Source organism: Drosophila subobscura, chromosome O (assembly GCF_008121235.1).
Source record: "Drosophila subobscura isolate 14011-0131.10 chromosome O, UCBerk_Dsub_1.0, whole genome shotgun sequence".
Taxonomy (NCBI): Eukaryota; Metazoa; Arthropoda; class Insecta; order Diptera; family Drosophilidae; genus Drosophila; species Drosophila subobscura.
Genome location: NC_048533.1, coordinates 12,023,765 through 12,162,417, shown reverse-complemented (window position 1 = coordinate 12,162,417; position 138,653 = coordinate 12,023,765). Strand labels below are relative to the sequence as shown.

The window sequence follows — 138,653 nt, the reverse complement described above, 5'->3', positions numbered from 1 at the left end:
AGATAAACATTGAGGATGTGGGATTTATAAGGCAAAGGAATGCGCTACGACAAGGCCCTACAATGGTAGAACAATCCATGACAGGAAAAGTAGGAAAATATAATCAGAAGAAATAGAATCAGCCACTTCTAAGGCACATAAATATTTACATAGTTTTCTTAACAAAAACATAAATTAATCATATTTTATAGGTACAAATTTTTAGGTTTAATTCAATTCCAAAAAATGAATTTTCATTGACAACAAATAATAAATATCATAAATAAAAATCATACAAAAAACTTCCACACAAAAATGTAAACTGCATTAAAGATGTACATTTTACATAAACTAAAGTCAATCAGTATTTTTTTTTCATACAAAAATACATTAAAAGAACATTTATATAAATACAATTTCTGCTCTGCGAATATTTCTTTCTGCAAATATATTTCCATAATTTCTCCTCTACTTTGCTTCAAATATTTTTCCATAATTTCCTCTACTTCTGTCGTTGATAGATGAATCGATGGTCAAACAGATTTCATTCCCCTTTTTCATTAAATAACTTTATCAATACTTCGTTGCGGTACATATGGACAAAAGCCACTGAGCAGAGAGCTCAGAACTTTACCAACTCCAACTCCACCTCCACCTCCGCTCTTCTGTTCTGTTCGGTCCAGCCAAATGTCTGCCACAAACCAAACAACCCGCACCCACACGGCCACCATTCGGCGCTGTGGCACTCTACAATTTGTGTGGAAAAATATATATTTCCCTGCACATTTTTTTTGCCATGGTACATTTTCGATATGTATTTTTTTAAGATTTTTTATTTGTGCATATTCCCAGTTCGAGTTTTTATTCCCCCGTTCCGGTGTGTGTGTGTTTTTTGCGTTTGGTTACATTTTCGGTTTTTGTATAATTCATTGCATACTTTTTGGCGTGCAAATTCCATTTCCCGCTGACAGCGCAGAGTTTCTCTTTCTCGTTTGATTTACCATTTATTTATGTCGTTTGACAAATTCAATTTGATTGCAACATGCACAAAACATTGCAGAATTATCACATAAATGCACCGCACTGCACTGTGTTTTTCTCGCATACTTTAATGCAATTTTGTGCAACTTGGCCTCTTGGCAGCTGCTTTTTTGCTCTCTAACTCTGGCTGTGCCTCGCTCTAATGTAATTAACGTTAACTGAGTGGCAGCCTTTTAAGGTCTGCGGACTCGCCCCCAAAACGATTAAGGGCCGCGTCTCACTTGTCCTATTTTATCGCAAAAACAATTTGTCGTCGCCTGCGGCTGGGTTGGTTTGTTGCTTGGTGGCTGCCTTGCGACAGAAGTTGTCTGCCTGACAGCATTTTCCGTCTTTTGGTGGCACATTTTTTTCAAAACGATTTATAAAAGTCGTTGCAGCGTAGTTGTAGTTTGTAGTTTGTAGTTATAGTTGTGGAGGGACCAACCACACACAAACTCAATTCGTTGACATGTGAAAACTTTCGTATTCATTTATTTATGAATTGCTTCGCTCGTAAAGTTGTTGCTGCTGCATGGGACACACACACAGATCACATCCAATTAGCATATTAAATTAAATAAATATTAAACTAACTGCCACACAGGCGACACACACACAACCTCAAGCACACACACGCACACAGGGAGAGGGGGCCGCACCATTATGTATACGACATTCAGTCCAATGTTGTCAATACTTAAAGTGATCAACCCACACACACAGAGACCCACCCACACACACACATACTGCGGCTAAACTGTCATGCAGTTAGTCATTCACTCATCAAACAATCCAGCCACCACCCACCCCGACCCGCAAAGTCCCCATGGATAATATGCCAGCGGCTTTTACGAGTCCTGTGCCCGGCTGGCTGCCTGCTGCTGCTCGTCCTGCTGCTGCTGGTCTGCTCATAATTTATGCCACTCATCTTAATAATTTTGGGCGCAGAACTTCAACTACGAGCACATGTAGCAGGAGCAGCCCAAAATATTTTAAACATTTACTTAGCCAACATAAAAGCTTTGAATGTGTGGCAGGGCGACGGGTGTGGCATGAACTCTAGTTGCTAGTTGCTGACGAGAGCAGCGCAGAGCTGACCTTTGTGGAACTAGTTCCAGTCGCTTTTGTGTTCTTAAATTCAACAGAAAATGCTCTAAAAATGCTCAAAACCTAGCTTAAACTTATAGCCTGGCTTAGGTTCAAGTTCTTCCGCCCTGTCATGATGTTACCTTTACCTTTTCCCTGTCCATGCGTCATCAGCATTATCATCAGCATGTCACGGGGCAACTTTTACATTTATAAATGCACAGAGACATCCCGTCCTACAACATCCCCTTTCTGCTGTTTGTTTTTTAGTGCCAATGTAGCAGTAGTTTTATGCATAGCCAAGTACTCAGTCTCCTATGTGCAACGTCTTTGTTATGGCACAAGCGTCGTGTCTCTGCCGCTCATCCTGAAGGCAAAAATGTACTTTATGTCAGGGCCCAAAACGTTAAGCATATTTGACTGTAGCTGTGGCAAATGTATAAGCATTGAAGTGACTACGAGACATGAAATGTAGTTCCAAATTCAATTTTCGGGTAATGTTTTTCAGTCTTTTACTCTTTCATATTGGAGATCCAATATCCTGTCAGCCTTTCCCTTCTTTTCGTCTCTGTGCATTAGAAATTGCTTATAAGATTTGTGGCTGGAAAAGTGTCCAACTGTCCGAAAAGCAGCTAAAAAGTTCAGCATTTTTCTTTGTCTGCTGCTGCTGCTGCTGCTGAAAACTTTCACTGGCAGTGCTTCAAGTTCTTAAGCCTTGGCTGGAATGACTTCAGGTGTCATTAAAAAGGCACTTGAAGCCATTAGAACTACATACACAAACTCTGCAGCTGCATGGCAAACACAGCCTTCGAAGGTCGCCCGTGGCAGCAACAGCACTCTGCCCAAATCCAATTAACTTGAACTGCAGCCAAACACACGCAGCAGCAGCAGCAGCAGCACCCATCCACCGAGTCCCAGACCCCTGCCCAGCCCCAGAGCCAGTCACCAGCCTCATCCCCGAGCCCCTCATGGCTGCTGCAACGAAGCGCCTTTGGGGCATTTTTCCGGGATAACTAAGAAACTGCAACTGCAACAACCTACACACAGAGATCGGCCCAAGCACAGGCACAGAGCAACGCCTGGAAATCCTTTTTCCGTTGTCGTCTCCGTCGTCGTCTCCTTCTTGTTTGCTCTGCAGATATTATAAACATTTTTCGAGCTTTTGCATATTTTAAGGCGTTGCTGCCATTACTCAAGTGGGGCCAAAATGACTTAGGTGACAGCGGCACCAGTAACAAGGGAGCTGCACAATGGAGCATTACAAATATCCTTTTGAAGCAGCTGCCTGACGTTGCTTCTGCTGCTGCTTCTGCTGCTGCTCCTGCTGGGGCCAATGTCGCATAATAAAGCGAGAGGCATTCTTCATTCAGGGATGCACAAGCCCACGCCACAATGTCTCCCCAGCTCAGGCTACAGACAAAAGCGTACCATAGTTTGCGGCAACGAAACTGAATGAGTGACTGGGCAGAACCAGGAGGAGCACAAGCTGTGGAGGAGCAGCGGAGCAGCAGCAGTTCGGGAATGGTTTCGGGGCTCGGGCTTGGGGTGTGGGTGTGGGTGTCCACTGCAAACTGGGTCATGTTTACAATTAACTTTTTGGCCCTCAATGCGGCATCACCCACGCTGACTCCGCCCTCCCTCACACCAGTGTCCACTGGCACTGCCTGGTGCCACTTCCATTTGCAGCCGCAAAACCGCAGCCACAGCCTCAGCAGCAGCAGCAGCAGCAGCAGAATCATCCTCATCCAGCATGCATAAAGGAACTCACAGTCCGCGCTTGGGCTTAGCGTGTTTTCCGTTTGCCCTGGCTAATGGCTTATGACCCACAAAATACAAGAAAAAAATGGAGCAGAGCAGCGAACATGCAGCAGGAGCAGCACTCGTATATATTGTGTGTGTGTGTAAATATGTATGAGCATCCTTGACTGATTTTTGCATTCACCAGATCACCGCAAAGAGCTCGTCTGTTCAGCGCGTCTTTTTTTGGGGCCAGCCAGAGACAGGGAGCGAGAGGCAGAGGCAGAGCGAGAGGTGGATAGCGAGAGCGAGTGGCCGAGCGAGAGGCAGCGCCCCAACGAGTAATGAGAAATTGCTCAACCTTCTTGAAGCATTATTAAGTGGTAATTTTCATTTGTAATGAGCCTCGAATGCGGTTCCCCGATCCTGCATAATGCACAGTGCCTTCAACAATTGCCCTGATTAAAATATCCTTGAGTTGGGTGGGGGAGCACCAGAAAGGCACCAGAAAAGCTCGAGCAAAGCCTCAGCAAAAAACCACAAAGCTGTCAGCGTCGATTTTAATAAGCCTAATTAATAGCACAACACACAAACACAAACACAAACACAAAGGAATGTTTAACATAATGCACTGGAAACTGCATTATGCGGCAGGCAAGTGCCGTGTCGTTCCTCCAAGTAAATTGAGCGAAGGGACTCGAGAGTGTAGACCCAAAATGATGATGCTAAGCCAAGCTAAATCTATTTTATTTTATATATACAATCTTAATGCATAAATCCCTCAAGTAGTAGCTTGATCGCTTGAAGTTCTTCCAAGTTCAAAGTTCCCTTTTCCTGCTCAATAATCTCTGTTGATTATCCCTGTAACTGCTGCATGGATTTTTGCCTAATGACCAGCAATAAATACCAAAACCAGTCCGGTTTCCCCCTCATTTCTGACACGATCCCACAACATTTCCTGCCTGTAGCCTGTAGCCTGTGTGCACAAACCCAAAAATTTCAATGCATAATTTCAAAGAGTTTTGCACCTTTTGTGTTGGTTTGGTTGAGTTGGGTTTTTGACTTGATTTTGTGGCGTTTTCGGTTCGGGTTTGGGTTTGGCAGAGAGGCAACCAGGCTTGAAATTGTGCTTCCTGTAATTTGACATGCAGACAAAACCATTTAACACCCCGATGACTGCATTGTTCTGGCCTCTTCTCACACTCTGCCGGTCGGTCATCAGCCCTTAGTCACAGGATTCTTGCATTGAATATTTAAGCTCTGCGAATGGCATCATAAACAACGAGTGGCAAAATCCTGCTCTGCCCTGCATTGGTGATTAAAAACTCATTAGTAGTCAATACTTTTTGCCCCATTGCTAGCTGAAATTAAATGGTTTTTGTGCATGCATTTGGCTTGGCTTTAAGGGCTCGACTCACTGGCTCGTACTCGTATTCTGCACATCTTCTAATTAACTTTTATTACACTTTATTGTTGCGTAGCGGCAAAAAGCGTTTTCATATTTTAATTATGTTTAAGTGTCATGATTTTTAATTGTAAATTATGGCAACAACCAAGCGAGAGGGAGACTACGAGAGCAACAAGCAAGCGAATGGAGCAATGATATCTAGAGACTGGAAACATAGCGCCATGTGCAAGGCGCTGTGCTGGTCAGTGGACTAAAGCGACCAGGGGCGTCGGCCAACAATGGGCCAAGGGATGGTGCTTTTGGTTGCATTTTGCGCCCTAAATATTCCATAAATTTGGCACTTGCTGGTGTGCATTTCCTCTTAATTTAATAAAATAAAATAAATATTTTTCCAACTGTTAGACGCTTGTCTCTTGTCTTCTAGTGCCACCTCCGCCACTGTCTCCCCCCTTGGTTTCTAACCACAGAACAACATTCAAAGCTCAGACCCTAAATCTGGTGCCAAGCCAACGAACGTCAGGACAGGACACCAACCTCATGCCTCAACCCTCGTCATGGACCGCGACCATGCCCCCGTCGCTGTCCCAGCCGCAGTGCCTGGCCCCCTGGCACACTCGTGTACCCATGCCATAATTATGCGCTTGAGTGCTTGATTATGATGGCGCTTGGCTGACAACGATGATTACGTAGCCGCTCTTGTTGTTTGTTCATTAATAAGTGCAACAAAAACGCGTCGCCCCCACAGCCTGACTGGCAACCCACTCTCCCCGTCTGCCTGCTGCTGTTTCCGTGTGTGTGTGTGTGTGTGCCTCTGTGGTAAGCACATGTACACTACATAGTTCCTACTCACATCAGCATTTTGCAGTTGTTATGCCCTTTTATGCGGGACTTGTCACTTACACGCAAAATTTAGCAAAAGCTTCAGCGATAGCGCCGAGGTGTTGTCGTTGTTCTCAGCACAAACGGCATTTGGTGTTGTGTGAGTGTCAGCCGGCAGTATCTATCTGTGTGTGTGCTGGTGTGTGTGCTGGTGTGTGTGTAGCATGCGGGTCTCTTTGTCGCACCATTCAGTCGCGCTCAAATTGCATATTTTGCTGCTTGATAGCTCATTACGCTGACACTTGATTGTTGCACGTACCTAACCAGAGAAGCTGAGGCAGCATCAACAGCGGCGGCAACATGCAGCATGGGGTTGCCTCTTGGAGATGGGAGTGACTGACTGCATCGTGCGGTGCTGGCCGCGTGAGGTTATGGTGGAAAAACAATTTATTAAGCGATCATTTCATTCAAAAAATGTTTTCCTGCTTCAAAACAGCTTTAAATTATATTTATATCGTTAAAAAATATTTAAAATAAATTTTGAGATTTTAGTTTTATTTTAGCATAACTTTTCTTTGTTTGTTTTTATATTTTTACATAAAAAATCCTGATACAAAATCCATTGCCCTTCATCACTGAGCTTAAAATCGTATTTAAAATATTAAAAAAATATTAAAATTATAGTTTTGTCTACCTATATTCCACTTTGTTTTTTGTTGTCTATTTTTTACTTTTATCAATTTCTTTTTGTGATAAAAAAAAGCATTGCTCTACTTCTTGCAGCTTCAAGTCATTTTTAATTTGTTAAAAAATATTTAAATTTGTACTTAAACTGTAGTTTTTATTTACCAAAATTCTACTTTATTTTTCTTTGCTTATTTTTCTATTTTTATCAATTTTTTTCCATCCAAAAATCACATTTTGACGCTTTGATGGACCTTCTCCTGGCCCATCTCTATATTTGCCACGCCTGAACCCATTAGACAATTTAAGCGCTTAAGTGTTATTATTTACACACACAAACACACACACATACACAGAGAGAAACGCACGCACACGTACAACCCCAACCGACAGGATACTCGCTCTAGCGATGACAACAACCTTTTTGGGGGAAACTTTTCCTGCATTGGCAACGACATTAAAAATCCATTTAGCGAGGCGCTCACTGCAACCAAATCGACAGCAGCAGCAACAGAAACAACAACGTTGATGGCAGGAAGAGCGAACAAGAGCTCATCATCATGGCTGGGGCCCAAAGACAACGTTGGGCAGCACGCAGCAGCCCCCACCCACCCCGCTAATAACCCGTTGAGTGTCTGTCGACATTGCTCTTGTCATGCAAGACAACGTTGAGTTTATCGAGTTAGTGGCACGAAAAGAAATCTGTTAACCAAAAGTGAATGCGGTGAACTAGCAAATTGTCGCCGACACTTGCAGCTCCGTCTTAACCCATTTTAGGGCGAGATCCAAAAAAAAACCCTCACACTAAGCTGCATTGACACAAACTCTTCGCCATTGATTTTTCGCACTCTGCTAGTCAGTAACTAATTGTCTTGGAGACTTTGCTCTTACCATTTTGGCTTAACCAGCCGAAAATTGGAAGGAAATGTTGCACTTTGCTGACTAGTCAGCGGCATTTGGCACGCTCAAACTCGCTTTACTTATGTAATTAAGCGCTGCTGGGGGCCACGCCCATACACGAACGCAGCTGTGGTGCTAATGGTGGCTCTTTGTCGCTGATTAGGCGCCATTAACATGCTTCACGCACAGTGCTGGTCACACTGCAACGCCAGCGTACACGCCCCCAAGCCAGCAATCAGAGAGGGAGACGCAGAGAGAGTGTCCGAGAGATCGTTCCCAGTGAGTGGGAGTTTTGTAATCAAGTGGTTTAATTGGAAAGCAAAACTCGAACCTAATTGTCACTCGCATCGATGGAGGGAAAGAAATTTCTGTTAATGAATGTGACTGCAAGGATGTCACGGACAGGCTGGAACTGTACACCACTGACAGCAGCTCAGGCTGTAAATGTTAATTAAAGAGCAGCTTCACACAGAAATCAAATAAAAACCTCTCTGGAAGGCAACCCAAACTAAGTCGCAAAACTTTTAATCTACTTGAAAATCCCACAAAAGACAGCAAACCAAAAACCGTAAAAACATTTCACCTAATTGAATTCCTTTTAGACTAATCAAAATGGCAATTGAAAACATTCTGAACAGACAAAATCAATCTGCATGCAAAGTACGAGCATCTCAGTTCCCAGTGAGTTTTGGTTGTTTATCTTTAAACACCCTTCGCATGTTAATGCATTTCCGATTCGGGGATTGGCAAGCAAGAAGCTGACCAGAGCTATGGTCTTGCCTTGGCACAAGTTTGAAAGCCGTAGCCGAACTCTAAGCCAGACAAACTTACGATACCTTTTGCCACCTTGCGCTTTGAGCTATCAAATTTCAAACGGGAAAGCAGGCTGCTGCATTTTATTTTGATTTCAAATACAACACAAAAGCAGCAAGTAAAGTAGAAAGAGGCGGCAAGTCAGTGAGAGGAAAGCATTGCTTACTTTTAAAACTTAATTTATATGCACGCACACTCTGGCAAGGAATCAGATCTGAGCAGACAGCTGGACCTGGCAAAAGGATTCAACTTACGGAGAAGGCAACAATTTTCCCAGCAAACAAACAGGCTACAATGGGCAGGGGAAACCCACATCAGCTCCTCCATTCACACCCTCCAGGGTTAGGGGTTTTTGGGCGAACACTTTGTTATATTTTCTGCAATTTTCAATTTGTTTCAATCTTTTTTTTGTGTGTTGTTGTTTGGCGCTTTTATAGTGCGAAGGGTGCGTGACGTGGCTTGTCTTTGCTTAAATATTTATACTGCACAGCCAAAGAAATTTATGGCTTGACAATGCATATAAAAATGGGGTCACACCGCTGTTCCCTAGCCCCTCCTCTGCAGGGTCAATCCCCATGTTAGGTGTCAAAGTTGTGTGCACAAAAAAAAAGGAAAGGGTACAAATGGAGCTACGGAAAAATATGTATTTCAACTAAATGATACCCAAGAAAAAGTTTATAAACTAAATGTAAATATGGAGAGCAGAAAAACAATCGAATAAAGTGAAGAATTAATTTATAAATTAAATGTAAGTATTTGTGGTGTATAAATTCCTATAAAACATTTAAATACACATACAAATCTACCCAACAAAATGATTTTCATGCCGTACTTTTTTTTCAGTAATTTTTCCTGTAAAATTTAAAAGCAAAACAAGTAAAAATTTCCCCAAGCGAAAATAAATATCGTACAGATACATTCGGCTGACACATCAGTGCACTTTGGTGGTGCCTGGTCTGGGAATTGTGTCTGCTCTCGGTCTGTGTCTGGTTTTGAATAATTTAATTAACGAAAACTCGAAATTTGATGGCGCTTGAATATTCAGTGCGCGTCTTGGCCTATGGGCTCATTATGTACAGCGTTTGTCCGCACAATTAGTGGCCGACTAAATCAAATAAATTATCATAACAAGGGACAGGCACTTGCCGGGCTGCAGGCTGCAAAATTGGATTGCGCGAAAAGAAATGAATTATATTCAGTGGATCCTGGGCCCAGTGCCAGTGCCAGAGTGCCATCAAGTATGCAACAATAAATCCTGCAATGCTGCCGACAACAATAACAGCAACAAAAAAAGCAAACAGGCAAACTCATTACAAATTACTGCATTAATTTCAACTCGAGCGAAACAAATGAAGCGCCAGAAGAGGCAGCAGCCAAAGGTCCGGGGCCAGGACATCACAAAAGGTGGCAGCCAGAAGCAGCAGCAGCAGCCACTTGAGTTGCATTTGTGCCCAAGGAAAATGCAATTAAAAGGCGAAGGGCATGGCACAGGGCAGGGCAGGGCAGGGGCGTGGGCTTGTAATTCAATAAGGAATAGCAAGACAAGGATTACACAATACAAAGAGCATACTCGTAGCAAGTGACTTGAAAGAAGATTGAAATAAAGTGCCGAAAAAGCGACTACAACGAAACAGAGCGGCCAACACAAAAAATTCTATAAAAAGAAGAGCAGGCCATGGGATGGGCTGGGCTGGGTGGCAAAAAGGGTTAAAGCGACGTACAGCTGTTTCTGCTGATTAATTGCCCAAACGCAAGACATGCAAATTAAATTAGCCAATAAACGGCAGGCGACCCGACAACGACGCGAACTGGAGGCTCGTCCGAGACTGAACCGTGAAACTGCCAACTTAGAAATTTCGCGTTCTCTTCTTTTTTTGTATTTTTTTGGTTCGTGTTGTCTTTTATTTTATGCTATTTTCGTTGCTGGCAAAGGCAAAGGTTACACAGCATTAAAAACAAATGAAGCCCTAATGGACTTCGAATGCAGTCAAGGGAAAGGCAAAGGAAACGAAACGAACCGGACGGAAAGGGAAAGGCTAGGAACCAGAAAGGAACCAGAACAAGGTCTGTTGTGGAGGCCAGTGTAGAGCCAGTTCAGAGCCCAGCCCCCGGGCAGGCACAAATAATTGGCTTAATTTTTAATTGACGCGAAATTAATAGCCTCTGCCACCGGCCGGCCAGAAATTGAGGCAAGGCGGCGAAATTGAAGCGCACGGACAAGGAAGCGCCCCAGCAGCACACGATGATAAATGAAAGCAGCCAAAGGTTGACGAAAATTGCGTCCCAAGGCGGCACAGTGCAAATACCCTAAACATTGAGAATGAAAGTGAAAATTTTGCCCCATATTATTTACACTAATTAAAGCAGATTGGGAGTATTTATTTAATTTGTTATCTTTTCATATAGTTATATTTATAGCTAATTATCTAAAAAAAAAAATGCAGGCATTCATTTGTATTTCTGTTATAATAAAAATGTGTAAGCATTGGCATGCATGTATGCGTGTGTATAAGAGCGGAAGATGGTGTGTGGGAAGCAAGAGAAAAAGAAAGAGAATTTGTTCAAACGCAAAAAATGTATGGAGTGCAAAGACAAATAAAGCAACGGTTAATAAAAGACAACAGTAACACTTACCAACAACAGGCGCACAGCAGAGCTCAGAAAGAGCAAATTGTTCAATCGCACATACACACAAATGCACGTACATATGTATGTATGTATAAGCGATTCCGTTTCGATTAAGACGAACGACGATTTTTTGGTTACGGACGAACGAAAAACGCACTCAAAAATTAATATTTAGCATGCTTTAATATATAAAACATGACCAGTTGATACATTTTCACACACTTTTCCTATTCGGACTGCTTTTCTTATTTTTTGTTCACTTTTTTCTTTTCAAAATTGAGACATCTCGTGGGACGCTGGAGTCGCTGGATGCTCCACTGATTTTTGCACATAAAAAAATAATTGCTGCACATAATATTTTGTGTATAGATGATACATAAACAAAAAACACTTTTTGCACTTCACTTCGCCGCCTCTGCACTGGACTACGCATTTTTGTACACTTTGCCGCTTTTCTCATGCCAATTCGCCTTCAATTTCGCCGCCCTTTTGCCTCGTGGACCGCCTCTGCAGTGGGTACTGCGCCGCCACCGCGCTGGATCACGCATTTTGGTACACTTTGCCGCTTTTCTCATGCCAATTCGCCTTCAATTTCGCCGCCCTTTTGCCTCGTGGACCGCCTCTGCAGTGGGTACTGCGCCGCCACCGCGCTGGATCACGCATTTTGGTACACTTTGCCGCTTTTCTTGTGCCAATTCGCCTTCAATTTCGCCGCCCTTTTGCCTCGTGGACCGCCTCTGCAGTGGGTACTTCGCCGCCTCCGCGCTGAATCACGCATTTTTTTTACACTATTGTATGCCCAGTTTTTATATTTTAACACTGCACTTCACTACACTTCACTTTCACTTTCACTTATTGCCGCTTTTTTCCATCGCTGATCTGCCGCTTTTTTCATGCCATTTCGCCTTCAATTTCGCCGCCATTTTGCCTAGTGGACCGCCTCTGCAGTGGGTACTGCGCCGCCTCCGCGCTGGATCACGCATTTTGGTACACTTTGCCGCTTTTCTCATGCCAATTCGCTTTCAATTTCGCCGCCATTTTGCCTCGTGGACCGCCTCTGCAGTGGGTACTGCGCCGCCTCCGCGCTGGATCACGCATTTGTTTTACACTATTGTAGGCCCAGTTTTTATATTTTAACACTGCACTTCACTACACTTCACTTTCACTTTCACTTATTGCCGCTTTCTTCCATCGCCGATCTGCCGCCATTGGTATGCCATTTCGCCTGCCATTTTGCTTGTGGACTGCCGCTGCGCTGGAACATGCACTTTTTTTCACTAAAACACTATTTTTGGCCCATTTTAAATATTTTTAATACACTACACTTCACTTCAACACTGCGCGACAACTTTTCCGTTTAATTTCCCGAATTCTACCGATTTTTCCCGATTTTTCGCGATTTTCCTGAACCGACACGCGGACTAACCTCCAAACGGGTCAAGCGGTGAAAAACTTCTGAGCGCGACGCCGATGCGCCGCCGGCTTGGCACCCGTTTTCGTACTCTCTTCTTGCTTCTTGTTCTTATTGCTCTCTCACACTCGCCCACGACCTGCACTCTTTTTCTTCTTCTCATACGACAAATCGGCAGATCAAGAGTGTTTGTACGTACACATGAATGTGTTTTATGGGAGGGTGCTGGCGAGGGGGTGAATGTGTTAGTGTGGCTCTATTTCGGCTTCGCTCTGCAATTGCAATGGCTCGTGTTCTTATTGCTCTCCCATTAAGAAAACGAAAGTTGCGGTACCTGGTCGCCCTCTCTTTTTGCTATTGCCAAATATCGAACCTTTCTGCTCCTCTTTTACAGTGAGGGGGTGAAGTGGAGTATGTTAAGGTAGATGTGTGTCATCGCATGCTCTCTTCATGCTTCTTGATCTCGTTGCTCTCTGACACTCGCCCACAACCTGCGCTCTTTATCTTCTTCTCCTAGTACTTAAGGCAGATCAAAAGTGTGCATTTGTAGGCACGTGAACTTTCATAGATGTGTGCTTGTTTTTGGGGAGTGTGTGAAATGGCTCTCTTTCGATTTCGCATTTCGACTGCAAGTGCTTCTCTTCTTATTGTTCTCCTAATGCAAAATGAAGCGAACGTTGCGGTACCTGACTTCCCTCCCTCTTTGCTATTGAAACCTTTCCGCTCCTCTACTGGAGTGAGGGAGGTGAAGTGGAGTGTATTAAGGTATACTTGTGTCATTACACGCTCTGCCCATGCTTCTTGTTCTAATTGCTCTCTAAAACTCCCACGCTCTGCGCTCTTTGTCTTATTCTCGTAGTCAAAAGTAAGATCAAAAGTGTGTGTTCGTAGGCACCAGAACTTGCATAGATGTGTTTTTTTTTGGGTGTGTGCTAAAGCAGATGCATAGCCGGCGTGGCACGCGGTCAATCCATTCTCTCTTCATGCTTATGATGGTTGTTGTTGGAGAGTGTGTTAAAGTGACTCTCTTCGGCTTCGCTCTGCAATTGCTTTTTCTCGCGCTCTTATTGATCTCCTACTGCAAAATGAAAGCGAAAGTTGCGGTATTTACGGGGTTAAAGTGGAGTGTTAAAAGTGTTAAAGTGTTAAAGCAGATGCGATGCGAAGCTGGCTTGGCACGCGGTCACTAAACGCTCTCTTCGTTCTTCTTGTACTTGTTGCTCTCTTGCACTCGCCCACGCAGTGCAGTTCTTCGTCTTCCTCTCCTACTACAAAGCAGATCAAAAGTGTGTGTTTGTAGGCACGTGAACTTGCATAGATGTATTTTTTTTAGGGGAGTGTGCTAAAACAGATGCATAGCCGGCATGGCACGCGGTCAATCCATGCTCTCTTCTTGCTTATTCTGGTTGTTGTTCTGCTTTCTGCTTCGCTCTGCAATTGATCTCATACAGCAAAATGAAAGCGAAAGTTGCGGTACTTTGTCGCTCTCTAACAAAATCCCACGTTTTTTTGTTCTTCATCTTCATCTCGTATTACAAAGGTAGATCAAGTGTGTGTGTTTGTCAGCAAGTAAATGTGTTGAGTGTGAGGAGGAGTTCAAGTGGCTCTCTTTCTCGTGTTCTTATTGCTCGTGTTCTTTTTGCTCTACTATATCAAAATGAAAGCGAAAGTTGCGGTACCTCGCCCCCTTTGTCACTGCTACTGCAAAACTCGATTCTGCTGCTCTTCCTCTTTTCCACTTGGAATAATCAATTTATTTTGCTGTACATCAAAATTCTACCACTTTTCCCAACGATCCCAACCAAACAACTATTCCGCCCCACATCGAATACTTAAAAGTGCACTTTTGTGGAGAAATTATTGTCCCGAACGGGCCACTCTAAAACTGTACAGAAATTAATTTCATTTGGAAAGTGCAAACTCTATGGCTAAATGGTTATGCCCGTTGCCGCGAGGCTGCTTATGTATTTTTTATACAAATTGAAAAACTTCGACTCGAAGTCAAAGCCGAAGTTGGAGCTGCCTGAAGTTGGCTTGGAGTTTGGCTCATTAGCGTTTTCGGTCAAAATTATTAATGGCAAGGCGGCGGCAATAATGTGGCCTAGCCATGCCCACACTCTGCCTCCACCCACTGGCATGAGTGCAATTAAGCAGCTGTTAAATTTAATTAAGCGCCAGTTTGCCAGCCTCTCCACGCGCTCTCTCTTTCTGCCTCTCTCTTACTCAACCATCCGGCGCTCCCCTCGCTCTCTTCCCAACGAAGCATCGTCCGATTCCCTCTCTCTCTCTTTCTTTCACTTTCTGAACCAGCCACCGCCTAAACCTTTGGCACGTTTAATAGCACCTTAATCACGGCCCACGCTAATCAGCATTCACATACACATACACTTAAACACGTGTGTGTTTGTGTACAGTGTACATGTGTCTGTCAGTTAGTTAGTCAGCCCTGTCCACCCGTCCCTGTGTTGGGATAAACTTTTCAACTTTTGCGCCGCGCAAAATGTTAAGCGCAAAACTTTCGCCCCTCAACAACTTCGACACGAAAATAAGGTAAGACGCCACCAGGACACGACTTAGGCGCTCTCCCCCCAAAAAAAAAAGGAAACTTTTCGCATAACGGAAAAGGAAATACCCGTCAAGTGTGCGGAAAGGTGTGTTTGGCTCTCTGTCCGTCTGTCTGTCCGTCTGTCAGTAACAAAACACAACGAAACAACTATTTTATTTGACTGCCAGGCTTTCATTTTTTCAGGGGGGAATCATCATAAAAACCAAAAATTCTGTGCGCCGGCAAAGTTTAATTAGTCGTTGCTGTAGATTTATATGGGTTAAGTCGCTGAAATATTATGACTTTTATCAGTTGTTACAGATTACAGCAAATGTGGCACAGAACTTTGCCTCTGCCAAAGGGCATAATTAATGGCAGCCTTTTCGCAGGTCATTTGTTATTTCCTATTGAAATATGCGCCTTTAAATGGCCACTATTTAATCAATAATCAGCTTAAATCTGTTTAGTTTGATAAACCAAAATCAAGATTACTTTTACACGAATTTATGTGATTATTCTGTAAGATTTTGCGCATAGATTTGCCAGCTTTAATGTGCTTCAACCCGAGCCCTGCCACTCTCATGTATTACCTTTTCCCCCATATGCACGCCCCTTTCTTTGTCACGCCTTAATGTGTAAATTGTAACGCCCGCTAATGCATTTATACGCTGACAAGCGACAAGCAGCAAGCAGCAAGGAATACAAGTAAAAGGGAAAAAGGACACAGAAGCCACTTAAATATATAGTTGATATATTTTACATACACGAAATTGGTTTTTAACTGTATTCCGAGGACGGGTAGACAATCGCCCAAAATGGAGGCAGCTCCTGCGAGGTGGCAGCAATGGATGGATTGCGGCTGGGTGGTGGCAGGCATCTGAGCCGCTTGAAGCGGCTGAGCAATTTCATTTTACAACCACTCGGCGTACTTTTTCTTATTTTTCGTTGTTGCTTTTGCATTGCGCCATTTAATGTAAATCGTAAATTTAAAATGTCATGTAAAATGGTGGGCGGCTGTGCAAAGGCATGGGGCGTGGCAGCACCCACTTAAGCGACAAAAAAAAAACGAAAGACAAAAGGCAGAAAAAACAGAAGGAAGGAAAGGGCTGGGCAGGGCAGGGCAGGGCATAGTAGGTGCGGCACAGTGAAAAATGTTATTAAAAGCAGTTGACGATGATTGTGAGGAGCGAAACAGGAGCAGCAGGACAATGCCATGGAGTAGAGAGAGGAGAAAACTCTTCAATCATTGCAGCTGTTTCTGCCACCAAATCTGCGACTAAATGTATTTTAGAGGTTTTTCTTTGAAGATTTTCCAACACAATTTGTGCACATAAAGTGGCCAGTGGCAAATCCCATTTGCCTGCCATTTCGTAGCTCCAATCTTTAATAAAAATTAACCCAAGATTCGCGTTGATTATGAATTGCCGAACGCCAACTACTTGGGCATGCAAAGGCAACGCCAAAGGGGGGGCGTGTAACCCCAAGCTAAGCTTTTTGCGCCTTTAATAGAATTTTTATGAACTTAAGTAAAGTCGTGTCCAAATCCCAGGCAGATTACACACGCACACACACACACACACAGGGAGACAGCTGCAGAAGGGGGGAGGGCGATGGGACTTGCTGACTTACGCAACAGCAAAAAGCTTTCAAAAAGGCTAAGGACCGCCCATCGGCCATTTGGAGCATGCGGTGGACGGGAGAGACGGGTGAGTGCGAGTGCGTAAAATGGCAGTTAATCGTGACCACGTAGCAGGACTATTAATAAAAGCGTCTTTAGTCCTACATTTTGTGGACAGGACATCTCCGTTTCGACTGCACAAACAATGAGAAAGCCTCCGGGCTGGCAGCAGCTCAGCACAGAACTTTGGCGCATCATTAATTTCACGCAGTGTACAACTGTCGAGCCTCCATAGACAAAAGCCATGTGCAGCTGCCTCAACAAAAAAATGACTCAAGCCAAACTTAATAACAACAAAATGGACTTTGTGGCCGCGCTGCTTGGGACTGGGTCACACGCACACACATGCCATGGCCATAGGCAGCCATTTTGTAATTTATCATTGCACAAATACACACACACAAACACACTCGAAATATTTGTTGTTGGTTTTGGCCCCGAGTCCATTCGAAATGAACTTTAGAGTCGAAATGTAACCCCAAGCCAGAACCTCACTATTTTAACCCAGCAATGACCCCGCACACACACATTTCAGGGAAATTAAGTTACGTGTCAGCAAGTGGCCGCAGATTAACTGTAAATTAGATTGCGTTGGTAAAGCTGGGACATTCGGTAGATTATTTTATTTATTTATTAGCTGGGATGTGTTTTTTTTTCAGTTTTGTTTGCTTAATGCAGGATTTTGGTAGGTTTTTGGTTGTGTTCACTTCATTATTTTTGGATCAGAAATATGATTTTTTAAGGCTACCTATTTACAAGTAGCTTTGGTGGGGTTTTTGGATCAAAAGTAGAGTTTTTGGAGCAGCAGCCCTAAGCCAGACTTACTCGTAATTAAATTTTCATGAATTACAGAATTTTGTTTTGGCAGAATTTTAATTTGCAGAATTTTAATTTGCAGAATTTAAATTTGCTGAACTTTATTTTTGCAGAATTTTAATTTGAAGAAAATTACTTCCGAGTTTTAATTTATTTTTATGTTTATTATTTTATTTTTTTAATTTAATTAATTATTTATTATTTTATTATTATTTATTATTAGAATTTTTATTATATATTTTATTTATTATTATTTTATAATTATTATTTTATTTATTTAATTTAAATTTAATTATTTGGAGAAATAGTAAAATTAATCATTTAAAAAAAATTTTTTTAATAAAAATGACTGACAAATGGTTTTTTGTTCGTTCGAAATTCTACTTTAGTCCAACGAACATTCGTGCAAATTCGTAGAGGTCTAGCTTTACTTTTAGGTCTAGCTGTAGCCGCACTTAATAACCCTCAACCCCACATACGGGTTAATGCCAGCCCAAACGTGCCCCAACAATCATTCAAAACTCGAACTTGTACAGCCAAGCGCCGGCGGCATGTGCCCCGCAAAAACAGCCACAGCAGCAGACCCAAAACAGAAGCAAACAAAGAATTGCTTTCAAATTAAATAAATAAGCAAAACGGAAAATGAAGCCAAAACAGCCAACAGGCCACACCGCCTGCCCCGCCCCCCGCTGGCACATCAAAGTCATTCACACATCGGCCACGCCCCACGAGCCCACCCCACTGGAAAACTCTAATTGACGTGCCGCTGGTCAAATACAGCAATTCTCTGGGTTTTTGGGCATATAGTTGCTGCTGTCACGCCGCCGGACATGGAGACACACGAGTGCATTTTTGGTGAGTGTTTATGGGCTGGTCACAGTACTTGTGTGTGTGTGTGTGTGTGTGTGTGTTGTGCTGATGTGTATCTGTGTGTGTGTGGGTTTAGTTCGCCTCGCACGTGATTCTCCGGGGCGCCATTTTGCCAGACTCGATTCAATCTTGGCGCAAAGTTGCCGCTGCAGCAGGAGCTGGCGCTGGAGCCGGAGTCGGAGTCGGAGCTGCTGCAGCTGCGTTTCCTTTGCGGCAGCACAGTTTATGGTTTTGATTTCCGTTGCGCAAGTCGCTTTTTTAATTAGCTACCAGGGAGCTGACACATGCCCTTCCCTGCTGCTCCCTCCCTGCCGTTGATGTTGCCTCTGCTCCTACTGCCACTCCTTCTGGTGTAATTGAGCGTGTAAACTGGGCTTAAGTCACTTAACAGTTGCTTAACACATGCAGCTGCAGGGTTGGGCATGAAAAAAAGGCCAAGCCCCGAGAACCTGCTCAATGCTGCCCTTTTTTTGTGTGTTTTTCTTTTTTGGGGCTAGGCAAGAAAAAATTTGCATATTGTTTTGTGCTCTGCTGAACTTTAACTTGTGCGCCCGAAAATGTGTTGCATGCTTTTGCGGCTTTATGCTAATGCCATTAGACAGTGAACACTGGCAGAAGAAGAACTCCAACTGGAAGCTAAGACTGGCGGCCCCAGTGCAGCTTTCAGGCACATTCCTTAGCCAATTTGCTGCGCGTTCCTTTATGCGCGAGCTCCACTGTTAGTGCGCACAAGTTTGCCGCTCTGCATGGCAAACAAATAGAAATTAACATGACATACTTGGCCAGAGTTTGTGCAGCTTCCCACAGCTCAGCTGGTGACAGTCGGTATGGCTCCCACGAATGCCGCTCAAGACTGATGGAAAGTGGGAACGCTGTACGCATGTGACGCACACCGACACACAGATATTTACTGGCACAGCAGCGGGGACACAACGACAGCGGCCCGTAGAAAATATGAAAAATGTAAAACAAAAATCTGGCCAAAAAACTTTTCTAATTTAAAACTGCCAACAAACAAAACAAAGAACAAAAAACAGCAAAAAACAGCACCAAAAAAAACTGAAATAAAGTACAACAAGGAAACGCAGCAGAAACGACATTAAGATGGAGGCAGAGGCAGCAAAAGGAATCCATCCTTAAGCAAAATCTTAATAATAACTGGAGCACACGCTTGTGCTGCAAAAGGGTATAAGGAAATTTATGATATATGATGGGAAAAGCCTTGCTTAACGCCTGCTGCTTGAGACTCAATTGCGTGCCTGTCGTAGAGTGTTTTCAAGGCGCGGCACCTCACCCTATCAACAGGGATTTTATACAGCATTTTATGCTGCCCCTGCCACTCAAGCAACGCTCACAAAATTATGTCTGTTGACAGTGCCAAGAAAGAAAGTCTTATGCCAGGCGGAGACCTGCACATGTTGATGAATGCGCGAGGCCAGAGACAGAGCGACAAAGATTTCAACTTTCTAATTTAATGTCAGACAGAGACAAAGGCGCTGGCGAAGGCCGGGGCTGGGTAGTCAAATAAATGATACTGCAAATTATTTAGGCAGCCAACGTGGCGTATGCACAATGTCTGTTTGACACAGCAAATGCGAGCGAGCATATGCCCCGCACCAAAAAACGTTTTATTCTGCCCCAGAACTTTTGTTGGAAAGTCATTTCTTAATTGAAAATTAACAGCAGACAATCGGCAAGCAGCCCGAACAGATGTCATTTGTGGCTGCGTCCCGATAGCAGCTGCAAAATAATATATATTTATGTTTATTTATTAAATCAAATGCACAAAAGTTGAGCTGCTCAAGCGAGAGACTTTGGGGCAAGTTTTTTTGTTCATTTTAGTGCACGATTTAGCATTCCTTTGCTCAAAGTTTTGAGCACATCAAAAAGTGTTTTGCTTAACCAACAAAGGAAATGTTTTAAATAGTTTTCAGTTACACTTTTGAATGTACTTTGCACGAGTTACCCAGGGGATATAATTTGTGTTTGACATTTCCTGAGTTTAAGGCAAAAGTTCTCAAAAAAATTCCTCACAAAAGTCATAATTTTTTCATTTGTAAGCCTAATATTTGCCAGGCGATAAGCTAAGACCACAAATAATTCGGTATCGTTTTTTAGCTGCATTAATTAGCTTTTAAAAATGCCAAAGTTCTTTACAACCAGATGTACGATGTTTAATTTAAGGGAAAAAACGAGCCTCTACCTTTTAAAAAATATTTCTAAATATTCCAAAACCACAACTTGGGGACTGTTTGCATTTGTAGAAGTTTTACTCGGCATTTGCAGCGGGGATATCCACGAAAAAGTAGTTTCTTTGCAAGAAATTTGAGCCACCTTTCTCAGCCTTTTTAATTCGTGGTGATAGAATGGATATACCTGCAAATATGGTGACTCAAAGTTGCCAAAGTTGCTACAAATTTTAATGTTTCTCCCACTTTGAAATTTGTTTAATTTATTTTTTTGTATGGCATTGTCCTGTTTTTATAAGTTGACTCTTTAGTGGCATCAATTCTTAGCAAAGTAAGCTATTAAATTGTTCGAAGAATGCCAAAGTTATTATTCATTTAATAAGTTATAGGGCATCCACAGCATCGACAAGTTTTCACCACACCAAAAAGTGTTTTTTGCTCACCCACCAAAGCCAATAAATTAACTAGTCCTTAAATTATAATTATCATAGAATCAGTTTTATTTTTATTGTGTTTTTTTCTTGATTAGTTTATTAATATTGCTGATTGTTAAACATAAACAACAAAAGAATCACTGCAATATTTTAATTGGAAAACTTGATTTGATTGCACAATTATCCATTCAAGAATTGTTAACTTTAGCTGTATTTTCCTTGCCATAGAGGCGTGATCCTTGGACCCCCCCAATTAGGTGAGAACCTGCCGCACAATGTCCGGCGGCAACATGAAATTATTTTTGCGCAACGGAATCTCGCTGAGCTGTCGGTCGATGGGCGCGCGGGTGTCATACAGCGACGGCGACTGGCAGATGATGGCGAAAGTGCCGAAAACGCAGGACAGCGTAAAGAGCCACAGGAAGAAGCGATCCAGCACCATCGAGACGAATTTCCAGTCCTCCACAATCTGGGGGACAAAAACGGGGGTGGGAGGGCGTGAAATAATAAAAAGTAGATTTTTAATATCATTGGGAGGCTGAATGAAATTGGTTTTATATATTTTTGGAGGATAATAAAATATTGTTTTGCGGTCTACCAATAAACTTGAGGCCGCAATAAAAATATAAAGTTATGATTTAATATTTTACAATTGTTTGCTGCACATTTGGGACTCCCCGTCCAATGCATTCGAGTCGAAGTTAAGGGTAATAAACAATACAAAACGGGAGGAGGACGCTCGCAGCAAGGACTCTACGAGGCTCATCCTTATGCTCTGCTCGAGAGTCGTGGGGCAGCCGTCAATAAAAATGGGCAACAAACAAAAAAGGAGCATGAGGCTGAGGCAGTGCCTGGAATATGAGGACATTGGAGCAGGGAGGAGTGCTGTATTGTGTACCCACCTCGTTATCCTTGTCGGCATCCTTGATATGCTGCGCAATAAATCTGACCGCACGCAATGCCTGCAGCACTTCGGGTGTTAAGTTCCTCGGTATCACATTGTCAGAATCTGTCAAGAGTGCGCCGCCAATGAAATTGCGCAAAAATTGAAATAAAATATTTGGAATAATAAATAAATGTGTGGCAGTAAGTGGAGAAGCGTACCCCCATTGGGGCTATACATTTATGCCCTGTGTGTGCGTTTGAGTAAATAAAAATATGTTGAGCTCAAGGCAATGCGTCTTCGCATGTAGCAAAACCCACGAGAAAAACTTCATTGTGCCGTGGAAATGTTTTATCTATGATTTTGGGCATGAGTTTACACATAAATTCTTTGGGTTTGGGCGCCTTAAGTTCTCTTTAAAATATTACTATACATTTTTTAAATTAAATACAGAATAACTTTGATAAATATAAAGTCATAAAATGAGAAAGTAAAATGTTTAAACAGAGATTTAATGGGATTTTCCTCGAAAAATGTAACTGGGTTTGGCTATCGCGTAAAAGGAAATACATTTGAGTACCAAGGACCAGGCTTGAAACGTTAAATGGGTTCAAATCAAGGACCGTAAATAATGATTTACAATTTGTATCTTAAATATAAAATATCACCCGCAAATCTGCGAAGAATTGGCTGTGAATTTTGCCAGAACACGTGGCCTGAGAATCTAGTGAAGGCTTGGCAAAAAGAATCGCCAAAAAATCCGAAAAAATGGTGGCATGGCATGGAAAATCTTAAAATTTTAATAATAACAAAATAGCAGACAAATGTTGATACATTTTGAGCTGTTTTCTTTGTAGAACTGCTCATATAATTTTTACCAGCCTTTTTCAATTTCTGTAGGCTTCGATTACAGAATACATATATGAACTGAAAAATGCTTGCGTTAAATATTTTTATAATTTACTAAGAGTAAAAAAGTATGTAGAAATCTTGTGTTAAGTTTACTGCAAAAGTTGTGCAAGTCCAGAAAGAAATTTCCTAAGCGTGTGCCTATTGTTTTGACTTTTATTATTTATTATTTTGTTGCATATTTACAAACACATTTTGCAACATATTTCGCATCGATCCATAGATCCAACTAATATAATTTTTATTTAGACAACCCATCAAAATTCGCTGACAATATTCTGTCATTGCTTTACTCTTTAATCTATTTGTCAGCCGCTGCTCGTCATTTTGCTGACATTTTATGCACTATATATGCGCAGTGGAAGGTTCATAAAAAATACTACCCTAGGCATGTCGATTGCAGCATCGTTTTTTTGCTTTCGCTTGGCTTGTTTTATGATCCTTGTACGCGGACGGACAGACAGACGGACAGACACTTTTGCGCCATAAACAACAAACATGGCAACACTGACAGCGGCGTAGTAGCCCCAGCCAAAAGGGGTATATATGTATATAATCTGACATGGATGTGATTGGCAAAACCATAAATCAGTTGAAGTGTGTGTGTGTACACTCCCCACAGACACACTGTCCATGTCCGCTGTTTGCCTGTGGACCACGTAAGCGTTATTTGTCATCAAAGCACATCACATTTCTCTCATGGGATTTTGGTTTATTTTATTGCATTATTTGCTTTGCACAAAATATTTTTGTGTATAGAATTTGATGGCTGTGTAGACTCACCCACAGAATTCTGCATGCCATTATCGTAAGCGCCATCCTGGCTGTCCTTAAACTCGCTGGGAAAGTCGCTGATGCTGTCGCTGCATAACAGAGACGAAAGCCAAGTGTTTACTTTCAATTTGGAGACGTTAAAAGACTCCAAACTTACCGCACATCGATCTCGTTGGTGTAGCCATTGCTGGGCGTGGAGTCATCGTAGTCGGGCAGCGTGTATTGGGTCCGCCGCATCATCATCAGCTTGGGCATAAAGTGCAGAAAGAGCTTACGCACCATGGGCGACATGTTGTGCGTTGAGGGGGATCTGTGTGCCGTTGGGCAATTAGCTGGCACGAACCTGGCACAGTGGTTGAAACTCACCTGAAGTGTATGTTGAGCACACAGACCGTTGTCCACACGGACAGCGAGACGAGTATCATGGTAAAGAGCAGATATTTGCCCAGCAGGGGCACTGCCAACGATGTTGGCGGTATAATTTCGGCCAATAACAAGAAGAACACGGTCAACGACACAAGTATTGAAATACATAACGTAACCTGTCAACGAAATTTGTTGTACCCATACACAATGTCTTTCCTGTTCGATAACGATCCCCAACCAACAAACAATCCAACGAACAATCAAAACCAACAGCAAAGAGCACGGCAAAAGAGCAACAAAAATGATAAAGTTCACAAAATACCAACCAATAATTTGTTCGAATTAATTAAGGCAATTACTAAGGGAACTTAAATAAGGATAAAATGATAAATAAAACCAACTGCAACTCGGTTCAAAATATGCTTAAGGCCTGCTCGACTGCACGCTGCTCAACTATGACCCTTAGCCACACACGAACCTACAATTACAATCATCAATCATTTCAAGTTTACACGTAAACAATCAACACCAACAAAAACAAAACAATAAACAAAGCAACCAAACAAAGCGCATTTCACTACGTTTTACACGTGAACTTTTCTGGGTATACAGGTATGGGTATGGTTGGGTGTGTGGTTTGTGTGTGTGTGTACAGGTCCTAGTTCAAGCTGAAGGTAGTCGTAGCATTAGTCTCTGACTAGCTAAAGTTTTCTTGTATGTACTTCAAGCTCTTGGTAGATATTTTATCCAATGAAAAGTTCCGCCATCAATCACAATAAAATTTCAGTTTAAGTTACAATTTGTAACTATTTATCTATGGGGAAATAAGCAAGCTTCAAATTGTTGTTCATTACATTTATAAACGTGATTTGTTTAAGGATTGCTATTCATATTTTTGAAAAGTTGTTTCAATGCAGAGACGCAATGGTGCTGTTTAGAGTAACCAAATCCTAATTTAATTTCTTGCTATCTATTTCAGTCTTCATTGGAGGTAAAAGGCTTCAAGTTTGATTTCGAGAAGTGGATACTTCAGTTTGCCTAAACAAAAATATTAAATGCCGTAGGATCTTTTTATATAATTTAACACAGCTTTTCTCTGAGTTTTCAGAATTAACTGAGGATATTTTCCCTGCTGCAGAAATATCTCTGAATGGCTGCAGAATTTGCACAGCTCTGACTGGGATTTTACTCCTTCGTTTTTCATATTTCAATATACAAATAACGAGTAATACCTATAGTTGAGTTTGGTTCTCTTGTTCATTTACTTGTAGCACTATCAAAGGGCTGTTACTGGATCAAGCGAGCGTTACGAGTATTGAACGAGCAAACACTAAAGCAACGACAACATGAATACGAAGAATAACAACAAAACTGCACGAGTCCTTAACGTGTTTTCTGGGGTTTTACGTAATGGTGTGAGTAATATTGAGAGTATTTCTGTGAGTAATTGTGTGAATAAGTGTGCTGTATGCAGTTGTCCTATAAGTGTGAATGGTTGTGTGACTGTGTGTGCGCTGCTTTCTACCAGTTACGCGAGATATGAGTACAAATTTGGATTGTGGCTTTTCGACATACTAAATCCGATTAGATTTATTTTTGTTTCGTTTCATTTCGTTAGTGAATATCATTTTGGAGTAGGCATTGGTACCAAATCGATGAAAATTTACGTTATGAGATTTCACTACTCAGGAGACAGCACAAATGAATATTCAACGCCAAAAAATTTGAATGTAGCGTCAATTATATGTGTGCTGCTTGGGGGATGCTGCTGCTGCGGCTTTAGAGTTTTAATAAGTTAAATGGGGATAGCATTAAGGACTATCTAATAGAATAGAAGGAACAGCTAATAGTTAAAAGTTGGAGTTAAGAATTTGAGTTAAGATTGGAAGTAGAAAAGGTAGAAAAAGTCGTAGTTTTTAGAAGAAGGAGCAGGAAGTGCAAGTTGAGCTCTACTCGGAAAAGGTTTTAGGGTTTTTTTAGGAAGATTTTTAGAGTTTATGGGAGAGCCAATTGACAGCTAATTTACAGATTTCTTTGACAGCTAAGTGACAGTTCTTTTTGACAGCCAATTGACGGTTTTCTTTGAAAACCAATTGACAGTTTTCTTTGACTTTCTTTGACAGCCAATTGACAGTTTTCCTTGACGTTCTTTGACAGCCAATTAGTAAAATTAGTAGAATTTATAGAGAAGTGAGAGTTAAAGCTATTGAAAGAAGTGCATTTGAGTTTAGATAGTTGGAGCTTAGCTAAAGTATGGTTTGTGGTTGAGTTTTTCGTTTCTCACAGTGTAGCAGATAAAGTAGTTTCTGTTTTGCTGCATGGAAATAAATGTATGATAGACGGAGGTGCTTTAAAATCAGTGTAAAATAGTGGATTTGTTTTGTTAAACAACAAAAAACACAATAAATATAAAGAACAAATCTACCAAAAGTGCACAAATTTCGAATCAACATTTGTACATTAATTAAATACTTTTAGATCATGCTGCATGCTGAGATATATAGAGAAAAATGAGACGCAGTAGATTCCACTCCTTTTGCTTTACCTTCTCGCCGGAATCGCTGGGCAAATAAAACACCAACACCGTGAGAAAAGTGAGCGCCACGCAGGGCACAATCAGATTGACAGTATAGAATAAAGTTTTGCGGCGCATAGTCAGCTTGAAGGTGATATCTACAGAGGTAAACCCAATAAATATAAATGAATTATGCCATCAAATAAAGCAAAACTCACCTGAAAACGGCTCCAGTGTATCCGGATAATATTCCTCATTTTTGGTCGCTGGCACCTCGAGTATATCCCACTCCACGGATAGATAAAACTCGGTTAAATCGATGCCCACTTGGACAAGATTGCTGCCGGGTATCTAATAAATAAATTAATAAATATTACTATAATTTTGCCAGTGCAGAAAGCAACGCAAACCTGATCTAAATGCTTTAAATCCACTTGTGCACCATTGTACGTCCATGAGCCAAATTTCATGAAGCAAATTTGCTCATCATAGGGAAAATATTCGACATTCATTTCGCAGGAAGATTTGTAAATGGCAGGCGGCTCCCAAAACACTTCCCCAGTGTACTTGAGCGTGGCTTTGGTCATCAAAGTGACCTGAAAATGGGTGCAAAATGCCATAAATTAAAGAATTATGAACGTTTTCTCATACACCCACCTCATAATTGCCATCCCAGTTATTGTAGAGCACAATATCGGGCACCCAAATGTGCTCCGAGGGCACATAGAGCTGCTCCACGCCACCGTACTCCTCGGGATCCCAACGTAACTTGTAGTCGAACCAGCGCTGGCAGTAAATATAAATTAAAACCTCGCCTTTAACTCCGTTTTAATACTCACCTGCTTCACCCACAGATTGGTAGTCATCACCTGATTCTTGAGGTTCACCTCAATCAGCTGGGATAACTTCAGACCCAGCCATACCGTCAGCGTTTCCGTGTTGTTCACCACGGGACGTATCAAACGATTGTAGTTGCTCAGCAAGTCATCGTAGAGCCGCTTGGTGTCCGGATTGGCCTCAAAACTCACAGGAGCTGTGAACCGCAGAGAGGTGAAGGTTAATGGCAAGAATTTCCCAAAACAAAGTCACAAAGCATTTCCCAAACTTTCCCAGAATTTCCCAAAACAAACTTGTGCGCAGATGCGGCTCTCCCGCTCTTTGGTTGCTCTCAGTGGGCGCAGCCTTTTGACAGCTGTCTCTGTGAGACGCTCCGGATACAGCATCAACGTATCGGAATTTTCACAGATTTTTCCTAGACTGGTGGACATTTTTTCATGGCTTACCCGTTGAGCTGGCCAATGGCACCAATAAGCAAATGCACAGCACGCGCCAGTGCCACATTTTTGCGTTGTGATTTATCCACTTGAGTGTCGAATATTTGCTAAAAATTTGTTTGTATTCTATTTAATTTTGTGTCATCTTGTTAGCTCTTTGTAGGATCCAGCACAACCTCACGCTCTGAGTGTTAAAACGCAACTGAGGATTTGGATGCTGAGAGATGCGCTCGGCTGGAGGATGCTTGACAGCTGTCAAAATTGGCGCAGGCGATTGCTGTACCAATTTTAGTCATCAATCTTGGCGCCGATTTCTGCAACAGATAATCGATTTAAGTATCTATTTGAAATACAAAACGAATAAAATTTATTGTTGTTAATATAGATTATAATATAACTCGCAGTAGGAAGAATTTCCGAGCCCATATATTGTGTACTTAGAATTGAGAAATACGTCAATCAACGGAAATAAATAAATACGTACATTAAAGTACATAATTATGAGAATTATAATAGTTATTCGAATTCTTCATATTTTCTAATTTTATATTGAAATATCCTGAGACGCTTAAAGTGTCGCTTGAGGTAGGTTTGAATAGCCTGAAGCTTGATTGATGACAAACCAATTTATATGCAATTTAAAGTTTCTATAATTAATTGCTGTGCTTAAGCGCTTCACGCTTGCAGCGAAGAGTTTATTTGATACTTCCCAAGCCGCTCCATGGCAGAAATAATAAAATAGCTGACTAAATTAGCTTTAAATAAATGTAAATTGAATGCTAATCAACGCACAGACTGTAAGTTGAGAAATAGAGAAATATATCAACAAGGTCGAGTTAAGTTTGGAACGTGTTCAAAACTCACCTCTTACATCCCTCGTAAATATCTTTAGGGTACATCTGCCTCCTACAGCCTGAGCGGCCTAGCCAAGTTCGCAGCCTGGACGAGCTCGTTAGCGAAGTTCGCAACCACAAGACAGACCAGACTCGGACCCAACCCTAGCCTGTCACTGTCAACGGGTCGTCAGGGCAACGGGCATTACTTTGACAACGAAAACCTGTAACGAAAATAAGGGAAGAAGTCATTAGAGCTTGGAATTGGAACAAACAATACACTTCGTGGGCAGTAAGTGAGGAACTCTGACAACGAAAGTGCACCAAAAACTCTGCGAAAAACGAAAGTAAACAAAAAACTCTGCGGAAAACGAAAGTCAACTAAAATCGAAAGTTTCTATGCGTCATAGCAATGGGCTACAAGAGCAACTATCCGCAGATGGTGAGGGAAGCGGGCTTCAAGCTGCGCCAGTACCGCGATGGGCCCTTGGACTGGCGTTTAATGGGTAAATTATAGAACAATTCCAAACCGAGAGGAATACAAAATGTTTTCCCCTTAAGGCTCCTATGAGACAGAACGCATATTGCGGGAGCAAAACTTCGAGCTGGTGGACAAGGCGCTGCAGCACCTGTCGGAGGCACCACTGGGCACTGTGCTGGAGACCCACATCCTGGACAGCGGCATAGCCAAGTATTTTGTGATGTCCCAGTATGCCATCCAATATCTCATCTGTTGTCGCACCTATCTGGATGAGTGTGTGACGGATCTGCGCGAGGCGCATGAGATCTCCCAGCAGGAAATTGCCAATCTGCGCAAGTCCCTCGTGGAGTCCAGCAATGAGGTGGTGCAGCTGCACAAGCGCATCACCGAAATCGAAGCCATACGCGAGGTCGTCTATCCCTGCCATCTGTGCACCAAGAACTTCATCAACAACGAGGCGCTCAACGTGCACATTGGGCGCAAGCATCGCGTGGGCACGCCGCCCAGTCTGGGTGCCAATGCCAAGGACAAGGACAATGACATGAATCTCATAAACACCATCAAAATGGAGCTGGAGATCAAGCAGCTGAAGGAGCGCCTCAATGCCGCCGAGCGTAACATCAAGGAGCGCAGCAGTGGCTCCAAGCGTCCAAGTCCGCGCCAGGATCAACGCAATGTGGGCATACAAAGCAATCTGAGCGAGGCCAAGGAGAAGGACGAGCTGCACAGCGAGGTGCTGGAGAGTGAGGCGAGCGAGCGCAAGGAGCAGATGCACGGCCTGGCGGAGCGTTTGAGCAACTTTGAGGTGTGGCAATCGGAGCAGAAGCAAAGCAACGAGCAGTTCATACAGGTGGGGTCTGAAATTGAAGCAATTCCAATTAAAAATCTCTCCGAATGTTACCTTTAGGACATCAATCAGAAGCTGGAAGGTCTCAGCCATGCCCTCGAGCAGTCAAAGAAGAGCAGCAGCAACAGCCACGAAGCGACGACTCCCTTGCAGGCCACGCCCACACCTCGCCTGGAGGATCTGGAACGCATACTCACCGAAAAGGTCACAGAGATTGGCCAAATTAGTGCCAACAAGCTGGAGGAAGTCGTAACGCAGCTAGAGACCGGCTACAATGATAAGCTGCAGGCGCTGGAACGTGAACTAAAGCAGCTGCGAATGCGCAAGGAGGACAAGCAGTTGCCCAAGCCACAGCCTGTGGCCAGTGTCCACAGTGCAGGCACCTCCAAGATACCCAAACCTGTGAGCCGCAAGGAAGAAACGACTGCGGAGCGCATACGCAAGCAAGTGGAGAGTGAGTTCCTGAAGAACAAGGCAGACGATGAGACTTACCCGATTGAAGCGGCGCCGCCTCCTGCTCCAGTGGAGGTGCAAGTGGAAATCAATGAGCAGCCAAGTGGCGGCAGCTCCAGCAGTCATCCAACGTACACGAAGCCCGGCCTAGAGGCAGCTGCCAGCAAGCCAGAGGCGCGGGAGACCACAGACATCGATGAGAGCCTCAGTCAGGAGGATGCGCAGTTGCCAGACGTGGATTCAGAGCACACGCTCTCGGATGAGGGCAGTGAAACGTCCAGCTCCGAGGCGGAGGCACAGCCAATACCCAAAGCATCTAGCAGCAGGCCGCCAGCGAGGGTCATGTGAGTTTTGCTTCATTTTTCTGCTTATTTTTCCTGCTAAATTTTGCCTTCCCTGCTGCAGTATTCCACAAAGACCGCTAACCCGCAAGGATGCACGCAAGCTGCTCGTTCGTAAGATGAGTTCGCATGGCTTTGACCTGAAATCCAAGACCATATCCCACACGACGATGAAGCGCATCAATGGGGAGCTGACGGAGCAGCGCAACAAACTGAAATTGGTAGGCTGGATTAAATCAATCAAAAAGCTGGCAGTAAAGATCAATCCGTTCCAGAAATATCCGCATTTCTATGCCACACGCAATCGCATACGCAAGTTCGTGGAGAAACTGTGCTCCGCGAAGATGCCGCAACAGGCCAAGGAGCTGCTGAAGCACACGACGCCGCTGCAGCCTATGGAAGCGCCAAAGCGTCGCATCAACCGATCGGCGGCACACAGCTCGCGAGAGGCAATTCACAGCTCCCACGATGAGGAGGACGCCACGGACACCAGCGAACACTCCGAGACGCGTAGTTCCAGTCCACAGCGGCCGGTCGATGATGATTTTAAGGCCCGCTTGGAGCAAATTCTTGTGAAGCCCGTGGCCATTGCAGCGCCGCGTACAGCTGTCAAGTCTTCGATGAGTGCCAGGCCAGTGCCGCTGCCACGAAAACGAGTCATGTTCAATACAATGGGTGCGGGCAAAGGCTTTAACGACAGCGAAGACGATTTAAAATAAAGCTAAAATAAATTCTACCAGAAAACGAGCGCCAAGCAGTGCACCTTTTATGAGCGATCTGGCCACTTAGCTTAGAGATGACAAATGCAATTGTGAGAGCTCGTGCAAATTGCTGTTCATATAATCTAAATAATATAAACTAAAAATATATATTTAAATAATTTGTTTGTATCTTAAAAAGTTGAATCATATTTTGTAGAAAAAAAAATGAATGTGTAAATAATTTACTTACAGGTTGCAAAATGTGTTGCTTAATTATACAGGAATACCCTCAACCAGCCGATGGTTTTGAAGCCAGCGAAAGAGTCTGGATAGTTTCATCACTAATAACAACCAGGGGGACCGTTGATCGTTTTATGCTCTTTTTGTTGGTTGACCTTTTTAGTTTTCAATCCAATAAAAGGAACTCATGAAAACTAGCCAATCTTGTATAGAATTTAATAATAAATCAATTAAAAATATAATTTTAGCGCTGAGACTCTTAACTAGCTCTATTAAATGAAACATCAAAATCCAGGAAAATATATATGGACAGTATATTTTGAAAATGCAAGGGTATATTTCGGTATATTTTTGACGGTCTGTCGGTATATTTTTTCGATAACTCCGCGGTCACACTGGCGACCATCCAATTCGCTGAAAAAAAAAGTATTAACCTGCATTAATAGGCATTGAAAAGGCTGCGGAGCAATAGGAAAACCAGTGAATAGGGTATAAACGTACATGGGCTCAACACCAGAGGCAGAGGCATTGCTGAAAATTACCCTCAACCCACTGCGAATCAATCCAATCAACACACACGCGCACACCCACCCATACACAGGCACACACGCACCTTCGTACGTCGTTTCGTCCACCCCCCATCAGCTCGCCGCCCCCCATTTGCCCTCGTCCGTGCCAGCAGCCATCGATGAAATAACATACATAACGTATACCGAAAATACATAAGGCAAAACGGGGCATATCGGGCAAGGGAGTGAGAGTGATACACAGGCGAGTGACAGCAGGAGACAAAACGCAGCCGAATCATGTCCGATATTATGAATATCGACAGCATTATCTCCCGTTTGCTGGAGGGTAAGTGGGAGCCAGCTCTTTCTTTTATGCTCTGTTGATTTAAACATTATCGTTTTTTGTCCCTTCATGGCAGTGCGCGGCGCACGTCCGGGTAAAAATGTGCAACTGTCGGAGAGCGAGATACGCAGCTTGTGCCTGAAGTCACGGGAGATATTTCTGTCACAGCCGATACTGCTGGAGCTGGAGGCACCGCTGAAGATCTGTGGCGACATACACGGCCAGTACTACGATCTGTTGCGTCTGTTCGAGTACGGTGGCTTTCCGCCCGAGTCCAACTATCTGTTTCTGGGCGATTATGTGGATCGCGGCAAGCAGTCACTGGAGACGATATGCCTCCTCTTGGCATATAAGATAAAATATTCGGAGAACTTTTTCTTGTTGCGCGGCAATCACGAGTGCGCCAGCATCAACCGCATCTACGGGTGAGCCCTGGCATTATCGCTGCCCCATAAACACATCTAATTGATTCGATCGACAGGTTTTACGACGAATGCAAGCGCCGTTACACCATCAAGCTGTGGAAAACTTTCACAGACTGCTTCAACTGCTTGCCCGTGGCGGCCATTGTCGATGAGAAGATCTTCTGCTGTCATGGCGGCCTCAGTCCGGATCTGTCCTCGATGGAGCAAATTCGTCGCATTATGCGTCCCACAGATGTGCCCGATCAGGGTCTATTGTGCGATCTGTTATGGTCCGACCCGGACAAGGATACCATGGGCTGGGGTGAGAATGATCGCGGTGTGAGCTTCACATTTGGCGCGGAGGTGAGTTGGGAGTCAATGGGAGGTTGCTTCAGGTGCTAACGAGAGTCTTTCCCTTCCTTTCCCCTAGGTTGTGGGTAAATTTCTACAGAAGCACGAGTTCGACCTCATCTGTCGTGCCCATCAGGTGGTGGAGGATGGCTACGAGTTCTTTGCCAAGCGACAGCTGGTCACGCTCTTCTCGGCGCCCAACTATTGCGGGGAGTTCGACAATGCGGGTGAGTTGTTGTTGCCGGACTTCAATCTGTGTTAATCTTATCGGTATTATGAGCTTGCTTGGAAAGAGTAAACTTGTGCGCAGGTTATCGCCTGATCCCCGAGATAAACACAGACGGCCAGCAAGTGAAAGCTGCAAGCTGAAATCTGAGCCAACTGCGCATTTTATTGCATGCATTCGCTGTGGTTTGATTGATCATATTTCTGTCTGTGTTTTCGTTTTGTTTTACAGGTGCCATGATGTCCGTTGACGATACGCTGATGTGCTCCTTTCAGATATTGAAACCCGCCGATAAGCGACGCTTTGTTTATCCAAACTTTGGCAGCTCGGGACGTCCGCTGACACCGCCTCGTGGCGCCAACAATAAAAACAAGAAGAAATAAGCAGCCAAGCCACAGCAAACACACACACACACACGAGCACACACAACTGCACAACACGCAAAGGCAAAGGCGAAGGCAAAGGCAGAACGAGTCCAGAACTGGAAGCGCGCAAAGAGTTTGTTTTTATCGAATATATATAGATGTGTAATCGAATCGAATCGTGAGCAACGTTATATGGGGTATATGAGAATCTATATATACAAATTAGCCTATTTTTCATTTGAAAAAACAAAACAAAACATAAAAATCGAAACTAAAATTACAAACAAAAACAAAAAAACAAATCGAGAGACACTTTAGTTCAAAGTAATTGTAGTGTAAGACACTGCATAAGGCAAAAGGAGTAACGCATGAATATTTGTATCTCCTTTAATGTATTAATTGTTTTTCCCCCACACACACACACACACACACACACACACACAAACACACCATGCATAGCACAGGTACACGATGGAGCGTACAGTGGGTACAAAAAGCGTGCACGCACCAAGTTGTATTTTATTTCGCATTTTATTTTTTGATAACTCGCAAAGAATTTTTGTAACTATTTTGCAGCTTTATATGTTTCCGTTTTTTATTACGTTTCTAAACAAACAAAAATGTTAACTCTGTACGGGGAATATGCTTTTAAATATTTGTGTGTGCGAGCGAGCTATTAACTACATACATATTACATATGTATGTACATACACTCGAAGGCACGAATCTATAATCTATCTATATATTTTTGTAATATTGAAATAGAAAAAAAACTACATGTTTACTTAGTTTTAAAAAAGAAAACAAATCGAAAGCAAGTGAGATGGCAATTTTTTTTTAGTTGCAATCTACATAAGTTTCAATTGTTTACACCAAAAATATTAAAATAAACAAACATTGTGTATATTTTTTTTAATCCATTTTGCGTTAACCCAACACACACACACACACACATGCAGAAAACATAAAAAAATAATTTTAATTGTTTTCCCACACCAAAAATTAAAAGAAAACTGCGAAAAAAAATATCAAAAAAAGCTTCATTGAAGCACTGTTAGTTAAGGCGCATACTTTTGAGCGGCACTGTGTGCCCTCTGCTGTTGTCAGCGACGCGGCAGATAATGTTACTCAACCCCTTCACCCCTGTAGCCCTCAATCTATCAACAGCGCTGGGGAAAACAAACAAATTAAATGCATGGAAAATTCTAAAAAAAAAAAAGAAATTTGCAAAAAATAATAAAAATAATTGTAAGCCGCAGAGCAGCAGACACACACACACACTGACACTCTGTCATATAAGTATTTTGTATACTTTGTGCATTTTTGTATAACGATTACAGTCCGGAACAAAAACATTCTATGGCACATCCACACAGACATTCAAAGTATTACGCGCAGGCGATGCAAAAGCGACGCGAACCTGACGTAGATTACCTACTCCCCCGCCCCGACCCAAAATGGTTTCGTTTGTATAATCCCCCCCCCGCCCGATAAGCAATCCAAACAAGCAACAATCGACCGCAAACCCGAAACGCAAATGAATTTGAATCCTCTTCGAAAAATTACACCTCTAGGAGTACTTTGTTCAATGTTGTAACGAATTCCACAAGTATATTTACACGCATAAATGTATGTACAATGTCTCGATGTATGTTTGTATGTATGTTTGTACTCGTAATATCAAGTTCAAGCATTGACACCCATCGGCTGTTTTCAACACACAAGAAAAGACATGAGAAATCTATAACGTAAATAACGTACATTTATTTCAAAAATTCGGAGAAATGGCAAAGGAAAATTGGAAGCATGAGAAAAAAAACACATAAAATGCATTACAAAAAAATGACAAAAAAAAAAGAACTCAATGACGAAGCACTTGTAACAAAATAGCACTGTTTTATTAAAAGGAAAAATAAAATACATACTAGCAATAAAAAACCAAATAAAAATAACAAAGAACTTGCTGTTTTAGTTTATTTTTTTCAGAATTGATAACTGAGACGAGCGTGGAAAATTACCAGAACGTAAACATAATGGAACTAAAGATGAGGCAACGGCGGTAACTTAATGTTTATTTATTTGATAGCTAAGGCAAGCTGTTAAACAATATTTTGAGAGGAGCGAAATAACCATTACAAACATTTTTGTTTACATTTTATGGTCAAGTAAAACAATACTTTCGAGTGAAGAAAATAGCCATAATGAAACCATAAAAGATTATTTTCATTTTAAGAATTATTGTGTAGACTTTAACGTGATCCTATGTTTCCGGGCCTTTTCTTTTTATACACAATTTTGCGCGATTATACAACAACAGTTTGCTGGCTAAATTTTTCATAATAAGTTAATAGCCTATGGAAATGTGTACTAGTATATCCCTTTCCACAGAAGACTTTTGAAATTCCCATTCATTTCTATGTCTTATTTTAAAGCGAATTAATTGAAGTCCATAGTGAACATTTAAAAGATTATTTTTATTTTCAGATTGCTTGACAGCTGGGTAGGTAGGTTTTATACCACAATTTTTGCAGGCTGAATAATTGTAATAATATATAATCATATTTGTTTTGCACCTCAACCCGGTGGAAACTGCCTTCTAGTTTCCATAAATAGCTCCAAATAGTTCTTAAATTGATGTACCACCCAAAATCAATTAAATCTTAGGGCGCAGCTCCTGCCCATTGGTGCACACGTGCCACCCGATCCCCTGCCCTGCTCTTCATCCGCCTGCAGCCGCAGCTGCAGCATCTTTTGGCGCAGCGCATAGGGCGTTGTTCCAGTGCTCAATTGCTGCTGCTGCTGCCTATTGTCTCGGTTCTTGTGCCACTTGTCCGTGTCCACTTGGGTGCTGCCACGCTGCAGCTTGTCGTAGGCCTGCTGCAGTCTCAGCTCATCCTGGCGCACATCGCTGAAGCATTCGCTGGCGTTCATCAATCGAAACTTTTGGAGTGCCTGCAGCTGCTGCAGCTCGTCGTTGTGGCTGGCGTGCATTGATGGGGGCTGCGGAGAAGGCGATGACGATGACGCTGCCGAGTTGCCACTTTGAACCTGACCCTGACCTTGGCTTGGCTGGCGACTGGCAACGCATGCGCTCTGCTCATAGAAACGTCGATTGTCCGTGTACTGAGGGGAGCTGCTGCTCATCGTCGTAGTGTTGCTGTTGCTGCTGACACCTCCTGTTCGCTCCCAGCCCCAGCGCAGAACCTTGGCCCGACTCTGCTGTCGTTGCTGTGCTTCAGCGCTGCAGCTGCAGCTGGAGCAATGACTCACCGAGGTGGCTGTGGAGTTGCGACGACTAAAATCGTTGCTCAGGCGAGTGTTGGAGTGTCCCAAGCCCAAGCTCAGTCCAGGCACAGTGGACTTGAGGCTTGGTCTGCGCACAAACTGCGTGGGTCGAGTACTTTGTCTGGATGAAGACGTCACCGACATGAGATCGCCACGTGGACGCTGCGGCTGCTGTGGAGGTTGCACCAACGCTGATCTCATCGCACTGCCAGCACCAAAGTTCCCACCGCAGTAGCAGCGTTGCATTTGGTTTTTCGTTTTGGGTTTTGTAATAGACAGAGAGACGACTCTATGGTCTCTGCTCCACTCAGATTGCGTGCGCACAGAATGTTCAGAGACGACTGCCGCCTGCCACCAACCGGTTTCCACACATGTGTCTGCTGTGGTGCCCAAAAAAACACTCGACACTTGATTACCATATACTCGCACTTACCGCTAGCCGGCTCACACGCATTATTTGTTTATATTTGAACAACAATTGCAACAGAACAGTTTCCATAGACACACGCCTGGGGCGGGAGATCCTTGGGCTGTTTTGCACCCACCACCAAAGAATTCGGCGGTCCGAACGAATGACTCAAGCAACAAACTTGATTTTTCTAGGAATTTGATACTAATTGGTTTTTGTGATCTTTTGGCCCTTTTGGGTAGAACTTTTTATACCTTCGATGACATACATATTTCTGGGAAATACAGAAAGGCTTAAGTACTTCATTACGTAAAACCTTTTACATAGAAAATAGCGTTATTCATTGCTCATTAATACTCTGATTATTCTCTAATACATTTATCCCAAATCAACAGAATTTTCCTATGATTTTGAGAGATTAAAAATGGACTTGGCTTGAAAGAGCAAACTTAAAGGTGGATTAAAGTTAAGCGATTAATCGGATCAACCATTCAGCGACAAATAAATAATATTTACAAAACTGTGCGCAAAATAGTTCTTAATTTAAAAAAACTTTTCACATCATTTGCAAGAGTTTGTGTAGCCACAAAAAATTGAGTTGCAAAGTACTATCAAATAAATGGGGATGAGAAATTTGTATCTGAATATTTCAACCCTTATTTACATTTCTTCAATTTGCATAATTTCTGTTGTCAATGGTTATGGTTATGGCATAAATTTGGTGTTGAAATATTGTGTTTAAAAATATCTTAAATATACATATATTTGAATTTATTTTATTTTATTTTATTTTTTTATCTCCTTTTCCATGTCGCAAATGAAAACCTAATTGCATTTCCCAATTCCCGCACTAAAAACGCATTCAATTTCCATGTACAATTTATTTCCCAAGTAATCAACATTTCTGCTAGTGCCAGTGATTTATGCACTTAAATATTGCACCAATAAAAACTCGAACGTGTGGTAGAACCTGCACTAAAACCAATCAGGTGACTGAATTAAGGCAACCGTTTCAATTTCCTGCCGCTGCCCCACTTATTGAATAAGACAACAAGCGGCGAGTCACAGTTACAGTCATGGGTAACCGCCGACCGAGCGCATCCTCGGTCATTACTTACAAAAACCCTCAATTAGGGTTTACAACCACTGACCATTAAACATATGTAAAGTTCAATGAACCAAAATGAGTAATTAAAATGAAAGGGCAATAACAGGGTTATGCACTGGGAGTGGAACTGGAACGGGGACTGCAACGGAGACTGGGCAGTGGAACGGTCTGGGATTGAGACTGAAACTGGGTCTGCTGCTAGTGCCGTGGAGATGGTTACATTGCCAAATGCAACAAAGCGGAAAGCAAAAGTTGTCCGCATGCGCTTTTGGGGTGGTCTCTCTCTCGCACGCTTTTTGGGCCAAAGCTCGCACGCGCGTCAAAGAGAAGGAGAAGCTCGCTCGCTCGTTTGCTGAAGAGGAAGCTTCATCGATTGCTGGCTGCAAGCTTTTTCAATACGGCGTGGGGGGAGCGGTGCGGCTCGCTCTGCTCGTTGCGTCTGCGCTGCGTCTGTCGCTGCTGCTGCCGTTGCTCAAGCTTGGTATAAAAACTCGAGCGCTCGACGCATCCCGTGTACACACCAGTGATAAGTCGTGGCGAGAATCATCAGCTGCCGGAGAAACGTAGAGGACAGAGGACTTGAAATCGAAGCATACAGTCGGGAGTAGTGCGTGTGCGTGAGAGTGTGCTTGTGTGTGCTTGTGTTTGTTTGTGTGTGTTTGGTTGTGAATCAAAAAGTTACACTTAGGAAATAGATCTCTCTCGACTGGACGCTACATCCGATTTCCCACAGACCAAAAAAAAAACATGTTCCGTGTGTCGACAGCAGCTTCATTACTGCTGCTAATCGTTGCGATTGCGCAGGAATTAAATGTAACGGCGGCAGAGCAAGATTTGCGTAAGTATCAGAGACCTAATCAGTGACACATTCACCGTGAGCAGTCCCCTGCGCAGTGTCGCAGCAACCAGTCTTTTGTCAGTACCATCTCCCCACGCAGTGATCCATTTCCAGTGATTCCCAGTACACTGGCCATTCCCATTAATTCCTTTTGACCATTTCCCCCCGCCAGTCCACAGTACCTTTGAGTTGTGGAATTTGCTTTGTTTATTTGTTTTTTGTCAGTTTGTTTTAGTGTTTTTTACTGTTTAGTTATTTGCGCACTTTGTGCGGCCACCTAGGGGGCATATGGTTATGGCTAAAACGTGATAGATGTTGTTTATTAGCTAGTTAATTTCGTTTTAGGCGCTTGGCCCCACACTTGTGGAGGTCAGAGCTAGCCGTAATATTCTCTAAATGAGATGGCGGAGGGAGGGGAGGGTAGCAGTTGTGGTGCGTCTGCAGCTTATGCAACTGACAGGCAAACAGGTTGACACTCGATGACGATGGACGGGTGGACGGGTTTTTGGGCAGACAGTCCAGTGATCCACTGAGCCACAGAGCCAGACAGTCCAGATCCAGTTCAGTGCAGCCAGCACTTCCGCTTATATGCGTCAAGAGGCAACAGAGAAGGACACACCACACACAGATGTAATCCAATTCAATTCGATCTGCATTATGGCTGTAAATTAATTTCAGCATTCCATGGAGTGTCCGCTTGATTAATGGCAACTGTTGCCATAGGTCAGCCACACACAAGCTCCAACGACAATTTATTCATCACAAATGAGCCGCTTCAACTTGACATTGAGCCACTAAATTATGCTGTGTGCTCGCTCGCTCAGCTTCTTTCGAGATATTTCTGTGTTTTGGGCTTACAAACGAGTTTTGCTTGCTGTGGTGGCCAACGAACTCTGGCCAACGGACAGCTGGCCCAATTGCAGGGTGAAACTTCCGCAAAAGCCACCAAAGATTCCAAAACAATTTCAATGTCAATGTTTTTTGTTTTCTTGTGCTTCCACAGCCGAAGGCTTCCCCAAATGTAAGCGAGATGCAAACTTCGACAAGTGTCTGGTGGATGCCGTCAATGTGGCCATACAGCTGCTCAAAAATGGTTCGTATCGATATGGCCAAGACAATGGGGGGGAATGACGTGCTAAGAGTTATTTTGTTATCATTGGACAGGCAATAAAGAATTCGGCATTCCGCCGCTGGAGCCGCTTGCCGTGAAGAAACTTGTTATAGATGCCGGCAATGCGCCAATCAATCTACGTCAGGCCTTGAAGAACATTAAGGTGCACGATTTGATATCCACCAGCAAGATCCTGCGGTACAAGTAAGTAGCAGAAAATCCACACCCAGCCGTAGAGCACTGCTTATGCTTATGTTTCCCCCCCACAGAACCGACTTGGACAAACATTTAATCATCTGTGAGAGTCGCACGGATCGCATTGAGATGATTGGCGATTATGAGATGTCCGGCAGGATTCTCCTGCTGCCCATCACTGGCCATGGCAAGTCCAATGTGACGTTGTTGAACACCAAAATCGAACATCGCCTGATTGGAGAACCCTTCGAGAAGGATGGCGTCAAGTATATGCGCCTCAAGGACTATCGCGTTAATTTCGAACCAAAGCGTGTGTACCTGAACTTTGAGAATCTCTTCAATGACAAGACCCTGTCCGATGGCATGAATCGCTTTCTCAATGAGAACTGGGAGACGGTTTTCAATGAGCTGAAAGTGGGTTATGCCAAGAGCTTTGGCCTCATCTTCCGCGAGCTGTCCAACAAGCTGTTTGAGAAGGTGCCCTTCGATACTATTTTCCAGAGTTAATGGTGGTTAATTTATGTTTATATTTAGTTAATAAAGGATTCAATAACATTTAATTTGTGGTTTAGAATTTCAATTCAAATTAAACGATAACGATATGTAATCATAACGTACGGCTTGTCGTTTTCCAACACCGCATCTATTGCCAGGGCACCGAATGTTATCTATCGATAGTTCACTATCGTTGGTTTGGCAGCTCTACTTTTATTTGTTTTTATTGGTGTCTTTTTGTTTAAAACAATTTTGCATTTGCACTAACACCCACGAACGACTCTCACCGGCTGCCTGCATGGCGGAAAAAGCGGTGACCATGGACGGGCCGACAGTGTCGGAAGCCAAGTACCAGAAATTAGCCAGCGAATACTCAAAGGTAAGATGCGATCCGGTTAGATTTCTCTGGCCACCCGCAGCAACAGTTTACGCCCATTAACGGCACTGGCGCTAATCTAATTTAATCCGCATCCGCACAGCTGCGTGCCCAAGCGACGGTGCTGAAGAAGGCCGTGCTGGAGGAGCAGGCGAAGGAGGGCGGCCTCAGGGAGCAGCTGCAGCAGTATGCCACATGCCTGCGCCGCACCGAACAGGAGGTGGACTCGCTGGGCTTTCGCAACAAGCAGCTGGAGTCGCGCGTCTCGCAACTACAACAGGAAATCTCAGCGCACGAGCAGCAGCAGCGCAAGAAAAAGGACAAAGATGCAGCACCCCGACGTGGGCTGTTGGGTGGCCACAAAGTGGATGTGGGCGATGCCGAGGCAGCCCACGAAGCGAATGCCGCGCAAGAGGCGCTCATATTCGAGGAGTTGCAAAAGAAAATCATGGAAAATGCGCAGCTGACGTCATTGGTGAGCGGAAAAAACAAAAGAAAAGTTGCCACTAAATCGAACCAAAACCCAACCACCCACAGATTGATGACAAGCAGCGTGACTTGTTGCTGCACACGGAGCGCATAGCCTCGCTCGAACAGAAGCTGGAGAAGCGCATTGGGGACCAGAACGAGCTGGAGAAACGTTTGCGCAAAGAAGTGGAAACATTGCAGCACAGAAACAGCGAACTGGAGACCAAACTGGTGGATGCGGCCAGCATGGTGGGTGCCGTCAGACTCTACTCAAATCTCTAACTAATTCCACACTTTATGCTGATCTACAGCTTGGCAGCGAGGATGCGTTGAGTGCCACTGGCAGTGACAACACGCCGCTGCATAATCTACAGCAGAACAACTCGAATCATGTCACAGCAGAGGATCGCATTGCCATGCTGGAGAAGGAGGCGGCACACTGGCGCGCCCAGTATGAGGTGATGAAGCTGCATCAGAACTTCAACCCCAGCAAGGATCTCAGCATAAGCAGCTGCAGCACAGCCGCGGCGGGCATAACCGTCAAGCCAAGCGAACTGGAAGCCAGAGGGAGTCAACGGGCGCGTGACTCGTTGCAGGAGCCAGCCGAGCCGCCCACCAAGGAGCAGCTCATTTACAGCGTTTTCAGCAAAAAGTTTGAGGAGCTGCTGCGACTGAAGGTGCACGCTGAGTCGCGGCTGCGCTCGTTCGAGCTGGAGGTGCAGCATCTACAAAACTGCCTGGAGAATGCCACGCACGAGCTGAGCGCCAAGGATGAGCAGCTGGCCAGCCTGGGTGGTGCGCTGCAAATGATGGAAGAGGAATTGGTACGTGGCTTTGTCGCTGCAACTAAACTTCTTGTAGCTAATCCAAACTCTTTCCGCAGACCACGACGCGTATTAATTATGAGGAACAGATCAGCGTGCTCACCGAGCAAGTGATTAGCCTGAGCGATCAGCTGGCTGCCTGCAAATGAATGGAGGAGGAGGAGGCTCCTCGCGTACCGCTTTCATGTATATTATTGTAAAAACTAACCCAGGCTCAGCCTGTGTCTGCGTTATTATGGAATATGCCTGCACCCACAGCTCCACCCTCTCCCTGTTTGTTGTCCAGCATCGACGTGTATATAACTGAACATATATCTATGTATTAAATTCACTAAAATTTAACAACAATTTAACTACAATTTAACGGAGAACGAGCTGCCGCAGGAGCAGCCTTGCTCGGCCAATGGATTGGCCATCATGCGAAAGCCCGCGCGTATCAGCTCGGTGTGATAGTCAACGGTGGAGCCGGTGCAGTACTCCAGCGACACGGTGTCTATGACCACCTTGGCCTTGTCCTCGCCAAACTGCAGATCGTCCTCGTTCATTTTGTTGTCCAAATCGAATTTGTACTGGAAACCCGAGCAGCCACCGCCCTCGACGGTGATGCGCAGGAACGAGCCATCGATGCAGATCTCACGCAAACGTTTCAGGCAGCTCTCACTGACTTGTATCTGCTGTTTAGCATCGGCATTGGCCTTGGCCGTGGCGGCATGCCGCAATGCAGACGCTGAATTGATGAAATTTCTGCAAAAACAACAACATTACGCTACAATCTTATTCCCATTTGCTTTTTTAATTACCTCTGCAGCGCCGGCTTGATCAACTGCCTCAGTAGGTACGCCATTTCGGTGCCGAAAATTTAATTTCCAAATTTGTATTTATTATCTCGTAATCCAAAACAAAGTCACACAGCTGTTCGTTGCGATGAATTGTATCGCAGTAGTTGATAGATTTGCCGTCAGCCGATGTATCGATAGCGTGTCGCATCGATACGCGCTGTGAGCATTCCCTGCGCTTGCGCCTCAATTGGCTTGTGGAATTTTGAATTTGATTGTGTTTTTACGCGTTTTGTTTGTTATATTTGTTTTGCTGGTTTTCGTTTTGCGCGTTTTGTTTGTTTTTAGTGTTAGGCAAAAGCAACAGCTGATGGCACTGCATATATCGGTGAAAGGACACTTTGGCAGCAGCGGCAGGCGACCCGTCAGCGTACTCGACGATCCAGTTCGTGTCCGAAAAGATCTTGAAAACGAGCGTCGCATAACTCGTTTACAGCAGGTAAGACGCAGCTACGCAGTAGCATAACTCACTCTTGTAAACATTTACAACGCATATTCATTTAGGTGCGTGAAAAGTCCAGCGACTTGGCACGAAAAATACGCCAGGATGTTGCGGCGGAAAAGAAGCGCCAAATCGAACGTTTGCAGCGAACCAAGCAGGACGAGCTGAATGTATGGCGCGAGCATGTTTTGGCCAAAAAAAACCAAGACTACCGTACGGCCGTATTTGAGGTGGGCACCGCCCATCGTGCGGCCCAAGCGGAAACGGAACGCAACGAGAAGCGGCAGCAGGAGAAAAACGATAAAATAAATAAATGCAGACAGCGCGCAATGAAAAGAAACGCAGGCAGAACGCAAGTGAAGCTGAAATCAACTGCTGGTGTGAAATTCAATGCAGAAGGGCGCGCCACAACGGGCACACAGACGCCAATGGCAGAGGCACAGCCACAGCCAGCGACTGAGGAGAAGGAAAAAGACAAGGAGAATCGCGAGACTGGCGGGGGTACAAACCATCATCAAAGCATTCCAAAACGCAGCTGCTGCCATGACCATCCCCATTGCTACTGCCTGAGCTCGGACGATGACGAGGATTGTGTGGATTTTGTGTGCGAGAGCAGCGACTCCTCCATTCTGCACTTAGAGGATGTTGCGCCCAGTGCCGAGGCGCCAAACAAACTGAAAAAGAACCCCACAGTCATACTAGATGTGAACATTGACGACGTGGACTGCCGCGTGATCAACACTTGCACGGGGCTGGACATCAACGACAGACACATTCAAACCAATCGCAACTTCAGCCATGTGGTGCGTCCCACGAGCGCGTCCAGCACGAGTCCACGCCGGCCGCGCTTTACACAAATCACGGACTTGGTTAAGCGCACGGAGATAATTGTGCGGCCCGTGGAGGCTCCTGCACCAGCGCCAGTCGAAGCGCCAGCGCCTGAGGAACCAGCTCCAGTGCCAGCGCCGCCAAGCCCCACAAAGTCACTGCCCAGATCGCCCAAGAAAGCAGCAAAGGCGCCTGCTGTGGCTGCAGCACCTAAGCGGACACAGCCAGCCAAGAAAGGCACAAAGCCGAGCCAACAGCAGGCAGCGCGCAGAACCACTGGACTGAAGACAGATGCAACGCCTGCCAAGGTGATAGATGCGGGATTGAAGCGCAAAACGTTGCCAAAAGCAGTAAACACTCAACCGCCAGCTGCAAAAGCGACACAGCAGGCAGCAGCTCAGGAAGGAGCTCCACCTTTAATGCAGCAACTGCCGCCACAAATGCAGCAACCTCTAGCAATGCAGCAAGCGCCACAAATGCAGCCACCGAATCCTCAGCAGCTGGCTCAATATCCTCCTCAACAGCAGCAGCAGCAACAGGCATATCCTCCTCCTCAACAGCAACAGCATGCAGGCTATCGTCCAGCCATGCAACAGCAGCAGCAAGCGGCATATCCTCCACCATTACAGCAGCAATATCCTCCTCCTCCGCTGCAACAGCAGCAAGCGGCGTACGCTCCTCCATTACAGCAACAGCCAGCTCGATATGCTCCTCCTTTGCAGCAGCAGCAGCAAGCACGTTATGCTTCTCTTCCTCTGCAACAGCAAGCACGTTATCCTCCTCCTCCGCCTCTGCAGCAGCAACAGCAAGCGGCATTCCCTCCTCCACATTCTTACGCTGCTTATACCCAGTCTCAAGCGCCTTATCCACAACATTCCATGCAGCCAATGCAGCCATATGCCATGCCCTATCCAGCAGCTCCCCAGCATGCCATGTACGCACAGCAGCAGCAAGCAATGCCGCTGCCCAGACCGCCTTCAACTGCCCAAAGATCATCAGCAGCGCCTTCCACGGACTCCACGGGCACATTCATGCTGCGCCAGCCAACGAACGTTCATTTCTACGATCACAACAACAAGTATCATCGCACCTACGAGGCGCCTGTCAGTTCGGTGCAATTAAATGGCCCAGATGCGAGGCAACCCAATGCCATGGCTCAAGCGCTTAGTGAGAATCATTTGAGGGGATTGCGGGAAGAAGAGCTGGAGCAGCTAAGGTAAGGCAATAACTTAAATATTTAAAGAGAAATTATAAACCAAAACTAAACCACAAACAGGCAAAAGTGCGACAGGCGGGGACAGCGCGCCTTGGAGCGCGAACAAGTCCGAAGAGACTGCGCGGAATTGACCGAAAAACTGGAGGCGCTATCCCAACAGCAACCAAATTTGCTGCCCAGCGATGTGAGTGTTTCACATAAAGAACTTTCCACATTTTCCTTTGCTTAATTTCCCCATTTGCAGGCCAACTTTATAGCCAATCATCGCTATGCAGATTTGGCAGCGCGACGCGAGCACAAAATGAACGAAGCCATGGAGGAGATGCTGCTGCGTCCGGCTATTGTTACCTGCCCAGAAGTGGCTGCCACTACGACTGCTGCGAGAGCTGGTGGCAGGAGCAAGCAGCCCGAAGCCAATGCCATCAATTTGGGTGCACAGCCAGACAGAGCGGCGGGCTTTAAGGGCAGCTCCGAGAGCTGCTGCTCCATGCTGCTCGACTACGTGGATGATCAGAGCAAGCAGCTGCGTTCGGATCTACGCGCCGCAGAGTCCAACACCACGAAATCCCTCAGGCTAAAGAATCTGCTGGATCGTGTGGAAAAGATACGCGTACAGCTGCTGGAGGAGCTGAAGGCAGGCGAACGATCGTCCTCACAGGCAGACAAGGACAAGCAGGTGCTCGATGGCATACGGCAGGAGCGGGAGGATATTCTGACCGAAAAAGCGCGCACGCTCAACGAACGCGAAACGGAGCTGGTGCAGAAGGAAGCGCTGCTCGAGCAGCGTCTAAAAAAGTTCTACAAGGAGCAAAAGCAAAAGAAGAGCAGCGACATCGAGGTGAATGCGAAGGATAAGCCAGTGATCATCATCAAAGTCAACAGCGATGGCACTGTGAAGCAGTGTAAACCCAAACCAAAAGCCAGATCCACTGCCATCGAGGCAGCCAAGGAACCAGCCTCAACGGACGCGCTGCCAGCCACGGAGCCGCAGCGTCAAAACTCCATCGATTCTAACTCCACAGCGTACCGCAGTCTGCCGCCAATTAGCTACAAGAATCTGCAGCCGCCAGCGTCGGCAACGGAGGGGCCGCCCACTCAAGTGGATCCCATGATTGCGCACTACATCCAGCGCCTGTTGGGCATGACACGTCGCTCCGTGCAGGAGCTGAGCGTGAGCAGCTCGGAAGTGCCCACGCCCGAGCCGTCGATCATAAATGTATCGCGGAACATGACACCCGAGGGGAGTGTCAGCGTGGCGCAGCCAGAGGAGACGGCAGCTGACAGACTGCGCATGGAGCGGGTGCAGAACTTTATACAGGACAATCGCAGTTTTGTCAACGAGCTGGAGGACACGCTGCGCAGTCAGCAGGACAAAGAGAGCAGCATGCAGACCTTCGATCAAATATGGAACAAGCGCTTGGCCAACAAGCAGCTGCCCGCGACCAAGGAGCCAGCCAAAAGGCACAAGGAGAAAGCCCAGCCACGTCCCAGCAGCAACAGTCGGTCCAGTCCCACCAGAAAATCTGTTACGCTAGCTCCGCCAGCCAAGCGCACATCGCAGTCTGCGGTGGAGAGCCAGCAGCCGCCATCTGAGGTGCACATCGAACGCTATGCGCAGCTCACCGAGAACTGCACGCATCGCATAGCCGAGCTCACGGAGCTGATAACCAAAGTGCGCGAGGAGAAGCAGCGGCTGGTGGAGGTCACGCTCACCTCGGCCAGCGAAGGCGAGCGACTGTCCACGGAGTACTTGGAGCTGCCAGAAGGGCAGAAAGAGTCACAGAAGCAGACACAGAGGGCGGCTAGATCTAGGACCATCTCGGATCGCAGCGACAACACAACGCCCTCCACCTCTGAGGCGCTGCCGCTCATAAAACACAAGCCAACGGCTGCCAGCCGAGACAGTGGCATCTCCGAGTCGCGACCCATCACAGCCTTGGGTCAGGTGCCCGCCGATGCAGAGCCAGCCGCAAGCACGCAGCGCAGGGCCAGAGCACCACCGGCCACCATGCGCCGCTACAGCCCACAGCTGGATGCCGATGAGCTGGCACACGAATTGTCCACCATCGCAGAGGTGGAGACGCCCGGCCAGTCGCATTTGGTGGCTGCCACGCCACTGCCCAAACCGTTTCCCAATTTCGATGATTATGCGCGTGAGCTGCAGCTGGACCTGTCCCACTTGGATGCGGATCAGAGTCAGCAACTGAAGGCGGACTTCGATGAGCTCGTGCAGGCCATCAATCAGCAGTGCGGCGGCCTCAACTACCGCGAGTTTCCCAGCATCAATGCGTATCTGAGAAACGTCACCACCACCCGATTACACGTGGAGGAGACGGACCAAGGCACTGTGACAACGGGCGAGCTCATGCGACAATTGCGACTGGACAGCGTGCCCATTGAGGAGTTTCCCGATCGGCGGGCGTACATGCAACAGCTGCCAGCAGAGCAGAGAGAAATGATTGACACAGCCAGCCTCGAGCACGATTCCTCAGATTCGTTTGATGTGGAAAAGGAGCTGCGTCAGCGTCGCATCATCAAGTCCACGGTACGGCGTTCGGATGGCAACACGGAAGTCATCACCACGCAGGAGGTGGCCAGCAGCACGCGCCGGGAGAGCGTGCCACCCGACTCCACGGAGCCGCCCAACGAGAGCGGCATTGAGCAGCTCACGGGCAGCAGCTTGTCGCGCGAGTTTGACCGCGAACTGCAGCGCATTGGCGTGCAGTGGCACAGCTTGCGGCGGCAACGGCAGCGGCAGCGGGACAGCAGCAGCGGCGCCAGTTCCCCCGACTCGCATCCAAGTCGCTTGAGTGGCGGTCGGAGTGGCACCGATCGTTCCGCTCAGGATGCCAGTCAGATTGGTCGCTCGCTGAATCTGCGCGAATTTCTCACGCGCGAGCTGCTCAAGCATCGTGTGGACAGCTCGGATGATTCCCTGAAGAGCAGCTTTCTGCACTCGCTGGTGGACTCGCTTTCCCGCTCCAGCTCGCCGCAGAGCCCCAGCCTGGGTCATGGCACGGGCGCCACCACCGATCGACAAAAGACATCGACGCCGCGCGGCTCCTTTCAGACGGTGCAGGAAAAGTCGGCCAATGGCTTGACCACACAATCGGTGCCCTCGGCCTCCAATTCGCAATTGTTTTCGGGCGAGAGTCGCATTTCGTTGATCAATTATCCGGATGGAACGCCGCCGGTGCCATTTGGTTCAGTGCAGCAGGAGCAGAGCGGCACCAGGGAGCAGCAGCAGCAGAGCGGCACCAGGGCGACACCGCAGCATCAGATCGCCCGTGCCACATCCACCACAGATGCTCCCACACAGACGACCCCCGGGAGTTGGGAAACCAAACTGAAAGCCGCCTCCAAATCACCAAGAAAATAATTTTAGCCTCAAGCAATTTTAACACATTTTAGCCACAATTTTTTAATATATTTTAATAAATTGAAAAACAAGTATTTATTCAAAGAAAAAACTCCAAGAAGTGTTTGGGGCATATACAAAGTATATTTTAATATTTAATTTGAGTACATTTACAACAAATGAGTGAAGTTTTATGCATGTCATGTTGCGTACATTTTTTGTGGTACATTTTCACTGGCGTTTTCTCGCTTTTTGAGTGCAGAGTTTTAACATATTTAACAACTAAATACAATACATATAAGGCAGCACACAATCAAGACTTTTCGTTAGTCAAAAAACTTAAGCTAAAGGCTAAGTACATGGAAAAATGTAAATTACATACATAAAATGTATGAATTAATGTAAAGCAAAGAAAAAATCATTTTGGTACGAAAACACAGCAACAGCTGTGAGCTGCGAGCTGTGCGGGTAAATGCGTATCACGGTGGGGTTGTCCACCCACTGCCACTTACTCCCCCTGCTGCTGATCATCCTGGAGCTGCCTTTGGCTCTCCCTTTGCCGCTGCATGCGCTTGAACGTTTCGCTGGCCACCTTCTTCAGTCCATCCGCCTCACTGCCCGTGGCCTCAACCATTTGTCGTAGATGTCCGCGTGACTTTTTGAGCAGCAAGTGGGGCACATCAAACTCCACAGCTGTGCCCGCATCCATGACAATTATGCGATCCGAATCCATGACCGTGTGCAGCCGATGGGCAACCGTGAGCACAGTGCATTGCTGGAACTTGACCCGAATGGTGCGTTGGATGAGTGCATCGGTTCTGGGTAGGGAAAATAAATGCAGAATAAACCAAAGCAACTGGGAGAACAGTTTGCAGCACTCACTGTGGATCCACATTGGCTGTGGCCTCGTCCAGCACCAGCACCTTGTTGTTCCTCAGTATAGCCCGTGCGAGACACAACAGCTGTCGCTGCCCCACGCTAAAGTTGCTGCCACGCTCCGTGACCATGTAGTCCAGGCCGGGTATGGCGCCACGCAGCTCCACATCCTCCAGCGCGTGCCACAGCTCAGCGTCCGTGTAGCGCTCAAAGGGATCCAAATTGTAGCGAATGGTGGCGGAAAACAACACCGGATCCTGGGGTATAATCGAGATGCGCGTGCGCAGAATCTCCAGCGAAATGCTGCCCGTATCTATGCCATCGATGTAGATCCCACCTTCAATGTGCGCAAGTCGGAAGAGCGCGCCAATTAGCGAGGATTTGCCGGCGCCTGTGCGTCCCACAATGCCCACCTTCCAGCCCGCTTCGATGGTGAGGCTGAGCTGCTTGAGCACCGGCGAACCATTCGGATCGTAGCGACAGCTCATGTCACGCAGCTCCACTTGCCCATGGCTGGGCCACTGTGCCGGGGGCTCCTTCTCACTCACAGCCGGCTCCTGCTCGAGCTCGGTGTACTGCAGCACACGCTCCACGCTGGTCATTTGCTGCAGCGATTCGGCCACCTGCCGGACGCCATACTGCACCATGCCCGTGAGTATCATGGCCTGGGAAATGGCCAGGCCCACATTGCCGCTATAGGTGGCTGCCAAAAAGCAAGAGAAAACTGTCAAGAAAATGTCAACAAAGGTGCTCCGGCTGGTACTCACATTCATTGCTGATAATGAAGCTAAAAGTGACCGTCGTGAGGAAGACACAACTGACGCAGTCCAGCCACAGGCCCAGCGCTGTGTTCACCGCCATCGTGAGCTGCCAAACGCTGCTGTGCACATCCTGCAGCAGATCAAACTCCTTGGCCACCACATCCTGCAGCTGTCGCGAGCGTATGATGGCCAGTCCGGACAGCGATGAGCTCAAGTGTGAGAACACAGGACTGCGGCAAATGCCCTCCAATCGCTTCAAATCCTGCGATGGTCGCAGGTACAACTTCAGGATGAGCATATCGATGACGGCCACCACAAGCATGGCAGCCATCAGCACCGGGTTCACCACAGAGATGACAATGAGGATGCCAAACATGACCAAGGCAATCTGTATAAAGTCCATCATGGCACGCGGCAGCAGCTCATCAATGGCGCCCATATCCTTGGAGAAGCGATTCAATATCCTGCCCGATGGATTCGTGTCGAAGAACCGCATTGTGGCATGCAAAATGCAGCCAAACATGCGATCGTGCAGCACCTTGGACGCGTGCATGCAGGTTTTAAAGAACAAAAACCCACGAAAAGTGGTCATAATGACGACGGCAATGATGAGGCCACCGTAGATGTACATGCACTCGAAGGTGGTGAAGCTGGTGGGCTCGCCGAGCGTACGCTGATGCTCCTGCTGTGTCCAGATGTTGGAGAAGAAGTCCGAGCTGCTGCACACCACCTGCGACATCAGCATGACGAACACCATAAAGCTAAAGCTGAGGCAAGTGCTGCCCGCATGGAAATACTCGTACCAGACGCGCGGCGAGATGCCACCCGAGGCCTGGGCCTCCGCCAGATCATCCTCATCCTGATCCAAGTCCGTTTGATCGCTGCTGTTTAGCTGTGGGAACAAATTTTAGCTGTGGCAGCCTTTGGTTGTGGACTTCTACTCACCGATTTGCTGCCATGCGTGGAGTTGCTTTGTTTCCGCAGCGGCTGATAGCCATCGCGCACGCCATCGATGTAGGGTATGTCCTCATCCTCATCCTCCAGCTCGTGGCCACTGATCGTGGGCGATGAAGTGTTCAATCTGCTGCTAGTCTCTGTCTCATCCTCCTTGGGTCGCTCCAGCAGCTTGGCAAAGTCCAGCTCGCTGTTGATCAGCTCCTCGTAGGTGCCCTTCCTCAGTATGCGTCCCTGATCCACAATGACAATCACATCCGCCTCGGACAGAAAGTGCACCTGATGCGTGACCAGCACCCGCGTGGCCTTCTGCTGTGCCAAGCGTCCGCGTGGCCCTATGACCTCATCGAACAAATGTCGCCCCACGTGCGCATCCACAGCGCTGAGTGGATCATCCAGCAGGTAGATCGAGGCGGGCTTGTACACCGCACGAGCCAAGCTAATGCGCGCCCGCTGGCCACCCGAGAGGGAGGCGCCGCGCTCCCCCACCACCGTCTTGTCGCCGTTGCTCAGCTGCTGAAAGTCCGTGGTGAGCGCACAGCAACGTGTCACCTCCTGGTAGCGCTTGCGCTCGTACTCCTCTCCGAACAGAATGTTCTTGCGCACGGTGCCCGTGAAGAGCCAAGGCTCCTGGGCCGCATATGAGAGATCGCCCTGGATGACGACTCCACCATCAATGATTGGCAGTTCGCCCAGCAGCAGCTGCAGCAGCGAGCTCTTGCCAGCTCCGACAGTGCCAATTACGGCGCACAGTTGTCCCTTTTCGATTTGCAGATTGATGCCTTGGAGCGTGCGCTGTGCCAGCGGCTTCTCAATGTCCCAACTGGCATTGATGTCCTTGAGGATGACAGCCCGCGTATCGCCACCATCCTGGTTCTGCTTGTGCGTCAATCCGTGCGTCTTCTCATCGCGTCCCTCCAGCTGCAGATAGTCCTGTATGCGGCGCAGCGACACCAAAGCCTCGGCACCGAAACTAATGGCCAGCGGATACCAAATGGCAGCCACCAGCTGCAGAATGTTGTAGTAGCTGGCGGCGGAGAACACAAAGTCCGCGGTGATGGGCTGACCCATGAGAGCAGCTGCTGCCAGGGTGATGTAGAGTGTGGAGCGCTCCGTGAACACCATGGTGCTGAGGTAGAAGCCACGCAGGTACGATGCATAGCGTATCTGTTGGATCTCGCTGCGTCGCGCCTCAGCGACGACTGCCTGAAAGGGTCGCTCCCAGGCATACATCTTGATCACCTGTATGCCCTGCACCAGCTCATTCATGATGCCCACACGTGCGTCCGTGCGCTCTGCAATCCGCATCCTCAGCACAGACGTCAGCTTGCTGAGTGCCGTCTGCACGGGTATCGTCTTCAGCAGCAGCCCGATGACGCCCACCAGCGCCGGGATGCCAATGCGCAGCCAAATGAGGTAACACGTGAGCACCGCCTGCATGGGCATTATCCAAATCCAGTGCATAAATATGAAGCCATAGTCCAGACGATTTACATCGTTCGAGAGCAGATTGATGAGGTAACCCGCTGGCGTCTGACCCGCCGTCTTCATGGAGAGTCGAAGTGTCTTGCGATAGATCAGCGAACAGCAGGCAATGCGCATGCGTGCGCCCATCAGCCGCTGACGCAGATCCACATGATGCAGCAGAAAGCAGCCAAAGAGCGTGGAGCCCACGAGCACACAGCCCAGGCTGTAGGCATCGTTCCAAATGTATTCGGTGGCCTGCTCGAAGCTATTACGCAGAACGCTGGCATTGCTGGGGGAAGACTCCGCTGTGGAGAGTTGTGTGTACTCCTTGCTGGCATCACCTTTGCTTATGGCATTGGGTGAGTTAGCTGCAAATAAAATTGATTATTTCTACAGCTGCCACTTCGATCTCCGAGCTGCTTACCGTCGCCGCCTGTGCCGCTCAGATCTGCTACAGCCTTGGCCACCGTGCCTATGGCGCGTGCAGTTCTGTTCAGCGTCTCATTTAAGGATAATTCCTTGACGCCTGTGACCGGATCTGGCAGCTTTTGAAACTGCAGCAACAGCTGTGCCAAAACAGCGGGGATTAGGGTTCTAAAAGGGGTTGAAAAAATGATTAAAAAACAACCAAAATCTAGCCTTAAATTATGACTCACTTGATCACTATGTAAATCAAACAAATAAATCCATTAACGATCGTGGGACCCAAAAAACACCGAAATAACGCATTCCTCAGGCGCGGCTTCTTGGACTTGCGATGTGCACGCTCCACCTCCTTGTACCACTCACTGAAAGAGAGTTTTAGTTGGATTTAAATGATCATTAAGCTCCGACTTACTCCTCCAAACGATCGCCCAACTGCTCCGAGTGATCCTCCTCCAGACACTCCGTCAGATCGTCTGTGTTTAGGCCGCGACGCGATCCTCGGTAGAGCAATGGCAGCGCCCATACAAATATCAACTGTGAGAAGATATTTGCACCATGACGCGGATTTTTACGTTCCGGCTTTGGACTGCTATCCATATTATCATGTGGCTTGCTGCCTCAGCGTGTCTGCGCTTCCACCTGTGGCGACAATCAGAAACTGAACTCATGTTAAACATAAAACAAAAATACGTCTGGGGTTTTCATTCCAGCGTGCACGATTCTGATAAGGCTCTGTACAATCAGCAGGCTGCAAGTAATACCCTATAAGATGATATATTATTGTATTATATGCTGTGCCAAGTGCTGCGCTGATCTGTTCTGTGCTCCGTTTGCTTATCAGCTACGACCTTGAGCAATAACTTATAACCCAATTAGTAAGGGATTACATTACAGTAAAGATTATGTGCACTCGGGACGCAGTTATCATTGAATTTTCGTAAGTAAAACGAGTTGAAAATGCCAATATTCTAACACTTAATCGGTTGAGAACGTAGCACTTGGTACTCTCAACCGGTTTAAATCCAGTTTTAATAATAAACAAGAGGCAAAGGCTCCGCGCACAGCAACAGTGGCTTTGGGAACACTTAGCTTCCACTTGTAGATTGATTGCATTTACATGAAAAGTTTTTCCTATGATAAGTATGCTAAGCCAAGAACATGGATATGACAGCAGCACATGGCTGTAAAGATAAAGCTGTGGAAAATGTATAAATAAAACCTAAACAGACTCAGTAAATGTAAAAAATTAATGAATTTAAGAGTCACTTCTGCCACTTATTAGGGTTAAGTGTAATTTAATTTAAGAACTTATCAAAAAATCATACTTTAAATAAAGAAAAGACTGATGCAGCCAAAGGTGTGTATTTATGGAGGGAATTTTCACAGTAAAAAAACCAAAGGATCGGCCAAGAATTGTCTGGGATCAATAGGTAGAAATGCATTGGCTTTTCTGTAACTCAAGACAGGATTTGATTAGACTCTGAACTGGAACCAACTACGACATTGAGAACAGAATGATGAATGATGGTAGCCATGGCAGTGTTGAGAAAAAGAAACAACACCCGGAAACACATCTTAGCACGACAAAACCATGCCTTAAAGTTTCCCAAAATACTTCAAATTTTTAAGCAACATTCTGACACAATTTAAGTTAATGGCCCACAATTCTTCACCCCAGATAATACCAATTCAGCAAGAAATACGCGTACTACGAGCACGAACGTGCACCATAAAAAGACAAGACAAAACGAACTTTGCTCAGCATAAACCACACTGATACACACATTCCTCTCTTCAGATGAGACGGTCAGTCACACCGCTTGATATCGGTCATTAGCTTTGAGCCATGTTTATTTGCATTGTCTGTAACTGATAGCATGCGACACGAAGATCGTAAATCAAAACGCATTTTGAGACACGTACGTGGACGTGGACGTGTGCTCCTCCCTCAATGCACCACCATGACAATAATCATAATTTTTATGAATTGGTAAGCAAAAGTCCAGAGACCTGCACAAGATAAGCCACACACACCAGACTGTGTTTAGTTGTCTATTGCTTTTAGGAAGGTCATAAGCCAGGTGCCATGTGCCAGACTAACACACAGTTTGACCCACTTTTTGGCTAGAGGAAATTTCACTTTTTGCATGGAAAGTTTTCACATGAAAAGCTAAGTTGGAAAAGTTTCAAACATTGCAAGTTCTCAGCTTACAGTTGGGTAAATTAAAGTGATTGACCGCGAAATTGTTGATGCAACCAACAACCATTTATGAGGGCTATGCCTTGGGTCACTGGAATCTTCCCATTTCACTTGATGGTTCTTAATTGTTCGTGTGAATGCTATCCAATCAATGGCAATTAATTTACGTAAATAGAAAAGGGAACGACCAACCGAAGAGCAATTCATTGAATTTTCTGTCTCACTGCTCTCGAGCTAAACCCACATAATGAGTGCGATTAATTAAGTAATTAGAATTATCTGGCAGCGCTCAAAGAAATGATAAAATGAGCGCTAGTTGGCCTACATATTTTTTGTTATCTATATACAATTTATACATATGTATGTATGCACATATATACATATACATATACAATGTATGTATGTATGTTGATTAGAATGCGCGCCAGCCGGCTAAAGGGTGTGCACTTTATTCATTAGATGAGTTTAGGTTAGGTTCGGTTGAAATTTCTGCTACTTGAAGGCACTTAGGATACTGCCAGTTACTTTATAAAGCGGTTCTGAAGTTTTTTCCTCTTTATTTTCATTCCTACATTTTTTGAAGATATTTATTATATATTTTCACTTTAAATCTAAGTTCAGCTTTAATCTCTTTATCATCTCTCTGCACAATCGCAGACCACGTTTTGCACAACTCAATCCCAGGCTTCGCTTCTCTCTCCGTTCACTTCTCCCCCGCTCGTTTTACAGTTAGCTTGCTGCTGTGCGCAACAGTTGTGTTCCTACCCGTTCACTCAATTTACCGTTTCACATATCACACGCAAAGAGTTCGAATGAAATGAAATGCAAACAGCGACTCACAATGGCAGTGCAATTACGAGCACCCGTACTCGTATTATTGATAGCTTTTCGGGCAAAAACTGTTGCTGCTGCTGTTGCTGTGAAAACAAAAACCAATTGTAAAAACAGTGATTAATTTTTGTTTTACCGGCACAGCCACTTGTACTCGATTCACACACACACAGAAATGCAAACGGTATCGGCGAACTCGCAGCCGAAACCCGCGCAGGCAAACAAGTGGTTGCCAGACAGCAGTCGCTCGCGGGGGAGGGGAAAACCGGCATGGCACTGCAAATTCTTTCGCTGTTGCACTCTCCCTCATGGGTGCATAACCAAATTAAATAACGGTTAATGACGTAAAACCAAAAGGGAGACGGCGACACAGACAGACAGCATATTGGTGAACAGTTCAGTGGCAGGGGTGGGGAAGCAGAAAGCACCAAAAGCCAAGTGCTCACACAGACTCACACACACGCACACAGTATGTATTTTTATGCCATTTATTACGCGAACGACAGACAGCGAGAAAGAGAGCGAGACACATGCCGGGCGAAAAGGGCGACAAACTGAATTAATTCGCTTTAAAATTAAACAAATCATCAAAGCACTTACAAGCACTACTCCAGCATTAAATATTTTCCACTGTTGTGTGATTTGTCTGCCACTCTGAAACAGTCAACACGTGCAGAAATACCCACAAAAAAAAGAAGGAACGAAACTGAACGGTGGACACGAACGAACGAACGAAAACACAACCGATTCAATGCACTGGCCGTAAAGGAATGCTCCAAGCTTCATGTTTGGTATACGAATGGCAGTGAGAGAGATAGAGAGAGAGAACTGTATGGGAGAGAGCACTGAAAGTTTGTACAGCGAAAGAGAACAAGCTTACACTGCACTACAGGGGTTTTATTAAAAATGTAAATTAGCTTTAGAACATTGCGATTTATGGCTGTTGAATTTTCGTTTAAACTTAATTTATTTGCATAAACTTTCTTTTTAGATTTATTGCCATAAAGTTTTATGTATTGATTTTGAAAATGGTAAATAAAGTCAAACTCAGCGCTAATTCTTTTTAGACCAGGTTGGGAAGACTAACATACAACAAAATATAATATTATTTTAATTTTTAAATATTATTCAAAGTATTACTATGCAAAACGACAAAAGACTAAAGATTGCACAGAGAATTTACTGAATTTACTATGCATTTTTATTTGTATTTTCTAGATTTTTTTTGGTCTGAGATAATTTTGTAGTCCAAGTATTAATTCGTACCTCCTCAAATCCTACAAGCAGATTAACAGAAATTGTTTGAAGAAAATGCTTAGTGAATTTAAGGCCGCTTGGCACTAAGTATAATCTAAAATAAATGTTCAAAAGATTTAACTGAATTGATTTGTTTTCACAGCTGCGATACTCTACAAAATTGAATCGCCTTTGAATCGCTCTTGAATCGAACGAGAGAGACGCAGCTTTTTTACCGCCAGAGAGCTAGCTAAAGCTTTTTACATGTCATGTAAAAGCTTTTTACACTTACGTTGTAAGATCGATTTTTTACTTAATGTAAAAATATTCCACAATTTATATAAATTATTCTCTAAATAATAAAAAAATACTTCGGTGTCTAATCAAAATTCCAAAAATTTGCCACCAACATCTGCAAAAATATTTCTTTTATTATGTGTATACTCGACTGTTGCTTTAGCCCACTTAAATGACGGGAGGCGTTGTATGTACTCCTCCCCCTTTGCAGCGCCTGTGTAAACACACACTGCAACAGTTGTTCTATTTTGGCGCCAAAAATAGCTGAGAACGTAAACAAAAGTCTAGCAAAGGTACAAAAACACTCAAGCTGAAAGCTCGCTCTTGCACTCATTCTGCCTCGCTCTCTCCCTGTCTCTCATTCACGTATGCCACAGGATGTAGGTCAAACACTGCGTGTGAGTGATACGGCGTAGGCAACGTGAATTTCGCTTTCACCTTGCCGCATTTTAGTTGTGCGAGTCGCGTACAACCGTCAACTCCTTTTGCGGAAAATGTGAGATCCACCAAAAGCGGAAAAGTCTTTTCTTTGCTGCTATAAAGGAAAATTCGCGCGCGACTTATATCGAATCAATATTGCGACTTGTGTGCTGTGTGCCGGGGTGAACACTTCGAATTTATTTTTGGCAACCCATTGACATTGGTTACACATTGGCGGACAGTCGCATAGACACAGGCAAGTGACTCTCAAACTGGCTGCAGGCTAGGGCGAGCAACAGCATTAACAATGCATAAGTCCTAAGTGGGGGAGTCCCACCTGCGAAATGGTCTCTAGCTCTTATCGCGCCTCCAGAGACAGCGACATCTCGCATCTCATTGGTTACAGAGGGGGAGTTCTGTGTCCGTTTTTGCCATGGAAATTTGCCACACATACGAGGACTCATGCCAGTGCTCTGTGTCGCACAGAAATAAAGGAAAAAGCTGAAACGCAATGTCAAGTGGCGGAATGAACTGTCACCAGGCAGGCGGCAGTACCAAGTAGCCATTTGAAATATTTATGAAAAGCAGCGCGTTGCCATGAATCCTTCAACATTTTTTGTGCTTTACTTTTTGGTTCCAGCCCAAGCGCCTCCCCCCCATCTCTTCTTCGCACTCAACATCAAGGGTAATTAAAATGTGGACACATTAGAGCGGCTCGGGGTCTGGTGGTTGGCCACAAAACAAAGCAGCACCCACTCTGCCAACAGCAGAGCAATTTCCACTCCTGCTGCTGCTTTTGCTCCTTTTACTCCTACTGCTGCTGCTCCTTAAAGCTGGTGACAAGTCGAGTTGAAAAATAAGTTTCGTGTTTGAGTTTTTGGCAAAGTTTGTCCTCTAGAGAGGAAAAATCATGTGAAAAATGAAATGTGGGGCTTTTTCTTTTACCTAAGAGTGGTGGCAGAGAGAAGAAAGAGTGATGATAGAGGGAAGATAAATGGGAGATGGAGAGAAGAGCAGAGTAGTTGCGAAATGAATGGAAGCCTTGTTAGTCGCTTCAAAGAGACAAATTTAAGCCTGGCAAACTTTTTAGTGACAGTGTTTAAATAGAGTTGAAGCAAAGGGAAGTTCAGGCTAGGGGATTATTTGGATGGGTGTATTTATATAGCGTTGTTAAGGTCTTAAAACCTGCACAAAACATGCCCCAAAATATAATAGTTCCTCCCAAAATTATTCCCTAAAAGTGCGGCACTGTAAACTGATTCTTAACTACAAAAAATTGTCCCAACTTTTACTTAAAATAATACAAAATGTAAGCCAATCTTGAACAGAGAGAAAAAATCCATACATACTAAAACGGCGAAGTAATTGCGTATTTACGAGCATATTTTTTCCCTTTCGAAATACTCCAACACGGCAATCGTTGACCCCACTGAACTGGCTTAATGATGTTCCTTTGGCTTCCAGTGTTTCCTTTATTTTTTCTTTGTTTTTTACTGCCTCAATCAACGATTTCCGTGCGTGTTGCCCTATTTCGGTATTTGGTGCCGAGACTTGTCGGCATTTCAGGGGCAATAACCAAACACACAAAAAAGAATCACCCCAACCCTTGTGTATAATTCATAAGGCCAGAGACATTCCCTTACAACCCATTTGTACTGCTGGTCAGTGGAGAGTGCTGGCCAATGTCAAGTTTGCTTTGGACTGATATCAAAGCCCAATAATGGCCCACTCGCCAGGGAGGCAAAAACTGTGTGGCAAAACTTTAATATGCAGTCAGTCGTAGTGTGCTTGTAGTCTGACTTCTATTTCAGTTATTTTATATGTATCCCAGCGGCCATTTTACGTGCACATCATCTGCATATGTGTAACAACCTTTGCCAAGGAGTCTTTTGGCAAAAACCTTTTTCCCGAGCAAGTTTTTAGGCCCTTGGGGAGGTTCGCCAGACAGTCGCAATGCCTGAAACGTGATTCATTCAAGTGATTAGAATTTAACGAGTAAATTAAAGGTCTCTGCCCTAACTGGCACCGGCAAAACTACGCTGAAAAATGTCTGAACTCGTGGCACACTGTTTTTACGAGTCATTTAATTGCTTATTCTCGCGATAATGACTCATTCGGGTGTGAATCTAAGCTGTGAAATCATGGCACACATCTTTCAATCAATAAAACGCACAACTCGAAATCACAAACTAAACTTTCTGCTCTAGAATTTCTTATTGAATTACACAGGCTGACAAGACCTTGTATTACCCGTTGAGTTTAATTCAATTCTGACCTCATTTGCTTGCTCTTCAATGTGTCTCAATGTATCCATTCCCCCAGCACATTTGCCTGCAATCAAAGATGCTTCTGCTGGTTCTCTGTCTTACCTTCGGTGGGTCAGTCCCTGCCCTGCGCTCCCTTACGACTTGCTCCATAAATCAAAGGCAAATGTGACGCAATTTTCTTGCAACATCCCCATGATGCTACGGACAAACTAAACAGAAAGAAAATATTTCCAATTTGTTTACATTGTGCGCTCAATAGAAGCCAAGGCGGCGACCCTGTGACCTGTTTGGTGGGCTGGAAATTGTCACAGTTTAGTTTTGAATTTGGTTTTACGGCAGAGTCATAAAGACACACCAGCCACACCCGCCTAAAGAGTGATTCCAGAGTGCCACAAACCAGATTCCCTGGCAAAATCAAAGCTTAGCAAAATAAAATATTTATGGAGCAATGAAATGAAGACGCAAAGCAGACACCACACAGGATGTAGCCAGGACATGCAGCAAATATGTTAACATATTTCCCCCGCGGCTGACAATGTTTCTCATTAACAATTTAGTGGGAGTTGAGCTGAGCTGATTCGTAATTGAGAAACAACTGAGGATAAGCCACGGATGCGGATAATTGACAAGCGAGTACCCGCATCCGACAACCCGACAACTCTTGCCTGCAATTTGCCTGGAAACCCCCCGCGCGCGTCCTTCAGTGAAGCTCTTTTGCTTCCTTGCATTCCATGCCCTGCAGTCAGACATTTTCTGTGTGTATGGGTGTGTTCTGTATGTGTGTGCAGGTGGCTGGTTGAGTGTGCTAAGTGCTGTGTGTGTTGAAGGCCATGTTCAAGTTACTCTTTTTTGCTGCTAATTTGCTCTTTGCCTATGCAGGATACACCCTCAAGTGCAAGGATACGCGCGTATTTTATTGGTGTTTATGCTGAAAAAAAAGGAAAGTTTTCCAGTAAAAACTTAATAGCCAACGCAGTGAAAGTTTTTCATTTTTTACGCTCATAAAAACACTAAAACATTTGTGTACCTTTATATAATTTATGGGGCATGGACAAGCATCGACCTGCACAAGTAGTAAAAAATATGCCCATCAATTTTATTATTTACTCTTCGATTTAATATTTTATCCTTACCAATTTATTTGCATTAAAAAATGAGAAATTTTACGAATATTTTCATATTTATATTACAGATAATTCCAAAAAAAATTAACTTAATTTTTTTTTAATTGTTTATATGGACACTTTTGTATAAATCAAAGTGCATGCTATTTATTTTGCAATTTTTGTATTAAAAAAATTAATAATCATTTAAATATGCGTGTTTTTTATTTACCAAGACCATTTTTCTCGAAGGATACGATACGATATTTATCACAAAAAAACATTAAATAAAATGTGTGAGCAAAAGTTTTATTGATGGGATAATCATTGCAAATAGCATAAAATAATATGCTTTCAGGTCAAACGCATTTAATTCCTCTCCGTATCTGCAAATTATTTATACATCATTTCCATATTCTTCTCTTCTGCATAATTTTCAGCACAGAGGCTGCTGCCTAGGGCCACGTTCTTGCTTGCCATAAGTTAAATTTCATTGAGTTATCGCACATCCTTTGGTAGCGCATATCTTTACGTCGGAATGTTGACCACATCGCACACATAGTTGCTCTCTGTGCCACAGCGTATCCACATAGTTGCTCTCTGCCACATTGTATGCCTTTTCAATTTCATTCTGCCACTGTCCTACCCAATTTGTGTGCCCTTCGATATCCCATTGTGGCATTAAAAATGCATATGCCACGATTATTACACATACGTCACGTGCAACAGCTCCATTTGATATTTATGAAAAAGTTGCAAGAGAGCGGGAGACCGAGTGGAAGTGAGAGTGGGAGAATTACCAAACAAAAAATGTGCCGCTTAATCCTTATATGTACATGAGTGCACACAGACCTGGAAATTAGTGCGGCTGTGTGCGTCACGGCACCCGCACTATGCCGCCACAGTGGCTCCCAAACTGCTGGCTAATTACACGACACAAACAGAGCGTCGCAAAAGATTATATCGCAGCCTGAAAAGGAAGCCCAAACCATTGCCCAGCAGCAACAACAATTACGGCACTACTTGGACACAGGCTCTAGGCATGCAAATCTCATTACACTGTCGAACAAAAGAACGGAGCAACACAACGGAAACAAAGCCATGGAGTGCAATAAGCCTTTTGTGGCATTTGTATTTTGATTTCATAATTAATTGTTGGCAATGATAATGATGCCCAACCGGGCTGCACAGTTATGGATGCCCTGGCCCAGGCCCAGGCCACTGCTGGGGCTTTCAATGGCGCCAACAAGCCTGCCTGCCTGCCTGTCTGTCACCCTCCACTGTAAATCCACACTGGCGGGCAGGCCAGCTCCACTGTGTGTGTGGCGTCGCGGAGCTTTTTACACACCAAATGCGCAGAGCTTTCACTCAAAACTCAAAGTGCCTGCCCCACTGCTCTGCTCTGCTGGTGTTCTGATGTGATGATGCTCAGCGAATTGAATTCAATTCGAAAACGCCGCTCACAATGAAAAGACGCTGAGAAAATCGCTCGGAATTGAAAATAAATTGAAGGTCCATATAAACATTTCGGTTGATTCTTTTTGGGTGCGTAAAAAACAAAGTTTCAGCTTTTTGCTGCCCATTTTGGAGGTGTAATCAGAATGTGGTTTCGGTTTTGAAACATTTTGTGTGTGTGTGCTATTTCGCTGTAATTTAGAAGTTGATAAAAATATTCAACAATTTGTTGCCGATACGCGCAACTAAATACATACAAATTTAATGTAGTACATACTCGTGTGTATGGCAGAGTCGGGGGAATTTGTATATGCAAATTGTTGAATATATTTCTTTTCTTTTTCGGTTCGTTTCGGTTTCGGTTTTTCGTTTGTGAATTTTTAATAAAAGAATTTTTGCTACGCAAAGATAGAGCAAGTTTTGGCTGTATAATATATAGCATGTGCTCGCTCTTGTTCATAGATAAATGCATAAATTTGACAGAAAATTGCAATGGCAAAGGGTTGCTGGATGAGCAGAAATAAATAAAAGAAATGTGAAAATTCAACAGAAAAATTTGAAAAATAATTTAAATATGTGCGGCATGCTTGGATATTTTTAGCAAAAATCAATTTAAAAATACAAGTATAAAGAGTAACAAAAGAACACAAAAACAAACAACATTTAAATACATGAAATTCAATTTTTATTTATTTATGCATTTTTCCATCACGAAGCATTTTTGCCTGACTGACCTTCATCCAGCAATTCCCTTAATTGAACAACGAATTCTTTGTTTCAGATGCACGCATAAATCTTCTGTCCACAAACAACAGAACATAAATAACTTACACACATAAAAAACAACACAGAAACACACAAATTAAAACGAGTGAATGCGAACAACACCCCCAAACATAGAGCCGCAACGATGAGGTGATGCAACAAATTAATTGAAATTATATTTATTTATTTATTATTTATTTATGCGCATTACATACACTGAGCACATGGCTATAAAGCTACACACACACACTTACACTCAATCGTACATTTGTTTCATATACAAAAATCATCAACAACATTCACGACAACATCCACGACGACGACGACGTCATCAGTAAGAAACCTGAACGGCAAGCGAAATTTCAGCTGTGCACAACACAAAACGAGAAGGGACGTGTGAGACGCTTCTTACGCGTCACAACTTTTATACCCGGCACTCAGTACTACATCTGCACTTTAGCGGTTATTTGTCCAATTTTACATTTTTTCTTCATCTGTCATCTACATCAACAACACTACTCACGCCAACACGCTCCTTTAGCTCGCCACCCTCCCCTATAGACACACACTGCAGAGTCAGCGGCAGAGGAAGCGGCAGAGGCAGCGGCAGAGGCAGAGGCAGTGACGTGTCAGGGGCCAGGCCATAAACAGCGCGAAGCAGAGTGTGAATGCTGCGGGACGGGGTGGGTTTGGCTACTGCAAATTAATTTCTTCATTGTGGCTATAATAATGATCCAATCGGATTCCAATTTGGTGATCTGATAGATAAGGTCATTCCCTACGGAATGGCGTTTTTAGTTTTCTGTTATCTTCAAAATTGTAGATTTGGGAGGTTTTTGCCCTTTTGCGGGGGCGGAAGGGGGCGGGGCTCATTTTTGAAATACACTGGTTTCAGTGTGAGCATACAGCAGTCTGGTGCCAAAATTTGGTGGCTCTAGCTCTTATAGTCTCTGAGAACTAGCCGACAAACAAGACGGACGGACGGACAGACGGACAGACGGACAGACAGACATGGCTCAATCGACTCGGCTATTGATGCTGATCAAGAATATATATACTTTATGGGGTCGGAAACGTTTCCTTCTGTGCGTTACATACAACCGTTATGTGCACAAATACAATATACCCTATTTACTCTTCGAGTACCGGGTATAAAAACAAGCTATTAGTAACTAAGGGTCTTTAGGTACGACTTAAAGGTACCTCAATGCTGAGAGGCAAAAGAAAATGCTCAAATATAAATGGAAAAATAAATGGGAATTATTTAAAAATCTCTTTTGGTACTGAAAATATTTCCAATTTAAGAGGAAAAGTGCTCCAAAGTATTCCAGATATTTTGTATGTGCCATAATCTTCCTTCGATTTACTGAATCACATTCTACACAACATTCCCTCACTCTCTACGATTACGGGGTAAAACGACAACATTTTTGGTTCAAGTTCTTGGCAATGGGAAGTGAGTCTCCTCCCCTCTCCATTCCGAAGGCAGACAGCTTTGGGCTCGACTTGAAATCAGTCGCTGTGGCTCATGCTTTTGGCGCTCTCCCAGCTGCCTGCTACATCTCTCTCCCAGCTGCCTGTCCCCATCTCCGCTCTGTAGATGTTTTTTTAAAGTCTTATGTGTGGCATGGCATGGCATGGTGGGGTGTCCATTCAACAGGTGCTGCCCCAGAACAGAGCAATTCCCCATTTGCCGCCCGTTTGTCAACAGTTAAAAGTTTAATGTTGCCAACACTCGAAATTAGCTTTGTAACCAGAGAGCAGCCAGCCCGGCCCTGCTCTGCCCTTCGACCCCTCTAAGATTTCCGCTTAGTGAAAATTGTTTTGGTTTTTCTTTTGTTGTTTACAGCAAACAGAGCGTTAAACAGCAGCGCAAAACAATGTTTTTTTGAGTGTGGATACAAAACCCCTTGGCGGCAGATTATTCGAGTCAAGGTTAAGCATAAAATGTGTAGCCACAAGCGCGGAGAGAAATTACAGCAGAGAAATTATAATGAGTCCCCAAAGCACACACAAAAAAGGGAAAAAAGGGAAAGGAGCGTAAACAGGAGGACGTGCGGAATTGTTTCTGGGGAAAATTTGAATAAAGTCAACAGCTGCCAAAGCGCTGAATAATTAAACGAGAAAACGAGAAAAAAAATAAAGCATACACAAAATAACAAAAATGTTTGCGCGCAAGAATAAATACACAGAGAAATTATGAGAACATAATTTAATGTAATTACAACAATTTAGAAATTAAATTGGGCTTTGATTTACAAGCATAATAATATTTAAGGCCATTTGAAGACTAGATTATAAATATGTTTCCTTGTAAAAGTTTAATGACATGTGGAAGAATTTTAGCCAAGGAAAAACTACACCAAAGCGTAAAAATTGGCTGTTTAAAACACTTACAACATCTCAAAAATACCAAAAAAAATCTTTCAAAATATTAAAGGCAATTTGAAGTCTAGATTTTACTAATTTTATCTTATTTTTTTTAACTCTGGTTGAATAATTTTGACAAGAAACGACTACATGGAAACGCCTCTAAATCTGTCTATGTAAATCACTTAAGATATCTTCAACAAATACAAAAATAATTCTAAATATTAAAGGCCATTTAAAGGCTCCTTTTTAATCATTTTATCTTGTGAAAATTCACTGCTAGATTGAAGAATTCTGGCAAGAAAAAACTACACTACAAGAACACCTTCAAATTGGATGTTTTATATGCCTTAAAATATCTTCAGCTATCTTCCAATATCCGCCAAATCTTTCGATTAATATAACTCTAATTCCTACATTTTCTGAAAATTCTCTGTACATTTTCTGTATATTTTCTGTACATTTTTTGTACATTTGCTCTCCATTTCCTTTGTCACAAGCTTTCCCAAAAAGTGGCTTTACCCTCTTGCTGAAATATAAATAAATTTCATGGCTTCCCCACACACTCAACAGGTAACCCCCCACAGTGGGTGGCAGTCGCGTATCCCCTCCAGAAAACTCGTAAAAACTGTGTCAATTTACCTCACCCACATTCGTGTGCGCGCTACGTATGAGTAATACGAGAGTGTCTATTAGAGAAATTAAGCTACGCAAACAGAGCGAAAAAGTAAAGGAAACAATAAAAGAAACAAAAGATACAGAAACAAAATACAAGCCAAGTGATCATAAATGTTATTGTACGTATAATATACACGATTGTCTATAGTATAGAGAGCTTTTCGAGGCATTCCAAGATCACATTTCTAGCTGGGCAGTATGACATCATTCCACATCATCATCGCCATTCGATGCCGGCGGCATCTTAGCCGGCAAATGCTAATGAATCAGCTGCCTGCACATTCTCAGAGCGCTTTGCTAATCGGAAATATCTGGTAAACATTAACAACAATTCTCTCTCTCTCTCTCTCTCTCTCTTTGCAGCGATAACTCCCCCTCTGTGCCCTTGGCGGACTTCATAGAACCGCCCAATCCCACTGAAGACGAACCATTTGTGCCCCTGGCTGCGCCCAGCAAAATGAACGAAACGCCAGTGGCAGCGTCTGCCACGCCTGCCAGCACACCCACCAGCAATGGCACGCCCACGCAGGCAGCAGCACCTGTGGCGGCTCCAGCTGCAGTAGCGACTGCAACCACCAGTGTGGCACCCAGCAGCAGCAGCAGCAGCGAGAACAGCATCTTCTCCATACTCTATACGGTGGGCAAGAAGGTGACCATTGTGGGCTCCATTTATCTGGTGGGCTACATGGGCTGGTCGGTGGCATGGCTGATAGCGCCCGTCATACTGTCCGTGGCGCGGGATCAGCTGGGCAAGACCTCGGCCAAGAAGCGGGACATAGCCAAGGCCTCGGCGCTGGCGTGCGAAAAGGATGTGATTCTGGCGCGCATTGACGAGCTGCCCGCTTGGGTGTACTTTCCCGACGTAGAGCGTTGCGAGTGGCTGAATAAGGTGAGGATTTTGGGCTAGAAAATGTGCACAAATATTCACAACTCTCTGCCCCACAGATCCTAAAACAAGTCTGGCCCAATGCCAATCATTTTGCACGCACTTTGGTCAAGGAAACCATCGAACCGAATGTGGCTTTGGCTTTGTCCAACTACAAGATGAACGGCTTTCGCTTTGATCGCATTATCCTGGGCACCATTCCACCGCGCATTGGCGGTGTGAAGATCTACGACAAGAATGTGGATCGCAACGAGATCATCATGGATCTGGATCTGTTTTATGCCAGCGATTGCGACATCAATTTTTACTTGGGTGGCATGAAGGGCGGCATCAAAGACTTCCAGATCCATGGTTGGGTGCGTGTCGTCATGAAGCCACTGATCCGTTCGATGCCACTGGTGGGGGGACTGCAGATATTCTTTCTAAACAATCCAAATATTGACTTCAATCTGGTGGGTGTCATTGATTTCATGGACATGCCCGGCCTCAGCGATTTGCTGAGAAGAATTATTGTGGAGCAAATTGGCGCCGTGATGGTGTTGCCCAACAAGCTGCCAATTTCGCTGAGCGAAGAGGTGTCCGCGGTGGCGCTGAAGATGCCAGAACCAGAGGTGGGACAACCACCTTTAAAAAGCTGAAAGAAATGTATTGAAATTTCACTTTCTTCCCAGGGCATTCTGCGCATTCATGTGGTGGAGGCCAAGGACCTTATGAAAAAAGACATCAGCATGTTGGGCAAGGGCAAATCGGATCCCTATGCCATCATCAATGTGGGCGCCCAGGAGTTCAAGACGCAAATCATTGACAACAATGTGAATCCCAAGTGGGATTACTGGTGTGAGGTGCGTATGTTGGAGGCGACTCCTTGCCTCTTGTTGCGTTTGTTGCATTTGCTTTTTGTAGTTGTGTTCGAACTTGCTGCATGCTGCATACACACACAGACACACACAATGCCACACACACACACAATTTCCGGCGTGTAGCTTTGTTGTTTGGCCTTTTTGTTATTTTTCCATTTTCCATTTTGATTTCTTTCGCCCATTCTTACGCCTGCACACACAACAGGCAACAGTTTTTATTGAAATGGGTCAATTTGTTGAGATACAATTGAAGGACTCGGATGATTCCAAGAAAGACGAGAACCTCGGCAGGTAAGTTATTAATTTTTGGTTCATTTAATGTTCAGTTATCATAGTTTATGCCTCTGAGAACGTGTCCCCCCCTGCGGCGTGTGAGTAAATGTTTGTTGTTCGCGCATGTTGCATGTTGGAGGGAGACAGCAGAGTCCCTCTTCTACTCTATGGAATATATTCTACTATACTCTACACACACACACACACCACTCTCTTACACTTTATGTATGTATCTTTTCTAGGCGGTTATTTTTACCACCATAGGCCACTTAATTGGGTTTTCTTTGTGGGACTATGATCAGACAATGCCAGGTGTACAAAACGATGATGTATTGGGCAGGTTGTATTTATGCCTGCATGAAAACTGCATTTCCTACACATTTGCTATGCTCTTTTTTGTTCTTTGAGTTGTTTTTTTACTTATGTTTTGCCACTAACCAGCACGCGCGTGCCACACTGCAGCGAGTGATGAGCCATCGACGGATGCGCCGGTTTCCGTTCGCAGGAAATGTTTTACAGATGTGACCCAATTGCGAGTTGCTTAAATGAACTTCATTTGATGCGATTGAGAATGAGTTTCATGCCATTTCTTTTGTCATCATTTTTAAGCATATTTTCAGTTAATCGACAAAGTAGCGCGAGCCACAATGAAGAGCTTCGATTGAGGCATTTTTAAATAATTTTTATAAAGAAATTTCTTTATTTGAGACCGATGACAAAGTCTTTTAAATGAAATTTATTTCGAAATGAAGCTTAAAGTTATGTCTGAGCTGCATTTGAGCTAGAAATTCTATCTAAAATAATCATTTCTACATGTGGGATGCAAATGGAAAATTTCACTTCAGTTACACTTTTATTTCTGTAAAACTGTGCGACAAAAGGCAACTTTTTGAATGTACCTTGCCCGAGACAAAAATTAGCTTGTAGGCCTTAATGAGTAGATGATTTCCTCATACTTAGAATTTCCTATATACCCACAAAATCTTTTTAAAAAATTCAAAATCGCGATTCAGTGACTGTTTGCACTTTTATATTTCTTACACAGAAACTGCAGCGCGGATATTTTTATCTATTAAACCAATAGATTGCCATCAAGTGTTCCCGATAATTCTTTATTATTAAACTAGATTTCTCTCCGTTTCTCCACGACACTTTAACCAAAGAAAATATAATTTTATTATATTATGTAGCCCCTTAAATTTAATTTACTTAAGCGCACACTGAAGAATCAATCACTCCAGGGGAAACTGCAATACTCTACTCCTATTACAATCTATACTCCACACGCTCACCAAACAGACTGCAACTCTACTCCCAACTAAAATGAAACTTCTTTGCAACTGCATGCCCTTTGACACCACGAGCAGTCGCAGCTGCTGCAGCACCTTGTACCACAGACACTCTACTTAAACCCCAAAAAAACCACCCACGAGACACGGATAAACACTGACTAAAGCATGCCTTGTGACCATATTTTCGTAGTTAGAACAGCGTCCAAAAACCTGTACATATTCCTACCTCTTGCCCTGAACGTGTGTATTCCCCTTTTGTTTGTAGAGTTGCTGTTTGCTGGAACTAACCCATATTAATGCCAAATCAAAAATGTCTTTTACATTTGCTTTTTTGTTCGAAAAAAACAATGAACCGTGCGAACCGTGAGGGCAGGCTGTGGTCGAGGTCTCGCAGCATGCCATACTCGTGCTCAGACTCTTTGACTGGGACCGCACCAGTGATGACGAGTCGCTCGGCAGGTTAGGCAAAATAAAACCCATTGATTGATTGATTCATTGATTGATTGAGTACACTACTGACGAACCACAATGAACCTTACCTACCCCCCAAAAACGTACAAAAACCCAGCACAAGAATTACCGAAAAGAGCGTTTGATTTTCAAGGGACTTTTTCTGACCCGTGACCCGCTACGAATTTTTAACCACAAAAAAAAGTTATTTCTTTCATTTTATTTGCTTACTTTTTTTGCCATTTCTTTTTGTTGAACTTATCCTTATTATCCTTCGAAAACAGAGCCAGCATCGATATAGCCAGCGTGATCAAGAAAGGCGTTGTGGATAGCGTGAGTAGATTCTGCTCTGGTTAATGCTCAGTTATAATCCCGAAAACTCTCCAAGCAGTGGCTGACCCTAGAGGATGCCAAGCACGGGCTGCTGCATGTGCGCCTGCAGTGGTACAAACTCACAGCGGATCCGAATGATTTGCAGCAGATTCTGCTGGAAACGCAGCTGCTGCGCGTTACCTCCATGAGTTCGGCGGTGCTCAGCGTTTTCATTGACTCGGCCAGGCATCTGAAGGTGAGACAGGGACACCAATGACATAACTCTAACCCTGATTTAATATTTTCTGCCCGCACAGCAAGCTCGCTCCAGCTCCAAGCCCGATCCCTACCTCGTGTGCAGCCTCAACAAGCAGAAACAGCAAACGGCCATGATCATGCGCGATGATTCGCCCGTGTGGGAGCAGGGCTTCACCTTTCTGGTCAGCAATCCCGACAATGAGAGTCTGAACATTAAGATCTATGACCAGAAGACAGGCAACGATATCGGACAGTACACTTACACGCTGAGCACGCTGCTCAAGCAGTTCAACATGGAGGTCATCCAACAGCCCTTCCAACTGCAAAAATCTGGACCCGAATCGAAGCTTTATATGTCGCTGTCGCTGCGAATATTGAAGCCAGGGGAAATCGACAAGGAATCGGATGCGCTGGAGCAAGTGGCGGCACTGACACGCAGCAGCTCTGTGAAGACGCCCGATTTGACAGTGGTGGCACCACCAGCGTTTAAGGTGGGTCAAAGAGAGAGAGTTCCTTCCTTCAGTGCTCTTCTAATACTCAACTTCTATGTAGGATCCCAGCCAAGCGCCCAACAAACGTCAGTCCACCGAGTCACCCATCAGTGAGGAGGAGCTGGCAGTGCCGTTGAAAATCTCACCAGCCATGTCTGCCTCCACATCCAGCGAGAAGCCAATTAGCGAGCTGGCCGCCTCCGTGTTGACTCATCGCTTTCCCGACACAAGCTCCACGGCGGGCGAACACGGCCTCGGACGCATACAAATGTCCATACGGTACAGTGCCCAGCGCCAGAAGCTCGATGTGACGTTACACAAGATCGTGAAGATTCCGCTGCGTGACCCGAGCAACATCCCCGATCCGTATGTTAAGTTGTATTTGCTGCCTGGGCGCACCAAGGAGTCCAAACGCAAGACGGGCGTGATCAAGGATAACTGTAATCCGGTTTACGATGCCTCATTCGAGTACCTGATTTCGATAGCGGAGCTCAGGCAGACGGAGCTGGAGGTGACGGTGTGCACACAGAAGGGTTTTCTGTCCGGCGGCAGTCCCATTATTGGCATGGTAAGCAACGAATAACCACCCCAAAAGGGAACGAAAACGACTTCAGGTAGACGCCAGGCAAACTACAGTTAGACGGCGGGCAAACTGCAGGCAGACATTGCATTGCATTTTCTACTGTAATTCCCAAGTGCATATTTCGCACTGCCTCAGTATATATAGCATATTTTTCGTACTACCTTCGTTCTTGCTTCGGCAGAACATATACTAAAATTGGAACGATACAGAGAAGATTAGCATGGCCCCTGCGCAAGGATGACACGCAAAATCGTGAAGCGTTCCACATTTTTTTGCTGCTGCACATTCTCTCAACTGGAACTTTCTTTCATCTCTTGTTTCAGTTGAAAATACCTCTGGACGACAGTGAGATTACGACACCAGCGGGTCTGAACACTTGGTTTGACTTGCAGCCGGAAATGCGACACGAATGAAACCGAGAGTGTCACATCACAAAACAGCACCAATCAATCAATCAATCAAAAACTCAACAAGAACTAAATCACTTTTTTACCAATCGCACTTGACGCCTTTTGTATTTGTTGTGTACCCATAATTTCTGTGTATAACTTTGGTCAATGGTCCCTGGTGGTCGGTGTCCCTGGAACCACTTAAACCAAACCGAAACCAAACAAAAAATCTCTTAGTCGTGCCTCTATATTTATAACTATCAACTTATTGTAGTCAAATAAATCGAACTGTGTTTTCAACAAAGCATTTGATGTGATTTTAATGTCAGCTGGTTCAACTCACACAAAGGATGTTTAAATTATTAATTTCCTGTTCATTTCCAAACTATTTAAATATTTATTTTATTTTTTGTTCAATGAAAGTATTGATTTTATTTTTCGGATCTCTTTAAGTATATTTTTCGAGTATTAGTAAACGCTCAATGGGCACACATCTTCCCTCTCAACAAGGACATTGCTTTCTGCAATTCCTTTGTAATTCCCAAGTGCATTTTCGCGTCTTGCTTGGTATATATAGGGTTTCTTTCGTCTTACCTTCGTTCTTGCTTCGGCAGAACATATACTAAAATTGGAACGATACAGAGAAGATTAGCATGGCCCCTGCGCAAGGATGACACGCAAAATCGTGAAGCGTTCCACATTTTTTTGATTTCCCTGGATTGGAATAAGTCTGTTGCTTTTAATAGATACAAAGAAACATTTATGTAGATATTGTACATTTTTAAGTATGTGGATCTATCACAGCCATGCCATGGCTAGAATGTCGACAAGAAATCTGAGATGAGTGCATTTGTCGCTGAAGTATTTAATCGAAATAACAACTAAGCAAGCTTGGAGTTTGATTTTAAATTTTAAATATTTATTTTACTAAAACTAAACTTGACACATTTAATTTCTTAAAACTGCTTGCGCTGAACAATGGTTCGAAACCCACGAGTGGCAAATTTGATTCTGGAAATTGACTTCCAAATTTAGAGAAATATTTTTTCTTTTTTTCTTTTCTTTTCAATCAAATAATTTAAGTTAATTATTTTTTGATGACTATTCTTTTCTTACGTACAGAAAACCAAACACAATTGCTCACATTCGGGCTCTGCGTTTCTTGCCATAAAAAGAAAAGCCAAACAGACGCTAGATGGCGATACTCACCATTGCTCTTATTCAAAATGAACGATAGATGGTGTCTGTCTTCTTTGCTTATTACTTATAATTCCCAAGTGCCTTTTCTTCACAGTCTCAGTATATATACGAGAATTTTCATCCTACCTTCGTTCTTGCTTCGGCAGAACATATACTAAAATTGGAACGATACAGAGAAGATTAGCATGGCCCCTGCGCAAGGATGACACGCAAAATCGTGAAGCGTTCCACATTTTTTTGCCCATGTGAAGACGATGGGTAGAGTAGAAAAAGAATTTCCTTTGGGTTTTGCTGCTTTCTCGGCATATTTATTATTTTGTATCAATTTGGTATGTATTTTGTAAGTGTATATATAAGTATATATAGACAAATGGTTTCGCTTTGACACACATACATCCAGTTTGTGTTTATTTAGACATAACATTTATGTTTTTCGTTTTTTGAATCGTTTGCTTAATGCATATGCATACAAAATTTGCAATTTTCAACACAGGTTTTGTTTTTTAATTTTTCATCATTGTTTAGCAATATATATATTTATATATTAATATGTCTGTACGAATATTTGTATAATTTAGATCGATCCAGATATGGAAATTTCAGATCAATATTTATTTTACATATAAATATATTTTTTGTTTGGTTCTGGTTACTGTTTGCCAACGATTTCTTTTGAGAGTTTCGTTGTCTGAATCGAACCTCATCTCTGCCCCTCATCAAGTGTATCAGTTATTCGGCTCGCCGATGAACTAAATAATTGAATTTTAATTTGTTGTCGTATAATACCTAATGTTAATTTACTTGAAAATACATAATAATGCACATTTATATGTAATACACAACTATGCTTTAAATGGACACATGAATCAGGCTCTTGGTTTTAATTTATGTATATATTTATATAATTTGTTTCCCAAATTAATATTTAATTTTTGTTAAAGCTGCATATCTGAAACTTTAATTTGCTTTGACGTATTTCTTTTGCTTTTGTTTTTGTTTTTTTCTTGAGGTAGTAGTTCGCTTAGTTTCGTTATTTTATTTGTATTTCATGTAAAAGTTGGTTTTCTTTCTCTGAAGCACACACATTTACAATAGCCGTAACATTTATGTACATATATATAAGTTATATATATATAACTACAATGTATATATTTAATATGTTAAGTATACAATATTAAACACTGAGGAACTGTCGTGCTTATTTCAATGCTCCAATTGCCTTGAATTCTCTTGTTACTTTACACTCGGTATCTGTATCTGTACTTTTTTGTAGACAAAGACAAACCTAAGTTCTAAGCAACATATACCATATATCTCTATATAGTAATTCATATATATTTTCGCTTGCGCTTGTACTCTGTTGTGTGTGTGTGTGGATCCACCATCCCTCCTTGCTCGCTTTCTAATTCCTAAATTTAGTTTTTTGTTTAATTTTGAATTCTTATCACTTATGTAGTTATGAGGTTAAGCTCCTAAAGACATGACATTTGAAAACCCTAGAAAACTGATGGCCAATTTAGTAATTTTTGGATTAATTAATGTGCGCATAATTGTTGTTTATAAGCCTAGTTTTAACAGCTACAATTTGTTTTGTTGTCCACGCGTTCATCGCTCTGGGTGATACGAGTACCTAAGTTCTAAGTTTTTAACTTTAATCACTTTGTAATTTGTATTTTCGTTCTTATTCTCATTCTCTTCACATTACACGTCTCTCCCATCCATTTCCCCCTCAGTTAGAATGTAGTTTAATTCTTCAACTTTTTGATATCAACTGAACACAACTCGTTAAGCAACAAATAGCAGTTTGAAAAAAGGCCTACGAATAGTATAGAAAATATAGAGCCCAAAGTGCGAGGAACCCGCCTCCGAAATAGCCGCACAACAAAAGACAAAAAATTCTGAATACAAATATCACAAAATTAGCATCGAAGCAGAGCAAAAACTATTCATAATAATAATATTATTAAAGTAAAAACAATTAATAATAAAACTCAAAATAAGGTTACGTTTTTGTTTGGTGTTTTTTTTCTGTTTTCTTGTTTGTATTTTTATAAAAATTAATTTTGGAAATAGCCCCCACTTGGGGGGTGAAAATCAAATTAAATTGAAACTTGATAAATGAATTCTCACGTGTGTGTGGCGGCGGCGGCCTAAAGTTTAAACTTGTAATTGAATTTATGGATAATAGAAAAAACTTACAACTAAATATTTCATTCTCTGGTTTATGGTTTGAATCGGTAACCGAGAGATTTTTAACATCAGGAAAATAAAAGCATAAAAGGAAAATTAAAATTATATCACCACGCATATGTATATAGTAGGTATATAGTATATATATGTTTACAGTATAGTTATTATTATAATATTTTATAAGTAAAATGAAACAAGTTTCGCATAAACATTTACAGAATCCATCAATTTGGAATCAATCAAAATTGCATTAACAGAAATGACGAAAAAAAACTTAAAAACTGACAACCTAGGACCATTAAATATATTAATATTAAATTGAATATTGTGTGGGATTTAGGATTAACCGATAAGTGTTATTTATGTTTTAAATAAAAGCTCTTTTTCTCCACATTCATGAAAAAACCTACGACTAAAACAGTGAACCAAAATTAGATAGTTAGACAATGATTATAGCAAAATGTAAAACTTAAACAATTAAATCGCAGTTGTATATAAACCTATTCGTATATGATTTATAGCATTCTGTTTATCCATTCCTAACCGTATCCATCCATCCATTCTTTCCTTATGCGCTAAGCAGGTAAAACTGGTAGCGATTCACTTGCTCTTCATTCCGTCTTCCATTTTTCTCATGCCTGGACATTTTTCTCATCTGTTTTCCTTAACAAACTTAAAAGCTAAACAAAATTTCGTATTTTTAGTATTTTCTTTCTTCATTCTTTTTTAGTGTTTTTTCTTTGTTTTGTTTTGTGTGTGTGTGTGGTTGCCTCTTTCTTTTCGTGGTTTGTTTTGTTTCGTTTCGTTAATGTTTCATTTTCAAAAGGAATTTTTGTGTTTCTTTTGTTTTTTGTTTTTTTGGCTCTGGTTCTTCGGTTTTTACGGCTTCAGCTGCATACCATACAAAACATACATAAAGCCCAGGCTCTTTAAATCACAGTTATATATCGGTTATCAATATTATATCACTCCAGCAGAACATTATCCAAAAAAAAAACATTAGAAATCATTGATTTTTGAGGAGTGTTCCTTTTGGGGGGGAGATTTACAGCCAGGAGCCATCCTGAGTACTCTTATTGGTTCTTGACTGTTGGTTATCTGAATTCCAATTATCAATTATGCTGCCAGAGGGGCATTTATCTCTTATATTTTGCGTACAACTAATCTTGATGGGCGGTTCGTTAGCTTTTAAACGGTTTTTGTTGCTGTTGTTGTTGTTTGTTTTTGGTCTATGATGATTTACGCAGATCCTCCAGCCCGCCATTGTGCAAGCCGCCGCGCATATTCTCCAGCACTTTGTTCACGAAATCCGTTGAGCCGCCCGCAATGCAAACTCCAGCTAAGAAAATTAAACAATTATTAGTTAAATTTATGAATTATTTGAGTCTTTTAGTACTTACTTTTGGCTGTTGTGTAAATGCGTGCAATCTGTTGATCCACCTCCTCCGTGGACTCGCCCAGACTTTTGGTGCGATGCTTGAGGGCCAAGGCCTGCTTAAGCTCGGCAATGCCATTGATGAGGCGCTCTAAAAGGGTGAACAAAAGGTATTAAAAATCTATTTAGATATCAATAAAGATATATTAACTCACTGTGTTCTATTTCAAGGCCATATAACTTGATTTTATTTGCCTCATGCTGCGCCTTCTTCTTCAGGCGACAGGCGCGTGAGGCCAGCTTGTTCTTTTCCTTGCGCGACTTGGGGCGCGAATTGAAGGGCAGCTCCGACACGGGCGTCATGTCATTGATGGTGCGACTCAGCTTGTCCAGCTCCTTGCCAATGTTGTGCAGCTTCCTGGCATTCGGTGTGAGGTCATTGCCATCGCCCTTACGTGCCTTGCCGCTGTGCTGCAAAATGAAACGGAAATTAGTCTCAAAATCATTAAATTTTCATTCGTTCTTTGCTTACCTTATAAACTTTAATGCCACGCACCGAGCAGGTGGGGCTGAAGACGGGATCGGTGACCTCGTTGAGAAAATGCGGATCCTCGAGCTTTGATTGGAAGACCAAACGCTTGCCCTTGGGCCCCTTGGCCTGCACGTTGTATTGCCAAAAGAAACGCTCCTTGCCCTTGCTGCTCGACAGCTGATTTGGCGTGGAGGTGCGTGTCTCATCCTCATCGCCAGAACCGCCACCATTGTCGCTGCTAAAGTCATCGTAGTTGTCGCTATTATCGCTCGAGTTGTCATCGTCATCGTCCTGCGAGAAGTCAATGCAATCCGGCGACAGCACACTGCCCGTGCTCAGCGAGGAGAAGCTCTCGGCCTCGGCCAGCGAGCCGGTTGAGAGTAAATGCTGACGCGGCTCTCGTCGACTCCAAATCTGTTCGTTGCCCAAATGGGTGGGCGCCGACGAGCTCAGTCGACTCAGCTGCGAGCTGCTGCTCTCCATGGAGCCGCCCTGAAAGCCAAACGATTTGCGCACACTGCTGGCAGCGGCCGCCTGACTGGTGCTGCTGCTGCTGCCACTCGGCCCAGTGCCATCCAGAGCTGTGCTGTTGCCGGAGGCAGCGCTGCCAAAGCCACTGCTGCCGCCCGGACTCAGGGCCGCCGACTGGCTGAGCATCGATCTGTCCGGCGGCGAAGACATGGGAAAGCCCTTCTTGAGATCTTGCATGTTGTGGCGCGACTTGACCATTTGGTACTGCGAGCGATTGGCATGCGGCGGCGGTGGTGGCGTCAATGGGGAGTGCGACGCCTGGCTGCCGGGTGAGAAGCTGGCCGCCAGCTGCTGCTGCTGCTGCTGCTTCTGCGGTGTGCTGTGGTAGATCTCGTACGGACTAGTGGACGAACTGCTGTTCGACTGCTGCTGTTGGGTCAGTGTGAGGAGCGTCTGCAGCTGCGGCAGGCTGCCAACATGGAATTGCTGTTGCTGCTGTTGTTGTTGCTGCTGAAGCAGCTCCATGGGTGGTGCCACCAGCGAGTCCTGTCCCTGGGCACCCTGCGGCGACAGCATGAAATTTACGCTTTGGGAGACTGTCGCTTGTGGCAGAAAGTCCTCTATGCTGCCAATGACGTCGAGAAAGTCACCGCCATTCAAATCGGCCAGATCGGCAGCCTGTATCTCAGCCTTGTCGTTGGGAAAGATGTAATCATCGTCTAGACTAAAGGGTTCATGTTTGGTATGGATAATGGCACTGCTGATGTCGCTCCACATGGCATTCGAGTTGGGCGTCATCTCGTACAGCAGCTCATTCTGCCCGTCCTGCAGCTGCAGCACCTGCTCGCTGACCACATTCAGGCTGAGTGTGTGGCTCATGTCGGGTGCAAAGTAGCCGCCAGCCAGGCTGCCACCTCCGCCACCTCCCACACTGCTGTTGCCATTGTACAGCGTGGAATTTAAGGGCGAGGCGGCACTCAAACTAACATCCTGCAGCAGCGTAGGCGACAGCGAGGCTGCGTCCAGTGCATCCAAGCCAAAGTCGGAGAGTTCTCCCAATGCCAAATGCGAGTGTGAGTGGGAGTGCTGCTGCTGCTGCTGCTGCTGCAGTTGTTGGTGGAGTTGCTGCTGTTGCTGCTGCTGTTGATGTTGCTGCTGCTGGTGCGTCATGCTGGGCAGTGTGTGCAACGGACTGGGATGGTGTCGCGGTGTATGCAAATCCGTCTGCTGATACGGATGATGATGGCTCTGGTTGTGATTGTTGCTACGTGGTATGGTTATGGCCGTTGTACTAAGCATTACATTACAGGTATTTGTGGTGCTCGTCGAGCAGTTGCTGCTGCTACTGACTCCTCCTCCTCCGTTGTTGCTGCTGCTGCTGTTGTTGTGATTATTGCTGCTGCTGCTCCCATAGCCCGTATTGATGGTCAATGTGGGCAGGGCGGCACCCACAACGCTCGAACCCAACGAATATAAATCGTATTTGAGTGGATTGCTGCTGCTGTTGGAGCCAGTGTCAAAGAATTCCGATGACATGGGATACAGCTGATTCTCGGTCATCGTATGGCCCCGAAAAGGAATCTACTTCGAGTGCCCCAACTGGGATTCTCCGGCTGTGCGCCGGCGCACAGGCGCTGCGACTGCGCAGCTCACACTTTACGATGTCTGAAACGAGTAAGAGAGAGAGAGAGAATGGTTTGGATCAGTCGGCGCAGAGATAATTAAACGCATACATTATCATCGGTTTTATTTTATTATGCCCCAGCCAGACAACCTTGGGGGGCACTGGCACTCGCACTGGTTACTGGTTACTGGTCTACCAACTGACATTTCCATGGGGAATGGAAAATGCAAAGACTTGCTCCGTTTGAGAGCCCAATTCTTTGTCTGCAAGAGCTCTAATGTTAGTTCTGCAGCAGGAACCAATAGATATACAATATCTCCTTTCAATATTGTTCATCACTCACGTGGGCACAATCTTTTGCCTCGAACAGGTGTTGGATTAGATTAAATTACGTCTATAAACTATAAGGTATAATGAGAACTTTTTGATAAGCTTCCATCAAGGTCAAAAGTAAATATTTCTGCTTGCTAACCACTTCTACCATTTCCTCAGATGCACAAGTGAATGCTGCTAAAGAGAATGCTCTTGAATAGTACAAAAAACAGCAAAATGTCATGTGCATGATGCGGCACTTTAAAGCTCCACTCAGGTATGAGTCTAAGGTTTTCTTTTTATTTATTATTCCAACTAAAACATACCAAAAATTCTCATTTACGCCGCACTAATTCTCATTAATCCTCAATACTAGATGCACTTTTCCTTCTCGCTTAAATAAACTCACAAATTATGGCATTTTCTTTAGTAAACAAACTAATTTATATTGTGCTATGGAACCACAGCCACCATCGCCTGTTGGTCAAGGCCTTTCACCTGATTGGGTTCGCACCCAAATAGTTTCCGCTCTCTTTCTCGTTTTCTTCTTTTTTTGCACTTTTATTGTTGTTTATTCTTTTTCTTTTCTACTTTTTTTTGCCGCTCTTTTGTTGCTTTTTGGATTCTTGTTTTTTGGTCAAAACAAAATTGTTGATGATTTCTTTTTGTTTTTTTCTCTATTTTGTTGTTCCCGAAAAATCTGCAAATGTGTTGCGGAAAGGGAATGGAGGAATGGAGATTATAGCTATGTATAGCCGGGGGCCTTTGACGTTGTTTCTTTTTATTTTGCTTTTTTTAACAGCGATAACACACTAACAAAAGCAACAAATTGTTGAGTAGGCTCTTGGATTTGCCAAAAAAGAGCAGGAATAACAAAAAATAACAAGAAATTTGCTGAATCAACAAATTGCGTTAATCTTTAGGGTTTTTTTTTGCCTGAAAGTTGTTTTTTTAAGATCAGGTTTCTAAACTAGAGAAGTTTCTGGCATAATGTGGAAGTGCAGGAAAGTTTTGGGGCACAAATTGTAAATTGTTTGTTCGGAAGGAAAATTACTAAACATATTCCACATTTCACGTGTTGAAATGGCAATTCTATAAGTGATTACCCGACTGTGTTCAAGTGCTTTCATCTCTGCAATGAACTCTGTATCTGGGGTCCCCGCTCACACATTTGTTGCTTATCTTTCATCCATTACAGACGATAAGTCAACACATTCCGACTGATAGCGCCCGCCTCTCGCTTCACCACGACCATTCCCATTCCCATTCCGATTTGAACTTTGTAACGCTCCTCCCGCCCCAGACCAGACCAACTGAAGGTCACACGCTGCTAGGGGGGTGGGAGGGAGCACTCGTAAATATGTATATGTATACAAAAAACCCACACATTGGGAAAAATTCTACTTTAAGTAAGTGATTGCCTCTGGGTTTGCTGCTTTACATTGTTGCCTTTGCCTGTTTGCTATTTGCCTCTGAAAATTGTTTAATATTCGTCAAAGGTAGTCGAACGCGCTGAAGGCCAAACAATACTCGTAAAAAAGCAAAAAACCAGCCACACATAGGAACCAAAATCGACCAAAGGGGGCGCCTTATATACCAAATCAAATGAGAATCAAACATATGTATAGATAAACATGCATACATAAGTAGAAATAGAAGCGGAAAAGGGAATACACAAAAAAGAATTTATTACAAAACCAAAAAACAGTGGGGAAAAAAACCTCTTAAAAAAAAAGACAAGCAAACATTCCAATTTGTGGCGAGAGAAACAACAAAAAGCAGCGCTAAGGCAAGCACATTTCTATATAATGAATAATATTTTTAAAAAAATCCCCAACACACACACAAATACTCTCTTAAGCTGTATTTGTGTAGCAAAGTTAATGAACGCGAAATGTTTGATGGAAAGAGAGAGAACTGGTGTTGAGGGGGCACAGCTGAACATCTGATTCGAAGCATATGATAACCGAAAAGGCAAGGCAGAAGAGCCAGAGAACTCAACAGAGATGCCAAGTAAATAAGAATAAGTACAATTTATTATATATCTGCTGAGTCCACAGAGTCATATAAAAAACCCGTGCGATATTCACTCTAATCAGCTGGTTGTGGGCATTAAAAGAGCACAGCTATGGTGTCAATGTATAGAAAACTTTGCAGCTAAAGGGAGATGAAACTAGTGCTGGAACTGAACTGAAACTTACTCAATAAATTTCACTCTTTTCAAGTGTCTGATGTTTTTGCATTTATAAACAAATTTACTCAAAATCTGAAGCAAGTGTCATATGGCTTTAAGCACGAACCGAGCCATATGCACTGCACGTGGAGCGCATTTGGGAGGAATACCTTGTCCGGCTTGAGGGGGGTCAAAGTACAAATCTCCAGCCCCACAGGCGTGACCAATTACCACTTTTGGACGTTTACTTTAAATACACTTTTTGAGTGTTTAACTGGAAGGGCAAAGGAAAATGCAAATAAATCAAAATATATTTTCAGCTTCTAGTATTATAAACACATGTGCCACTGCCGCGCTTCCAAAACAATTTCAACACACGATGAAATAATGCAATAACAATCGCAGCAATTATAAAAGAAAGCAAATAGAAAAAAGAATAATAATAATAAATAAATTGTTAGCGTGGCTTGCTATCAACAATTTATGGCAGAGAGCGAGAACAGTCGAGGAGAGCGCTTGGGAGAGAGAGAGCACAAAATGTTAACCAAAACTCAAGGTCAAAACTGTTTATTTTTTATATTTTGTTTTGAATGTATAATTTATCGCAGAGTTGCTTTTGTTTTCCACTCAGATACACACACATGTCAGCCACGACACACACATTTGCTCGTAAAGTTGTAAACAAAAACCAGACGCTTGTAAAAAGCTTTCGGGCTCCCCTCGCTCCATCACTCTCTCTCTCACGCGTGCTCGCTATATCACACGCTCTCTCCCTCGCGTGCTCGCTCTCGCACAGAGCAACATATGTTTTCCGTCTATTTGCTTTTGTCGCCATTTTCGTAGAATCTAGTTATACATATTGTACTTATATATATTTGCGTAGGGTATATAGGGAGCAGCGTAAGCTTTTTGTGCTTGTTACAACAACAAAAGTGTCGGGCCATTGGTGTTGGAAGCTTTTACATTTCGCCAGAATTTATACTAGACGTGTGTAGCTGTGTGTGTGTGCTGGGGATTTCATGCTTGGGTTTGTTGATTGCGGTATAGAGTGTAGAGCGTTCTTAGGGCATATTTGCACGATTGTGAAACACAAAGGCTATGGAAAGAAAGATGAGGAAATGTGAACAGGAAGAAGAACCTGAATAACTATGACTGTACTTTGAAAGATCTGTGATCGGCGATCAAATTTATGTGCTGGATATGCATCAAAAAGTATTTTAATGGATTCTCCTTGCTTTGGATGTGTCAGCTGTTCCTTACAGAGTTGCATTCTCGCTCTCTCTCTCTTGAATTGTGAAAGTTCTCTTGAAAATATTCTCCGTTATTCTGTGCTTTTACTATTTCATCACAACATTTAAAACGCTACGAACTATAGTCACTTTTCTGTTCTAGAACCTTAACCCATAAATATTTTATGCTATTCTACAATTTTATCCTATAACTTTTTAACGCTGATTCATATTATTCGCTCTACATTTCCCTTGTTCCACGGATTACGCTTGCATATTGATAACAATATTATACAGCCACAGGCAAAAATTCAATTCCAAAACAAAAACCAAAGTAAGTTCACAAATTAAAATAAAATACAAATAAAAAATAACCGTTGGATGCCCGCCGGCGCACTCAGGCAGAAGGCGGCAACTTCCGTTCCGCATTATCAATGGGTCAGTGGCAGTGGTCAATGCCTGCTCATGATGATGGGGGGTTGGCTGGGGGAGGCCTGCTGCTGCTCCTCTACGCATAGGTGTTCGCTCGGTTCGACTCTATCATTTCCATCTTCCGCCCCATGAGCGGCGCCTCTTACGCTCTCTCTTGCTCTCACTGTCCGTTTTGTTTTGTTATTGTCAACATTCGTCATCAGCGTCACATGTTCGGGGACTGCATTCAGTCTCTCACTCTCTAGCTGTCTCTCTCTTGCTGCTGCCATTGGTCTTTGGCCATTTCTTTGTTCTTGCACATTTTGTGCAAGTCACCGCTATACCTCCACACCTTTACACCTCTTTGTTTCACGCTCTTTGCTCTAATTTTAGGCCACACCACACGCAACTTTTGCATGCAACACCCACACTCAGACAGATTTATAGACATTTTTATGTTGAGGTAGCCCCAAGAGCAGAGCCAAGTGCAAGTTCCTTCAACTTATTTTTAGTGTGCAAAAAATAGACACAACAAAAAACAAAACAAAAAATGTTATGGTAGAGAGCAGAGGGGCTGTGGGTGTGAGCACGTGTTGGGTATTCAATTCGATTCCGATATTCCTATAGTTTTCATTTACATTTTTATAATCGAGGAATGTTTTAGCATAGCATGGGCAAAATGTCTGGGCAATTGATGATATAACCACGCTCGGTCGCGTTCGATTTTTGTTTTGCTTTTGCTCTGACTCTTATACTTATTATACAAACAGCTGACGCAAATTGTAAATTGTTGTTCTCGATGGAGGAAGGAAGAGACAAAGAAAACCGAAAGACAGAGAAATGATTGGCTAATTCAGGGAAGTGGAATAATATATAGGAACTTGAATGTAAGAACTTGTATAAAATATCCAAATTAAAACTGTCTACAAGGAATTTCGTTAAGGTTTGGCATAGAGAGGCAAGAAAACTATAAGGAAAATAGTTTATTTTGTAGTTAAAAAATACTAGTTTAAAATTTATAATTTAATTTATAATTCATAAAATTGTATTTCAGTAAAATTGTTAGGAAATACTTGGAGATATCCACCTTTGAATAAACATATTAACAATTTTTAAATTCCCCACTTTTACAGCTAAGCCACACTGGGATAGAAAGACTAACAGCTCGTGAGGCTGCGTTTATAAATATAATACTCCAGTGAAACCCATCCACAATCCATCGATAAAAAAGTACAAGATGTTTGCTGTTCCCCACTGATTCGCTAATAGATAAATAATTAAAATCAATTTATATCGATTTAGCAACATATTTGTATAGCACACAAAAGGAAAATTAGCACAAGTCAGCTGAAAAGTTAAGCAAATACTCGAACAATCAGTCGTATGTACATGGGAGGATCTGCCTTTCTCTCTCTCTCACTCTATATTTGCTGAATGTGTAGTAGAAATCGTGACTTGATAGACGCGCAGACATATGGACAAATAAAAATGCAATTGAAAAGCGGATCAGACCGTCTGATGCTGATTCTCTTCGGGTGTGTAGGAGGGGTCGTGAGACGGCATGGAGGAACACGTGAGCCGCTCAGACTTGCGATTCTCTCGAATTCTTATCGACCAAGCGGCGGCTCCCAGAGGCGTCTGGTTTTTGTCAGCTGTCGTCGTCGTCGCGCCCTCTTATCAGCTAATAGCCGCGTGCCGGACGAGCAACGACAATGAGGCATTGATAAGTATAAGCAATACGCTCTCAATGGGTCAGAGGCACTTTGCAAATTTTATGTTTCGCTCCACAAAACACTTTGTCGGGATGGTGGGAATGGGAGCTGCGGAAAAACTTATCTTATCGCAAAATTGGAAGATAAACCAACCCAAAAAAGATGGAAAACCTATGTTTACTATATTTGTTGCTGCTGATAAAATTCGCACAAATGAAAACAATAATTTTCGGCTTCAGGAAGTGTTACGCCCCCCCATTGACATTAGTTTATCAGCGAAACGAAAATAGAATTCAAATTGGTTTCCAGGAATTGACCCAGAAATAAAAGGGCTTTTGCCTATCCGTGTGTCGTTCACATTTCTTGGCGGTAAACAAATAAAACAAAATCTGACATGAGTCACAGGGACAGCAAAAGACAGGCAGCACTCAGAGGCTGATATGGATATTTTAGTATATTTTGTGTATAAATATTTTTTGTTGAAGAAATTTCAAAGAAAAGCAAACAAGTTTGCTTAATGGCCGCATCCGCAGAAACAGAACAGAGCACAGCACAGCCTATGGAAAGATCACGAAACAAAAAAAAACACAGACGAACCTCTGGCTCCCAGCAGCGGCGGCGGCAACAAAGAAAGTTGAAGGCCAGCAAAAGTAAATGACCGTATATAGAATATATAACAAAATAATATAAAATGTACTGTTAAATACAGAGCATTTCAATCGATTGGGCATACTTTTTCAGGGAGTTTCATTTGCTTAATGATGAAATAATCACAGCTTGAAAGATCATCTCGTGAATCGGAAATAATATGAATATAAATACTGATACGGGATTGACAAAACGATTAGATATAACCGCTCTGTGGGGATTCCATGTAGATTCTAGAACCTGTTATGATAGGGAACTACTGTTCGGTATGGAATGCCTGACTGATAGGATGTGGGCAAATCTATATGCATGTATTCCATAGATATTATTCTGCCTCTGATTGATGGAGAAGCTTAAGCGATTTATTAATCAATTTGTACAGAGTTTCAGAATACAAAATGGCAAGCATTTGAGGCACTATTTTGCATTTATATTTTGTAAAAGACTTTTAAACTATTGCCATTACTTTTAAGTTAATTTTACTCTATTTTATTGGCGATACTTTAACTCTCTGATTGCGGTTTTGGGTTCTCTAATGGCTGCCATTGAAATGGTTATTTTTTTTCTGCAAATTCCACAGTCAACATTCTAATCAGTCGGTCACTCTCTTCCCTGTCAGCAGTGCCCTAATTTATATTTTTGTGTATTTGTTTATGGTGCCTACAACTCATTCTTATCGTGCGCTCAACTGTTGAGTCACTAAGAGAGCTACCATCATGCAAACAGATAGAAATAAAACCCGAAATTTCAGCATCCAATCAACTCTAGAGCTCGAAAGTTTACCCTCTCCACATGCCTCGTATACGTAATATTGTGGCGCCTAGTCAACAGAGGGACACAGGGGGCCTGTTCGATTCAAAACTGGCTACCGAGGGGATGGGGGTAAATTATATTTGCTCAACATATGGGCCGGTTTTAGGCTGGTTTCTGTTTTGTCTTTTCTCACATTTTGTTGTCTTTTCATTTTAGTATTCGCTTAGAAACAGTCAACATTAACAGTTTTCAACCTTGAATTTTCGCACTGACACTGAACCCAAAAAAAAAGAGCAAAAACCAAAACCAAATCGAGGCAACAAAATTCAAATTGAAATCAATTTTAATTGAATTTTTTTCCCCCTTCTCATACACGAGTGCAGAAAATTTGTTGATTTTCTTTTGTTCCCCTGTGTGTGTTTTGATTATTTGCTCAAATGGAAGGAAAAAGAATAGATGGCATGGAAGAACCTTCTCCAGAATCAAAAGTACTTAAGGATTGAGAGATTTCACTGTTTAAATTTGTTAAAATTTCGAAAAAAGTAATTTTTATTGTGCGTAAGTCCGAGCTCTGGAGCTCTGTCTTAATGGCCTCTTGTGTGGAGTGTGAGTGTGTTCCCGATACATAAATAAAACTTGAGCTTGTTTATAGTTTATAGACGGACTTAGCTTATGTGCGTGGCTATGCTTTGCTTTATATTTTTGTTGTTGCTTCGGCTTGGTTTTGTTTTTTGTTTGGTCTCGCATTACAATGGTTGGGGGAAGTAGGGTAAAGATCTAGACTCTGGTTTTTGTGTCAGTTTTGGTTTTCTGTTTCGAATGAATGTTTTAATTGGTTCGTCGTGATCATAAATTACAAAATGTGTCAGCTTACGAGAGTGCACATGGGGGAGGGTAGAATCAAATTTGTAATAGATGCAGCTCAAGAAAGTCATGGGGACTTATGTTGTATAATTTTAATGGTATTTGGAATTACACGAGGCTAAGGCTCAACTTGGGATCATTATAATAGGTACTACGGTTCGGATCTCCCCCTCATTGCCTATCTGAATCTGTCTCTCACTCTGCTGGCCTCTCTTTTGTGCTATCAGAAAACCAGATCTTTTTGATAGCCCATCATTTTTAATGTTTGGTTTAAATTTGGTTAATTTTCGTTGTGGATTTCTTTTTTGGTGAATTATTCGGGTCGTTCGTTTAATCTTTAAACATTTTTCCCATACATATACACACGATTTTAAAATTTTTACCAACCTTATATATCTTTCCTCTGGATTTTTGGCACCTCGTTGATTTTATAAACAAGAGCGAAAATATATTGTATGTATTTGTTTTGTAAAGATCGTTTATATTACTTCCTTGATGTTTGTTAATTAATTGAAATTGTATTTTCTGCTGAATTGTTTTTCACTCGTTTTGCTTGTTTAATGCAATAATTAATTATTATGCATGGGCACACGTACATTAAGGAGGGGAGGGCCTCGCTTATATGTAAATTTCATTGTTGCTTGTGTATTTCTGCTTTTTTTCAGTTTTATTTTGTTTCGTTCTTTATAAAAACTGGGTCACACATGTGGCAGAGATTAAGACTGAAATTTATTTATAATGAAGCACATTAGCACGACGACGACTACTGCACATACTATGTATAATCATTTCACACAGAACTTAGACGCACACTTTTGCATGAATTTGTTTGATAAGTAAATCTTATCAGCGCGTCCGTCAGTCACTCACTAAATATATTTTCGTGATATTATATTTTGTGTGCTTTCCGCGTTGTCACTTGACAGGGTTGATGATTTTTGGAATTACTGACAAAAATTTACAACAATTTTCAAAACAGTTTCGTTTGTTCTTCGCGTTTTCTTGTTGTTGTCAATTTTGCTTGCTGACTCTCTCGACTGACTTCACCAGCTGTGCGATCTGATGTGATTGGGGGGGCTGCAAGACCGATTGATGATCGCCAGAGAGCGAGCGCGTGAGAGAGAGCTTTGCTTTGCTTTGCTTTGCGCGCGTTCGTGTGTTCGTTCGGCGACTTTCGGCTTGTTTGGAGTCGTCGTGTCGTGTGGTGTGGTGTGTGGGGTAGAAGTCGGTTTGCTTCTATAAAGAATTCATATAAATATACTTATACACATGTATAGCCACACATGTATGTAAGCATAGATGTTTGTATGGATCTAAGTATGTACGTTTTTTGTGGACAAATTCCAACGCATTCATCAAGTTTGGCAGCGTTTATGTTTGTTGGTTTATTTATTTATGCAAATGAATGGGGCTTTTATATCAAACTAGTTCGAACTTTTGTGTTTAAATAAATGCTGCTCACTATGGTATATTTTTATACACAGATTGCGCGCGCGTTTTTTTAATTGCTTGCTAATTGAATTATGGACCAGCAAACTATTTACATTTATTAATACATTTTCTGTTTGCTTTGTACAATTTTAATTGTTTTCGCTCTTCACACATTCTTTCTTCTGTACGAGAGTGTGAGTTTTGGTTTTGGTGTGGAACAACAGCATGCGTGGAACAATACGAATTGTTTTTTTTGTACACTGTTTTGCTTTTTGTTCCTCTATTCTTGTTTTTGTGGTGTGGTTCTGCGCTCGCCTCGTCAAACGTTCTGTTCTTGACCGATTGATAAAAAGTACACAAAGCTCCGCGCGACAAAACTAAACGCAGAGCGCGAAAAGCTTGCCGCTTGGCTTTTGTTTTGATTGTGTCAGAGCGAAGAGAGAGGCAGAGAGAGAGAGAGAGAAAGAGCGTGTAGCTTTGCGCATGTCGCCACACACACACTACCGCATGGCCAGCGTTTGGCTGTTGCTTCTTTCACTTCCACTTTTCCATACGACTGACTGCCTATATGTATGCCGGTTATGGCACTGGGGCGGGGGCGGGTATGTTAGAACGAACCACAAAAAAAAAAGCTTCGAGTGTACAGTCTGGATTTTTGTTGTTGCTTTCGGTTTTTATTATTCCCCATCTGCTTTGTGCATTTGATTCTCGCGCTCTCTTGTTTTCTCGCACTCTCTCTCTCTCACTCTTTTGACGTCACTTTTGTTGTTTACTTCGGCTTGTTTTCATTTTTCTTGCTCATTATACTCGGTATTCGTTGGGTACAAAGGTATAAGGTATTAGGGGAAATCGTATGCAACAACCACACCATAGGGAACAAATCAGCAAATGGATCGATCGGGAAAGGCTTTAACTAATAGTTCTCAGTCATAGGAAAAATGAGCTGCAAGTGGAGAAATAGTTCTCCCTACTTCTTGTAATATCTTTAATTTTCTCAATACAATTTTGTCCCAAAATATGTATCCCTACTGGGTATCCCCATTGTCTACCATCTTCCCCCTCTCTATAATGTTTTCTTTGTTATTTTCCTGCCTTTTTATTAGTTTTTGTTTTTGTTTTATGCAAATTTTTGTTATGAAATTGTCTGGCGCTTTGATTCTTTTTTTCGCCAAATGTAAAAATAAAACTTGTTTACAGCCTTAGAATGAATACAACAATAATACAAACTGCACATAGTATTTATGGGAATGAAAAGTGCAAGATAGAACAGATTCTAGCGAAAAGCGAACGTTTTTAGACGCTGACGTTGCACTTTTTGTTGTTCCCTCTCTCTCAGTCTGAATTCTTTATTTTATTAGTTTGTTTATAAACAACAAATGCTCAACCATCAACAAGACAAGAAATGATGACAGCAACAAGCATTCGCGCCCAACAATATCAATTCGTTTTATCGGCTTGGTTTGATTTCTCCTCTACATATTTACATATATTCGCATTCGTATTCGCTTTTTGTATATTTTGCTTATTCTTCCTCCCTTTTGAGTTGTTTTCTTTTCTTTTTTTTCGGATCGGCTGATGCAATATATCAGTTTTAGAGTGTCATCCAACACTACAAAGTGCTTGGCTTGCACTAAATGATTAATGGGGGAGACCCTTTGGGCATGGGTGCACTTCCTCTTGGAAACTACAAGAAAAACTGGTCATAGATTTGATATTTATCTGAACACTATAGCAGTTATGCAAAATAAATCTTTACTGCTAAGCTACTCTGTGTTAAAGCGTGAGCGAGGCGCTGAGGGAAGTAGATTCGGCACCAGGAATAAAGATTTCTTGGCGCTGGGTATAATAATGATCCGATCGCAACCAGAAAAATTAATTCTATTGATTATAATCAAACAATTTCATTTAAAAAACAATTTAGTATAAGGTTTAATCCGTGTTCAAAAACAATCATCATAGCAAAATCCACTCCAAAAGCTTCCATAAATAAAGTGATAAAATATGAAAATAAGTTATTCCCACAAATAATAAACAGGAACAATAAACGACAGGGTCACGCAGTAGTCTGAGAGTAGGGACCAACACCAATCCAATCGAGGGGAAAGTAAGCAACTGACGCACGGAATTTCTCCTATTTTTTTTATGTTATTTTCTCCCCCCAGTTGTCACGGAAAATCACGACAATGTCCTTGAATGCGAAATTGCGACATAAGCCATATACAGAAGCAAAAGGCCATGTCCATGGTCGGTCTCTTCAGGGATATATAGGGAGCCACAAGGATAACAGTCAAATCCCACGCGCTCAACCCACTCAAAAACAGCCATGACAACCCAACCAAAGCACCAACATGCATACTTACATATGTACGAGTATGTATTGGGAGGGAGAAATGTGTTAAATGATTGTCAAGGACGTGGGTGGCTGTTAGCTTACTTATTTACAAAATATTCCCAATATGCCCAGCAGCGTCAGCGTGGGCGTGTTACATCTAATACACTGCAGCAAATAAATAAAAATGAAATAAGATCTAAATTATGAAATAGAAGTTACATATTCGCGGCATTTGTGCACTCAGACGTGACACAAAAGCAGGTACCACATGTGGCGCGTATTTACAACATTTTCCAGTGTACTTTACATATACATCCATCGAGACTACGTAGGCGTCTCGAACGGCCCAAAGGCAGTTCGGGTTTCATAGGGCTTGGCCCTGAACTGGGGCTGCTCTCTCAGCACCTCATCACCCCACCCTGCCTTCGACGCACTTTCACTTTCTCTTTGGGGGGAAGTTCAAGGCAGTGCAAAGCTTGCCAAGACCTTGAATAACGGCTGCTTGTCGAGAGCTCTGCCTGTTTGTGGGCGTTGTCCTTCGCAGTCGCTTGTCCTGTGGGCGTTGCCTACAGTCCCGTTTATTTTATGCTAAGGCGCGACTTTCTTTTCTGTTTGTTCTTTCTTAATTTGCTGGCGTGGCATTGCATAAATATCAATTAATTAATTAAAATACAGGGACAGCCACCCGGGGAGCACTTTCCTTTTAAGCACAAACATCTGGCAACCCAATTAAAGCTCATCTTTGTGGGAGCTTTTCTTCGTGAGCCTTTCCCTAAGCTTGCTTGGGCTTGTGCGTATTTGCTGCCACTCTCGTTGGCTGATTTTCGATGCTCATTTTGTTTTTGTTATGAAAGTGCAGAAGCATAACAAAATGCCAATCATAGCAGGCAGACGCTCAAGGACACTCTGCGAACTGGTGGGTGGAAGCGCACCGAGAGAGAGCGACAGATGGGGAGCCAAAGGATCCATCGTTTGCTTAGGGATACATATCCTGCTTAGCGTAAATTCTGCGTCGTAATTTTCCATCATGGCTGGCGCTCTCTCTCTCTCACTCTCTCTCTATCTTTAGTGGCGCTTTGCGTGGGGGCAACCGGCGAATGTGTACACAAAGCTCGTTAGTCTATATACTGATGCCGCCGCAGTCCTTCCAAGTCTCTCTCTCTCTCTCTCTCTCTCTGTCTCTTTTTTCTCCACTTTATAGACGTTGTTGTGACGCGTATCGATTTGTTTATGTTTATCATGAGGAAATTGGCACAAGAGGCCCCCCAGACGTGCCCCAAGAGGTGCCGTACCTAAGAGGGCTGCGGATAGGCTTTGGATTTTAACAATAGAAGTATTTTCACACTATCCATAGCTTGCTCTCTCCCTCTTTCAGCTTGTACTTTTTTTTGTTTTGTGAAAATAGGTAAAGCACCCCCTTAAGTTTTCCACATCATAATTCTTAGAATTCGGCTGCTTTCAGGTAATACGAAGCCCCGGCTAGGGATGAGCTCGGTAAAGATGTAAGGGGGTTATATTTCTCATTAGATCGCAGTATTTTGCTTTGAAATTTGAATCAGGGGAATTTTATGAATTTCTTATTCAACTTTAAGTTACAAAAATATAAAAAAAAAATGAAAGCAAAAATTCTCTTGAAGGAAAATGAAACTTACGAATTTTAGAAACCTATTTTTAAGCTATAAGGAATCTCTGTGTGAGATTTAAATTACATTTTTGATAACAATTAAATTGCAGTAAATAATATCTATGAGAACAAAATAAAAGTTCACTTTTTATGGAATTTCGTGGGTTATGCGGCAGCTCCCATCGGTCGAAATACACCTTCCTTTGGTATTTGTTAAATTTGACTCTTAAAAACTTTTAAACTGTACGAAGTCTTAAATTTCAGACCCAAAATAAATATATTTACTATTCGAATTGCATTTCCCTCTCATACATAGAGAGGCCTTATAGGGGCCATCCGTATATACAGTGGCTCCATCGCATAATCGGACAGCGGTTTCCTCTTTACGAATGTGCTCAAAAAGTATATAGAAATGCGTTAGACCAACCGTTTTTTCACTTTTTATACAACTTAATAGTATTACCTATCCAAATCATAAACAAAAAGTCATACTTTTTAGTGAGAACAGTTAGTTTTAATCGAAAAACCAAAAAAAGTCATGTTTTGAGACTCAACGCATAATCGGACAGGGCAAAAATGCCAAAGGAAAATCCCGTTTTTTTTCCAAAAATCTTTTCATAGTCCCGGATTTTCTTATCGAATGTATGCCATGGATGCCTGAATATATACCAGACAAAACAAAAACATTTTGTATGCCCCCCCCCAGGAGAGCAATCCTTTTTCGAAATTTCGCTTGCTATAGACATAGAACACGGAAGGAAAACTGCTCGGAAAACCGCCAAATGGATTGGAAAAGGCTAAACTATGGGTCACTAAATAAATATAAGGATCCATAATAAGTTTAGGCTGGTCAAAATTGTTCGGGAAGGCCACGGCTAACTTTTATATAAGCCAAAAGAGCATTCGATATTAAAAAAAATTAGTCAAAATAACTTAAAAAATTCATAAAAATTAGAACCTACTTCAAAATCGATCGGGAAAAGTGGTTTTCCCAAAGAGGGGGGTCTTATACATTGAAAAAGTACCATTTGTATGAGAGATTTCCCCGACCTAGTACATTTGTGGGCTCTAACATTGAAATAATTAAGTCGAGAACTTGTACTGAGAAAATTAATTTATCGAATAAGGCATTTTGATGCTATATCCTCTAAAATTCCAATTTTTTTGATAGTGTTTATTATTAAAAGATATTATTGAATGAATGCTACCAAAAAAGTTTGATTTTACGATGATATAGCATCAAAATGCCTTATTCGATAAATTAATTTTCTCAGTACAAGTTCTCGACTTAATTATTTCAATGTTAGAGCCCACAAATGTACTAGGTCGGGGAAATCTCTCATACAAATGGTACTTTTTCAATGTATAAGACCCCCCTCTTTGGGAAAACCACTTTTCCCGATCGATTTTGAAGTAGGTTCTAATTTTTATGAATTTTTTAAGTTATTTTGACTAATTTTTTTTAATATCGAATGCTCTTTTGGCTTATATAAAAGTTAGCCGTGGCCTTCCCGAACAATTTTGACCAGCCTAAACTTATTATGGATCCTTATATTTATTTAGTGACCCATAGTTTAGCCTTTTCCAATCCATTTGGCGGTTTTCCGAGCAGTTTTCCTTCCGTGTTCTATGTCTATAGCAAGCGAAATTTCGAAAAAGGATTGCTCTCCTGGGGGGGGGCATACAAAATGTTTTTGTTTTGTCTGGTATATATTCAGGCATCCATGGCATACATTCGATAAGAAAATCCGGGACTATGAAAAGATTTTTGGAAAAAAAACGGGATTTTCCTTTGGCATTTTTGCCCTGTCCGATTATGCGTTGAGTCTCAAAACATGACTTTTTTGGTTTTTCGATTAAAACTAACTGTTCTCACTAAAAAAGTATGACTTTTGTTTATGATTTGGATAGGTAATACTATTAAGTTGTATAAAAAGTGAAAAAACGGTTGGTCTAACGCATTTCTATATACTTTTTGAGCACATTCGTAAAGAGGAAACCGCTGTCCGATTATGCGATGGAGCCACTGTAGAACACTTAGGAAACCCATAACGTATCTGCTTATTATTTTTGCTGCTCTAGATTAAAAATAGACACAATATTTTTGGCACGTCATAGTATGAATATATCATACATTGGTCAACATGCTCCATTAAAAATAAGCCGGAAACATTTTTTAGTGGCTCAACAATAAGAAATTGCTATCCAGTTTCTATATATTGACATTAAAAATATATATTAAATATAAAATTATTACAGACAGATTAAGGCAAAATGTTAATAAAATCTCACCGGCATGGAGCTTCTTTCTGGCTATACACATTAATTCACTCGATTATAATACAAGCCTCTCCTTTCCTCTATTTCTACCGCTGATCCATTTCCCTTGCTACTCAAAACCCTCCAAAACGAGGGAATGTTCACATGCACTTTGCATGTGATAGGAAAAACAATAATAACAAAAACAAAACAAAAACATTTAACAATTTTGCTAGCTCATATAAACAATTTTTTCTTGATTTTCTTATTGTGCTTTTCCAACCCGAACCCCAACGCTTTTTGCTGATTTGCCGAATGCCGTTCACGCCGTTCGACGTTCATTGGCCCCAACAAAATGGCAACAACAAAAAAGAATCTGATAAAATAAAGCAGCACAATATTTTCAGCAACTAAGCATTTATTATTAATATCGGACCATGGAGCTGTGGAGGCATTGACTTTGTTACCCACCAAAAAAGAAGAAGCCAAAAAGCGCCACTCCAGTCAAGTTCAGGGCCAATTGGCAGAGGCTACTACTTATTTATTTATGGTCATTTTTTTGTGGCTGCTTTGCTGCTATTTTTTGGTGCTGCAGTGAGGCATGGCTGGGAATTATCATTATCTAATAACGCACGTCATCGCGAGGCAGAAATTGGACAAAGCTCAAGTCTAAATGTAATCAATTGATGAAAATTAAATTTGTTTGCAATTGATTTAGTACAAAAAAATATCATTTTAAATGGAAATGTTTTTAGGAATTTGTGGAAAATGTTGGGCTTAAGTTTTAGTGCACTTATCACCACAAATTTATAAAGAAATATTTATTTATTTGCATTGCTTTGTGCATATTTGTTTGTACATATTTTATCTCTACTATTTCCTAGAAATAAGCATGACTGGAATAAACGCAAGCCATTCGGAAATGAATGAAATTTCGGACTAATTATTGAGATAAAATAATAACTAAACAGAACTAAAAGTGTCAATAAAAGTATACAAAATACTTATATTTTTATATGTATTATTTGGGGAAGAGATGTGCTAGTTTTGGTATATCAAATCAATAAAACCTAATTTATTTCACTCTTTTTGTAAGTCTTATATGCCACTACATTGCCCGACCTCACACATAAAATATATTTGTATACCAGAACTATTTTTTTGTGTGCCTTCCCACACTCAAACAAAAACTTACCTCTCTAACCAAAATTACTTTTTGTAATTCTTTGCAAATGTGTTGGTAAATTATTCAATGCCAGACCTGTAAATGGAATAGGCGAAACAGAGAAAAATTGTAATTTCAAAACCAAATGGAACTTGGAAGTCTTACGTGTAAGCGTACAAAGTACAAAATGAGTAGCCAAAATGCAGCGATAAATGATTGGGTGCAAAACACAAATTTAGTTTTGAGTATAGAACTTTGTGTGGGTTTGGTTCATTGATTGCAGACGACGCGAGTATATATATTTTTGATATATAGAGCCATTTGACAATGCGGAAGTTGTTGAAATTATAACAAATCCAAAGCGAAACAAAGAGAAACTGCACTCGACAGATATACAAATTGCAGCACTCACTGCTGTCTGTGTGCAGCGGCAGACGCGGTCTATGGATCGTTTATACTTATATACAGAAGATATATATGCACAGCGCCTGATATCTGCTTTTGTGTAATTAATGGGAAGCACTTGCAGCCAACTGACAAGGTGAAAGGCGGCACACGGAAGACAGCAACATCAACAGCAACAGCGACAGGGATTTACTCCTTTCAACTTACCCAAGCACAAAAATAAAGACTTTATTTGTTGTTGTGTACGAAATGCGATTAACGAGAACAAACGACGCGTAAAAGAAGACTTTTGATTTAATGCAACTCTATCCTAAGGATTAGGCAACAAAACAACAGAAGAAAACAACACGAACAACGAACGACGAAGGCGACCGAAACGCTAACAAACCGGAATAAACGCGACGCGAACAAGAAGGACGAAACGCGAACGAGAAGCGTACCGAACCGATGACACAACCGACCTGTCTGAATTTCAGTCAATAACTGTGTCAGCGTCTAGCGGCGGAATGCTTTGAGAGTCTACGTCTCGTCCCGAGTCTCGATTCAGGCAGGAGATGTGCTCTCAGGTTGCGTGGTGGCGGCGTTTTGGCACAACAGAACAACCTTCTAACCCAACAACTTCCACCACCAAAATACACAAGGATGAACCAAACACACAGGAAGAGGTGCTGTAGCGACTAGGGGATGCCCCTTAAGCGGAGTTACAAAAGAGCATCAAGTAAGGCTGCTTTTAAAGTTGAAGAAAATTGCTTGCAAATTCTTACATTTGATGTGCGGCTTATTGATGCTAGACTCGTGATGCACCAGCGAGTTCTGCTCAAGAGAATGCCTGAGAATATGCAAAATTGTTGAACTCCATAAATATTACCTCTACCGATCTACAGCCAGGGGATTTCTATAGATTTTTGGCACAGTTTTAAGTTTGAAATAATTATTTATTTGTTTAATATTTTATATTCCCCCAATGCCTCGATCCTTGGGCAATATTTTTTGTAAGCTCTTAATCTTTATGCCGACTTTCTTTCCCTGCCGTACACACCCTTCTGCTCTACGTTTACAGGATATCAGCACGCCAGTCAATGCGGGAGAGTCGCCGGCGCACACGAGAAATATCCTGCCAAAAACAGTATCCCCGAAGATAACCACCGGCCGTAGGGGGGGAAGCCCTCACAAAAACTAACCCTGATGCCACGAGGAATATTCTCATTCTCAAGTCTCTTCTCTCTTCTTATTTTTTTTTCCTCGATTTAACTTTTTGTTTGGCCATCAAACGACGCGGGGTGGAAAAAGCGCTGGCGGGCGAAGGCAAGAAGCAGAATTCTATGAATGGAGTGGAGTAATCGGGTTTTCCCTTGCCCTAAGCATTGAGTAATGCTTGGAAAAACGTGGAAAATGCAGCCCAAAAAGGAAGGAAATAGCGAGAGAAAAAAGTACAGTAAAGCTTGCAAATATTTATGAGTTTTGTGGGTGGACAGACGGTTGAGAGAAGTTATTGGAGGGGGAAAGACATTAGATATAGTTCGCTGAATTTTAAATATGATTATGTTTAGCTGGAAGAGGACTGGGAAAATTAATGGAAGATGAAAGCTTGAAGATTTTTGTACTTGAAATGCAAATAAATTAATTTAAACGTGTTAGTCCTCGATAGATGGGATGTAAAGTGCAGCTTAAAGAGTTTTATTTATGCCTAAAATCCATTAATAAAACTTTTCTTGAAACTCTTACTATTATCCCTCATTCTAGGTCCTTTTTTAAGCATTAAATTAAGTGCTATACGTTCAGCTTTATGCAAAAGAAAGTTAACAAGAAAAAGGCTTATATTTTCCCCTTTCTTTCCCCATTTTTCCATCACTCAAAATATCTCTCCCTGCTCCAATCGCTTAACATTAACCCAAGTACAGTTGACAATCTTTAAGGAGTCATTTCAATTACATTTTCTTCGCGGCCGTTCCCCCTTTTCCATGCATTTTCCACGCTCTTTAACGCTCAATTACAGTTTAGATTCGATTGAGAATGTTTACCGAAACTGAAATTTAAATTTAAATGGGAAATCCTGGCGACAAGCGGCGTCGTTGCAGACGATTAAAAAACAGTTTATAAATCATCGAGTTGTCAGGGGCAGTTCTCCATGGAAACGGAAACCCTCCGTGGAATCTGCATATGGCTTGGCAGAAAATTACACACTTAACTGTGGGTTGCCGCATGCAGTTTTTTCTGGGATAGCAACAACCCTCAGACGAGGGAAATTCATTTCAATTATTATTAAAATTTCGTATTTACATTTGCAAAGCAACAAAGGAAGGTAAAGGGGGAAATGGAAAAGCTACAAACAAAACAAACGTAAGAAAAAGGTAATGAAAAGAAAAATCGGGAACTGTTTTTATAGCCGTAACGTGAAAAATTGGGAAAACATAAAAGTAACATTAAATCGAACGAAACTATGGCTAAGGGTAGCATAGCGCAGGCGCTTCCACGTCATTGTCCTTTGCTCCCTAGTTATTGTTATTGTCCTGATTCCTGCTCAGCAGATCTCTTTGCCTGCTTTCTGCTCCTGCTGCTCCTCGAGTTGTCTTTCGCCTAATGCCTTTTGATCCAAATGTGTGTTCGCCGTGTGTGCTTTTGTTCTGCACAAACTGAAAATTGAATTTTTTCGAACGGAGTCCTCTATCAGACTTCAGGATGCTTTTCATGCTTATCTAGGCCAGCGCCGCTGCCTGTCTGTCTGTTTGTCTGTCTCCTCTCCAGTCTTTATCCAGTCCCAGTCCATTGTCTGCTGCCTTACAGAGTGCTGTAAGCAGTTTGGCAAGTAGAACAATCTAAGCGGGAACAATGGGCACCGTCCATGATTTATGCCTGAAAGCTACGAATTTCATTGGATTCAAGGCTACGGGGACCACAGATTGATCCCTAAAATTCAGCAAGTTTTAGGTCAGTTTTTGGTTTACATTTCTGATGTGTTCTATGAGAAAAGTGTATTCTAAACTTGCATTTAGTATCTCAAAGAAGCCAATAAGGTGCAGCTTCTATGGAGTTCTTTTAAGATACATATTCCATGAGGAAAGTGTCTGTTATCTTCTCGAAAAAGGTAATAAAATCACTTCTATGGTGTTGGAACAATCTAAAAGCGAAGAAAGATCCGTAACTAATTCAGTGTTTTTGTGGAAGAATTATAATTCTATTCAACTGATGGTAAAAATAAGCTCAATCTTTCAAGGACCAGACATTTGCTTTAGCGGCCATGGCTGTCATCTTTCCAGTAGCTTAAATTGTTATAATAAATCAAATATATTCAAAATCTCGTATAGATCCTGAAACTGTAGCTATACCGTTTCCGTGTATATAACTAAATAAACCCTGTTTCAAAGTAGTTGCCTTTTAATCCCAGCTCTCATTATAAACCTCACTCGCTTGATCTCCTTTTCTAAGAGACTTCCCCCTGTTTGATCCCAGTTTTCCTCACTACATTTCTTACACTTGAACTGCAGCTTAAATTCTCATTTATAATCATCCAATTTTCTCATATAAGATATACCATAATGCTGCCTCATCGCGACACCACTTGAACCCCCCAGAAATGTCTTGAAAGAATGCCCAAATGATACCAAAGACAAATGAGCCAAGAAAAATGTATTTTTTACATGAAAACTTTTGCGTATATTTTGATGAATTAACCTTAATTTGCCGTGTCAATGGCCCGGCGGCGTTTTGAACCCAACACTTTCACTTTGTCTCGAGGAAGTAAGAACCAAACCAAACCAAACGAGTTTCTGCTTAAAGGATCGAATCTTTTGTGTAAGGAAGGATTTGCACGTGTGCACAAATTAGCGAAAACTGGTTACAAGGCATTTGCCTTCTGTTTTTCCCCTAGAAAAAGAAAGGAAAATTTGAGGGGAGTGGAAACTAGTTTCCAGCAGGGCGCCGGTCGGGCATTGTTCTAAGATGCAGCCCTGAGGACACAGCATGGAAAAACCAGATGGGCAGGAAGAAAAATTATGAAAATTTGATTGTTTTTTTGGCTCTTAGCGGGGTGTACATATTAGGGTTCTACCTTTGTCTTCCACCCAGTTTGAGTTTCCCTTTTGAGGTAATAATTAAGGAATTAAGGAGCGTCCATTCGAATGGGAAGGGCATGGGCACCACTGATTGGAAGAGATTTCCCATTGAGTTTACAGTTTGAAGTGGAATTCCTGCATGGCAACAGGAACAGGCAGTCAGTTCCCCTTTATGACTCATTAGAAATCCCAAAATCTAAGCACGTGGTGCCTGAGAGAGAGAGAGGAAATTCCAGAGAAATGAGCTTCCCTCCCCATACGAACATTCAACAGCGTTGAACAAAGGGAATTTGAATACTCTTTGGCCATGTAAAGGAATTAAAAAACGCTTTAAAGAACTGGCGTTGCCACTCCACACAATGGCTCGACCCGAAACCACCCCTCAGCGAAGAAGATGGTAGCCAGCTTAAGGGGTGCAGCACACACCCCTCCGTCCCAGCCATACACGCAGCGTGAGATGTGTGTAGATTTTTATTACAAACCATTACAATGTCATGTCAGTGGGTCCTTGGAAGCACCCCCAAAAAAATGAGAAGCACAAGGAAGCCTCGGGAAAGCCAAGGAAATGCACGTCGAAATGCCAAGGACAAGGGTTGAGCTTCCGCCTTGGGGGATGTTTCTGGACCGGCGAAGGTTCGTGCTTGGGGTGCCATTTCCATAAAGTTTTCGTCTTTTTTGGGGGCCTGCGATGGAAAAACCCCAGTGATCTGTGCATCCCTGTCGCACGCACTCCAACAGGGCGATCTTTGAGGTGGAACAGATCCCCAGCGAATTCGAATAAGAACCAAAAAGTTGAAGGAACTTTCTCATGGCCTAAAGAACACGGCACAGAGGCAAAAATGGAAAAGCCAAAGTATAGATGCCCTTAAAAAATAACTTACTGCACATTTAAAGAGCGATTTCACGTTTAATTTAATTAAATGGCACCAAATAATAACCGTAAAATTGAGAGGAACTAACTGGCATGAAGAAGCCTTATGGTAAAAGCAATCAGTGTGAGCGAGAGAAATATATGCAGCGGCAGAATTGTACTTGGTGTGGGTTAACTTCGTTTTGGCACAACAATTGCCACAGCTCTTCGGCAAAAAACACAAGATAGACGGCTACCAACACTAATTTCTCAAATTCTTTGCACTCTCTCTTAATAACCGTTCAAAATGCACTTCAAGTCTGAATATGACCCACAAAAGCTTATAATTTCCCATTGAATTCGAACTAAATTTATATATGTATTTACATACATATCTTCCATCCACTGCTTATTATGCTCCTCAATTTTCGTTGGAATTCCATGCGTCAAAAGCATGGTTATTTTTTTGCAAAGTCAAAGAAACACAAAGCGGACCAACCGCAGCAGCAGCTACAATGGAATAGGCAGAGAGAGCAAGGGTAGGGGGGTGTAAACAAGCAGTGCCATGAATGAAGACATGTGCGGAAGTTTATGTATGCCAAAAAGCAAGGCACAGAGAGAGAGCAAGAGAGACTGACAAAGGAGAGCAAAGTGGAGGGGGTAATATACAGTTGAATGCAAAGCATGCATCTTTCGCACACACACACACCCACAGAGAGAGAGATGGAAATTGAGACAACGACAATGCATGCGCCTGCTGGCTGATTGCCTGACTGACACATTTTTCTGCAGCTGGAAAAGTTTTCGCGCCAATTTTTGGTTTTTGCACAGGCCATGGAAATTGTAGACTGCCCCACACAACATAATCACAACAAGCAGCAGCAGCAGCAGCAACAACAAATAAACAGGTTTCCAACGGCTGACCGACAATGGGTGAAGGCGAAGGGCAGGCAGGCAGAGCAGCAGCAGCTGAAGCCACGGGTGCCTCCTCGCGTGTGCGCTTGGAAAATGCAAGCAACAACACGTTTCTAGCATTGTTGTTGTTGCTGTTGCTTGCTGCTGACTTTTGTGGTTACGAGCGTTTTATGCTAATTAACGGGGGCGGGGCAGACACTCACCACACACATACACACACACACACGCACTTACATCTGGTTCTGTTACGCTTTGTTCGCTGCTGCCACAAACAGAAACAAAGCCAGCAGCAATATTTACATACACCAAATACAACTGCTTTAATTTCGTTTACAACGCAACTTACCCTCTTCAATTTTATGGCCAGCGGCAAACGCACACTCTCAGCAAATTAATTAAATTAAATTTCAAACAAATCAAAGACTTTTCGTGGTACAAAGCAGGTCGCAGGTGAAGTTGTGAGTACTATGTATTTACCATTTGCTTTTGCTTTGCTATTCTACACACAGGGTTGCAAATTGCAATGTGCGAGCAGTGTTGCAGGTGTACCGCGCCACAGTGCTGCAAAGGCAGCTGTGGATTCAAAAAATACAATCGTCTATCGGCGGCAAAGGTTACATTTTTTATTACAAAAATTCTCTTTTATTTTACATATCCTCCACGCTGTACTTGTACGCCTCATCCTGCAGCGCCTTGCGCTCGTTCTGCTTGTCGAACCAACGCTGCTCGTAGCCATTGGAACGATCCACGCCATCCCAGCGATAGCCGGGCCGAATGCCGTAGCGATTTTCCGGGAAACTGCCCTCATACTTGGGCATCACGGGCTTGTTGTCCAGCTTGTCCTGCTTCTTGCGCTTCTGCCGCATATACTCCAGCATGGGATCGTCCGCGTGCTCCTGCTCCCGCAAATGTCGATCCAAATCCTCATCGTTGGCGTAGCGCGCCACGGGCTTGGCCGCCTCGTGCGCCATTTCCTCGTGGCGCACCTTCAGGTCCTCAATTTGCTTCAGGCCCTTGCCCCAGCGATCGTACAGCTCCTTCTTCTTCTTCTCGTGCTCCTCCTTGCGCCGCTGCTCCGCGGGATCCTCCTCGGCCGCCTCGCGCGCCCTGCGTCCCCGTCTGCCCGTGCTGCGCATCTGAATCTCCGCGTCGCGGCCGGACACCTCGCTGGACATTTGCTCAAACAATTTGTGCTCACGTCGCCGCCGCTCATCCGACTCCTGCTTCAGCGAGTGCGCATCCTGCAGGCCGGCGCGCTTGCCATCTAGAGTCCTGGACGAAGTCTTCGGTTTGTGCGTGGGCGGCGGGGATGGCGAGGGTGAACCTTTGGCCCAGCGGCTCTTGCGGCGCGCGGGCGGGGATTCCACTTTGATGCTGCCCGAGCGACGTCTTCGAGGTGGACTCTGATCGGAGTTGCGACGCCTGCGGGGTGGGCTCTGATCTGCGTCCTTTCTTCTGCGTTCTGGGGATGCATCGGCAGCTCGGCGGCGTCTGGGCGGGCTCTGGTCGGGGTTGGGACTTCTGCGACCCCTTCTGGGCGGGCTTTGATCAGCGTTGGGGCTTCTGCGACGCCGGGGCGGACTCTGATCGGTGTCGCGACGCCTTCTGGGTGGACTCTGATCCGAGTTGAGGCGCTTCCTTCGCGGTGGGGACAGATCTTCCTCACGCTTGCGCCTGGGGGGACTCTGATCGGGACTGCGCCTCCTGCGTGGTGGACTCTGATCTGTACTGCCGCGCCTCCTCCTTGTTGGAGTCTCCTCTGGCTCCCGTTTCCTCCTCTGCGGACTCTGATCTGGACTCCTTTTGCTCCTCCCCGCAGCTGCTTCCCGCTTCGTGCCTCTCCTTGGACTCAAATCCCTCGAGCTGCTGCGTTTTTCCTGCTTGATTTTGATGGCCAGCGGGGAGCGTTCGTTCTTCGTGGCCTTGCGACCCCACAGCGACTCCTCAGGCTGCTCGTCCGCCGGCTCCTGTTTGATGTGCACCGCAGACGCCGCCGCCGCAGCCGCGGACTCGCCCTCGTCCTGCTGCTGCTCCTCTTTGAGCTCATCCTTGACGGCAATGTTGCGCCACTTGCTGCGCACAGCCTCCGGATTGTCCTCTATGTACTCGCCCACTATTTGCGGCGCATCTTCGCCGCCCAGCAACAGATCTTCGTCCATTTGCAGGCCACCATCTTCGTATGCATCGTCGTCGATGATTTTCACTTTTGCCGACTTTTTGTGCTTTTTGTCCTTCTTTTTCTTCTTCTTCTCCTTGTCGCCGGACAGGTACTTCTTGAGGTATGCCTTCTGGTCGATTATTTTGCCATTTTGCATGGACATTTCTATTAATTTGTTCAAAAATTAACTAAAATTTAAGTTGTTTACGTTTTTAGAATGTGCTAGGAATGGTGAAAAATCGCTGTTGCGATATATCGATATTATTTTGTATGAATATTTTTGTGCGATAAGCACCACGAGCTTGGCGACTACCTACACACATTTATTTTGCAAATATGATTTTGAGAGTTGATATAAGTTTAGGCATTAACTTTCTGAAATTATAAACATTTAATTTAGATATTTCTTGTGCTACAAATACTATATTTCATGTAGAGAACGGAAACACAAATGTAACATAAATGTAATATCGCTGCCAGCTCGCTGGAAAAAGAAACATCAGATAGAGCTGCCATACTGTCATAAAAATAACCAGTTTGTTGTTCCTCTTTCGACCTCTTTCTGTTAAATAATTTAAACCATTAAATCGATGGAATAACTTTCCACGAACACCACCGGCTGTTAATGCCCCTGAAAATATGACTTTTATAATATTTTTCATAAAACATACGACTGTTATTCTAAGTATTTTTCATTCTACAATTTATTTTAATTATATTACTTAAACCATGCCATTCTTTGGAAAGGCAATATTTATGTATGTATATGTATGAATAGAGTAGTAAGATAAAAGTAATAACTAGCAATAGAAATTATCAAAAATTGAAAAAGTAATCGTAAAAGTGGTTTTGCTAGCGGCGAAATCCGCGCCATCTTGCTTTCCGAAAGTGGAGAGCATTGAAATCTACAACTGCGCTTGCATGTGGGAGAGTACGCACACAACGTGGAAGTGCAAAAGTATGCGTGTACATGTGCAAAGCAGCAAATTTGGCAACCAAAAACATTTTAGAAATTTCATCTTTTTCAAAAATTATGTTTTATCTAATATGCATTATATATGGGAATGTTAAATCATTTAAACACACTTTCGCAATTAGATTTCATTCAATGAGGAAGAGGCAGAGGAAGAGGAGTATAAAGATTCGATCTTTGTCAGTAGGAAAGAGAGGGGTGTCGAGGTACCGCAACTTTCGTTTACACTTTGCATTAGAAGCAATAACAACAAGCGCCGTTGAAATAGCAGAGCTTATCCCAAAGAGAGCCACTTAAACACACTTCCCAACAACAAGTACGATAAGCTTAAAGAGATCGTGGTTCGACCGCATGCAATGCCGGCTATGCATCTGCTTTAACACCCTCCCCTCTCCAACCACCCTGCAAAAAAACACATCTATGCATTTTCACGTGCAGATAACCGAAACTTTTGATCTGCCTTCGTGGTGGGAGATGAAGAATAGCACAGCGTTGGCTAGTGTAGAGAGCATCTACCTTAATATACTCCACTTCACCCCCTCACTCCAGAAGAGGAGCAGAGAGGTTCGATATCAAAGAGGTGGCGAGGTACCGCAACTTTCGATTTTACATTAGGAGAGCAATAAGAACAATTGCAATTGCAGAGCGAAGCCGAAATAGAGCCACACTAACACATTCACCCCCTCGGCAGCACCCTTCCATAAAACACATTCATGTATACGTGCCCACACTCTTGATCAGCCATTTGTCGTATGAGAAGAAGAAAAAGAGTGCAGGTCGTGGGCGAGTGTGAGAGAGCAATAAGAACAAGAAGCAAGAAGAGAGTACGAAAACGGGTGCCAAGCCGGCGGCGCATCGGCGTCGCGCTCAGAAGTTTTTCACCGCTTGACCCGTTTGGAGGTTAGTCCGCGTGTCGGTTCGCGAAAATCGCGAAAAATCGGGAAAAATCGGTATGATTCGGGAAATTAAACGGAAAAGTTGTCGCGCAGTGGTGAAGTGAAGTGTAGTGTATTAAAGATATTTAAAATGGGCAAAAAATAGTGTTTTAGTGTAAAAAAGTGCATGTTCCAGCGCAGCGGCAGTCCACAAGCAAAATGGCAGGCGAAATGGCATACCAATGGCGGCAGATCGGCGATGGAAAAAAGCGGCAATAAGTGAAAGTGAAAGTGAAGTGTAGTGAAGTGCAGTGTTAAAATATAATAACTGGGCATACAATAGTGTAAAAAAAAATGCGTGATCCAGCGCGGAGGCGGCGCAGTACCCACTGCTGAGGCGGTCCACGAGGCAAAAGGGCGGCGAAATTTAAAGCGAATTGGCATGAGAAAAGCGGCAAAGTGTACCAAAATGCGTGATCCAGCGCGGAGGCGGCGCAGTACCCACTGCAGAGGCGGTCCACTAGGCAAAATGGCGGCGAAATTGAAGGCGAATTGGCATGAAAAAAGCGGCAGATCAGCGATGGAAAAAAGCGGCAATAAGTGAAAGTGTAGTGAAGTGCAGTGTTAAAATATAAAAACTGGGCATACAATAGTGTAAAAAAAATGCGTGATCCAGCGCGGAGGCGGCGCAGTACCCACTGCAGAGGCGGTGCACGAGGCAAAAGGGCGGCGAAATTGAAGGCGAATTGGCATGAGAAAAGCAACAAAGTGTACAAAAATTCGTGATCCAGCGCGGAGGCGGTGCAGTACCCACTGCAGAGGCGGTCCACGAGGCAAAAAGGGCGGCGAAATTGAAGGCGAATTGGCATGAGAAAAGCGGCAAAGTGTACAAAAGTGCGTAATCCAGTGCAGAGGCGGCGAATTGGCATACAAAAGGCGGCAGATCAGCGATGGAAAAAGGCGGCAATTTGTGAAAGTGAAGTGTAAAAAGTGTTTTCTGTTTATGTATCATCTATAATCAATATATTATGTGCAGCAATTATTTTTTTATGTGCAAAAATCAGTGGAGCAACCAGCGACTCCAGCGTCCCAAGAGACGTCTCAATTTTGAAAATATAAAAGTGAAATAAATAAGAAAAGCAGTCCGAATAGGAAAAGTGTGTGAAAAGTGTAACAAGTGGTCATTTTTTATTTTAAAGCATGCAAAATATTAATTTGTGAGTGCGTCTTTTCTTCGTCCGTAACCTAAAAATCGTCGTTCGCCTTATTCGAAACGTAATCGCTCAAGCATACATACATTATGCACGTGCATGTGTGTGTATGTGCGAAAGAACAATTTGTTTTTTTCTGAATGCAGTTGTATGTCTTGCGTGGGTAAGTGCTACCACTAACTGTTATTAGCTGTTGCTTTGTTTGTCTTTGCATTTCATAAAATATTTGCGTTTGTCCAAATTCCGTTCCCCCGTGCACACACAAACGCACAGTTTGTCCCATAGCCACCACTTGCGAGTTCTTCTCTCCCATGCTTCACACTCGCCATCTCTCGTTCTTACACGCACTCATACATGCATGGCCAATGCATGCAAATTGAATTGATATTAGTGTATAAAATATTTGGGCGTGTAAAACGGGAATATATGTATGTGGGTGTGTGTGAAGCTGTGCAAGGGCTTATGCTCATGGTGTGTTTGTTAATGGTGAGCAATACGCTCATTACAACATGCAAGCTCTCTCTATCTTTTTTGATCTCCTCTTCCCACGCAACTCAAATAAAAAGCAGTTATATGAAGAGCGATAATTCGCAGTGCCTCACCTTATCCAAATACATCTTGCTTTTGGCAGTTGCTTTCCCATCAACATCTTATGTTTCTAAGAGAACACAAGAGAGTGACATTTCTCTTCAATGGTGTAACATAACCTATACTTTACCGATACTCGCGGTATAAAAGCGTATGGTATTTTACGTTACTCTAGGCGGAAACTTAATTTGAGCGTCAATCAGCGCTTCAGCATCATAAATGTGTCCTAGGGCTGACACTGCTGCTCTGGTCATGACATCATTCTCTTTCGGGTCACGGCTGAAGCGGAACTTTAGGACAGGTCGGATTTGGGTGGCCCCTACGATTGTCCGAATGTAACCCTGGAACACAAAATGCCGTCGGGAATTGATACAACACGAAATATTTAATTCGTGAAAGTCATTTAGATCTCGCCGGCTCTAGAATGAATCTATAAAGTTGAATAAAAACTAAAGTTGTACTATTTCTATGCTTCCTGAAAACCTAACAGTTTTCTCATTAGTTTTGGTGTCTCAACCAAAAATTTCTCTTCAATACCAAAACGACTGCACTCTGAACTTTGTTGTTTGCCGAAAATTTGTCCCACATTTAACTGGTCTCATAAATTAGACACAAAACACAGACACGTACACGTATTCGTACTCATACCAGCGTATTCATACTCGTAGAATCTCGTATATGTTCATCAGCCCAAAAACCGAAAAGTTTTGCTTGCTGGAGAGCTAACCAGCATATAAATTTGACAGAAACGGGGAAAAGCAACGCAAAATTAACAAACCAAACGCAATTTTCCCAAGCACACACACATGAATATGGACATGGATGGGGGAAAAGCCTCAGCACTGGCGCACATATACACCTTGGCATAAACAAAGAATTTTCATAAACTTGCTGCATACTATTCCGCAGCCACCGCCACCGCCGCACAGTTTTCCACAGGCAAAAAGAGGGAACCACACGAAATATTTCGTCAAGGCAGGCAGGCAGTCAGGAGGCAGCAGCCAAGAAAACGAGGCTACTGCCAGAAAATTGCGTCAAGCCAGAATTTATCTTACGCCTCGCCGCGCTTTTGTGGAGGGAAATGGGTTGAAGATTTACCAGAGAGTATTTTTTTGTTCCTTTCGGTTTTAGCATATGAGTAATTTTTAATTAAAATTTTTGTTTGGTTTCGACTGGCAGCGGAAAAAAAAGAGCGAGCAAACCACTAAAACAAACGCGCACAAAAAAACCTGTTAAAAATATGACAAATTAGTTGAATTCCTTGGGATAATAGTTATTTATTTAAAATTTATATTGCACATTTTTAAATGCATAAAAAATGATGTGCTAATTGGAGGCCATAAATTGCTTTGAAATAATGGTACGAGTGGTGGAATTTATTAGTTATTGATAGATCCTGCAGCTCTTATTTTATAGAAAGAATGTCATTTCCTTTTAGTCGTTGTCATTTGATAACCAAAACTTCAAAAATAACTTCCAGACGATCATTTTAGAGTACATTTCTACGTTCTAGTACGCTCAAATGTATAATTTTTCATGCAACTCTTAAATCAGTTCAAAGTTCAGTGGGAAATTGCCTTAAAGTGGTACATGGCCCCTCCCTGCTTCATTTCCAGCGTATGCCCATTTCCTTCCATTTCCTTCCATATTGAGGTAGCAGTTCTCGTAATTGCATGTTCGGTGTCTTGTCTGGAGTTTAGGGCCAAAAATTAAATGTAAATTTGCAAAACACAGATACTCGTATATGTGTGAGTGTGTGTGTGTGCCTGTGCGGTAGTGTATTGGCACTTGTCTGAAGATGCTCTCGAGAGAGGGGGCGTTGGGTGGGTGTGACTCATCGTGACAGTTGTGGACAGGTTTATAAGTACGGTGTTGGGTTCCCAATCTAAATTTGGGAATTTATTTACTGAAACTAAGGGGAATAAATAAACAAATAACTAGAATATGAGGAATATATTTAAAAACTGGAAAAAATAAATAAAAATAAACAAAATTTAAAAATAATAAAGTAAAATTAAATAATTCTTAGTAAATCAATTCCAACTGGATGAAATATACAACAAATATTTATTTTTTGCAAAAATCTATCAGTAATTTATATCTTTTAGGTAAATGGAACATTGACATAATAATCTGTGAATTTTTAACTAGTTTTCACTCTCTGCTATTTATTTTTCCACAAAGGTATCGATAAATACATATAAATTTATGACAAAAATGTCTTCCGCAAAGCTCTGCAATATAAATTTCAAGTAAAAAGATCCCTAGTCTGTCAATAATATATCCTTTTATAAAATCATTCACAAGTGTCGTACACTCTACACTTGCAACTGTGTTGGTTCATGCCACAAACACCTCAGCAATGTATTGGCCAACACAAAATTAAACTCGAAAATTTATTTTAACTGTGGAGCAAACAAGGAAAAGTGGGCCAGAAGGAAGCAAACGAATATACGGCAGAAGAGTTGTCAACCATGACGAGAAGGCTTCATCCCACAGAGAGGGGAGCAGCCACATACTCATTTTCATCATCTCCCATGTCTGTCTGGCAACTAATATGTGAAGGAAGAGCAATGTTGCTCCAAAGCAGAGCTTTCCCCTCTCTAGAAGTAGTATTGAAGGGACCAACAATGTTATTGATACCCTCAGCCTCAGCCAAACCCCCCCGAACAAACACTGGGAACCCTTTTGGCAAGCATTCCCTCGAGCATATTGTCTTTCTCTCACTCTCCTCACTCCCTGATGTTTATTTCTAGAGAGGGGCTGAGAGTTTTGCTCTGATGACAATAAACCAAAACTTCCCAGCTGTTTATTAACATGTTTCTTCTGTGTGTTCCATTCTATATATAGACATGTATATCTAATGCCAAATTGACAATGATGATGGGGCTTGGGTTTGGGTACTGGAGAGTGGGGGTGGGAAGTGAGGCACCAAGTATCGCTTTACAAGTGGAAAAATTCCTTTAGGCCAAAGTGTGCATTAAGAAGATTGTTTTACTATTGTTGTAAGACACCCAAATATCTATACACAAATATCTATACACAAGCATAGCATGTCTACGTATATACCACCTTAACTACATGAATATTGGATAGGACACTGAGAGAAAAAAGCGGGAAAAATCTAGAAAAAGTAGGGATAGGTTGAAGTTTTTCTTCAGTTATCGAAAAGAAAGTTCTGGTAATGTTTTGGGGTAACTTTTGAACTTTATAAAATTCAAATTACAAATTAAATGAATTTTAAAATAAAATAATAAATAAAACAACAGCTAAATATATAAATGTAATTAAATTAATTAAATAAACGAATATAAATAAAATAAATATAAATGATCCATTAAATACAAATAAATATATTTATTTATTAACAAAACACAAAAAAAAAAATAAATAAAAAATAAAGAAATAAAAAATACTTTTAAAATATATTTTTAAAATTCTAAAACTTTTTAAAAGCACTTTTTCAACTCCTTATCCCATCATCAATAAAAGTCTAAAAAGTAAATCTTGATTTTTTCAAGTGCAGCCTAAACAAAACTTGCCCACAGGCAGGATGCTGGCTCCATCGTTGTCTTCTTTGGCTGTGTCTTGCTTCCTGCTACTTCGCCATGTTCCTGCCGCTCCCTCTGCCCCCGCTGCTTGGGTTTTCTCAGGCAGCTTCCTTGCTGTTGTCATTCCACTCAACAAAAGGATTCAAATTTCATTAAATCTCATACAAAAGTATCAAAATGCCATTGTTGTCATGGCACTACCCCCCACACTCACACACACTCGCACACACTCGCACACACTGCATTTGCCAGGGACCCCTGCTACACATAGTAGAACCTCCTTTCACACATTCTGTGAGGGAATGGAAGGCTTGAAGTCTTTAGCTATTGGTAACTGCTTTTACTTCGGGGGGGCCTGCTTTTATTCGATTTACGTTTGAAGTTGCGTCCCATATGCGTTTATCCATGGAACACTGAGACAGGCGTCGTGTGTCCTGATCGGTATCTCCTTTAATGGAAAACTTAATAGACAGGCAGGAAAGCTGAAACAATGTTTTGTTTTTTTTTTGTTCTGCACTTTGTTTGACGTTAATCGAGGGACAGCAATTGCAATTGTTGATTATGATGCCTGCTCTCCTGTCCATTTGGGTAATCCCCTACTAAATCGAATGTATATTACTTCCACTGAGCGTGTATGGATGGGACTTTTGCCTCTTTGGATTTGTGGGAAATCACACCTGTCTGGTGGAAATTTACGGGGTAAGCGGATTACTTTCATTCGGTTGGGTTCCACAGATTTGCGGGGCAACTGAAGATTCGATTTAAGTTTTTGGGGGTGTCTGATTATTATTGGAATATGAATTTGGTCTGAAGTACATTTGGATTCATGGGATAAATTATAGGAACATTTTAGTACATTTATTTGGAGTACGTGGAAAATGTAGAATGGGAAGAGATTTCTCATATGCCAAAGAAAAATGTCACAAATCATAAAATATGCTAGGAAAAGTGTTGAAAAATCATCTGTCAACGTTTCTTAAAGCTTTTTCCCTTCTCCTTCACAGCTTTTCCTGCTCCTCCCTCATATACATTTATAGTGAAACTTAATAAAACCACTCCCATGCCATTCCCTTCCACCTGTCACCACCACTCTGTGCGTGCCTTTTGCATTTATTTCTCAATTTACACATTTGCCGATTCATAAGCCTATTTAGCGAATGGAATTTGCCGCTTTTTCCCCCTCACACATTTTCGCCACAGCGTCCACAATTATTTCAATCAACTCCAAACAGACGACAGACAGCCTCAAGAATGTTTGTGGGGTGTAGGGGGGTTGCAAAGTAGAGTGGGTGAAAGCCTAATGCCTAATCAGCCACCCACTTAAGCACCACTCACGCCAAGGCCCACGTCCTGGACTGCTCCGAAAGAAAATCAACCCAACCAACAGGGAAGTTTTTTGGGGTTTTTGAAAGGAAAACTTTCTAAATTGCTTTCGCATTAAAAATCACTAAAATACGTTTTTCCGCTTCAATGACAATGTGCGGCGCTGTCGTTATGTCGCAGACTGTACATATGATTATGTCCCTATTTCTTCGAGTGTCACTATGGGCAGACTTATGGCTTGTCATTGATTTTGTTTGATGAATATTCCGACCAGTCATTGGTGTTTTCCATACAAAAGATTTGAGGCTACAGCAAGAATAAAACTTCCATAAAATACACTTCCAACTAAACGTAAAATTTAACCAATAAAATCTCAAATCCTCAGAGATAACTCAACAAAACTATTCCCATTAAATCTTCTTCAGTCATTTAAAATAATCTTTAAATAACTAAAACCCTCTTAAAATAAACTCCAACTAAATCGAATTAAGAATTTACTCCAAAATAATAGCGCACAAAATCTAAACCAAAAACCGTAAATAAATTCAATAAATTAAGGCAACTCTTCATTCGTTTATTTAAACCTTTTTCCGGCAAATAAAATTAACTCCTTCTCACAAGGCATTTTCCAACAATAAAATAAAATAAAATAATCTCATTTAAAAGTCAATCTCTTGTTAAGGCATTAGATGCCCATCAAAACTTGAGTACATTTACGCAAAAATTATTCACTTTTAAATGAATTTCGAGAGCGTACTACTGCCAAAAGCAGGGATGCCCACATGGCGTATGTGTAATGTTTGTGCGAGTCAATGATTTGCGGTTTTTCCTAGGGTTTGTAACAGTAAAATTTGCACATTTGAGATTTGTTTACAGCAATTTTATTTGTGTGGCCAAACATTTTTGGGAGCCATCATTTTGTGGTTACACTTTGGAACTGAATCTAAAAAAGGTAAAGGATAATCGTTTGGGAAATTATTTCAAGTGTCTTGAACGTGAATTTGTGTATGTGTATTTATGGAGTAGGATTTTCCACTTTACTTGTACTTTAATTATGTTAAACAATTTGTTTGTTTATTTAAAAAGATTTCGACCATTATGTTCCGTACATTTCGGAGCTCTTTTTTCAATAGTTCCCCATTCAAGCAATTAAAATTGTTTTCTGAATCACATTCCTTTTCCGCAAGATAATGATACCCACAATCTGATTCCAACTGATTGTCCTTTTGTGGCATTTGCTTCAATCTTCAATCATCTGCCGCCGCTTGACAATCATTATTGCGTTTGAATCCCAATAAGAAATCACGTTCCACATGTCAGCGGCTGAGGAGGGCAGAGGAGAGCGAGTAGAATGAGCCACAGAGATGCCACCAATGCGCCACGCATGCCACTAATGAGGCTCGTTAGCGTGGTCATCCAGCAGGTTGCCTGCCAGCTTGCCAGCTCCCACCTCCCACCATTCATTCGCTCATTCAGCGGGTAATGTATGCAACAAGCCAAATTGTACAAAATGTACCAGGCAAATCGATAAAGTAATTTGGACATAGACCCCTGTGGCAACCAGAGTGTGTCCACTGTGCCACCCACTGCTTGTCCCACGCTGCCTGCCCCACGGTTCAGTGCCAGGCGACTGCCTTGTGTCATTCTCCTCTGCCGGAATCCGCGAACATTTGGCCTCATAATTTTGTTTGGCAGAGCAGCACGTAGTCGATGACGGAGTGACTGAAGCAAGAGAAGAGCGATCAGAGAGAGGCAGAGAGGAGGAGGCAGAGGCAGAGGACTGCCGTAGAGTGTGACCAGAGGAGAAGAGCTGGAAAGAGGACTATCAGAGGGTGACCAGAGTGGGGGGGAGCCTCCATTTTGCTGCCACTGCCTGATGAGTACTCGTTTCGCCTAATTGCAGCGCCATCTTGTGGTTATGCCTTCTACGTGCGTTTGTCGCACGTTCGGCTAATTAAAATTGCATTTTTCCCACGTTCGAGGAGGAGGAGGAAATGCCACAGACAGGTTATTGATATGACATGGATATATGTATGTACATGGCGCACACTCGCATAAGCATATATTATATATAAAGTACTCTCACGCACAGTATCTATCGTGGCACCAGTTGGCTAACGTTTAAGCCCGGCCATTCAGTCGCCCAGTCATGTTTCTGTCATATTTTTGAGTGCCTCTTCAGTGGTGCTTGATGAAGTCTATGTGGTGGATAGGGAGATTAGTTTGGGAAGTTCATTTTTGGCTATTAAGCTTCACTTCAGACTGTGCTGCAATATTCAACTCTAAATTTCAGTTCTCTTGCAGTTCCTCAAACTTCAAGTTGAATTTCACAACTCCATTCTGCAGATAACCCCTGCTACAAGTAGAACTGCTCAGTTCACATGTCAAACACAAGCAACTGGGGTCTCTCAGCGTTCCCCCAGTTGCTCAGCTGCCCATCCACACGTCTCACTGTGATAGAGCCCCCCCAGGGCGCAACTTCCGCCTTTCAACGTGTGCCTCAGAATCAATCAAATTTAGTGAAATGCTTAAAAGGTTCAGGAGCTACCCCAGCACCAGTCGGTAGGCCTAATTAATTGATGGAAGATGTCCCTGGTGTTGTGCTCCATCTCCTACTCCAAACATGGATGCCTGCCCCATTCCTGTGGCTTGTTGCAACAGTTGCAACTGTCATAATATTGACTCATTGCTGGGTGTAATTAATGGTGTTAAGACTCGCACGCCATTTTAATGCAATCCCATTGACAGGCAGCATCCGTTTTGCGTTACTGCATTTCCTCCCGGCCAATCGCCCAGCGCCCATCCCCAACCACCCCCCCTCCCTTCAATCATTGTTGCCATCTGGGGGATATTGATTTCAATTATAATGATGTAACACAATGGCCAATGGAGCCCTCCATCTCCATTGACCCCCAAAGGCATGTTAACTAATTGTTAACCTTCTCGTTTGCTGTTGCGAATATTAAATAGTAGAAGCCGTTTCCTAAAGGAAACTCCACACCATATAAATTAATCGAATCGAAAGGAAATAGACTATTATGGCCAGGCGATTATTGGTGAGTGGCAGCGTAAAAGGGGAAGAACTTGTAGCCTAATTGTTGGGGAAATAGTTGCAGAATTTAATGAGTGAGATTCGAGAGATACTTCTACAGAGTTATCATGTTATTTTGATATTAATTTTAAGAGAGAAATAATATCAGAAAATACAAGAATATTCCAGGAAGTCGCAGAAACTACTAAATACCTGAATACTACTAGAAAACAACTGAATAATGCAAGAAAGCGCTAGGAAAATTCTTTAACATACTAAAAATCCAACGAAAAGTTCTGATGAATATGAATTAAAAACTACAGAATCTTCAATCATCTCTAACTATCTATCTATAACTTCCAGAAATATGCCAGATCAATTTGTGAAAAATTCTAGCTAAATATCATTTAATACATTTTCTTGTCGATAAAAACATTTTACATTTTAAATTCCAAAAATTACATAAATCTCGAAAGTCAATTGAAAAATTTGAAATTAAAGAGGATTTTGCTATCGTTGAATATCTGCCCCAAATATCTCCATTACTGGTTACCATCATCGCTAGACTCGTCTTCGCTGTTGTAGCCATCGGCCACATTCTTCTCATCACCAGATTCGTTGCTCTCTGAGCTGCTGCCCAGATGAATGCCCCTGATGTGTGTTTCCGGACACGGTGGCTTGCTGACTGGCAGATTTGGTTCATCCTCCTCGACCTCAATCTTATTCCAGAGCGGACTCTTCTTGGGCGTGCTCTGAGCAGAGGAGAGCCTATTTTTGGAGCTCATTAACTTACTCAGATTCAGATTTAGACCGTCGCGGGCTATCGAAGGGTAATTATTCTCCGGTGGCGTTGTGACAAAGAGCTCGGGAACTTCAAAGGATTTTCGTTTCACAGCTAATTTCTTTGTGAATGTTATCGATGGTTTTTTCGATGGTGGCAGCTTGGCAGTCATCGATTTCTGTTGGTTAATGGCCTTGGGTTTCTCCTGCTGATACCGCTGAAAGAAGGTCTCGGCCTTGACCTGCTTGGCATTGTAGGGCCCCTCCTCGCCATGTCCGGGCGCGTATTCGACCTCTGGTGGATCTTGCTCAACGTAATAGTGTCTATCGGGTATATCGGATGAGGCATCGCTATGTTCATCGTAGCTTGGCAGCTCATCGGACTCGGAACTGTTCACCGGCGGTCTACTCTCCGGCGACTCCTTTGTTAGAGAATGAAAAAATGCCTTTGGATTCTCTTTCATTTGGGACTTGACAACGGTGGCTTTTTTCGCATGAATTTCGATCTTTTTATCGATAAGTTTTCGATTGTTTTGAACCAATTTGGGCACAGGGGTTGTCCAGTCCGTTTTGGCTGTTTCCTTGAGGGTACGTAGCGTCTCGAGACGCTCTTTGAGTTTGGTACAACGTTCGGGTATGGAATTTTCTGGTACTTGGAGCATACGCGCAGATTTTTCTATGGTTTTTTGGTTTCTTGTGGATTTCTGTGGTACCGTGAGCCTCGTGGATTTCTCTGGCAGGGGAAACTTCATCGTCTTCTCTGGAAGTGGCAGCTTCACAATCTTCTTTGGTGCCATCTTCAGAGTCTTCCTTAGACAGTCCTTTTGCTCCGGTTCATTCCCCTGTTGCCGCAATATTAATTGCACCAATATGGGCACATCCCTCAGGGGGAAATACAGGGCAAGTGTCTGTTCAATCTCCTCGCGCGATGCAACCTTTTGACCCGTCTCTAACTTTAAAGTTTCCAGCGTATGCCTATAGCCGAACCATTCAAGGTACTCCATCATCAGTTGATTGATGAGTGGCGACAAACCGCGATCTTTGATTGAATTGTCTCCAGGAGCTATCTCAGCTCCCGCCAAAGGCTCAGCTGTGCTGGCACCTATATTTCCCTTGACCAACTTGAGGATTTCCACATGGACTCCACTGCTCAGGGCTGCCAATGTGCCATTCCTCTCCAGCTGCCGCTTGATGCTGTGATGTGTCAGTTCCTCGTAGACGCTGGGCTTCAATTTGTATTCGTTCGCACTCATTGTTCCGCTCTTTCGTTTGTTCACTTAAAAAATTTATTTTATTCGGAAAATATGTAAAGAATTTTTAACTAGAAAAAATTTGACTTGTATGTTTCAATAGAATTGGGATTAGAGAATGATTTGTAGATTTTTTAGGAGTACTTTTACAAGGGTAAAGCAGAGAGTTGAATGTCAAAACGTTTTATTTAGAAACTTATATAGGAAACTCAGTTAATCAGGTGTTTAATTTCTGTTTTTGAGAGCTAAAACAATTGCGTGAGATCCTCATTCTACAGCTCACATGTGCATGTAGAATTCTCTTTCTTCACGCTCGAAATATTTCTTATTTTGTATTCCATTCTGGCCTTTGGCCAGATTTTCTGGTAATGTCTGGAAAGTTTATTTAATTTTTTTTGCCACCGCAACCTCGACACTCGTTAATCATGCAGATAACCTTGGGGTTTTAGGCAGCCACTCGGTCCATGCATACATTAGCCCCGTACAGTCCTTGAGGTTAAGGTTGAGAGTCGTCTGGGAGCATTGTTTTTTGTGCGTCTGTCCCGTCTAGCGCTGATTTTGTTTTGGTTTTCTTTGCAGCTGCGTCTAAAGTTAAAGTTCAAACTAAATGAAGACTGATTTAGGCGTTGTTTAACTTGGTTAAACTTTGACTTGAGGTTGTTTTTGTGTGTGTGGAAATTTGGAATTAATTTTAATATTTAATTGGGACAAGATGCGTCGTGTTTATGTCTCTTTCCTGGTAGCTGTTGCAGTTACAGTCGCTCATTTTCTTTGCAATTTTCCTGCATTAACAGTGGCTCTCATTAGCTGCTCACTTTCTTTGCTTTTGGCTTTTCTATTTTCCCTTTTCCATTTCTCTTTCTGTAAACTATCTCTAGATCTCTTCTACTCATAACTTTCAGGCAAAAGAACCCTTTGGAACACCTTAATTAGCTGCTGCGCCTAATTAAACACCTCAAGCTATAGCTTTAAGTTGCTTGGATGGCCAGCAAATGACCGCCAGAGGGCGACTGCTATATCAGTTGCAAAATTTATTGGCACTTAATGGAATTTAAAAGTTTGTTGGCTCAGCAAAAGCGTGGGTAGAGGCGAAGGCCAAAGGCAAAGTCAAAGCCGTATGGTCTGGAGTATCTGTCTGCCCTTTGACTATCTTTTTGGGTGTCTCGCAGGGTCTCTGGATCCTTTTGTTTGTGTGCACAAAAGAGTCTAAGCTTAACTTAAATGCTGAAACGATAAGCGCGTAAATTAAAAGTTTAACAAAAACTACATAAAATGCATGGAAAAATGCATGAAAAAAATTCTAAAAGAAAGGCTTGGTTTTAGGGCGAGAATGGACATACCCTAGACCCTGGCAGATAGTGATATTTTCAATTGATTTATAGATACAAGAATATATCTAAATCCCGATGAATTTTGGTTAAAAGATCTTGAAACAAATTATAATGCAAAGAAATATTAAATATCTATTTAATCACTAAATAATGCAAACACACTTTCAGGATCAGAAGAACTTTTTTCTTGTCTTTCTGGAAGCTTTTCTCTCTTTTGGTTAGCAATTTTTCTTTTCATTTATTCGTAGGTGCTGGCTGCCTCTGTCTGTCTGTGCGAAAAGTTTGCTCAGCAATTGAGCCAAAGAAATATTTAATAACTATTTTCTTTGCATCGTTTTTTATCTTTCGAGCTGGAAAAAGTTATCTCTCCCTCTCTTTCTTTGCATTTGCTTTTAATTTTTGTAATGGAATTGTTGAGAGCGGAGCGTAAAAGCGAAGAGCCCGTAGCCATCGCAGCAGCTGATTTATAGCCTAGCCAAAAGTTTTTGTTTGAGTGCAAGAAAAAAAATTTGCATCAGATGCCTTAAAGTTTTTCCTACTCATCGCAAAACTGCTGTTTAAATATTTTGCTCGACTAATTAGCAAAAGTGTTACAGGAAAAATCTATACATATATTTAACACTCGAATGCTGCGCCATTTCCGGTTTATCTTTCGCTCTCTCGACTAAGCAGCCAAAGCCAATTAGACAAAATGGCTGCGACACATTTCCGCTGGTCTACGGAGGAGCAATTGCCCAGGCTCCAACTGAACTAACAGAATGAATGACCCCTGTGAACCCCTAAATGTTAGCATCATGCATTGTTTTACTTAAGGGAAAAATTAGGGTATGATTTGGGGTAGGTCGAAGGTGTCATTCATTTGGAAAACATAAAACTTAAATTATATTATTTTTCAAAAAATGAAAACTGATGCTTAATTGGCAAAAAGGAGAACCTGGAGATTTAAAAACATTTTAAGATATCTGGAAAGATGATTTTGATATAGTTTTTACTTATTTCCACTCGTTTATTACCTCAGATGTCCGGGAACAGCTCACACCCTTGAATTCAAGAAAATATATCCTCTACTGCTAAGCCACACTGGAAAAATGTTCTTTACTTGTGCCATAAAAATTATCCAATTGCCTCAATTTGTTGTAGTACTAGTAGAAAAGATTCTTATTTATGATTCTGCATTATTGTATTATCATTTTACAACATTTTCAATCGAAAATACTCCATAAGTGAATTTGTCCAGAAAAGAGTATCCCTAATTCCCTGAATCAAATTAAAGTGCCTCCTTTTGTTGCTATTATCATAGTCCGTATTGTTGTTATTGCTGTCACACTTTCGCATTTTGCTAATCGCATTAATTATGCGTTTCTCTCATTTGCTGCTGGGCCTTTGGTACTCATTTTGGCTCGGGTGCTGTGTCTCTGGTGTTGGCCCAAAGCCTGCAGGCAAGCAAATGGCCAGCAAATTGAACAAAAGCAAAACTGCAGGCAAAGAAAGAAGCAAGGCCAGAGAGAGACAAAGGGAGGGATAGAGAACTATAAGGATGGGGCTACATTTCAAGCATAATTGCCTCTCAAGGGAATTAAATTGAGCAGAGAATTTTGTTGGCAGGCAGCCTCAACAGCCTCAGCAGCAGCAAAAGATGAAGATGGAATTTTATTTCATTAATTATCAATTAGTTTTTGAAAGATGTTGGCCCAGATTTATTAAGTGGACTGAGAGGACATAACTTTTGCAACATTTTCTCCCCACTGACAAATTTTCGATTAAATTAATTAGACAAAGTGTTTTTGCGGATGCCACATTTGAGTGTATTATGCATGTGCCACAAATTAATCACTAATGATGAGAAAATTGATGCCTGGCAAAATGTTGTCAATAAATTAATATCATTTTTGTGCTGCTTATGACTTAATCAATTTCGGAAATGAACACGAAACACTCAAAATCAATTTGGTTTTCACTTCAAGCAGCGGTTGTAGCTAATAATTGGGCTTAAAATTATTGAAATTGGATTACCAAACATTTAGGTTTAAATGCGAAATGATTTTCTGTCACTTAAATTATGAAAATATGTGAAACTTATTTAAAGTGTGAAGGGATGGCTTTAGAGTAGTATAGTAGTATTTATTGGATATAATAAGTTGAAAAGTATATGTAGAGTGAATTAATTGTGAAATAGGTTTTCTTCGACGCGTGCTGTCTTGATCGCTTCCACTTCAAAAGAGAACTATCGCCTCGGTTGATATCGATGTCTTTCGAGCTATCGTGCGTATAACAGCCCCCACAGAGTTAACAGCTCATGTTGACTAACAGCTCTTCACAGTCGGCCTTTCCTGAAAAATCACAGCGTCCTCGCGGGATTCGCCTTCCTTGTCGTCATCTTCATCTGGTTCATCAGGTGGGAGTTCGCACCAGCGTTTCATCCTGTCAGATGAATACACCGACTTATAGTGCCTCTGCTTTCGTTGGGCATAAGGGATATCTTCTACCAGATATCGGTCGTTTGGCAGCACTTTGTTGACAATAAATGGACCTTTATAGCGAGGCTCCAATTTGCGTGAAGTTCCCGTGCTAAACGGCTCATTCTCGACTAATACAAGATCATCAAGGGTATATACAGTTGGCTTGGAATGTCTGGCATCGTAACGTTTCTTCGCAGCAGCCCTATGATCGTTGACTGTAGTGGCAGCGTCTGCTCGTAGCTTCTCCAACTCGTCCAGATTGCGCTTGAGCAGTTTGATGCGGCTATTCAGCTTATCCATTTGCTCCTTGTGCTGGTCGACATGTCTCCGCTCGTCTTCGATGTTCATCGTCAGCTCCTTGATCTTCTTGTCCATCTTGCGGTTGGCCTTCTGCTGCAGCAGCCGCTCCTTGCCCTCGTTCTCCAGCTGCTCCTCCAGATTGGCGATCTTGGCCTCGAGTGTGGCGATGGTGGCCTTCACCTTGGTGCGCTGTGCCGTTTCGATCTCGGCCAGCTTGGCCTTCAGCTCCTTGTTCTGGCGCTCGAGCAGAGCGCGTCCATTCTCGCTCTTCTGCGAGTTGGACTTCTCGTTGGCTAGCTCCGTGGTCAGCTGCTCGATCTGCATGTAAATTTTTCTGGTGAATAGCTTGTCTTGATTCGATGCTCCCAAACGCATCATATTTGCCGGTTGGCACTTCTCATTGTTTGCCTGAAACTTATTGCATTTGGCCCAACGCGACTTCTTCTTCTCTTGTGGGCATGAATTTGCGAAGTGCCCCAATTCTCCACAATTGTAGCACTTTTGAGCCTCCTTTGGCTTTGTTGTCTTTACATCGTAGTCCTGTTTTGGCTCCAAGTTGCTGCCTTTTGGTAAGAACTCCTTTTTGTTTATGACTGGCCGACCTCTATTTACAAAATACGACTCGGCTGCATCACGAAACTGCTTCATTGAAGAAAACTGAATTGCCGCAATACTATTTTGCAACTCTCGATGCTGTAGACCTGATCTCACATATCGTATAACAGCTGCTTCACTAAGCTTGTACCGCACGCCAAGGGCGGACATCCGGAAACAATACTCCTTCACTGTCTCCTTCGCTCGTCTGGTTGCATTAGCCATATTGAAGTGCACTTCAGCTTCGTCTGGGTTAGATCCGAACTCTTCTAGTATAGCTGTAGCGAAGTTGCTCCATGTGGTGTGTAGAACCGGCGACGAGTCGAGCCACATCTTAGCGGGACCCTTGAGCCGCGTATAAATTGCGAGTAAGAGAAATTTCTCGTCCCATTGGTACGCATCAACTACCTTGTTGACACGATCGATGAACTGGTCCACGGAGATGGCGTTATCGTCGCTGGGGTCATAGTCCGGTAAGGTATTCGCAATTTCCTTGACCGACGCTTGCCTTACGTTGTTGGTAGCCTGTCTACCCGGGTTAATGTCGTGGGACACACCTTCGATATTTTCTTCTCTGATCTGCTGCTGCTGGTTTGTCGTTGCTCCTAATGCTGTTGCTTCTGCGTTTTTCCTTTGCATGATGACCAACTGAACCATCATATTCTTCAGCTCTGTCATTTCATTCTGCATTTGTGAAATCGTCGCCGCTTGTGACGTCAGCGTCTCCTCCTCATATGGACTACTGATTCCAGCTGCTTGTGGCAACTCTACGTCTTCGGATTTCTCAAAATCAATTAGTCGTTGTACTAATTCGGCTCTAGAGCCCGACACTGCCAAGTTCCTCTCTCGTACCAGGAACCGTAACTGGTCCACCTTAAGTTCTGCTATTTTGACCATTTTCGTTAATATGATCGTCTCTCCTTATCAATGATTTTGTCTGCTTTTAACCTGCACGCACAAGCAATCCTGTTAGCATGTGTGCAAGCGAGACAACTGATATGTTTGTATTTCACCACGTTGTGCAATTTCCCAACGACGCTACATATACACACAAGCCCTTTGTATGTATGACTGTATAATACCAGGCTCACACAGATTCCTGGCGCAATTTCTTGAGACTCTTTCTTTCCAGGTCCACTAAAGTTCCTGATCGCTGAACATTGAATCCGTCTGCCACGTAGAAAAGGAACACCTCCGTAATTTGCAATTTTCTTTGTCACATAGACCTTAGGGAACACATCCCATTGCAAACTTCCCACGCCGACGATTCTTGCTGCTTTTCTTGAGTTTCTCTTAAAATTTTACACTCTGCACATAACAACTCTACTAATCCCACTTCTGAACTGTGAAGGGATGGCTTTAGAGTAGTATAGTAGTATTTATTGGATATAATAAGTTGAAAAATATATGTAGAGTGAATTAATTGTGAAATAGGTTTTCTTCGACGCGTGCTGTCTTGATCGCTTCCACTTCAAAAGAGAACTATCGCCTCGGTTGATATCGATGTCTTTCGAGCTATCGTGCGTATAACAGCCCCCACAGAGTTAACAGCTCATGTTGACTAACAGCTCTTCACAAAAGTTAGTAAGAACTTTGAGATTATTTCATCTGCAGTGGAAACATTTATTAATATTTATTTGAAATTACTTATATGTTTACGTATAGTTTTGATCATGGCCTCTGCCTGAGAATTCGATGATTCCCTCAGAATGCCAATAACCTCGGATATGCCACCGCCTGGGCGTCCGCGATGTGCCTTCGTGGCCATGGCATACAAGACACCCGCACAGGCACCACGCTTACCCTCCCAATTCTCTGGACTAGGATCGAGTCTATGCAAAAAATACAACCATAGATTAATTGTGGGTAAATAAACCGCGGCTAAACTCACTTTTCGAGCATATCGAATGCCTTGGCAGCCACCCAGAACTCCTCGCATTTGTAGCACTCATTGGCAATCAGTTGCAGCAGCAGAAAGGCCTCTGCATTTGTGTCCCGCGTGATGAAAACATTCCAAGCGAGTTCCGGATGTGAGCAATGAATGTGGCACTTGGCCAGGATCATGCAGTATGTGTGCTGATTCTTGATATCCATATCGGTGATTTGCATTAGCAACTCCTCGGCCTCCTTGTAGTAGCCCGTGGCGCATTTGGCCTGCGCAAAATTATAGTTGAAAACATCGTCGTTGACAAAGTAACTTCTGATGGAGTTCATGTACACGAGAACCTCCTCGAATTGTTGGTACAGAAAAAAGGCAGAGGCCATGCTCTGACGTCCCGGTATTGTGTCACATTCTGTGGCCGAACTGCCAACCAAATGGAGATTCTGTTGAGCGGTTTTGATGTGTTCTTTCTGGCAATAGAATAAGACATAAATGAGATGTAAAAGGTTGAAGATTTGATGCCATACCGAACCCAGCTGTTGTCCCAATGCGGCATGCACCACACCCTTGAGTATGTATTCATGTGGCGATGTGGGTTGCAGTTCTTTCATCAAGGCATGTGCCTCCTGCACATCTCCCTGTTTCAGGTAGTAAATAGCCAGATTTAGTCTCGCTTCTGGCACAATATTAAGCAGTGCTGGCAGGACCCGCAGGGCCCCTTCACCATTCCGAAACACGACCAGATTGTGACGCAAAAGATCCGCACCAAAGGTGCCATTATCTGCGATATTTTTAATCTCCTGTTCGGCCACACGACCATTGAATAAGCGAAAGCGATTGCAGGCCTTCAGATTGATGGCAATGGTGCTGTCCGGATGCTGACTGAGATACACATCGAGCACCTCCTGGGACATGTCGTAGTAGTCCAATTTGTAGAAACACAACGCCAGATACACATTGATGGCCATGTAGTCCTTGTTGTCGACCAGCACGCGCTTGTACACATCGATGGCCTCCTGGTAGTGTGCCCGCAGGTAATGCATCGAAGCGAGACTCAGTTGCTGTTCCACACTCGACGAATTCTCCAGATCATCGTGCAGCTCGGCCCACTCTTCAACGCTGCCCAATTTGTGCACCAAATGGAAGAGTAAACGCTGCTTGAGTGGATTATTCTCCTCGGTTATATGCGACACTAGTTGATGGGCTTCCTCGTAGAGACCCAAATAGAACATGCAAACGGCCAGATTGAGTTCCACATTCGTCTTTTCACTCGTTTGTATGGCTTTGTATTGCGTGAGGGCCTGCTGATAGTCCCCCAAATGGAAATTACAAAAGGCAATCCATTGATCCACTTGTCGTTGCTTTAAACCAGTTGCCGCTGCTCCCTCTCCCGCCTCATTCTCATTCTCTTCCTCGTCATCGTCGTCGTTGGTGTACTACAGGGTATTCGGAATAATAATCTTATATTTATTTAGATTATAGTGTAATCCCGTACGTACTTCGAGGAATGCCCTGGCTCCCGTGTAGTCCCTTTTGATGATGAAATCCTCGAGCGTGGCCGGTGCTGGGGTCTTACGTTGCTTGCCAGCGCCGCCTCGGCCACCGCTGGTGCTGCTGTGGCTGGTGGCATTCCTGGAGCTAGCCGAGTCAGTTTTTCCACGTGAAAGTATCTGTGCGGCAAAACGCATAAGTATCTGACAACAATTTTCAAGCTACATTTCTTACCATTTTTGCCAGAGTTTTTCTGCTTTTTCAACTACGAGATTTCCGTTTTTTTTTTAGCAGCGTTCTCTGAGTTTTTTACCAGAGTTTTTCTTTCGTTTCTTTCTTGTGTTTTGGATTTTCTGCTTGAAGCAAACGCTTTGGTTACGGTCGCTTGGCAACCTACACAGCGTCGATAAAGCAGTTCTCCAGTTGCTGTTGCCGTTGCTGACGCTGTCCTTTGCCCTGTCTGGCCATGCCTCAATGCGTTCGGCAAGCCTGTAGCCGGTGGCCTGTAACTGTAACTGTAGTGGCATAACCAACTGTTGATCCCCCGACAGTGAGCAACCCTTAATTCTTGGGATATATATTTTTTTCTCAATGCTTTTTGTTGTTGCTGTCCTGCTGATGTCAGCAAATGTGTTGAAGATATCTGCGTAGGGAATCGGAGAAAAGGGAGCCCTGAAATTTGAATATTTACACTGCGAGTGGAAAATGTTAGAAGAAATAAACAAATATTTGATTTCAATTTATTTCGTTCATAAAATGTGTGAGAATAAAATATTTGAATGCAAATTTAGATACAAAATAAATAAATTATAAATAAAATTAAATTATAAAAAATATAAAAATAAATAAAAATGTATAAAATAAAATTTTTGGGCAGCATACAAAATCTGAAAAATAATCTAAACATTAAAACAAATTGAATAACGTTGCATTTTACTATTTTTGAGTTTAATGGAAATATTTATTTTTACTTTTATTTACTTTATTAATGCCATTTTTCGCTCTGTGTACTCCATCGAGGGAAAGGGTTACGTTTTCTCCACTCATTCGCTCGCTTGGCATGCCAGCTCTTGAACACTTCCGTAAGAAGGAGGACTCCGAAGTCCAAAGAAGGTACATTCCTCCATCCATGCAAATAACACAAAGGTGATGGCTAGAAGGATGCGATGGCGAATGCGAGCGAGTGGAGGATGTGCCTTATGGCACGCATTGTTGACACAGTTTCAGATGTTGCTGCCTGGGTCCTGTAGCCTGTATTCTGGGTGCAGTTGCATTTCCATTTTGCCATTTGCTTTATTTATAAGACACACACACACACGAATCATAAATATGCGCAGCCTCCGCCTCAAGAGATATGCAATGCGTCAATCCGAGAACTCCTTCTGCAATCCTTTGGGAATTTTCTGTCCCTCTCTCGCTTATTTTTCTCCTTCATTGCTGACACTGCATAATGGATGCTACACACAATCACAATCACACTCGTATTTCGCATTCGCATTCATATTCACATTTCCCATTCGCATCCAGAGTTGATGGACATGTCTGGAGGTATTTTTGTTATTTTCAGTGCAAAGTTTTGTATGCCCGCCCGCCCATCGAGTGGAAAAACAAGTGCACGAAAGCAAAAATAACAATAACAATAATAAATGGGTGGTAAAATATATGGAATTGCAAAATATTTGTAATAGAAAGCATACGAAAACTCAAAGTCTGAGAAATAAAATGGTATTAATATTCTTCATAGTTATAATCGTGGAAAAAATGAAAAAAAAAAACGGGAAAACAACTAAGAAAAATTATGAAAAATATTAAAATTTCTTATAAAGTTCCTACCACAAATTGCGAAAATAAACTCACAATAAAAATTAACATAAATGATCACAAACAAACAAATGGAAAGTGGAATTTTTCACTGCATTCCAGTGCAATGGAAAAATATAAATTTGTATTATTTTTTAAATTTATTAAATAATATTCTTCAATATCTGCAGCAAATATTGAAACTTCTTTCACATTAAATAATAAATTTTAAATACTAAATATATTAAATTTTAAATATTTAATAAATATTAAAAATTAAAAAAAAATCTTAGAGCTAAAATCAAGAATTTAGGGTCAAAAATGTTTGTCCATTTCCTTTTATATCACATCCACAAACACGTAAAAACTTCTCTCTAAAACTCTGGCAGAAAAATTCCCATCTGACAGACTGATACTTACATTCCTAGAAGCCGCTCACAGATGCAACAATCTAAGCAACACGCAGAGCTTCACCTCTCTTAACACACAAACCTAACACACACAAAAGCTGCCATAAAAAACACCCATTCTGATGTGTGTAAGAATTCTCGTTGACTGCTTGGCACCATTTTGAACCAAAATGTAAGCAAGAAATGGCTTAGAAAAACGTAATATCCATAGCTTAAATATACGTACATGTATCTAGTATATATCTATGTGTGTATAGTGCACACGATGAGGCGCAACAGACCGGCAGATACTAACTTTATTCAATATTGTAGCCTCTGACATCGCCCCCCTCTTCCACACCAGCTTCCTCCACGCCTGCATCTTGTCTTGTGTTTTATTTATTTTAAGTTTTCTCAATGCTCAGTATTTCTTTTTTTTTTATGTTGTGCTGTTTTTACACCTCGATTGCTGCCACGACATGCACTTTGCATACATTTTGCTTTTACGATCTGACGGTGCGTTTAAATATTTAGTAGATACTAAACTAGTATCTGCTCTGGCTGTGTATGTGCAGGTGAATGTGGATAGTGGATAGCTGAAGTGCGTTGTGTGTGGCTGTTGAAACATTTATTAAAATAAACCAAAAGATATGCCCAAAGCATCGAACAGCAGCCAAAGAGTTGTGAGGTGAACAGAGATTTCCGCTGCAGCTGAAGAAAATGCTAAGAAAAAGCGATAAGATAGTGCATTTTTGGGAGCAAAATTTGTAACTTTAGTTGGGTTTTGTTTTTTAGTCGATGCATGCGCTTAAATGGTGTTCAAAGATAGCTAAAAGTCGCACAAAAATATGTACAAAATATTGATGAAAGAATATTCATACCAAAAAGTGCTTAGAGCATGAATATTGTAGAAAAAACCACACAGAACTAAAAATATGATCTACACATATAGTTTTTAAATCGCTACCCAAAGAGCTTTCAGCTTCAATTCCCGTGATTGTGTGCGGTGACACCCATCGCTAATCAATCTACACACACGAAATATGCAAAATATTCTCTCTGGCTTTTCACACACTAAACTAAAACCGATATTTGGCGATGGCGATGGCTTGGCTAACACACAAAATTTATGTTTTAATTAAAATATGTAAATGCGACAAATCGTGTAGAATCTACCCAAATCCGGTCAAGAGGGGTCTCCAGAGAGAGACAGCCAAAAATACATACATTTCACACACTTTCTCATACCAGAATAATGCAATTGCTACAAAAATGAAGAGCAGCACGCTTGAGTGCGAATGCATCTGTGTGTGTGAGTGGTTTGCTGCCGTGCATGTGTGTGACTGTGCTCTAAACAAATTTGAAAATGGTTCTCCTCGGTCGAAAGCTACGGGAACCACGAAACAATTTAGTTTATTTGCTTCTAATTGCAAACAACAGTTTGTCTGATTTGTATACTCTTTTTTCTTTCAGAGAGACGCACATGCAACGACCAAGAACCTGGTTTGGTAAGTAAGAAAAATATCAAATATTTCTTTAAAAAATTATTACAAAATACTCCAAAAATATTGGAAACAAATATTGCTATCTTTTCAACAAAACACACATATACTAAAAGGGTTAAAAATATGCTAAAACTACTAGGATACAAATTTTTTTTTCATCAGCTACATAAAACTGAATTTTCGTTTATTCAACACAATAAAATTGTGGTACAAAATACTGCAATTTTCCGTATTTATCTTCCAACAAACATTTTACTAGCAATCAACCTGAAAGGGTATACAAACTTCGTTTTGCCAAAAACCGCCAACATTTATTTTCCTATTTTTGGGATCATAGATACATATGTACTATGTACGTTCCCGCATTCGCGCTCCCATTGCTTTCTCTCTCAATCTACTATTTGCATTTTGATTCCCACCACCAAGCAGCTAACGAATTTATTTTGGACCAGCCTGTGGGGAGTGTTTGCTTTAGTGAAAGTGCTGCATGCGTGCAGCTGCATATTTTTCTCGCTCAAGGTTAAAAGTGCCTGAAAACTTTACAGAAATGGAACGCTAAGCCAACACAAATCTTTAACAAATTCCCCTCCCCACCCAACTCTTTTTTTATGCTTGTCCGAAAACCCAATTTGAAGTTGGAAAAGTGGAGGTTCAGTGGCCCATTATTATGCATGCTTCAGTGGCATTCAACATTTGTGCTAAGCCCTTGTGGACTGGAGCATCATCATCATCATCATGACCAATAAATTCGCCCAAGATGTCCACTCTTTTTTTTTTTTTGATTTATTTTCGCATTTCAAGTGTTTAGTTTACGCTTGAGAAAATCGCCATTTTCTCAACTTCATTTTGTAGAAATATTTATATATATTCCACTATAAATATATATATTCGGGTATGCAACTGCACAGGGAACGGCACATGTTCTTTGGCCCTACAGGATAAAGCCAAAGTCCGAGAGAGCCTTACCGACAGGAAAAGGCTCTGGCTCTGAGTGGGGGAAAAAAAAGGGAAAAGGAAAATCTTGGGTGCAGCATTAGAGCGATAGAGAGAAGGACTCTGTCATTGCCATTTCAATTTCCGTTTGAATTTTGCACTTCATTTCGCAAGTTCGCAATTTTCTTCTCAGAAAAAATACACAAAAAAAAAGAGAAGGGAAAATAGTAGGAGTGGAAATAGCAAAGGTAACGAATCGGGAGATACCTAATAAACCTTCTAAGAAGAGTAGAGAAAATTGTCTCTTAAATAGAATCAATAAATAAACAAATAAAATGCTAAATTAATTAGGAAAATAAAGAAACATTTTTATTTTGTAGAAGAAATTACTAGATTTAAAATTCTTTAAAAATTTGACAATTTCTGGAAAAATATTGCAGTGTCTGGACATTTTTCTACTGCCATTTTTGGATATGAGCCTCTAATTTTGTGTTATGATATTCCTCTTATTCCTTAGATGATAATACCCTCACAATGCAGAAGAAAAGCCATCCCAAATCTTCCTTCTTTATGCTCTCTGTTGAGCCAATTCAATCCCACATGCCCATCACTAATATACCCCACATTCTCGACAAATAAAATACACAAAAGCAGGGGGGAAAACAGAAGGCAATGCAAATACGAAAGTGTATAAACAAAACAAAACAAGCGTGCGTGGAGACGGTGGAGAAGGCAACACTCGAAATGAAAGAGACGATGACAATAAATTGTCACAGTAAAAAAAAAAGCGTAGGAAGACACCCAAAGAACTCAGCTTCTGCTCTTCTCTCTCTCCGTGATAATGATGGAAAATCATGGGGCCCAAGCCGGAGACAATTGCACGTAACAGTGACTCCTGTCGTTCTGCCATGCCGTCCTGCCCTTCGTCAATGGAGGGCCTGTCCTGGCCCTGGCCTGGCCTGCTGTTTATTTGTTTGACAAATAACGAGGAAAGCCCCATAATGAAGGAGGTGCAAATGATGTTGGCATTGTTTATTCGACTGCGAAATGTAATAGGCGCCTTCCAAGAAGGCTCCTTGGCAGTCCTCTGGGGCGGGGTCTTGACTCTACGCTGCTTTGCTTTGCTTTGGGCTGCTTTTTTCATGGCTGATTTGACAGGAAACGGAAACGCGAAATTGCAAAAGCGCAATAAAGTGTAGCATAAACAAAGGCGCACGAATGCTGAATGAATCCACCATTCAGATAGAGGCTAGGATACAGGGGCCAAGAGACAGAGATAGAAGAGAACAAGTGGAATGTTTCAACTTGAAAGTAAATTTGTTTGCCCCTCTCTTTGCTGCTTGTTTTTTGCCGCACATTTGGCATTATGCTTTATCTGGGTTTCACGTATTTTTGTTGGCCGCCACTCGAAACAGATTGTTGTTCGTTCCTCCAACTTTTATCTACATTTTTATATTCAATTTGTGTGGTTTCCGATTGTACAGATTTTTATATGCATTGAAATGTCACCAAAAGTTTGAGTTGCAAATGGGAGTGGAATATGCATGTCGTGGGAGACAATCGAGATTGCAAAATGTTGCAAAAATATAAGCAATGGATAAGGGAAAATATAGTTAAAGCATTCGTCTTGTCTGGTTTATGTTCCTAGAATTTTAGGGAATTCCTCGCCTTCCTGAATCAACCACAGCCCAACTAGAACATTCAAATTAACGCTTGTCGGCGGCCGCACAGACACTGTACCTACGCAATGCATACGATGATGCCATGCAAACATGCGGAGGACACACAAAATTTCTTAATTTCCACTCGCTAACTCCTCTATTTTTCCCCCTCTCTCGATGCTTTCAGTCGATGCTTTTTGGCAGAGATGTGCGCAAAATAAATGGCACAAAAGTGGCAAAGCCGCAATGTGTCTGGTGGTGCTTGCTCTTTCGCTCACACAAGCAACCTCACTCGCTCGCACTCACAGTGTGCAACCACGCCCATACAATCAGGCGCCCATTTATGCACTAATTAAAATTTTATCGTTAAATCTTGTTTGCATGCATTGGCTACAAGGAGAGAGAAGTGGCGAGCGAGGCAGAATCGAGAAGAGTATTGCCAGAGAAGAGTTCCACTGCTGCTGCTGTTGGGGAGGAAGTTCTGGGAGTCCTACCAGAGCAGGAGGCAGTGCAAAGCGAAGTACTGAAACCGGCACCGCATTGCATGCATGGAAAATTGCCCAACCCCCAACACAACTCCTGCAATGCGAATATTTTTCGTTTGCAAAATGTTTGGCAACAGTTATTTGCACTTGCCATTCCGAAGGATGCTGCCCAGTGCTCTCTGCCAAAGCGCATTTTCATTGCATTTTCATATTTTATCCCTCGATAAGTGCCTCCCCTCCCCGTACGTTCCGCATGGATGGCTGGCATAGAACGGCTGATTCATGGTTTGACCTTTGAGCAGCATTTAAAATCGTGAATGTGAATTGCATGCTAAAACAGCTATCACTACACAAAAATCACTGTCATTGCCATTTTGTCAAGCATTTTCCACAAATTACATGCCACCACCCCCACCCCAACCGCACCCACAGCTACCAGCTTTCATCTAACGCCAACGGGCAATGGAAACCGAAATTCAATTTTGTAGAATTTTGTGAAACCAAAATCCAAAAAGTCGGAACACAACTTTTTCCCCAGCCTCTACTCTGCCTCTCACTCTGCTCGTAACTTTTTTAATATAATATATATACTACACTGCGTATGCGTAATTTTTGTGGCTTTAAGCGGCAGCTGTCTGTCGCCTATTGCCACTGCGCAACGCTCCTGTTGCCAGGACAGTGCTGGTGCTGGTGCAAATGCCACAAAAAGTAAGGAAGCAAAAAAAAATTTTATTAAAACGTTGCATAAATGAAATAGAAATTCAAAATTCGAAATTGCATGCAAAATGAATAATTGAATGGACACACGACAGTTGGTGGAGTCCCCGACAGTCAGAACTAGTCGACTGTTATTTTTAGTTAATTTTTCGTCAACGCATTTCGGTTGTGGCAAATGCAGCGATTTTTTTTCCCCAACATTGATTCCGTGTGGATGAGTCGAAATCTATTCTCTTGATAGTTTTTGCAGCCATATATCATTACAGTGAGGCAGTTAGGTAATAAAGAGAGGGAATATAGAGGAGATATTCTATGGAAATATTCCTGGAAATAAATAAAATGGAGAACTGAGAATATGAAGAACTTCATGCACGTTGAATAAACCAAAAATAGATGGAAAAAATAAAAGAAATGCTGAGCATGCGGCAGAATATTATTCCGATTTTATTCCCGGAATATTATTCCACACCATCCACTGTGTGTCATCCCACTGTACACAGCATTAGCTGTTCATTTTCTAGTCAGTAAACAAATCAACCGCAAAAACAAATTACTAATTTAATTTTCATTGCACTTTCAGTATATTTGTTTTGTACTTTTTGGCGCTGTTTTTTCGTTGTTGCTAAATAAATTTACAGCCCCATGTAAATGTAAATATCTTCTTTGTGGTGGTTTGTTGGTTTATAAATCTCCTTTATGGCTGGTCGCAAATGTACCCGAGATCCCAGAGATGACTTTTTCAAGTTTATGTGCTTAAGCGCTAAGCAGTTGGCAGGCACACAGGAAGGACACTGCTTGCTCACAAAAAAAATAAGAATAAAGGAAAAAGGTTTGAGTTTATGTTTCGGCTAAAGAAATACTCTGTAAATCAGTTAATTTTTGATAGAACTAAGAAGAAAATTATCTAATTGGTATTTAAAAGTCTCACAACTCTGAAAGGTTAATTTTTGGCATAGAGAATATTATTTTTCCTTTCTTTTAAAGGAATTTATTTACTTCTTACTGCCTATAATGACTAACCGACTGTTAAAAGAGATTGTAAGAAATATTTGTAGTTATAGAAATCTTCTCAGTTATCCCAGAAGTGCATTTATTTAATATTATATTTCCATCTGTGTATATTTAACACTCGGCCTTACATCCTTTCATTCAAGGGGTATCATGCAAAAATAAAGACAAACTTATTTATTACCTTTGTTTGGAGACTTTATATGACACAAACGCGCCGCCTCACCACACTTCACCACACCACCCGCCACTGAGGATGGCACTTGAGAGCAAATGACATTAGCATTGTCTTTGCCTCTAACCCCTCCACAATCTCAGCACCCTCTGTACACCCTATAGATATAGGAATATCCTCATATCTTGCCCATATAGTTGTTGCTTCTGTGGGGGTCGTCTGTTGCTTCTTTGTGGCCTCTTGGAAAGTCTGCCCAACTTTCTTATCGCGTGGAAAATGTTTTTATTCTCTTTTCGTTGGGTTTATTTTGCGACTGATTTTGTTTTTTTGTAGATGATGTGGAGTATGTGTGTGTGATAGCCAGCGTCTCGTTTAATCCATGGAAACGCTGCCTTTACTTGAGTTACTTTAACTTTTTTGGAGGGCAAACGATGGCCTCAGTCCCTGCTTTTAGGAGTTAGTTTCGTATTAGTTTTGGTTGGACAATTTTGTGGTGATTAATAGATTTGAAGTGGGTTTTTGTTGATTAATTTGATCATTAATATAATTTCTTAGTAATTTTCAAACGTATTAATGTACGATTTATGCCCTTAAAAATTAAATTTTTTCTGTTATTTTTTTAATAATTTCTACTAAAAATGTAAACGATTCAATATGAAAATTCATTGGAATTGGGTGTTTTCAAACGACTTCATGTAAGATTTATACCATTTCTAAATTCCTAGTATTTTCTGTCACTCTCCATTAATTTTTCGTCCTGAAATTCAAAGTGAAAATTGTAAAAAATGTGTGAAATCCCTGACAACTTTGTGACCTACGATATGGTGCACAATTTACGCGGCGATAGAAGTAAATTTAAAAAGGTAAACCACTCCCTAAAACCTCCACCAAACCTCTCAAAATATCTCTAAACTGTGATCCCCCAGCATCGCGATCTGCGACCCACAAAATACTGGCCAGGTGCGCGTTTTATGATTGTCTGCAAGAACGGGGACCTGAATACGGCAGCCTATGCCGTGGCTGGCTTTATGCAGGAGCCCTTTCAACTCTTTCCCTTGGCCACGGTGGCCGTGCACCAGTCGATACGCGATGAGTTTATTGCTATGGTCAGGAGTCGTTTCAGGCAGCTGAAGCCGCATGTGGCCAATCATCCGAACTACGAGAGATCGCTGAATCTACTGCAAGATGGCCACAATCCGGTGGACTATATAATTGCCGATGAGAAGGATGCCCCAGCGTGTGCCAGTCCCGTTTTGGTGACGGGTGGTGTAACACATTTGTATTTCCCGAGCGGTGCAACGGGCGTCACCACGTTGCACAGCTTTGAAACGATACACGAGGCGGCGGAAATCTTTTGCAAGGAGCAGCCCAACTTTGATGCCGTTTACTATTTCGATGAGGGCATTGCCAGTGTCTATACACTGGCCAAACATATCAAGTGCGTGCAGATTTATGTGAACTGTTTGGATGCCTGTCTGCTGGCCATTATGCCGTACTACACGTCCAAGGTGCAGACGGTGCTGTACAAGAATGGTTTCCACTACGAAGTGCTCAATATCGGTGGCAGTTGGAAAATTATTGTGTTTCCCTACAGTTCGAGTATCCTGCGACCCTGCTGCTGTCCTTTGGGCTACTGTCGCTGCTATGCCAAGCATACGGTGTGCTGTCAGGATCATTTGCATACACAGTTTTGAAGAGTCCTTCGAGGGCTGAACTCTCTAACTTCCGCTGCTGTCTGATGTCTGCCGTTTCCAATGACTAGTTTTGCGGGAGACTGTGGGCCACACATGTGTGCCATAATTTTCGCGGTAGTTGGCTTTTGGATTGCCACTACTCAGTCTTTCCTGCTGCTTTTCCCTCACTCTTTTCTGCTGCTTTTCCGCACTCCTTTTTTGGCCAACAGACTGTCGCCGTTTCGTGGCTTTTAATAAAACTTGCAGCTGAGCACAGACGCCGCCAAGTATTTGCCAACAAAAAAAATAGCCCAACTGTGGATAAAACTCTTTCAGAATGGAGTTAGGATGAGCCCAAAGATGGCATAAGGGTTGAGCGGAGTTTGGGTATTAGCTGGATGAGAAGTTGCCCTCGAAATTAGGGGATGAGAGTTCTGCCTAAAACGAAGAAAAGTCTGAACA

The 138,653-nt window shown here is 42.7% G+C and overlaps 15 protein-coding genes, 1 long non-coding RNA gene and 3 other non-coding genes across 25 annotated transcripts; 11 read left to right on the top strand and 8 right to left on the bottom strand.

Moving 5' to 3' along the window:
* Nucleotides 1-21,081: 21,081 nt before the first annotated feature.
* LOC117896841 (acetylcholine receptor subunit beta-like 2) lies at nt 21,082-28,005 on the bottom strand. Its single transcript, XM_034805364.1, has 11 exons — nt 27,748-28,005; nt 27,304-27,497; nt 27,122-27,250; nt 26,875-27,060; nt 26,683-26,815; nt 26,495-26,622; nt 23,950-24,125; nt 23,741-23,893; nt 23,593-23,672; nt 21,920-22,026; nt 21,082-21,486 (listed from the first exon to the last, which is right to left on the bottom strand). Exons 1-11 carry the CDS (start codon nt 27,803-27,805, stop codon nt 21,271-21,273), a joined length of 1,560 nt encoding a protein of 519 aa, XP_034661255.1. The 5' UTR covers nt 27,806-28,005; the 3' UTR covers nt 21,082-21,270.
* Nucleotides 25,828-35,800, top strand: LOC117896847. Its single transcript, XR_004649052.1, has 3 exons — nt 25,828-25,837; nt 31,612-31,625; nt 35,644-35,800. It is a non-coding gene; the product is annotated as an uncharacterized LOC117896847 (long non-coding RNA).
* On the top strand, nt 28,616-31,442 carry LOC117896839 (zinc finger protein DZIP1L). Its single transcript, XM_034805358.1, has 5 exons — nt 28,616-29,077; nt 29,133-29,902; nt 29,960-30,696; nt 30,758-30,914; nt 30,969-31,442. The coding sequence occupies exons 1-5, from the start codon at nt 28,984-28,986 to the stop codon at nt 31,410-31,412; spliced, it is 2,202 nt and encodes a 733-aa protein (XP_034661249.1). The 5' UTR covers nt 28,616-28,983; the 3' UTR covers nt 31,413-31,442.
* On the top strand, nt 32,035-34,380 carry LOC117896843 (serine/threonine-protein phosphatase alpha-1 isoform). Its single transcript, XM_034805367.1, has 5 exons — nt 32,035-32,489; nt 32,563-32,911; nt 32,968-33,253; nt 33,321-33,468; nt 33,699-34,380. Exons 1-5 carry the CDS (start codon nt 32,441-32,443, stop codon nt 33,848-33,850), a joined length of 984 nt encoding a protein of 327 aa, XP_034661258.1. The 5' UTR covers nt 32,035-32,440; the 3' UTR covers nt 33,851-34,380.
* Nucleotides 35,801-36,462: 662 nt separating the features above from the next.
* LOC117896844 lies at nt 36,463-37,385 on the bottom strand. The gene has a single exon (XM_034805368.1). The coding sequence runs from the start codon at nt 37,361-37,363 to the stop codon at nt 36,482-36,484; it is 882 nt and encodes a 293-aa protein (XP_034661259.1). The 5' UTR covers nt 37,364-37,385; the 3' UTR covers nt 36,463-36,481.
* Nucleotides 37,386-39,161: 1,776 nt separating this feature from the next.
* On the top strand, nt 39,162-41,338 carry LOC117896845 (protein takeout). Its single transcript, XM_034805369.1, has 4 exons — nt 39,162-39,472; nt 40,476-40,565; nt 40,637-40,787; nt 40,853-41,338. Exons 1-4 carry the CDS (start codon nt 39,382-39,384, stop codon nt 41,283-41,285), a joined length of 765 nt encoding a protein of 254 aa, XP_034661260.1. The 5' UTR covers nt 39,162-39,381; the 3' UTR covers nt 41,286-41,338.
* Nucleotides 41,339-41,477: 139 nt separating this feature from the next.
* Nucleotides 41,478-43,300, top strand: LOC117896842 (protein phosphatase 1 regulatory subunit 21). Its single transcript, XM_034805365.1, has 5 exons — nt 41,478-41,652; nt 41,753-42,124; nt 42,187-42,366; nt 42,429-42,941; nt 43,001-43,300. Exons 1-5 carry the CDS (start codon nt 41,572-41,574, stop codon nt 43,088-43,090), a joined length of 1,236 nt encoding a protein of 411 aa, XP_034661256.1. The 5' UTR covers nt 41,478-41,571; the 3' UTR covers nt 43,091-43,300.
* Nucleotides 43,240-43,882, bottom strand: LOC117896846 (iron-sulfur cluster assembly 2 homolog, mitochondrial). The gene is made up of 2 exons (XM_034805371.1): nt 43,742-43,882; nt 43,240-43,685 (listed from the first exon to the last, which is right to left on the bottom strand). The coding sequence occupies exons 1-2, from the start codon at nt 43,783-43,785 to the stop codon at nt 43,295-43,297; spliced, it is 435 nt and encodes a 144-aa protein (XP_034661262.1). The 5' UTR covers nt 43,786-43,882; the 3' UTR covers nt 43,240-43,294.
* Nucleotides 43,883-43,895: 13 nt separating this feature from the next.
* On the top strand, nt 43,896-50,093 carry LOC117898877 (titin). The gene is made up of 6 exons (XM_034808560.1): nt 43,896-44,216; nt 44,282-46,263; nt 46,324-46,447; nt 46,508-48,987; nt 49,066-49,466; nt 50,062-50,093. The coding sequence occupies exons 1-6, from the start codon at nt 44,088-44,090 to the stop codon at nt 50,091-50,093; spliced, it is 5,148 nt and encodes a 1,715-aa protein (XP_034664451.1). The 5' UTR covers nt 43,896-44,087.
* On the bottom strand, nt 49,845-57,903 carry LOC117896836 (probable multidrug resistance-associated protein lethal(2)03659). 2 transcript variants are annotated; one of them, XM_034805351.1, is made up of 8 exons: nt 57,737-57,903; nt 54,518-54,763; nt 54,336-54,467; nt 54,104-54,273; nt 52,204-54,047; nt 51,265-52,150; nt 50,504-51,200; nt 49,845-50,439 (listed from the first exon to the last, which is right to left on the bottom strand). In XM_034805351.1, the coding sequence occupies exons 2-8, from the start codon at nt 54,700-54,702 to the stop codon at nt 50,130-50,132; spliced, it is 4,224 nt and encodes a 1,407-aa protein (XP_034661242.1). In that variant the 5' UTR covers nt 54,703-54,763; nt 57,737-57,903; the 3' UTR covers nt 49,845-50,129. The 2 variants fall into 2 exon arrangements, with proteins under 2 accessions (XP_034661242.1, XP_034661244.1); XM_034805353.1 differs by having other exon boundaries at nt 54,518-54,744.
* A 6,017-nt stretch (nt 57,904-63,920) lies between these two features.
* LOC117896837 (extended synaptotagmin-2) lies at nt 63,921-73,828 on the top strand. Of its 3 annotated transcripts, none has more exons than XM_034805354.1 (11): nt 63,921-64,004; nt 64,696-64,829; nt 68,091-68,616; nt 68,673-69,224; nt 69,285-69,455; nt 69,989-70,086; nt 71,773-71,821; nt 71,880-72,056; nt 72,118-72,549; nt 72,611-73,117; nt 73,456-73,828. In XM_034805354.1, exons 2-11 carry the CDS (start codon nt 64,825-64,827, stop codon nt 73,543-73,545), a joined length of 2,607 nt encoding a protein of 868 aa, XP_034661245.1. In that variant the 5' UTR covers nt 63,921-64,004; nt 64,696-64,824; the 3' UTR covers nt 73,546-73,828. The 3 variants fall into 3 exon arrangements, with proteins under 3 accessions (XP_034661245.1, XP_034661246.1, XP_034661247.1); XM_034805355.1 differs by lacking the exon at nt 69,989-70,086 and adding an exon at nt 69,679-69,764 and having other exon boundaries at nt 63,923-64,004; XM_034805356.1 differs by lacking the exon at nt 64,696-64,829 and having other exon boundaries at nt 63,983-64,004.
* Nucleotides 73,298-73,404, top strand: LOC117899827. Its single transcript, XR_004649212.1, has one exon. It is a non-coding gene; the product is annotated as a U6 spliceosomal RNA (small nuclear RNA).
* Nucleotides 73,829-74,119: 291 nt separating the features above from the next.
* Nucleotides 74,120-74,226, top strand: LOC117899826. The gene has a single exon (XR_004649211.1). It is a non-coding gene; the product is annotated as a U6 spliceosomal RNA (small nuclear RNA).
* A 625-nt stretch (nt 74,227-74,851) lies between these two features.
* On the top strand, nt 74,852-74,958 carry LOC117899825. The gene has a single exon (XR_004649210.1). It is a non-coding gene; the product is annotated as a U6 spliceosomal RNA (small nuclear RNA).
* A 2,761-nt stretch (nt 74,959-77,719) lies between these two features.
* On the bottom strand, nt 77,720-104,508 carry LOC117896838 (protein CREBRF homolog). Its single transcript, XM_034805357.1, has 6 exons — nt 104,395-104,508; nt 97,857-97,922; nt 78,819-80,954; nt 78,502-78,757; nt 78,312-78,437; nt 77,720-78,250 (listed from the first exon to the last, which is right to left on the bottom strand). The coding sequence occupies exons 3-6, from the start codon at nt 80,847-80,849 to the stop codon at nt 78,141-78,143; spliced, it is 2,523 nt and encodes an 840-aa protein (XP_034661248.1). The 5' UTR covers nt 80,850-80,954; nt 97,857-97,922; nt 104,395-104,508; the 3' UTR covers nt 77,720-78,140.
* Nucleotides 104,509-104,649: 141 nt separating this feature from the next.
* Nucleotides 104,650-113,177, bottom strand: LOC117896840 (BUD13 homolog). 4 transcript variants are annotated; one of them, XM_034805363.1, is made up of 3 exons: nt 105,761-106,444; nt 105,708-105,727; nt 104,650-105,671 (listed from the first exon to the last, which is right to left on the bottom strand). In XM_034805363.1, the coding sequence occupies exons 1-3, from the start codon at nt 106,367-106,369 to the stop codon at nt 104,696-104,698; spliced, it is 1,605 nt and encodes a 534-aa protein (XP_034661254.1). In that variant the 5' UTR covers nt 106,370-106,444; the 3' UTR covers nt 104,650-104,695. The 4 variants fall into 4 exon arrangements, with proteins under 4 accessions (XP_034661254.1, XP_034661250.1, XP_034661253.1 ...); XM_034805359.1 differs by adding an exon at nt 113,168-113,177 and having other exon boundaries at nt 104,650-106,382; XM_034805362.1 differs by having other exon boundaries at nt 105,708-106,444.
* A 5,081-nt stretch (nt 113,178-118,258) lies between these two features.
* On the bottom strand, nt 118,259-119,891 carry LOC117897645. Its single transcript, XM_034806621.1, has one exon. The coding sequence runs from the start codon at nt 119,789-119,791 to the stop codon at nt 118,301-118,303; it is 1,491 nt and encodes a 496-aa protein (XP_034662512.1). The 5' UTR covers nt 119,792-119,891; the 3' UTR covers nt 118,259-118,300.
* A 6,212-nt stretch (nt 119,892-126,103) lies between these two features.
* Nucleotides 126,104-128,313, bottom strand: LOC117898876 (intraflagellar transport protein 56). Its single transcript, XM_034808559.1, has 5 exons — nt 128,245-128,313; nt 127,854-128,024; nt 126,882-127,790; nt 126,364-126,824; nt 126,104-126,304 (listed from the first exon to the last, which is right to left on the bottom strand). Exons 1-5 carry the CDS (start codon nt 128,311-128,313, stop codon nt 126,106-126,108), a joined length of 1,809 nt encoding a protein of 602 aa, XP_034664450.1. The 3' UTR covers nt 126,104-126,105.
* An 8,931-nt stretch (nt 128,314-137,244) lies between these two features.
* LOC117897646 lies at nt 137,245-138,469 on the top strand. The gene is made up of 2 exons (XM_034806622.1): nt 137,245-137,381; nt 137,445-138,469. Exons 1-2 carry the CDS (start codon nt 137,304-137,306, stop codon nt 138,210-138,212), a joined length of 846 nt encoding a protein of 281 aa, XP_034662513.1. The 5' UTR covers nt 137,245-137,303; the 3' UTR covers nt 138,213-138,469.
* Nucleotides 138,470-138,653: the final 184 nt, after the last annotated feature.

What these genes read in the sequence shown, in the direction of transcription:
- LOC117896841 (XM_034805364.1), bottom strand. Translation starts at nt 27,805, where the DNA reads ATGTGGCACTGGCGCGTGCTGTGCATTTGCTTATTGGTGCCATTGGCC. An exon ending in CCAATCTGTGGGTGAAGCAG is followed by an intron (nt 27,251 to 27,303) that starts GTGAGTATTAAA and finishes ATTTACTGCCAG; the next exon opens with CGCTGGTTCGACTACAAGTT. An exon ending in TGGCATGCAGAATTCTGTGG is followed by an intron (nt 22,027 to 23,592) that starts GTGAGTCTACAC and finishes CACTCTTGACAG; the next exon opens with ATTCTGACAATGTGATACCG.
- LOC117896839 (XM_034805358.1), top strand. Translation starts at nt 28,984, where the DNA reads ATGGGCTACAAGAGCAACTATCCGCAGATGGTGAGGGAAGCGGGCTTC. An exon ending in GCAACGAGCAGTTCATACAG is followed by an intron (nt 29,903 to 29,959) that starts GTGGGGTCTGAA and finishes TGTTACCTTTAG; the next exon opens with GACATCAATCAGAAGCTGGA. An exon ending in AGCGCAACAAACTGAAATTG is followed by an intron (nt 30,915 to 30,968) that starts GTAGGCTGGATT and finishes AATCCGTTCCAG; the next exon opens with AAATATCCGCATTTCTATGC.
- LOC117896843 (XM_034805367.1), top strand. Translation starts at nt 32,441, where the DNA reads ATGTCCGATATTATGAATATCGACAGCATTATCTCCCGTTTGCTGGAG. An exon ending in GCTTCACATTTGGCGCGGAG is followed by an intron (nt 33,254 to 33,320) that starts GTGAGTTGGGAG and finishes CCTTTCCCCTAG; the next exon opens with GTTGTGGGTAAATTTCTACA. An exon ending in CGGGGAGTTCGACAATGCGG is followed by an intron (nt 33,469 to 33,698) that starts GTGAGTTGTTGT and finishes TTTGTTTTACAG; the next exon opens with GTGCCATGATGTCCGTTGAC.
- LOC117896844 (XM_034805368.1), bottom strand. Translation starts at nt 37,363, where the DNA reads ATGCAACGCTGCTACTGCGGTGGGAACTTTGGTGCTGGCAGTGCGATG.
- LOC117896845 (XM_034805369.1), top strand. Translation starts at nt 39,382, where the DNA reads ATGTTCCGTGTGTCGACAGCAGCTTCATTACTGCTGCTAATCGTTGCG. An exon ending in CATACAGCTGCTCAAAAATG is followed by an intron (nt 40,566 to 40,636) that starts GTTCGTATCGAT and finishes ATCATTGGACAG; the next exon opens with GCAATAAAGAATTCGGCATT. An exon ending in AGCAAGATCCTGCGGTACAA is followed by an intron (nt 40,788 to 40,852) that starts GTAAGTAGCAGA and finishes TCCCCCCCACAG; the next exon opens with AACCGACTTGGACAAACATT.
- LOC117896842 (XM_034805365.1), top strand. Translation starts at nt 41,572, where the DNA reads ATGGCGGAAAAAGCGGTGACCATGGACGGGCCGACAGTGTCGGAAGCC. An exon ending in TAGCCAGCGAATACTCAAAG is followed by an intron (nt 41,653 to 41,752) that starts GTAAGATGCGAT and finishes GCATCCGCACAG; the next exon opens with CTGCGTGCCCAAGCGACGGT. An exon ending in AAATGATGGAAGAGGAATTG is followed by an intron (nt 42,942 to 43,000) that starts GTACGTGGCTTT and finishes CTCTTTCCGCAG; the next exon opens with ACCACGACGCGTATTAATTA.
- LOC117896846 (XM_034805371.1), bottom strand. Translation starts at nt 43,785, where the DNA reads ATGGCGTACCTACTGAGGCAGTTGATCAAGCCGGCGCTGCAGAG. An exon ending in ATCAAGCCGGCGCTGCAGAG is followed by an intron (nt 43,686 to 43,741) that starts GTAATTAAAAAA and finishes TTGTTTTTGCAG; the next exon opens with AAATTTCATCAATTCAGCGT.
- LOC117898877 (XM_034808560.1), top strand. Translation starts at nt 44,088, where the DNA reads ATGGCACTGCATATATCGGTGAAAGGACACTTTGGCAGCAGCGGCAGG. An exon ending in GCATAACTCGTTTACAGCAG is followed by an intron (nt 44,217 to 44,281) that starts GTAAGACGCAGC and finishes ATATTCATTTAG; the next exon opens with GTGCGTGAAAAGTCCAGCGA. An exon ending in AACGCCGCCGGTGCCATTTG is followed by an intron (nt 49,467 to 50,061) that starts GTTCAGTGCAGC and finishes ACGAAAACACAG; the next exon opens with CAACAGCTGTGAGCTGCGAG.
- LOC117896836 (XM_034805351.1), bottom strand. Translation starts at nt 54,702, where the DNA reads ATGGATAGCAGTCCAAAGCCGGAACGTAAAAATCCGCGTCATGGTGCA. An exon ending in CTTCATTATCAGCAATGAAT is followed by an intron (nt 51,201 to 51,264) that starts GTGAGTACCAGC and finishes GCTTTTTGGCAG; the next exon opens with CCACCTATAGCGGCAATGTG. An exon ending in ACAGCCAATGTGGATCCACA is followed by an intron (nt 50,440 to 50,503) that starts GTGAGTGCTGCA and finishes TTCCCTACCCAG; the next exon opens with AACCGATGCACTCATCCAAC.
- LOC117896837 (XM_034805354.1), top strand. An exon ending in AGTGGGATTACTGGTGTGAG is followed by an intron (nt 69,456 to 69,988) that starts GTGCGTATGTTG and finishes TATCTTTTCTAG; the next exon opens with GCGGTTATTTTTACCACCAT. An exon ending in GCAGTCCCATTATTGGCATG is followed by an intron (nt 73,118 to 73,455) that starts GTAAGCAACGAA and finishes CTCTTGTTTCAG; the next exon opens with TTGAAAATACCTCTGGACGA.
- LOC117896838 (XM_034805357.1), bottom strand. Translation starts at nt 80,849, where the DNA reads ATGACCGAGAATCAGCTGTATCCCATGTCATCGGAATTCTTTGACACT. An exon ending in TGGCCTTGAAATAGAACACA is followed by an intron (nt 78,438 to 78,501) that starts GTGAGTTAATAT and finishes TCACCCTTTTAG; the next exon opens with AGCGCCTCATCAATGGCATT. An exon ending in CATTTACACAACAGCCAAAA is followed by an intron (nt 78,251 to 78,311) that starts GTAAGTACTAAA and finishes TAATTTTCTTAG; the next exon opens with CTGGAGTTTGCATTGCGGGC.
- LOC117896840 (XM_034805359.1), bottom strand. Translation starts at nt 106,369, where the DNA reads ATGTCCATGCAAAATGGCAAAATAATCGACCAGAAGGCATACCTCAAG.
- LOC117897645 (XM_034806621.1), bottom strand. Translation starts at nt 119,791, where the DNA reads ATGAGTGCGAACGAATACAAATTGAAGCCCAGCGTCTACGAGGAACTG.
- LOC117898876 (XM_034808559.1), bottom strand. Translation starts at nt 128,313, where the DNA reads ATGGCCAGACAGGGCAAAGGACAGCGTCAGCAACGGCAACAGCAACTG. An exon ending in TGGGACAACAGCTGGGTTCG is followed by an intron (nt 126,825 to 126,881) that starts GTATGGCATCAA and finishes TTCTATTGCCAG; the next exon opens with AAAGAACACATCAAAACCGC. An exon ending in GCATTCGATATGCTCGAAAA is followed by an intron (nt 126,305 to 126,363) that starts GTGAGTTTAGCC and finishes TTTTTTGCATAG; the next exon opens with ACTCGATCCTAGTCCAGAGA.
- LOC117897646 (XM_034806622.1), top strand. Translation starts at nt 137,304, where the DNA reads ATGTGTGAAATCCCTGACAACTTTGTGACCTACGATATGGTGCACAAT. An exon ending in ATAGAAGTAAATTTAAAAAG is followed by an intron (nt 137,382 to 137,444) that starts GTAAACCACTCC and finishes GTGATCCCCCAG; the next exon opens with CATCGCGATCTGCGACCCAC.